The following is a 144,179-nucleotide window of genomic DNA, read 5'->3' as shown; positions in this document are numbered from 1 at the left end:
TTTCCTGGGATATATTCAAACTTGAACACAAACTCCTGCAAAGAAATTACCCATCTCCTTATTCTTGCTGATATGGAGTCTAATCCCTTTTTTTCAAACACTTCCTTTAGTGGTTTGTGATCAGACCTGACGGTAAAGGAGGAACCCCAAACAAACTTCCAGAATTTATTCACAGCCCAATATATACCTAGCGCCTCTTTCTCTATGACAGAGTAATTCAACTCTGCCCCCTTCAAACATCTCGAAGCACAAGCTATTAGGACCTCCTTGTCTTTCCTCAGCTGTAACAACAAAGCACCCAGACCCTTACTGCTAGCATCTGTTACAATAAACGTCGGATCGCCTGGAACAAACGCCTGCAAATTTGGTGCATTCCTCAGATCCATCTTCACCTGATCAAACTCTCTGCTACACTCCTCAGTCCAATTAAACACAGAATTTTTACACATGATTTTCCTCAGATTAACAGTCTTATCTGCGAAATTTCTGACAAACGTATTGTAAAATTCTGCCATGCCCAAAAATGATGAAACCTCTTCTTTTGAACATGGTTCCTTCAACTTTTCAATTGTTTCAACAAGATCCTTTTTTGGACATATGCCCTTCCTTGAGATGTGGTGGCCCAAATAATCTAGCTCATTGACACCAAACTTGCACTTGCTCTGACGCAGAGTTAAACCAACTTCCAACATTTTCTTCAACACAAGGCAAACCCTCTCATCATGTTCCTGTTCGTTCTTACCAGAAATGAGAACATCACCCTGATAACATCTTGCCCCCGGTATTCCTTTGAACAGATCTTCCATAATTCTCTGCAATACCGAGGCTGCCGAAACCAGCCCAAAAGGCATTCTCAAGAACTTGAATGCACCCATTGGTGTAATAAAACTAGTAAGCTCTTGACACTCTTCTTTTAGCGTAACTTGGTGATAAGCCGAAGCCATATCTAAGGTGGTGAAATAGCATGCCCCATCTAACGTAGAAACCAACTCCTCTATGTTTGGCAAAGGGTACTTGTCAACTATTACCTCTTTATTTAAAGCACGAAGGTCAACACACAGCCGAATCTCATTATTAGGCTTCCTCGCGACCACAATTGGTGCGAGCCACACAGTTGCTTCTACTGGTTGTATAACCCCAGTCGACAACAACTTCTCAATCTCTTTACCCACAGCATCCTTTACACAAATTGGAATGCGCCTTACTTTAGCAGCAACAGGCACCGCACCCAACTTCAGTTTGATGTTTGATTGTAACCCTTTATACATCCTAGTTTTTCACTGAACAACTCTTTAAAGTTCTTTATAAACTTGTTCTCAACATTGTCTACAGCCTGTACTTGAATAACTGGATGAGCATTTGGATTGAGACTCACACCCAACCTTGCCTGATGAGACCAACTCAACAAGTTGTCTCCCCTGTTTACCACATACACTTTTGCTTCTGTATACCTCCCCTTATATTCAATGCAGTCAAAAAAGTAACCCATTATTTTTATGGGATGTTCTTGATAACCTGTTGGTCTTATATCCGGTTTAAACAAAGTCTTTTATCTTTCCAAACACATTTTCAAACACCTCGTTTGAAATAAAAGTAACATGTGAGCATGAATCAAATTTCATCAACACACTTGCTTTCCCAATCAACACATAATCAGAAGGATGTTCTACAACATCATCATTAATCTGAAAGCTAACCAACTTAGTCTCAGTCTTCATATCTCTCCCAACTCTTGTTCTGCAATTTCTACCAATGTGTCCCTTTCTACCACACACATTGCAATTGAACTTAAGGGCAGGACACTCTCTCGCATTTGCCATATGCCCATATCTCCCACATCTATAACAAGTTCCTTGAAAAGGAGTTGTGAATTTCTTACTTGTCTGTATTTTAGAAATACCACCGTCAACCTCCCCTTTCAACCTTTCCTCCTCACACACCTCTTTTTTTTCTTCTCATCCTCTCTCTTCACAGCCTGACACACCACTTCTTGTGTTGAAGAACTACTTGGCTTTTCATCCTTTTTCTCCTTGCTTAGTTCCCCAACGCATTTTAACATGTGTTCAACCCTTTTGCAATACCTACTACTTCTTCAAGTGCAGGTTCATCCTTTAGCCACAACTCTTCCCTTATCTTATCACTCACACATCTCAAAACAAACTGATCCCTAATTCGTTCTTCCACCAAACCCCCAAACTTGCAACTTGAAGCCAACTTTCTTAGTGCAGTAATGTACTCCTCAACACTCTCTTCCTTACCCTGCTCTCGTAACCCGAAATAGTACCTTTCCATGATTGTACTCACTTTAGGAAGATAATGTAAATCCAACTGCCTAGCACACACCTCATACTCATTCAATCCTCTTTGTTCTGCTTGTGGAATGACCGGAAGAGTCTCCAAAATCTCCTGGCCTTCTCCGCCCAAACAATGCATCAATAAAGCATGCTTCCTTTCACCACTCAAATTTGCACCACACACCCTTGCGTAATTTTCAAATATCTTTTTCCATTTTTTCACCTAATCAGTGGTTCTCCTGGTTCCATCAGAAAGAAAGGAGGTGCAGTTACATTCTGCATTTTACTGCCCCAATTCCACTCAAAACCCTTACCCTTGTTCCACTTTTAAACCTTTACCAACAAAGTACCACCTCCCTTCCCTCAAAAGGTGTGCCCATCACCGTCGACAGGCTTCAAGTTCCTCAATGTAGAATCCGTCCACCAAGCTCCTCCGACTTTTCTCTTCCTCCCGTTTTCACTTGTTTTCCGTACAACGGGTCCTTCTGTCCTCCTTCACCATTGAAGTTGATACCCTTATAATGTCACGCTCCAAACTGCTGCTTCACCTGTTGCAATCCTCTTGAAATAACAGAAAAACGAACAAAAACGATAAAAAAAAAAAAATCCAAGATGGCCGCCACTAATCCATCACAAACATTCAGTCTTGTTTCCAAAGTAGATTGGGCTTTCTTTTCTTCTTTTTCCAAAACCAAGTCAAAATGGCCGCCACAACATTAGATGCTTCTTTCTTTGGCTATTCGAGCTTGTTTTCTTTTTTTTCCCGACCTAAAATGGCCGCTAAGAAACAATTGCATCACTATCTATGGCCAATCTCGCTTGCTTTTTCCATTCTTGAAACACGCCCATTCAAAGATGTCCGCCACCTTTTCTTCAAACAAATGGTCTTTTTTCTTAGGGAGATCACCCTCGAAAATCGACGTCAGTTACAAACTCCGTTTTTCCTATTTTCTTCCAAAAATCATTGTAAAAGACTACCTTTGCCGATTTTCGTCGCGTTTTCGATTTTCTCAACGTCCTTCACCGCGTTTCCTTCGCTGGGCCACAACTGTACCTTGAAGATGTTGATTAATCTACCTTCATCAACACAGCTGTCACATGAGATTTTCTCTTTACCTTTATCTATTCACCTGTTGTTGAGGCTATCTTGCACAAGTAGATCCCATCCACCCTCGTCGCCAGTGTAATAAAGTGGGATTTACACAGGATTATGTTCAATAGGTAATATTTAATCAGCCCCAACCAACAGTCAGCTAACAACTGACAAACATGGAATTACAAGTTATGGTCATGTGGTTCCAAACTCTAGGTTCCAACAAGGAACCAGAATACCCAGGAAGACAGGTCATCACAGAATTCAATATAGGAAATCTGTTCAGCTCAACCAATAATCAGGGCCTTTTAAAGGCAATGAATCACTCAGTTGTGAGAAGGTAAGGATGCTTGAAAACCTTTTTTTTTAAAACTGTGTGTGGATCACTTCATGAATTGAAAATCTGGTAAGGATTTTTTAAAGAATAAAGGGTGGAGGAAAATACAGAACCTCCACAACAGCGAGGAACTGTCCTGTGGCCTACATGGCATCCTGCAGTCCTCAGTCACCACTCACTCCTTAATGAGTTAGCGAAATATTTATACAGCACAAAATGTATGCCTTAAGGCTTCATGATGGCATAACAATGCTCCTGTTGTCCCGCAACTTGAAATCCAACCCTTGAGGGACAGGCTGTTTGGTGACTGGGAATACCAATTGAGCTACTTTTGAACAGGATTCCCTTTAACTGCATATGGGTTGATTTAGTTTTTAGCACTTAATTGCAAGTCAAAAAAAGAGGTGCCAAAACAATATGGGAGACTAATGCACGATCAGGAAGACTTTCAATGGATGATCTCCCTTGAAATGCAAAAGCATTGCCAAGAACAAAAAGGAGACAAAAAGAACAAATTAAGGACAGAATGTTGAACAATGCAAACATTGACCTCCAGTCGAAAGGATCTGGGTTTATTCCATCGTTTTTTTTCCTCATCATGACACCCCAGTTTGGACTCAACCATATGCAAATCAGTCTTGACCTTGCTCCTCAAGGGAACAGCCTCAACCTGAACTGCCAAGCCTGAACCTCCCTGAACTGGAAACAAGCATCTTGAGACTGATTTTGGGTTTACCCTCCCATCTGCCGGGTTAGCTTGAATCCAGTGGCACAGTGAACAAGGGACTCACGTCTGGGCATACCCTTCCTACTTAGGGGGACAAAGGCAAAAAGAACAAATGATGGACGGAATGCTATGCAATGCAAACATTCACCACCAGTCAGAAGGATCTGGGTCTAATCCATATTATTTTTGCTCACTACTCCACCCCAGTTTGAACCTAGCTATATGCTAGTCAGTCTTGACCCTGTGGAACAGTCCAGCCCGAACTGCCGAGCCTGGTCCTCCCTGAACCGGAAACAAGCATCGTGGGACCGGTTTCAGGGTATAACCCACCCCTCATCAGCCAGGCTATCTTGAATCCAGTGGCACAGTGAGCACTGGACCTAAATGTGGGCATACTCTTCTCACATAGGAAGGAAGACAATGGTAAAAATGAACAAATGGTGGACGGAATGCTAAACAATGCAAACATCCACCCCCAGCCACAAGGATCAGGGTTCGTCATTTGTGTTTTTACTTACCACGCCACCCCAGTTTGGACCCAGCTATATGCAAATCAATCTTGAGTCTGCTCCTAATGGGAACAGTCCAGCCTGAACTGCCAAGCCAGTTCCTACCTAAACCTGAAACAAGCATCCTGGGACCAGTTTCACAAAACAGAAAGAAATCAGGCGCTAATGAGTCCTATTTACTTTCCAGTGCACCACCAGAACTGGAACATTTTCATTTATTAGACTGTCCAACAAAGTTAAAGAATTATTACTTTGTAAAATAGACAATCTGAATTGCAATACACACACTAATGAATAATTATGAGTCTGGCATGCAAAGTTGTACAAATATCTCCACAGCTGCCCCCAAGGTGCTGGTTACCAATGTTTATTGCTGCCCTTTTGCTGCAAAAGAAAGGGACACTTTCAAAAGCAGGGGACAGGGAGGGCTGGATAGACCCTCGTGTTGCACCTGTCCTTACAAGGAAGGTATAGACCCTTTCTCATGTTTAGCCAATAACCCACTTGCCTGGACAGTGCATTTTCACTTTCTCTGCTGCCTGGAGATGGATGAAATGCCAGCAAGCAAAGTTTTGAAGGGCCTCATTGCAAGCCCCATTGTAATCCATATGGAGCCAGTAGCAGCGATAACAGGACTGATTGGGGTTAAAAGATCCATGGTAACTCCATGGAGCCAGAATATTTGACTCAGAAATTTCAGCTACAACAGATGCAACCATACATATCTTATGTAAACAAAGCAGCCATTGATTCGTTCTGACGAGATTTCGATTGAATATCGTTCCCTGGTTACTGGCATTCCCCAAAGGTTATTCAAAACCTGCTTTATTCAAATCCTGCACTTGTGACAATTTCTCGTAGCAGGACACCCTCCATATAATGTTTTTCTGTGCCTATTACGAACCTCTGCGCAGAAAGTACATTCTACCTCTACTCAAAGATTGTCAATTTGTTCAAGTGAGGCAGGCCGTGCTCTTTCTTCAAATGCTAGCCTCACCCAGATTTTGCTTTGGGGTGGCGCGTTTTTTAACTGGGGCCATTAGACACATATCCAAGTTGCTGTTGCAGTAGCCATCCTGGGCTCTGAGTCAGTGTAAACATGTTCTCCTGAGCTATGCAATGCAATTCTAATAACATAATATTTATGATCTTAGCACATCGTTTTAGCACTGTTGCACTTTATATGATTTAACTTTTGTGTGTTTTTAATGCAATCATTGTAATAGTAATGCTAAATGCTTTTTAACACATAATGTATTTTGATGAAATGTGTATCTTTATAAAAAAAACTGGGTTGCTTTTATGGCTCTTGGCTGCCGAATAAAGTATTTTTGACTGACTCACTGTGTCAGAAATTTCAGCTATTCATAATAGTTGAACTTATTGGGTTACATTTTGTATAGAAATAGGGAATTAGAAGGGGACTAGGACGTGATATTCCTTATTCCTCAGTTGTGAAGGTATCCTCAGTCTACACCTCGTAATACCCAGTAATTGCACCCATCCCACTCCACCTCACAGATATACCCATGCATGGAGTATCAGTAATTCTGAGGTGCAGAGAGCACATGGCTTGTCTTTGATGTGTGTGGGAGTGCATGTAGTGCAACAAACTCAGATCATTCACAGGGTGCCCATTAAATAACGAGGCATTCTGGCTGACATTTTTCCCCCGACCACAGTGTCTTCTGCGAATGTAAAGCTTTTAATTTCCTACGGTAGAGTGAGATGAAACAGGAGCAAGAGTGAGCTGAGATGAAAACTAGGAAAGGTGGAGATGAGAGGGGAGTTATTGAATAGGAGGCCTGACAGAGGAATATGGAAGATTGATGTTAGAGAAGGGAAACAGCCTTTACAACGAGGACATTACAAGTAATGCCTTTACCATGCATCCATTACCACTCAATCCCTTTACCACGCATTGCCTTTACAAGCATTGCATGATAATGGATTCATGGTAAAGAGGTGCTATAAATACATGCATTGTTAAGTCATACAACCAGCAGAGAATGTTTGAGGTAGGTGTGATGATGGGGAGGTAGAGTAGATGATTAGAAAAAGGGTGAATCAAGAGATAGCTACAATTTGTTAAAGATAAGGGATGAAGATTTAATGGGAGCTAACTGAGAGAACTCAAGACAACTGGTCTAACAGTGTAGGAAATGATGGTGATAATGAGAGAGGTGAAGTTTGGAGGAAAAGTGGGAAGGATGTAGACAAACGCGAAATATGGAGAGAGAAATCGGACAAAATTAGAGTGAAGAAGTTGAAAGTAAGAGGCAAACTATGAACCCTAGTTACCACAAATAGTGTGCAGAGAGAACCTGTCTGATACAGAGATGAGAGAATAATAGGGATATATGATGGGAAATATGTAAACATTAGTAATGAGAATTAGTAGTGGGAGGAAACAGGTAATAAATCTCTAAGAATAAGAGAGAGAGTTGTTTATAAATGTTTGGTTAAGAGGTGAACTAGGAGAGGAGAACACATCACATGGTGATGTAGATAAACTGCTAAAGTGATGAGTATGACATAAAAAGTTGAAAGTTAGAGGAAGATGGAGAAGGAAGGCGATAAGAAAATAGCAGATATTGATGTGAGAGGGATCCTGAGGCAGCGCTCTGAGAGGTAGAGATTGGCAATAGAAGAGTCTTTGGGTGATATGATAAATGTATGAATGGTATATCTATTTTATTAATGTTGCACTAATTGTAGAATTTATACCTTCAGTGATGTGCTTCCTGTGACATAATTAGGGCCAAAGGACACATGTGATCACTGTCAGGAGAACATCAAAGGCCATATGATGTAAACTCCGTTGATGTCGATGGGGTCAAAGGGCTTGTGATGTCACTTCTGCTACCCCAAGCATTTTTCTGAATCGAAATCCATACTGGGTTGGTTTGTAGAGTGTTACACATTGGCACTTAATATTACATCACCCCATAGAATGAAAATATATCACTGATTGGGTGTGGATGGGGCAGGCTAACATTAACAGTGGGAAGAAAGCAACAGGATAAGAAACAAGACATCAGATGTCAAGGAGGTCAGAATTATACGAGACATCAGGAGGAAGGCGGAAGGAAGCATCAAGACAAACCACTTTAATATTGTTTTGTTTTGTAATCTAGAATGAAAGCAGTGCATAGTGAGTAATGAGTACTAAAAACATAACTGAACAATGAAATATGTGGTGCCAGAATCAACTGCTATGAACTAAAATGAATGCTGTGCCCTGCAACCATGACTGACTCATCAATATGTGGTGCTACAAGCAACTACTCTACTTAAAAATGACAGCAATTTGTAGCAATCCTAACTAAACGAAAACAGTAATGGTGCCAAAAGCAGCCCATCAATTCCAACAAACACTGTGCACTGCAACTGCCCTTAACCAACCTGTGTTCAGCACCCTCGCCAGTCACAGCAATTTAAAATGAAAAGGGTTCCTCGTACCCATAATTAACCTACCTTGTTATTGTGCTACCAGTAGTGCTGCGCACTGCATCATTACCCAGAATGCGTTTGGCGCCACCGGCAGCAACTGTAAACTAACATAAAATGAAAGGGGAGCCATCCAACCATAATAGTATTACTAAAGTGAGCGAAGCAGATGGTTACAAATAAAATACCTGAATCGCCTCTGGAGCAGAGGGCTGGCACTGATTACATTGAATCAATCTGTGCTTGGTCCCTGCTCCACAGCAAGCAGCGGAAGTGATGTTTTGGCTCCTCAGGGAAATTAACAAAGCCACAGTTAAGAGTAACTCAGAAGCAGACAAATGCTAAGCATGAGCGGGCTCCAAGCCCTTTACTGGATACAACAATGTCTCGCAGGCGAGACACATGCGCTAGCGTATGCTTCCGCAGGCTCGAACTTAAGAAACGAAAGAATTGTTAAACAAGACCATAACATTCGTAGACCATTTGCTTTAAACATGCACTTCCTAAACTCAACAGAAACAATGGATGGAAATGTTTTGTGTGTGAAGGAAGCTCAAAAGCAAGTCATTTTGCGACATTTGGATTTAGAAGAGCCGCAAAATCGGCCCTGTAACAAAATCGGGCGAAAACCGGTCCCAGCAAAGTGCTCGGCCGCCCCCCCGACCCCTCTCCGAGTGGGTAGAGGGAGCCGGCGGAGCACTTTGCCAGGGCCAGTTGTGGTTCCCAGTCCGGTTAAATGAGATTGCACATTTCACTCCCCACATTGTGATAACGTGCTGCATAAAAACGACTTTGGTAGTAGGAGCACTGTGGAGGGAGTCTCTGCAATATTTGTACATATTCAGAACACCTAAAGTCTCTTCTAGGTGTTCCAGGGGTGGGGGTCCTGCAGATTTAGGCAGAGAAATTATAAATTATGTGGAGAAGTGTGGCTCAATGGTTAGAGCGACACACCTTGATGCAGAGCTCTGGCCCGGACCAGGGTTCAATTCCCGCCTCGGCGGGTTTTGGGCTCAATTTCCCGGGCCTGATAATTCTTGCCTTGTTGCCTATTCTAATCATGGGTCTCACTCTGCAACTCTGGGCAATAGCTTTCTTAATCTCCACAACGGCCCCAACAGCGCTAGGAGGCCTGGCTTCACCTTGGGGGTGCCCAGGAGTGGGCACTTCACAGGGAAAAGCCAGGAAGGGTTCCACAGCGGTATGTGCACAGCGCCTGAGAGACCCCTTAGGGTGTGATTCGGGCGCTATATAAAAGCACTACATTTACATTTACATTTGGAGTAAGTTTCAGCACTTTGGGATCCTTTGGGGAACTTAAAGAAGAAGTTCCATAAGTTTGGAGCAATTTTGTGAAAAAGCTCCATAAGTGGACTGACTCAACCTGGCCAGCCAAACCGGTGACCCTCAACCGTGAGTCGGCCATATCACAGACGCGAGCACAGAGTCAAAGAAGCCCTCAGGAGATGCACTGACACTGCGCCATTTAAAAGGTGGAACACTGTCAGTGCGCCCCCTGAAAGCAGCCCTTTACAGGGAGTAGAGGGAGTCTCATGGAACCCCCCAAGACTTCCCCTTGCAGGTGGGTGCAGTCACTGACTCCACCCGCCTGCAAGGGGATCTCTAATTTCTTTTAAAAGTACAGGTCGGTGCCGCCTGCACTGTGAAAATGCAGAGCAGCTGCTCAGTGTTTTCACATGAGTTTGCTGCCCTGGGGGCAGCGTGAGTCCACGGCTGTCCCCAGGGCAGCTCATTCACCATAATGGTGTGCATTTGCATTGTTTGTGCCCTGCACACCTTTTGAAAGATGCACTGTGGTGCAAACAATGCCAATACGTAATACGCCCTAGGTTTGGACCGTTGTAAACCTCCGTAGGTCTGACTTCCAGAGTTTGACCGGGAGTAGGCAAAATACGAGGACGGTGAACCCTTACCAGATTCCGGCCTGGTGAAGAGCATTGTGCCCCCCCCCCCCAAGAAAAAGCTCAGTAAAAGTTTCTAAGTCCGAACAAAGAAAAGGTAACCGGGAGCAGCCACGAGAGCCAGGTCGCCTGCCTTCAAACTCGAGCCAGACTGGGGCCTTGGTTCGTACCGCTGGAATGCTCCGGAGGTCAGACTTCCATAAATGTGACCAGGGGCTCGTGGAAAGGCAATCCGGCAAACCCTCACGAAATCAGGACTGGCTGAAAGCTTCAAGGGACCCCAGGAAGAAATGCTCCAGAAAGGTTTCTAAGTCAGAAGGTAAAAACTTTTACCGAGACCTACTGCGAGGGTTAGCAACACAGTGCTCTATCGTGGTCTCCCTGAAACTTTGACTTTGAATGTCATTTTAAAGATAACAATAGTTCCTATTTTTATAAACTAGTGTTGGATTTTTATTGTGCTATTTGTCTAGAATAATTTTCTAAGACCTATTCTGAGCCCTAAACTGTGTTAGTGGCCTTATTGCCAGTGCCAGATATACATTTGACGCTCCTAATAATCCACTTTCCATCAGGAAGGGTGTAGATATAGAAGATACCACACCCTCCAAGGAGAGAGCTTGCAAAGGTGTTCAAGTGTCTTTAGCTCACCAGCATGATGGTATCTAATTCATAAAAGATTGCAGAGCTCTAGAAAGCACCCATTTTACGAGCGTGCATCCAGGAAAGACTGATTTGCATATGATTCAGAAAAGGGGGTGGTGATGAACAGAGTGTCTGAATTAAGCAGACCACTCTTACCCAGTCCAAAGATCAGGGCTTGATCCATCACCGTTATTTATCTCACTGCACCATCCCAGTTCAGAACCTGGCTATATGCAAATCAGTCTGTCCCTGGCCCAGTGCATCATGGGAACAGGGCAGACTAAACTACCAAGCCAATTCTTCACCAGAAAGGAGACAAGCTACCGGGGACCGGTTTCTGGCATTTCAACCGTCGTCGGCCCGGCTTGCTTGAATCCTGATGGTGCAGTGAGAAAGGGACTCATGTCTGAGTATACCCTGCCACACCTATAGTGGCCAAAAACGATTCAGAAAAGGGGGTGGTGATGAACAGAGTGTCTGAATTAAGCAGACCACTCTTACCCAGTCCAAAGATCAGGGCTTGATCCATCACCGTTATTTATCTCACTGCACCATCCCAGTTCAGAACCTGGCTATATGCAAATCAGTCTGTCCCTGGCCCAGTGCATCATGGGAACAGGGCAGACTAAACTACCAAGCCAATTCTTCACCAGAAAGGAGACAAGGGACCGGTTTCTGGCATTTCAGCCGTCGTGATTTGCTTATGGTCATGTCTGAACTGGGGTGGCTTGGTGAGCAAAATAACAATGGATTAACCCCAGATCTGTGACTGGGGGTGAATGTTTTGCCATTGTGCAACCTTCCTTCGATCATCTTGTTTGTTTTGCTGTTCACCCTATGTGGGAAGGGTATGCCCAGACTTGGGTCCCATGCTCACTGCACCACTGGAGTCAAGCTATCCTGGCTGAAGACGGCTGATAGCCAGAAACCGGTCCTAGGAGGCTTGATTCCGGTCCAGGGAAGACATGGCTTGGCAGTTTGGGCTGGACTGTTCCCTTGAGGCACAGGGTCAAGACTGATTTGCATATGGCCATGTCTGAACTGGGTTGGCTGGGTGAGAAATAAAGATGGATTAAACCCAGATCTGTGACTGGGGGTGAATGTTTTGCTATTGTGCAACATTCCGTCCATCATCTTGTTTGTTTTGCTGTTCACCCTATGCGGGAAGGGTATGCCCAGACGTGGGTCCCGTGCTCACTGCGCCACTGGAGTCAAGTTATCCTGGCTGAAGACGGCTGATAGCCAGAAACCGGTCCTAGGATGCTTGATTCCGTTCCAGGGAAGACATGGCTTGGCAGTTTGGGCTGGACTGTTCCCTTGAGACACAGGGTCAAGACTGACTTGCATATGGCCATGTCTGAACTGGGTTGGCTTGGTGAGCAAAATAACGATGGATTAAGCCCAGATCTGTGACTGGGGGTGAATGTTTTGCCATTGTGCAACATTCCGTCCATCATCTTGTTTGTTTTGCTGCTCACCGTATGTGGGAAGGGTATGCCCAGACGTGGGTCCCGTGCTCACTGCGCCACTGGAGTCAAGCTATTCTGGCTGAAGACGGCTGATAGCCAGAAACCGGTCCTAGGATGCTTGATTCCGGTCCAGGGAAGACATGGCTTGGCAGTCTGGGCTGGACTGTTCTCTTGAGGCACAGGGTCAAGACTGATTTGCTTTGCATATGGCCAGGTCTGAGCTGGGGTGGCTGGGTGAGCAAAATAACGATGGGTTAAACCCAATCTGTGACTGGGGGTGAATGTTTTGCCATTGTGCAACATTCCGTCCATCATCTTGTTTGTTTTGCTGTTCACCCTATGTGGGAAGGGTATGCCCAGACGTGGGTCCCATGCTCACTGCGCCACTGGAGTCAAGCTATCCTGGCTACAGACGGCTCATAGCCAGAAACCAGTCCTAGGATGCTTGATTCCGGTCCAGGGAAGACATGGCCTGGCAGTTCGGGCTGGACTGTTCCCTTGAGGCACAGGGTCAAGACTGATTTGCATATGGCCATGTCTGAACTTGGGTGGCTGAGTGAGCAAAATAACGATGGATTAAACCCAGATCTGTGACTGGGGGTGAATGTTTTGCCATTGTGCAACATTCCGTCCATCATCTTGTTTGTTTTGCCTCTCTCTTTATGGCTCACAGTCCTCCAGTACCCTCACACTGCCAAAAGAGACTCATAAGTGATGCCTTCAACCTTTTAAGGTCTTGTAGGATTAAGTCCCTTTGGAGAAACCCATGGCCACATTTACTAATATTTGAGGTGATGCAAATCAGCGAGACAACTTGCTGCACAGTGCCTCCTCAAATGGAAAGAGCAGGAATGGGCCAATTATGAGATCTGGTGCATTCCTGCTCTCTCTTGGTGCTGGTGTGCTGTGTTCAGCCTAAAGCCAGGCAGGCACCCTTGCACTATGGTGTAAGGGTGCCTGATTTAAAGCTAGCATTATGTTTTTTGCAGGAAGGTACACCTTCCTGTCCAAGAACAAATCTCAGAGGAATTTTCATCTTTTCATGTGTGCTGCATAAAGCAGGAGACATAGGAAGAGGAAATAATAAGGAGAGATATACATATATGTCTCTTCTTTACACCTCTTTTGGCATGGCATAGCATTTACCATTTTCCCAGGTTTAGACCTAGTAAATCTGGAATGAAACAAAATCCATGGGTGGATGGGTGGGAATGCCAACACTCCACCCACAGAATGCCATCCCAATGTACAGTAACGCAAAGCAGCAATTTGCACTGCCTTGCATTGCTCTGGATTTATTAAGCCATGCAACACCAGGGGGATTTATGTGGCTTAGTAAATATCACTTAAGCCCCGTTGCTGTCTGTGACACAAAGGCAACGGAAAACCTTACTGAATCTGGATCCCAGCCTTTTTGTGAGAGGCCATGGAGGAATTCTTGCTACTTGTTACTCCTCGCAAGACATCCTTAACCCTTCAGCTTTGAAGGAAAGTCTTAGAGGTATTTCTCCTACCTTGTAAGGTTGACAAGTTTCACTGGGGCGAGTGTAACAGAGGATAAAGGAAACCCTCTGATGCTTTCTTGATCTTTTAGAATTCATTCCATGTGTCTCTACTGGGCAGATGTATGGACGAGGGAATCAAGTCAAAATACTAAGTCACACATCCATAAAACCATACTTACAAATGGATAGCATGTGCAAATACGGACTTACATTTTTTTTCCACTATCAGTGACTGAGCTACCCAGTGGATGTACATATAAAGCCCTTGCTGCCCACTCTCCTTACACATTTTAATCCTGCTCATTAGTAATGCACAGACGGAGTTCTGTTTCTGTGGTTTTGAACCATTCCACAAGGCCATCCTTTCATTTTCTCTCTTCCCTATGTGCCCATTCCCACATCTATAATACTTGCCGCCTGCTTCTGCTGCCTTAATACACATTATCTGTACCTGCTGCCTCCTCAATACTCACCTTCTGTGTTATTAGCTTAGCAGGCGTGCCCACTCCATCTCTTACACTCACCTTGTGTAAACCTAACCTTAATATCTATACCCCTTAAAATCCATTTCCTCTGCACCCACCCACTCACATTCTGTCTCATTAATGCACCACAGGTGCCCTCTTACCACTCTAGATTTTCCTGCATACATTACCAACTGTGTTTGTGAATATCTTCAAGCCTCTCTAGTCCTCTATATGTTCTTAATATACAACACGCATCGAGTACACCCTATCAAAATCACACTGTTCACCTGTGTAAATAACGTGGAGTGAATGCCTGTTCCTTTCTTCATGACACACTCTTGGGCCAGGAATATCCCTTGATAGCAAACAGGCTTTCACTGCTGTCTTTAGTGCCCCATAACATGCGAAACTGGCAATTTGACATGTTAGTCCTGTCATTACAATCGTCTATTGTGTGTAGAGAGAACTAGACATGTCCCTTGTAATGGCAGGTCCAGAACTAATTCTGTGACTAGGAAGGGGACACAAAGTATACCCTCATAGCGCAATGGACTGCTGACCACGCCTGGTATAATTCATATAAAATGGAGGTTGTTTGGACAGTCACAAGAAATGGTGTGAATTTGGGACACTGGGCCCTGGATACTGGAAGAGACAATGATATCATTGCTAAGGAGCCAATTGATGCAATTTACATATCTGACCGGGATGGCTGTATGTTTTGGAAAACTACTTTAGACTATGGATACATTCTGAAGGAAATCTGAATTGCAAATGTTTGATTTGTAGTGGTTCTTGCCCCTGGCTAAACAATTGGATATTGTGAATCATGTTAGCCATGTTCAGAAGTTAAAATATAAATAAATAAGGACTGAACCAAATTTCAAAGTTTGAAGAGAATGAAAAACGATGACATCACTATTTGAAAATGTTAAAATAGTATATTATTGCCACTCATTATAGAGTTATAGTCTCTGTTATAAAACGTATTTATGACAGCTCAGGTCTTTATATGCTGAGCTTGCCTAGCTGAAGTCTGTGACTCTTTTTTTGCATTACCAAAACTGTGTTTGTATAAAATGGCAACGTTTTTTAGGTCTCGGCTAAAAGACGCGCGTAAGCGCGTCTCCGCCGAGATCTTTTGTCAGCGAGTATCATTCCCAGGAGACAGTCCTGGCCACGCGCATCCTTCCAGGCGATTTGTAACTGGAACGCGCGCTGTGGCCAGGCGCTGTCTCCTGGGAAGGGCAAGCACCACACACGCATGCGCATACACACACACACGCGCCCATGCACGCACGCACATACATACATACAGAGACACCACCCCTGACTCATACACACACGCGCGCACACACACACAAGTGCACCGAGGCCCCCCCTCCCCCTCCCCCGCCGTCACCGTCGCGCACATACATACACACACACACACGAGCATACACACACACAAGTGCACCAATCGCGCTCCAGAACTTACCTTACCTCAGCACGCGGCGCCCAACCTCCTGCTGGCGCGGCCCCGGGGCTCTACACCGCTCACAGGAGCCCCGGGCCGCGAGACGCTACGACTCCGCCTGCCTCCTCTTCCGGTGTGAACGTGGCCCCGCCCCCGTCACAGGCGACCGTGCCTGACTTCCGGGGCGGCCGCGAAATGCCGGGCGGACAGACATTTGTAAGATTCCAAGATTGCAGTCTGAAAAGTAATCCAATATGCTTTCCAAGGATTTACATACTGGCAGATTGCGCAATGAAGAAAAGAGAGAGTACGTGATTAGCCCAAGACCACACCATTTTCTAGAGCGGCGAAGGGCAGATTCTAACTTGAGGCAGACCGTTTATCAGCAGCAGACGTGAATTGACTAGGACAGTGACTAGGTAAACTCGACAGGGCTGATAAGGCACCGCGCCCCAGCTGTATCAGCCTTCCGAGGGACCAGACAGTGAACAAAACTTTCACTTTTGAAAAAGGCCAATTTACCGCTGCTCACACCTCTGCCCACCGTCTCTTTTTTTTCGACGGCATACTGCCCTACATCCACGGGCACAGCAGGACCACAGGGTTCAGGGATTTTAAAAAACGAGGCGCTGTGGAAATCGCTTCAGTTGGACTAGAAGCCGAAGCCTTGTACAGGACCATGCCCTACACTTGAAAACTAGGGGCCTAAATAAAAGAATGATTGTTCAGTGACAACTTTCCATTAATGCAAAAAAATTACGTTTGGTGAATCCGGGATTAGGATAGGCAAAGATCAGACGCAATCACATGCACCTTTGTTTACCTGCGTAAACACCCCACGCCCCCAACTGCCCCATACAAAGCCGAAGATCGAGCATCTCCACCCATCGCAGACGGACACTTCCCTTGTAGTGCCTGCACTTATCTCCGGAATCCTGCCCCCCCTCATCCACCAGCGACCCAAGATGGCTGTCCCTCCTTCTGTACACTGCATATACCAGGAGCTGGCCACTACCTCAACACCGCAGGCGTGATTCTATAGTATACTGCAGTGAGCCGTCATGCCATCACGTCCATCTGTTGTGGCCTCGAGGCGGGCACGCCCCAGGGCATGGGCAGCGCCGGGAAAGCTGACCTCCACAGATTTCCTGTTCGGATTCTGTCTGGCTCTGCCAGTTCCTCTAGTGGAAAGTTCTCACAGTCGGACCCTGGCGAGCAGGAAGGGATGGGCAGGCCGACCAGCGGTGCCCGCCACTAGCCCAGACCAAAAGCATCGGAAAATATTTAAAAATAAATATACCAACAGGGAATCAGCGACTGTGACTACAAATTACAAGGGATGCCACCTGTGAAAAATGCTGGCTGGTTAAGGGGCCAGTATGTGGACATCTCCTTGGCAAGCAATGGTGTATTTGATCAGTGTTATGTCTCGGCTAGACAGAGCATGCATCCACCTGTGGGCTTACAGGACACCCATCTCCTAACATTGGTAACATTTAGCGTCACTCATTTTGTTGATGCCATTTGTCATGACATGCAGGTGTCATGCCCTCTTCTTGTGTTTGCCTTCTCTTAGCGCATGTCCCAAGTACATGTCACCCTACACTGCTCCCAGTTTGTGGGGTTATTTTTTCTTTGTTTTCAAGCACTCCATATGAGTACTTGAGTTTTCAGGCCATCTCCCTTGTGCACATACACACAGAGCACAAAAATGCAAATGCATGTACATATATGCACTTCTTAAATAAATGTAATACACGACCACCACTTAGTGAGTGCAGAGTAGTGAGTAGTGAGTGCAGAGTAGTGGGTAGTGAGTGCAGAGTAGTGAGTGCAGAGTAGTGAGTGCAGAGTAGTGAGTAGTGAGTGCAGAGTAGTGAGTAGTGAGTGCAGAGTAGTGAGTGCAGAGTAGTGAGTGCAGAGTAGTGAGTGCAGAGTAGTGAGTGCAGAGTAGTGAGTGTAGAGTAGTGAGTGTAGAGTAGTGAGTGCAGAGTAGTGAGTAGTGAGTGCAGAGTAGTGAGTAGTGAGTGCAGAGTAGTGAGTGCAGAGTAGTGAGTGTAGAGTAGTGAGTGCAGAGTAGTGAGTGCAGAGTAGTGAGTAGTAAGTGCAGAGTAGTGAGTGCAGAGTAGTGAGTGCAGAGTAGTGAGTGCAGAGTAGTGAGTGCAGAGTAGTGAGTAGCGATTGCAGAGTAGTGAGTAGTGAGTGCATAGTGAGTAGTGACTGCAGAGTAGTGAGTGCAGAGTAGTGAGTGCAGAGTAGTGAGTGCAGAGTAGTGAGTAGTGAGTGCAGAGTAGTGAGTGCAGAGTAGTGAGTGCAGAGTAGTGAGTAGTGAGTGCAGAGTAGTGAGTAGTGAGTGCAGAGTAGTGAGTAGTGAGTAGTGAGTGCAGAGTAGTGAGTGCAGAGTGCAGAGTAGTGAGTGCAGAGTGAGTGTGCAGAATGCAGAGTAGTGAGTGCAGAGTAGTGAGTGCAGAGTAGTGAGTGCAGAGTAGTGAGTGCAGAATAGTGAGTGCAGAGTAGTGAGTGCAGAGTAGTGAGTGCAGAGTAGTGAGTGCAGAGTAGTGAGTGCAGAGTAGTGAGTAGTGAGTGCAGAGTAGTGAGTAGTGAGTGCAGAGTAGTGAGTAGTGAGTGCAGAGTAGTGAGTGCAGGGTAGTGAGTAGTGAGTGCAGAGTAGTGATTGCAGAGTGCAGAGTGCAGAGTAGTGAGTGCAGAGTGAGTGTGCAGAATGCAGAGTAGTGAGTGCAGAGTAGTGAGTGCAGAGTAGTGAGTGCAGAGTAGTGAGTGCAGAGTGCAGAGTAGTGAGTGCAGAGTAGTGAGTAGAGAGTGCAGAGTAGTGAGTAGAGAGTGCAGAGTAGTGAGTGCAGAGTAGTGAGTAGTGAGTGCAGAGTGCAGAGTAGTGAGTGCAGAGTGAGTGTGCAGAATGCAGAGTAGTGAGTGCAGAGTAGTGAGTGCAGAGTAGTGAGTGCAGAGTAGTGAGTGCAGAGTAGTGAGTGCAGAGTAGTGAGTGCAGAGTAGTGAGTGCAGAGCAGTGAGTGCAGAGCAGTGAGTGCAGGTGCAGAGTGGTGTGTATTGGCAATGTAAATGACAATGCCATTTATTTATGATTTAAAGAAAAAAAAAGAAATGTCATGAGCAATGCCAATAGCTCTACCTTTAATGATGCCGAGACCATTGCATTGCAAATGCTTGTTTTCAATTATTAGTGTGTCCAGACCTTTTTCTCTGTATCATGTAGAGTGTAGCCTACTGTCCTCTCTAATACATGTTGATGTTATTTGAGCCCTGGACCTTATGCTGACAATTGGTGTGCTTGTTGGGTCCATGTGAGTATGTAACACAAGTATGATAGAGGGACTCTGTGTGTGTTAAGTGTTATTGGAATCAACCAACAGGAGATCACCTGTAGACCCAGTTGAGACCTGGGTGGTAATTGTGTATATCAAAAATAATGTTGCAACAGGTAATATTTAGAAGAGTGTTAAGTAAAACATGCACAATAAGTTGCAAAGAAAGGAAAGAGAAACTCAAGAGCTCAGTAGATGATGCAAGAAGCAATCTGTATTGAAGAAAGTATATGCAGAAGGACAGTATCAGCACTGTTTACAGTAAATGTGGGCGTAACCCAAATAAAAACTTGTGCACATGAGTGCTCGTGGAACATACGGTGAGCGGAACAGGTGACAAGTGACACAGCGAGGAATGGCGCAGGGCAAACACACTTAGAAATATATAAAAGGCACTGATTGGTTCATGTTAAGTTAAGAGTAATTATTTAACTAAGAATTAACAATTTCGTGAACAGTAGGTTTGTGCCAAGGATTGAGCTGAGAAGTCAATGGCATTTCAACCTTTAGTGAGTTAAGGTCATCTTCAGGACCAGGTTACTGTTATTTTCTGTGCTGAGTGTGATCCAAGAATGGGAATTAATGAGTCCCAGAAGGGAGGAAGGCCAAATATCGTAAATTCAAGCTGCACCACCGGCCGGGGTGCTTTGATGAGCTAATAAGTAAGATGTTCTGCTTAAACCTCCTTCAATGCAGATTGCTTCTTCCATCTTCTACCGGACTCTTAAGTCCTTCTTACCTTTCTTTGCAATTTAATGTGCATGCTTTACCTAACTGACTTCTAATTATTACCTGTTTAGACATTGTCTTTGATGTACACCCTTGTTTATGATGGCACAAGATGGAGAGTGTATACAACCTCCCTATACAGTGGAAGTGTATTGACGGCATTCTTGTGGCTGGAGGGTAGAGATATACACACTGAGGTTAGGGAGGATGGGTTCAGGAGAATCCTTTGAAATCCAATGAAGGCTTTGTTAGCAAAGGACTGTTGATTAGTTCTTCTTGAGAATTGCCATTTGGTAGGTGATATGGGAGAGGGCTGGATTGTAGTTTCCATTGTTCAAGGTAAGGGTGTTTCTAGGAAGGGGCTGTCCTTTTGTATGTCCTTGTTTGCTAAATGAGGATGGTTGATGACCGCCACATACAGACATCTCACACATCATTGTGCCCCTGATTTGGCTGCTCATGTTAGGAGTCTGAATCCTTGATACATGCTGTGAGAGCTTTAACTTGCAAAAATGCTGCTTCTGAAAAGCAGTCAGAAAATGACATTTAAAAGAGAACCATCCCCAACCTGCAAACGTCTAATACTTTAGACATGGGGGCACATACCATGTAAGGAAAATGAGTATACAACTGAGATTCAGGTGAAATACATGTCAGAATTACCTGTCCTTTCTGCCACCCATACTTCTTCTGTATTGTATCACTTGCACCGTGCTGTATACTGTTATGTTTTCAAAAGGAATATCTCAATTCAAATTGTTTTACATTGTATTGTAAATAAGTGAGATCCAAACCACTCCACTTTGTTCCAGTCCCATATTTTCCTGACCATGGAAGATAATGCCATGAAGGATACTCAAAGAATTTCTGTTTGGACAGGACTAACGTCTGAATAGCATCTAACCTTCCAGATGTAAGAGGATATTACTGTAGACTGCAATGTCTGCTGGAGGAGCTGATGGTCTGTCAACAGCCTCGAAGTCTTCTTGTCTGCAGAGAGAACAAATATGTGTCCCTGACCCTGCAGGAGGAGAGGCTGTCTAGGAGAAGAAGCACAACATGTCCCCAATATGAGGGACAACCAGGGGAAGCAGACTACAAGTGAGAAAAGCCAGGAGCAACCTAAGTGTGATGAGGTTCCTCAATCTCTCCGAAGGGATCTTACTGTGAACTGGACCAAATTTTTGTATCACCAATCGTTGTATTATCAGGAGCTTGCTGTGCACCTGATAGACTGTTGCTGCTGATGCTAATAATGGGCATTTCTCATCACTGCAAAAACAGTAAACCTGATTGTCCAGAGTCCCCAGCTGCTGGTAATACCCTTTTGTGGGTGATCAGCCCAGAGGCCACATCTGCCCTTCCAAGAGCCCCCTCTGCAGTTGACCTGTGAGGCCACTAGTACCACAGACAAGTGTCGCCGGCCATGTTGGTCTCACCTAGCCTTTACATTCTGAGTCGGGTCTCACCTATGGCTCCCACAGCATGAGAACTGGTGATGCAGGAGTAGGACCATTGAACGCACCCATTCAGCATCAACAGAGCAGCATCTACTCTAATGCAGGTAACTGGGGGCCTAACTGTGAGTAGAACAGATACTAAGGGGCATATGTACAAGCTACTATCGCCAACACAATGTCACTTTTTCTGACCTTGTGGTGGTGATAGGGGCTTAGCCTTATTTACAAGACAGGGTTAAGCCACTTAATGTGTCTTAACACTGCCTAGCAAATAAGGTCCCCTCTCATGCTATGCTTAGCGTGAAAGGGGTGGGCAGTGATCGTTGTGGTGTGCATTCCACCACAACACCCATTGATTTTGACGCTGTCCCCTATGTAGTGGAGAAGTGTGGCTCAATGATTAGAGCGGCAGACCCTGATGCAGAAGTCTAGCCCGGGACCAGGGCTCAATTCCCTGCCTCGGCGGGTCCTGGGCTAAAAAATTCCACGGACCTGATAATTCTCGCCTCGGTGCCTACTCGAATCATAGAGTCCCACTCTGCAACTCTGGGCAATAGCTTGCTTAATCTCCACAACGGCCCCCACAACGCTAAGGATGCCTGGCCTCCACCTTGGGGGTGCCCAGGAGTGGATGCCTCACAGAGAAAGCCAGGATGGGTTCCACAGCGGTATTCGTACAAGCGCCTTGAGACCCTTGCGGGTGAGTAGTGGGCTATACAAGAATCAATTTACATTTACATTTTATGTACACGGACAGGATACATAGGAGGCAGCACCAAAATTAAGAGCAGCGAAAACCTGGTCTTAACTTGGGAAAACAAGGAGAAATGCATTATTTCTCCTCGTTTTTGCTTTTTCCATGTGTGCACATGGAAAAAGCAAAATGCCATGGATTGCTTATGTACAGGATGGTCTCCCTTCCTGTACATAAACAATCCGTGAAAAAAAGAAATGCCATTTTGTGACTTTTATGTGTGCTGCATGAAGCAGCACATATAAAAGTGACAAAAAGGTATTTTAGCATTGTTTATGTGCAGGAAGGCACACCTTCCTATACATTAACAATCCTCCCCTGCATGCGGACACCCTTGCACTATGGTGCAAGGGTGCCTGCATTGGCGGTATACTGCTAAGGGCAGGGCAAAATGCAAGGTTGCACCCTATCCTTGTAAATATAGTGCAGCCTTGTGTTTCAGAAGTGGTGGAGTGAGGCATTAAGCTGTGATAGCTAACACCTCACTCCACCGCTTCACTTGTACATATCCCCCAAGAAGGCAGAGGTATTCTGACAAATGTAAGACTTTTATTGGGTGTATTTGAATTGACTAAAAGAAAATGAACTGCTGTGCACCTCAGAACATTGGGGTATTTCTAAGCTGAGTGAATCACATATATGCTTAAAACATAGCTAGAGCCATGCTATATACTATTGTTCGTAGATGGTAACAATGTCCAATAGTGAAGGTGAGACCAGCAAAGAAGTGCAGTGCCTCAATGAAGATTGTGAACTGGATTACAAACCTATAACTAAGAACACTGATTATGCTGCCCCTATCTACTTCCCCCCCCCCCAAAGAAAACGGGATCTGAAACATATCATTAGAAGAAGTTCCCTTGAAAAACAGCATATGAAAATCTGTACCTTCTAATGTATACTTCTCTTACCTGTGGCCTTAATAGGCAGTTCATATCTCTACTCATATGTAAGAAATACATCTAACCAGGATGCTCTACCGTAATATACATTGAACTTAATTACACCACTTTTGATCTAGTCTTTTTTAATTTAAGCTTGGAACATGGGTCCTGCCTTTTGGCACCAAACCCTCATATGTTCGGTGACACACTCGTGTACTCTTAAAATGCGATCTTAAGTGTAAAAAGAGCATGTGACTTTAGTTCAAACAATGGGAAACATAAATATGGCTCCCAAAACACTTCTCAATGTCACAGCTACAGTGTGACATGTGATATAAATGTTTTAAAGGAGAAGTGTCTGTATCTTTTGTTAATCCACAGTGTAATAACTCTTGAGAGAGCAAAAATTGTAAATTGATACTTGTATAGCGCACTACTCACCCGCAACGGTCTCAAGGCACTTGTACGAATACCGCTGTGGAACCCATCCTGGCTTTCCCTGTGAGATGTCCACTCTTGGGCACCCCCAAGGTGGAGGCCAGGCATCCTTAGTGTTGTGGGGGCCGTTGTGGAGATTAAGCAAGCTATTGCCCCGAGTTGCAGAGTGGGACTCCATGAGTGGAATAGGCACCGAGGCGAGAATTATCAGGCCCGTGGAATTTTGAGCCCAAGACCCGCTGAGGCGGGGAATTGAACCCTGGTCCAGGGCTAGACCTCTGCATCAAGGTCTGCCGCTGCCGATCATTGAGCCACACTTCTCCACAGCAACAGCAACATATTTGGCTAATGTGAGAATAAATCAAATGCTGTGTGCCAACCACATGGGCAGTGTGGAAGGTTGCAGGTTGTGTTGTCGGTGTTGTATTTAAAGGGATACTCACTTGTACCAATTTCAGAATGCAAGTAGACCCCATAATCAGACGTGAATTTATTTGGGATTTTGATACCTTTATTCCAAAGAGAATGTTTGATTAAATATGAATGTTTGCCTTGCTCAAAGAATGTCCACTGTGTGACTGCATCTGATGTACCATAACACAACAATGCATAAAAATACAAACAGTACCAGTCACTTCCCATCTAACTCCATCTCTGTGCCCTTACTATACAGAATCTTGTCCACTAGTATCTGCCACCTTCTCACTACTTATACGCTCACCCCATTTTTTAAGCGCACTATTCAGTAACATCTGTTTTCTACTTCTATTATCTCCCTATCTTGATATTGCCTTTATAACTCTGTTCCTTGCCACCCTATGAACAGTTTCACATCCTTTTGGTCCCACACCCTCCATCTATAGACTACAGAGCATGAATTATAAACAGCATAGAAGAACACGAATAACGTTGCATACAGTCAGGCCACAAGAAATTTTGCTGATAATGAAAAAATATTTATTTGGCACAAGTCACGCAATATTATTACAGCACAAGTACAGAATTAAAGACAGCCGAAATCCAGATCTGTACCCAACCACTAAGCCACATCCTCGAAGGGAAGACGGTACAGCAATAACAGATTGACATCATAGCAAATCCAGGACACTGTCTATGTGACAGAGACTAAGGGCCTGATTATATGGCTCATGCAAATCATAGGTGGGAATTGTGCACCAGCTACATGCTGCTATTCTGGGTTGTGGTACTTAGCGGTGAACAATTTGCAGTTGATAATTTGGTGCACTCCCCAGAATGGCAAATATTGTGCAATTTGTATACATTTTCATCTAACAGGTGCTGTGCATACCTGAATTGTGTGCAATATGTACCCACAGCTGTTAGTTACTGCAACAAACTCTCACCAGGTGACAAATGTGTGTGACTGGTAACCCCATTTCAGTTGATAACAGGAGTATGAGTCCAAAAAAGTATTTGCCGCCATTTTATAACTAAGCCTCAGCGGATCAACTAAAGACAAGGGTAACGCTACAAGCAGGCACACATTACGTTTATTCTCAGTTTTAGCACTGCATTGATCACGAATGTGATTCATTAGTTGTGATCATTTGTCGTATGTAATCACAAGAAAAACTGTTTACTTTTTGTTTTTATTTTTTATCCGACGATCAGTAATACAGGACCAGACATCACTTATGGTGAGAGTAATTTGGGCTTGTAATGTGTGTGTCTGCATTTACCACCAGCATCTAAAGGAGACATTAAAATGCTACAATGATCCGTTCTCCCCTCAGTCAAATATTGTCCCAGACTGAGACAACCCTGAAGTGTGTCTTCGTGTATCTGACCAATTCATTTCCTGTGTTTAGTGTCAACGTAGACACTGGCAGAATTCCTGAGACAGGCAGTGATATGCTCTGAAATGGGTCAATGACAGACACTGAAGCTGACCTTTCCAACCTTATAAGGATTGCTGCAGCTCCTCCACAGACTTCGACAAAGCCTGGCACAGGATGTGCGGAGTCCTGACACATTATCTTACAAATCCTGGGAAGTGAAATAGACACAGACTGGGACAAACACTAACAAGTGGCAATCCTTGATTCAGAGTGACAGCCCATGAAATGTTTGCCCTCCTTTGCCTGTGCTGTTGCTTCACTGTTGACCCTGCACTTTCCCTCGCCTTTCTCCCGGTACCCACCACCATCAGTCACAAGGATTGCTGCCAGTCCACTTCATCTCAACCTCATCATTCTCCTCTTCAGCTGGTCATGTTCTATCTTTGACATCTTTCTGTACCATATCAACAGATCTCTCACTCTGCGTTATACTTATTGACTCACAGTTAGCACAAAGCGCAATTCCATCAGTTAACCGCTCTTCACCCTCAGGGGACGTGTACATGATGTGGAACAAGATCCGGCAGAATAGTGCACTTAAGACAGTAAAGTTCTAGCTACTTTTTTGCAGTACCACACCCCTACCCCCAAAAAGATGAAACAGGTTCATAGTCAAGTGGATGAGTTTAGACATTTCATTGGGTCATCACATCAGTCGGACACTCAGCAGCGCGATCAGGGAGCTCACCAGCACAGTCCAGGAGACAACTGGAAGCAAAGGGAGAGGAATTAATTCTTCCAAGTAGCTGCTCATCATCATCAAACCTCAAAGGTACTTGCAGCACAATGCACGTATTAAGAGAGAGAGAGAGGACTAGAAAGCTAGTCCGAGTCCCCGTGGGATTATATGTATACTAGCTTTATATGACTTTTAATGTTTGGACTCTGACTAGTTTTGTCAGGGGGCACCTTGTTGGTGTGTTCATGAAGCCCTCACCCACCAACCTAGTTGGTGGCATGCTTCATCATCGGGCCCACCCAGTAACACCTAATGTGTCCCGGGTGTGCTTTGACGCCTGATTACAGCGGAGCTGGTATATTACTGAGAGTGCAGTGTGGGGTGTAGATAAAATAAGTGTTGGTGCAAGTTAAAATAGGTGGGGAGTGTAATACAGACTATGTGTTACACTCGCTAAGGTGTTTCTCTAGGTGTGAGAGGGGGATTCCCTTCTCATGCATACGCTGGGAATTAGCAGCCAATGCTTCCAGGAGTGAAGCGGCAAGGGGATGACCAGCCTTTCTGATCAGAGCCTGCCGTGTACCTGTTGCGCCGTCTTCGCACTCCGCACTTTTAATAGGTCCTGAGGAAAGCCAGACTATTTTTAAGGCACTGGCTGAAACATGTCGACCAACTTATGGATGTAGGAGGTAGTAACTCACCACCAATCGCGGCCGCATGCAAGGGGTTAAAGAGTGTATGTGGTGCTATTTACTGATTGTATGTGTTGTGTTCCGTGTAGTACTATTCTGATTTCAAGTGATCGAAATAAAGTCTTTCTGAAGTGAACTGTCTATAGATAGATAGATAGATAGATAGATAGATAGATAGATAGATAGATAGATAGATAGATAGATAGATAGATAGATAGATAGATAGATAGATAGATAGATAGATAGATAGTAAAGGTACAAATCAGTGGAGTTAGGTATAGAAATTCTATAATTACTTACCTTTCGATATTGTGTGCACACTATTTGATGCCATAGAGATCTCTATCCCTGTAGTCCTGATGCACACCCAATAATTCACAACGAGTTTGGATTAAGTACAGAATGGGCACTTAAGAATGTCGCCCGAAATGATACATTTAGATATCCATAATTCAAAGAGGACTGGGATGAACTTCAAACGCGATTATCTGGGGATCCAAAGTAATATTACTAAGGGCACGATTTATATAACAGTGGGCTGCTTGCCCTTCTGCAATGGGGATGCAGTAAGTGACACTCTCCCCATGACTAACAGACTGCCCGCCAAATTAATAAATGACTTCCAAGCAGGTGGTCATTTACAAAAAGCATTGGCAGGAACCGCCGTCATGGCAGTTCCGGTCAATGCATTTTACTCCTTGCTAAAGAGCTGTGTAGGCAGGATGGAGCCCTTTCGCAAACAGAATTCTTTTTTTTATTTTCAGTAAGAAAATCCCAAAACAGGATTTTCCTTCCAAAAAGAAAAATATATAATGCTCCCTAACCACGAAAGTCTTCTCCCATGGCAGGGACGGCATTATAACCTTTTTACTGTTCCTTACCGCTGGGTTTTCCTGGTGGCAAGGAACAGCAGAAATTACCACATGTCCGCAAACTAAGTTGGGCGGGTGAACATGTATCCATTTCTCCTAGGGTGTAAGGGCTGTCGGAGAAGTTTGTCCACGGCAGAATAGTTTGCACTGTTGCAAATTTGAAGGTATCCCCTCATTTAAAACAGGCAGCCGGACCTTCATATTGACACTATGTATACTCCATAGCCATTGCAGCGGGTATTCATACTGCTAATATATCAATCAGGCCCTAAATTATATTAACATGTGCTCCATAAGTCAAAGGGAATTGGAACGAGCAACAGTATGGGATATACATGCAGGGGATCCAATGCAAAAACACTAAACATATGGGATGAAATGCCTCCTTTTGTACATTGCAAGGATACAGCAGGACACCATAGAGTTTAATGAGCATATAAAGGAATGGTGTCGCATTCTGAATTTCAGTATACCATTGTTAACCTCAGAAGCTACTTGCAATACCCTTGTAACATACAGTAGAGTGTATTTTTCTCCATCAAATATATGGTCCAACCATCACCTATCCGACAAACTGCGTAAATCCTTGGTGTCTTTTTCATTCATATGAATGAGATAGGGTGGTTGCAAATCTAAATAAAAGTGGAATCTGTGTTGAAAATGTAAATGCACCAAAAGGGTATACACCCGTTACAACGCATCTTTTACAACTACCTACTGTTACAACGCGACTTTTACAACGCATACCATTACAACGCATTGCGCTGGGGGGCGCTCTAGGATAGGGAATAAGTATAATTTACTATCCAACACCTTCCCTAGTGTCCACGGGGACTGGAGTTAGAATAGTAAATTATACTTACCACTATCCAGCACCTCAAAGCGCTATGCGTTGTAATGGTATGCGTTGTAATGGTCGCGTTGTAACAGTAGGTAGTCGTAATGGTATGCGTTGTAACATGGTACATCCCACAAAAAGACACTCAATAATGTGTTGGAAAAATATATTAGAATAGGTTTATAGTTTTGAAACATGATAGTGATTCTTTCTTTTCTGTGCTGATCTGTAACTTATTTATTGGACTATGTTTATATCAGTTGTCCACTGTTCACTGTTCATTTAAAAAAAAAGAAATTAGAAGAAAAAAAAACTGTTGTCATTTTCTTTGTTTATACTGCTTTGTAACTTGTCTTTCACCTTCACCACTAGCTCTGGCAGAAAGCCCTATATCATCACAGCTCAACGGTAATAACTTATTACAGTTGAATCACTACCTCATTTCCTTATTACAGGTGATTGGACAAATCAGAACTAGACCGTAACAAGAAAACTAAAGACTGTCTTTTATTCAGGGATCGAAGCTTCCCATGTATTATACATTGATGATTATACATATTTAGGAGGGTATTACGAACAGGCAGGGAATGTGTGGCTCAGAGGGTTCCACTATAACTCATCTATGGCGTTAGTCTTGGCTCCATAGTAGAATGGGATTTCGAAGAACCTCAGAATGGGATGTGCAAGCGGTCCATTGCATCACGGAGGGATCTTCTAGCTGAAGTGTAGAAAGCCACTGTGAAACCTTCAGAAAGTAACTTTGAAAATACATCTCCACTTTTATGCCTTTACAAGCTGAGGTCATAGTGCAGACTTTCTTTTTAAAAAACACGAGGTATTGGTAGCCCTGGGTCTAAGAAAACTCAGTAACTCCAAGCCAAGCCTACTGGTGAAGAAAAAGGGATAAAGGACTGCTCCCACCCCTAACCAGCCAAAGAGAAACGTTGCCCATTTTAAATGACAGTAAAAGGATGTGTCTATTACCTGTTTGTGAAGCGAAATTGAGTTCAGGCATTTCTGTAAAAGAGAAGGTGAGACATGCATGATTAAGGTTTGCTGGGCTTTCCTTAACTTGGCACAATACATGAGACAAATAGAGTGCTTAATTTGAGCGGGTGATTTCTGGTATTGGGCACTGCACTTAATTGTCAACACCGGCTCTAATGACAGTACACCACATGATGGTGCTGTCTGTCTAATTTTCAGATGAGCACAACAACAGTGTTTAACATGTCAATATACATTCATCATCATCATTTAATCTTTATTTCGGCTCATTTGGCCATAAAAGATGCATAATGCAAATGCTACTTACCAGTATGCATCTGTTCTTGGCATGTAGGGCTGCTGACATTCATATCTGTGCATAGATCGCCGCCTAGTGTTGGGTCCGGATGATTGCACATTGTTGTCCTGGAAGAGTCTTCGAAGTATCACGAGATAGGTGGCTCCTCCCCTGGACTACAGTGCGCATGGGCATCGCCTCCATCCCCAGATTGTTTTTAGCCATTGGCAGAGATGGAGTGAACTATGTGAGTGATGACCATGCTATGAGCATATATATATATGAATACTGCAGCTGCTACAGGCGCCGGGGAGGAGGGCGGGCGATATGAATGTCAGCAGCCCTACATGCCAAGAACAGATGCATACTGGTAAGTAGCATTTGCAGTTCGAGGCATGTGGGCTGCTGAATTCATATCTGTGCATAGAATACATAGCAGTCCTCCAATTATTGGCGGCCGCCCGTGCCAGCTGCAGCAGTTTGAAAAAGTGTTTTGAGAACAGCCTGACCAACAGCTGCCTTCTGTTTAGAGTGCACGTCTACACAGTAATGTTTAGTAAAAGTATGAGTGGTAGACCATGTGGCTGCTCTACAAATATCCTCTAAGGGAATGTTCCCAAGAAAAGCCATAGAGGCCCCCAACTTTCTGGTGGAGTGGGCTCTTGGTGGAATTGTGAGAGTGCGTTTAGCCTTAGCGTAACAGATCTGAATACATTTCACGATCCACCTAGCGATACCAGCTTTGGAAATAGCATTACCCTTGTGGTGTGAGGCAAATGCAACGAAGAGTTGCGTGGTCTTTCGAAAATCCTTTGTCCTGCCAATGTAGTACATTAAGGCTCTTTTAACGTCAAGGGTGTGGAGCATCCGCTCCGCCAGCGACTCAGGGTTTTGAAAAAACACTGGCAACTCAATTGTCTGGTTTATGTGGAATTGAGATACAACCTTGGGTAGAAATTTAGGGTTAGTGCGGAGCACCACCCTGTTAGCATGTACTTGGAAAAATGGTTCTTGGATGGTGAGTGCCTGTAACTCACTAACCCTCCGTAGCGATGTAATTGCTACTAAGAAAGCCACCTTCCAAGTCAGAAACTGAAGCTCACAAGAGTGCAGTGGCTCAAAAGGAGGACTCATCAGCCTTGTAAGAACCACATTGAGGTTCCATTCTGGGGCTGGTGGTGTCCGTGGTGGAATGACCCTTTTGAGTCCTTCCAGAAATGCCTTGATAGCAGGAACCTTGAAAAGTGAAAGGTGTTGCCTATTCTGGAGGTATGCGGCCATAGCAGGCAGGTGAATGCGGATGGAAGAATACGCCAAATTGCATTGGTACAGATGGAACAGGTAACAAATGATGTTCTGAATGGAAGCATCCAGCGGGTCAATGTCGTGGTTTACACAGTAAACGACAAACCGCTTCCATTTAGCCGCATAACATGCTCTAGTAGTGGGCTTCCATGCCTCCCGAATGATGTCCATGCAATCGGGGGGAAGATTGAGGTAGCCAAACTCTAGGACTTCAGGAGCCAGATCGCCAGGTTGAGCTGTTGCGGATGTGGGTGCTGAATGTCGCCATGGCTCTGCGTCAGAAGGCTGGGTGTGAGATGAAGCCTTTGATGCGGTACCACGGAAAGTTCCAGAAACGTGGTGTACCATGGTTGGCAAGCCCACGTTGGAGCAACCAGGATGAGAGTCATCGAGTGCTGCCTGAGCTTGCGCGCCACCAGCGGTATCAGAGGTGCTGGGGGAAAAGCGTACGCAAATCTGCCTGACCAGTTCATCCATATCGCATTGCCCTGCGATTGCGGGTGTGGGAACCTGGCGGCGAAGCTTTGGCATTTTGCGTTCTCCCTTGTGGCGAACAGGTCTATCTCTGGATGACCCCACCTTTGGAAGTACGGTTGGAGTACTGATGGATGTATCTCCCACTCGTGCATTTGGTGGCTGTGCCTGCTGAGCAGGTCCGCCATCTGATTGTCCTTGCCTGGGAGATGCTCCGCCATGAGGAATATGTTCCTCTGAATGGCCCACCTCCACATGCTCTGAGCCAGATGAGACAGCTGCGGAGAGTGCGTGCCTCCCTGCTTCTGAATGTAGTACATGGCCGTCATGTTGTTAGTCCGGATCAACACGACCTTGTTGCACAGATGTACTTTGAATGCCTTTAAGGCCATGAAGATCGCCATCAGTTCCAGTACATTGATGTGCATCTTCCTTTGCTGTAGTGTCCATAGTCCCTGCACTGTGTAGTGGAGTACATGCGCTCCCCATCCCTGGAGAGAAGCGTCCGTCGTCAGGATAATCTGTGGCACGGTCGGCCCTTGCAAAGGTTTTGTGGATTCCACCAATGCAGAGAGTTGTATGCTCGACCGCTCACCAACACTAGGTCTGTTAGTTGCCCGTGAGCCTGAGTCCACTGACGTGCTAGGCACTCCTGAAGCGGACGCATATGTAACCTCGCGAGCGGGACGATGGAGATGCAGGAGGCCATCATGCCTATCAACTGCATGAACACCTTCGCTGGAAGCGAGTGCTGAGGTCTGAATCGTTGGATCAGCGTCTGGATACTGGCGATTCTCACTGAATTTGGCTGCGCAGTGGCTGCCAGAGTGTCTATTGTCGCGCCCAGATACTGCCGTATATGGGCGGGTTGGAGATGGGATTTTGGGTAATTCAGTGAGAATCCCAGATCGTGCAGGAGATGAATGGTGCGGGACACGTGGTCTGCGCACTGCTGTTCTGACTTTGCCTGAATGAGCCAGTCGTCCAGATAGGGATAGACGTGGATGTTCTGGCGTCTTAGATGCGCCGCCACAGTCGCCAGGCACTTTGTAAAAACTCTTGGCGCTGTGGTGACCCCGAAAGGCAGAACCCTGAACTGGTAGTGCTGGTCTTGAATTGTGAATCTGAGGTACTTCCTGTGTGAAGGATGCAGGGGAATGTGAAAGTATGCATCCTTGAGATCTAGCGTAGCCAGGAAGTCCCCCTGCCGAAGCAGAGGGAGAACCTGCTGCAACGTGAGCATATGGAAGTGTTCTGACAGAATGTACCAGTTGAGGGGCCTGAGGTCCAGGATGGGCCTGAGGGATCCGTCCTTTTTGGGGATTAGAAAGTACAGAGAGTAAACTCCTGTTCCCCTTTCTTGCAGTGGCACGAGCTCTATTGCCCCTTTTTGCAGCATGACTTTGACCTCCTGCTGCAACAAGTGCAAGTGCTCGCCGGACATAGGACGGCTTCTTGGAGGTATGTTTGGTGGAGTGGAAGTAAGTTCCAGACAGTAACCGTACTGGATAAGAGATTTGACCCACCTGTCCGTGGTGATGGATTTCCACGCGGACAGGAACTGCTGGAGTCTCCCCCCGACCGGTGTTGTGTGGTCGGGGGGCAGTGACAAGGCGTCACTGTTTGTTGGTGGTGGAGGACCTGGAGCTGTTGTTTCCACGTCCTCTGCCTTTGCCTTTGACGTTGTTGCCCCTGTAACCACCTCTACCCTTGTTGGTGTATGAGGTTTGGGTGTTGCTTTTATAGTACTGCGTGGATTGTGATGCCTGACCCCTTGAGGTGCCTCTGTTATTGGAGCGGCGAAAGGAACCACCCCGAAACTGCTGGGACTGGAGGGCCCCCATAGACTTAGCAGTGTCCGTGTCTTTCTTCATTTTTTCAAGGGTTGCATCCACTTCAGGGCCAAACAGGTGGTCTGGATTAACTGTTTGATTTAAGATGGTTGTCTGTATGTCTGGTTTAAAGCCTGATATTCTAAGCCATGCATGTCTACGCAGTAACACGCTAGTGTTTATAGCCCTGGAGGTGGTATCAGCCACGTACAGTGCACACTTAATGGAAGCATTGGTGATTAGCTTCCCCTCCTGAATTAACATTTCAGCACCCTCTTTGTACTGATCAGGTAAGTGCTGCAGAAGTGTTTCTAGGGTGTCATAGTGCGCCCTATCGTAGCGTGCAAGTAGGGCCTGCGTGTTTGAAATGCGCCAAATATTAGCTGCCTGTGCAGCAATACGTTTTCCTGAGGCTTCAAAGATTTTCGATTCTTTATCTGGGGGAGGAGCATCACCCGTGGTTCGCGAGTTCGCCCGCTTGCGTGCGTTGGATACAACCAAAGAGTCCAGTGGCAAGTGTCCCTTGATGTACGTTGGATCAGTGGGCGCTGCCTTTTATTTTTTGTCAATACGAGGATTGATGACTCGCGCCCGAGTGGGCTCCTTGAAAACCTCAGGCGCATGCTTCAGCACCCCCTTGAGCATAGGCAATGTCTTGACAGTCTTTTCAGCCACCGAGAAAGTGTCAAACAGAAAATCGACATCCACTGGGTCCGCATGGAGGTCGACATCATGATTAGCCGCAGCTCTCTCAATCAGAGCGTTGAAGGCTGCTGAGTCCTCTGTTGGAGAAGTTTTTGCTGCAAAAAGTTGCGGTTCGTGACCTGACTGAGGGTCCTCAGGGTCGCCTCCAGCAGACCAAGGTTCATTGACCTCCTCTGGATCCGAGTACGCTGGATAATTGTACTCGTCCTCCTCATCTCCGTCACCTTCCCCAGCAATAGAGTGAGCTGGTGAGAGTTCTAAATTTTGTGGAGATGCAGGCTCCACAGGGGCAGAAGTACCCGTAGAGTCCAACTTCTTTTTGAGTGGAATACGAAAATGTTCTAACACTGGCTCCGGGGTGATCTTCCTTTTAAGGAGAGAGAGTTTGCCTGTGTTGGCGTCGATGACAACCTCTCGACGCTCCTCGTCCGTGAGTGGCTGGAGCCGAGGCTTCGACACCACCAATGACGCTTTAGGCGTCGACACCAGCTTCAAGGGCGCCCCATGTTTTGGAGCGAAAGCCTTCGGCGTCGTCTTCGGCGGCAGCGTGAAGTGGATCGGCGTCTGCGCCTTTGCCGGTTTCTGTGGAGGCTTCGGCACCACATCCTTCAGTTCGGGAGCCAATGCGTCCTTCCGAATACGTTGAAGGGACTCCGTGACCTTCTTGGTCAAGGACGGTGAGGGCTGGACCGGCTCGAGCGATTCCCCCGAGTCCGGAGTCGGGTCGGCGATCAAAGGCACGGTCTTCGGAGCCGACACATCACCACCCTTGGCCTTGTCGACCGGAATCTGCGCAGCCAGAGCTTTGGGGTCGTCTTGACGCTTCTTCGAGGCTCTTTTCGGGTCGACGACCTTCTTCGGCACCGACGCGGCCGCGTCGGTCGTCTTCGCCTTCGGATTCGACACCGGGGTCTTCGGGTCGGCCATCTTGGCGCGGCTCTTGATGTCGGCGGGCATTTTGGACGTTTTAGGCGCTGAGGACTCTGGAGCCTTCAGTCCCACCAGTGCGACTTTCACTTTCGGTTTCGACACCGCTGGTGTGGACCCTGATGGCTTCACTTTCGGTTTCTGTACGGGGAGTGGCACATCACCAATGTCCGTGGCCGGGCCCGGAGGCGGGGCCGTGGGACTAATATCAAGGTCTTGGGTAAGGCCCGAAGGTGATCCCTCGACCTGGGCCGTATAATGGGGATTGACCCCTGAGTCAGTCTGAGGATGCTCCTCCTCTGAGCTATCCTCCACGGTGGCAATGGCCCCGTCGTCGTCCCCTACCTCTCCGACGACTTCCTCAAACTCCTCGTCCCCAGCGTCGTAGTTTTCATCCTCTGACGCCGGGCTGGAGTCCGAAACTTGTAGGACGGTGTCGTCATCAACGTCTTCCTCAAAGATGTTGTCCGGCGGGGGCGCTGATAACTGGGCCTGGAGTCTAGCGGCCCGACGAAGCTTGAGAGTCTTCTTGCACCGGAACTTGGAGCAGGCCATACACCTGGCCTCATCGTGGTCCGGCGGCAAACATTTGTTGCACACTGGGTGCACGTCGAGGTGTGAATACTTTGAGGTGCACACCGGGCACCTCTTAAACGGAGTTCGTTCCATGTTGAGTAGTCTGGAGCGTCGTGTAGGCCCGTCCGCGCCGACAGCACGCGGAAGGGCAGCAAGTGTTCGGAGCCGATGAATAAACAAACCCGAACGATGGACAATACCGACGCAAATCCTATAGACCTTTTGGTCTCAAGTTAGGAAAGTTAAACAACTATCGATTTCGACAGAGGGAACCGAAACACATCCGAACCCAATGGCGGAAAAAAACAATCTGGGGATGGAGGCGATGCCCATGCGCACTGTAGTCCAGGGGAGGAGCCACCTATCTCGTGATACTTCGAAGACTCTTCCAGGACAACAATGTGCAATCATCCGGACCCAACACTAGGCGGCGATCTATGCACAGATATGAATTCAGCAGCCCACATGCCTCGAACACAACAATACATTTTGCACAGTGGATACAACATACCAGTGGGAAGCAGAAAATATACAATTCATCAATTAGTACAATAAAATCATCAAATTTAAAATAGGCTTTAAAAAAGAAGAAAAAAAAGATTATATTTAATAATAAATAGCTATAAAACAGATATTTTGAATAGTACCACCACCAGCCAGGATCAGGGCAACCTAACCTACATGCAAAGTGCACCCATTTAATGTCTACAGATCAAGGGCCACGTTTTTGCGGGTGTAACTAACACTCAATAGGAATCTACTAACACAGAACACTGTAAATAAAAATATCTGGTGCTCATGCCATTCCTATATTTTTGGGAGACCTCAAATGGTCTGAATTGTCACACTAGTATGAGCGGATGGTTAGTAGTTGTGTTGGTACCATCATTGGCAGTGATGGCAGGGGCACTGGGTGGTGCAGGCTGCAGTGGCCTCTGAGAAAGTTCCTGGCACTTACTGTTTTTACGAATTCAACACTGGACAGGCATCCAAAAAATGTCAAGGTTTACATCACTTCTTCATCCCTTTCCATTCCTCTCTATTTCAGTCCTTGTTTCTATTTTCTGCTCTTGTTACAAGATTAGTTGTTTTATGTTTTGTTAAAGTTTTGTGGAATGTGAACATAGCCAAAGAGGCAACATACAGACCTGTCCAAGTACGTACATATTCTATAGTATATATAAATATAGTGGCTAGAGAATTTCCTCAATGAGTAACATGCTTTCAAAACATGAGCTAAATTTAGTGATGCCTCACTCTCAGACAGAGGAAAGAAAAGGCTTGAGTTGGTGTGTCTAAGCAGCGTTTGGAAATGTAGGCATATGTGTTAAGGATAGAGCTCAAGACTCATTCTGGGGGGATAGCAAGACTACTAGACCTATGGTAGTAGATATTTGTCTTTGCATATTGTTGCCTCATCTCTGATTGTTTTGTTTGGTCCCATTGGCTCTATTGAAGCACTGGATTCTATATTGAATCGGGACAGGACCAACTTTATGGCAAGTGATGGCCCAGTCGATGACATCAGTGAAAACCATCCGGGTAACACTAACTTTGGAGTGAGAGTCTCTGCTCTCGGATTGGCCCTGAGCCATGCCCGTCATTTGCAGTGAGATTCTGTTCCATCACTGGTTTGAGCTGGGCCTGTGCAGTGAGATTCATTCCATCAATGGTTGAGCTGGGCCTGTGCAGTGAGATTCATTCCATCAATGGTTTGAGCCTGTCACATGCAGTGAGGTTCATATTCCATCACTAATTTGAGCCGGGCCTGTCATGTGCAGTGAGGTTCCATCCTGTGGCAGATCCAGAACAGGGACTGTTTTTAGTGGTGATATTCTGTGCTATGACACCTGGGTCTTTGTTCTACAGTCAGATTCTGATTCATGACTGGAACACAAGTAAATCCAAACATGTTTTAACTATCTTTAATCTCTTCAGCTGTGGAGTTACTGTTAGGTGGCGGCTGCCGCCTGTCTAAAGTGGTAGGGTGTTGTGAGGAGGAATAAAAAGAAAAGAAAGTGACTTAACTGCCACTGTGCCGTTTCTCCACCCGGCTGTAGAATACAGCTGGGTTGGAGAAACCTTAGTGTGCATGTCTGTTTGGCTGGCCTAAGATGCCGGCCAAACCGACATGCGCACTTACAGCGCCCCCCACTACCTCTCCTCTCCACCATGGCCCAGTCCGATCCCAGACTCATCAGCTTTGCGGCTCAGAGTACAGTGATAAATAAAATTATAGCAACATGGTATTATTATCATTTTATTTATTTGCTGTCCCTGAGCAGTGGGGCTACGCTTCTCCTCCATTATAGAGGATCCGTCCCTGTTGCTTTTGTTTTCTTCGAGAGAATCTATCAGATTGGTTTGAACTGTGTGTTTTAGGATGGGGCCAATTCTGATTTGCATATGGTGGTCTCTAAGGGCATGGAGAGCAACATTAAAATGTGCATGATATTGTATTGTATTTGCATTTATATAGAGCTTACTACCTCTGACGAGGCGTCGAAGCGCGATATGGTCCTCTGAGTAATGTTCAGTGACACTGTGCCTCATGACAGGCTCTGAAGTGGGTCTGTAATACGTATTTCCCTTGTTTCAGAAGTAGGTCTTGAGCTAAACCTCTGATACAAATGCACTAGGCATATGTCTAGTATATCCATGGGCACTGAAATACTTCAAATATGAGGCTGCGGTGGATTCGTGTATAATTTTGCACTTGCCACATAATCACTCAACTGTTGCATAACTTGTGGATTTTATCAAGAAAAACGGTTCCCAGCTCAAACAAATCAAAAGTTACTAAGCATGCTGTTGCGTGCTGCTGCGAGGCGGAAGACGCTTCGCTGGTCACCTTTGAGCTTCTAATTGCTATATTTATATGTTAAACTGACATCAATTATATGAAACTTTGGCCAGTGTTAAACCGTAAAAATCATGAAGTAATATGGCCTCAAAACATTGCGCATTATGCTGCATAATTTGCTTCTTTTTAAAGCATAATTTAGTCAACCCTACCTCACAATTTGGATTTCTCAAGGCTCATAGGGGCATATTATCAAGGGGGTTTATCTCTGCTTTTTTGGCTTTAAAAGCCAAGAAAGCGGAGATAAAATTATCTCCCTATTACCAAGCTGTCGCTAACACCAGTTAGTGACAGCTAATAGGAGATAACGACCATCTTGGGCCTTGCTTTGCATGTCAGTGATATTTATCACTAATGACATGCAAAGTGGGCGTGCCAAGATGTTAGCGACTGGAAACAGTCCCTAACATCGCTATCTCCTATTACCAACTTTTGGAGATATTCGCGCTAAGCGTGAATATCTCCAAAAGCTAACACCTGCCCTGAGCAGTTCTTAGCCATGTTATCCAATGGGAGGTGGATAACATGGCTAAGAGCATTTGCTCGATAATGCATGAATATCGCTGACTTTTCAGCGATATTCATGCATTTCGGACGTTTTTTATCGCATTTGCGATAAACCTTGTTAATAGCAAGGTTTATCTGCGATCAAAATCGCCGATGTGCGGCGATAATTTTTGTCTCTAAACAAGTTAGAGACAAAAATTATCGCTAGTTGTTGGTAATATGCCCCATAATTCCAGTGGCCATGACTATAGTTTCATTTTATAGCGCATGTTACCTGATATCGTGTATGGACCAACACCAATAGTTCCTGAACTTCCAGCGCTTCTTCCTGCAATGTTGCCACACTATAAGAAAATGAAAGAGACGATTACCTTATTTACTCTGTCACAGAAAGTAAGAAGAGCAAAGAGGGCACAGATACCTCTCTATTTACTGACAGAAGAATGTAAGTTGTGGGAAGTGCCCTTCCATCCCCTCTGATACTGACATCATAACATCTGTTTGCAATGTGTACGTATACACCTAGTGGGAGAATCTTAGTGCTGAACAGCAGATGCTCATTGACACCCAGCTCAACTGCACCTCTTAACTCGACCTTGGAAGGATGGAAGGCTGAGAGAGCCCACCACAAGTCGAAACTGTGACCTTGAGGTCAAACACAGACTTCTGGGATGGATGCAGTGGTCCAGTGAGCCACCAGAGCCGGCTGCACAGAGGAAAGACAGAAATCAGAATAATAGAACCCTATCTTCTCATTAATGGCACAGAATTAAATGGAATAAAGAAGAGAGAAACGTAAGGACTAACTCAAAAAAATATCATTTGAAATGAAATCACTTTATCGATCACCCGTGTGATGAACAGGAAAATATTGTTCATCAAAACCCATAGATTGCGTCCTCTTAATGGAAGCTCAATAAATATTCCTCCATTGCTGTCACTTGCTATGGAGTCTGTTATTGTTTTCAGTAAATCATCCAGTAATTTATGGCTGGCCAGATAGCGATGCTCTGTGTGACCTATTGTTAACATTTAAATTCAATATGCCTAGAGCGAATTTTTGCTTCATCAACAAGAGTATTTCTCTTTCCTCTCAAATTATTGGCTATTTGGAGTATAATTCTGCCTACTAGGAAGTGCTTCCATTTGAACACGTATGGGACTATTTTACATGTGAATAGTACACTCAGTCATCACACTCACATTCAAACATTTATCCTCAATATACATACTAGAGAAAAAATAATCCGTATTTGCTACGATTTTCACACCTTTGCTAAAGCATTTCCGACATTATTATGCTAAACTGTATTTGTGAATGCTTGGGTCTGCATGTTTCAGCACATTAAAGCCAGACAGACTCTTTGCCACTGCTTGTTGAATTTTATGGGGCATATTTACAAGCCACTTGCATCACTTTTGCGTCACTTTTAACATGGAAAAAGTGACGCTAAAGTGTTGCAAGGGGCTTGTAAATATGCCCCTATGTTTCCAATGTTATTGTTGCTCTTTTAACTACACCTTTGCATATGTAGAACCTTTTTCTTATTCTTGCAACTGTCGTATAGTAGGGCGCAATCAAAGCGACTATCAATCTTGCATTTTTACTCTTCAATTTGATCCTCCTGGAGAGAACAGTACTGGTTTAGCTTTGAGAAACATTGGCAGCAACTCTACACTAAGAAGCTTTCCAAACTACTATATCAAAAATGTGCACCTCAATTACATTTTAATATGATACACTGACGACAATTCCTTGAACAATTCTATACAATTTTAAGTACAATGTAAATCTAAAGTAATCAAACAGTAAGATGTATGCAATTACAAATAATATTCAGATGTTTTGGTCTCTTGTGACAGTGCTTAATTTATGGAGATGGTTACAGATGGTTGGCACTTGCAGTCATTTAATCGATGAGTGCTTATTTTTCAAAGTCAGACTTTCACCCAGAACAAGAGAGGGGAAAAAGAGAGAAAGAAGAGAAAGACGGGACATCGGCAGCAAAGGGCAAACGAAAAGATGAAAACAAACCTGCAAAACGGAGAGAAAAAGACAGGAAGTGTAGGGCGGTGGAAGAAAGAGACAAAAGGCAGACTCGCGACTAGGCAATGTTAGTACTTTGCAAACCCAGCATTCACAGGCACAGGTTCCAAATGAAAACTTTGTGTCCCTAAGCCAGTGGTTAATTTGAGCCAGTGGTTTCCAGTGCTCTGTACCAGCACTTATGACAGCTGCCACATGGTGGTGCTGTTTGTATAATTTAGAGAAGATAGGAACAGCAAGTGTTAATTAATTCAGTATATATTAAAAGCAAGTAATACCTGTCGCCCACACTATTTTTATAGCTTTGGGGGCCTGATATAGGCTGAATTGTCACACATTGAAGTATGCTGGTTATTAGTTGTGTAGGCTCGGTCGTTGGCAACGCTGACAGTTGCAATGGGTGGTGCAAGCTGTAAAGGCCTCCTGACTGGAGCCCTGGCACTTATTTTTTTTTTACAAATTAAGGTCAGCTTAACTCATTTATTTTTTATTTTTTTAATTGAGCACTGGCGAATATATCTGTCTGAGCTCACATCTATGTTGCTACGTTTCCTGAACAGCTTAAATGGGTCTCACCATGGGCAATAAAAGACAAACATTTACAATGCAATAGTATTTGCTTTACTGAAAGTTTGAGCTATTGGCGCTGCTAATAATAATGCAATGCCAATAGCTCAAAATTTAGTAATGCAAGAGCTATTGCATTGCAAATCATTTGTGGCACCCACGCCTTAGCATTAAAAAACTTAAGCTAGGGCGGGTAATGTGATTGCTTCAAAAGTAAGGATACAGACAAAAAAATGCATCCCACCTCTTTTATTGTGCTATTTTGTACTTTTGAAGCAATTGCAGCACCCGTGCTTTAGCTTAAAATGTTTAAAGCTAAAGGGCGTGTTCAGCAATTGTAACAAAAGTAAAGAAATAGAAAAAAGGATTGGACAGCCACATTTGTTTTTCTATTTATTGACTTTTGAAGCAATTACGGCACCCGTCCTTTAGCTTAAAATGTTTAAAGCTAAATCGCAGGTGCTGCTATCGCTTAACAAGTAAACAAATTAAAAAAGAAATGGTGGGGCCATGTTTTTTTTCTTTATTTATTTACTTTTGTTAAGATGGTGGCACCCGCGTGTTAGATTTACACATCTTAAGCTAAAGTGCAGGTGCTGCGATTGCTTCAAAAAGTAAAGAAATAGAAAAAAAGGCATGGGGATGCATTTTATTCTATTTATTTACTTTTGAGGCAATCGCGGCAACAGCCCTTTAGCATAAGTTATTTAAAGCTTAAACATGGCGTGCTGCAGTTGTAAGAAAGGTAAAGATGTAGCAGAAATTTTAAAAAAGGCATGCAGCTGAGATTAGCGAGTCACATATAACAAAAGAAGGGTACCGCCGCCATTATTGCAGCTGGGGCATGCCATGCTGGTTAAATTTAAAAATAAAGCATTGGAGGAGAACGTGTCTTGCCTACAGCAGGCAAGAGTAAGTAATTTAACAAAATAGTGCTCTGAGGCTGTAATTAAAACATCCAGAGAAACAACTCACGTAATAGGCACAGTCCCCATGGGAAGTCACACAAATAGAAAAGTTGGTAATAAGGAGGGACTTCTAAGCCTATTAATCAATAAAAAGCCACCATTTATAAAGGATAGTAACAGGAGAAAATGTAAAAAGGGTTGGAAAGAGGGCGGAGCTTCATGCCCATATTCTAAATACAAAAGACATACAGATGATGGACGGAATGCAGAGCAAATCAAACATTCTCCTCCAGTCAATTTATCTGAGTTAAATCCATCATTCTTTTTCTCCCCAAGCCACGCTAGTTTAGGCCCAGCCATATGCAAATCAATCTTTACCCTGTGCCTCATGGGAACAGTCCAGACCGAACTGCCAAGCCAGGCCCTCTGTGGACCAGAAACAAGCATCCTTGGACCAGTTTCGGGGCATCACTGCTCTTCAGCCAGGCTAGCTTGAACCCTGCGCCATCGGGGGATCCCACTGCGGGCCTCCTCCCAGTCTCTCTGCAGAAGAGTACTAGTAATTTTACCTATTCTCATATTGACAGAATGTCCTGAATACATTTCTTTCACATTTCACACATGTAGGATACAGAAGCACGAGGAATCTACTTTTCCAGATGTGATTTATAGATGTGCAAGTGGGGACAGAATTACAACCGGCATAAAGAAAAAATAAATTAAATGAAAATTATCAGCCCTAATGTAGTCGCTGGAAAGATTCCCAAACAAGTGTTGGCTGAGAACAGCTAAGGACTTAAGAAAAAATAAAGAATATATGAACAAAAGAATCTGTGAAATATTGAAACAATGCTGTTATTCACTATATGTTGATACCAGTGTGCGTTGGAGGAAAGAAAGTGTTACTCCTCCCATTGGTTCCTCCTCTCCAGGTCCTGGAGGATGCACTTCATTCAGACACGCTATTGTGGAGCAACTATTCAATTCCTCCAGAAGTGGTGGGTGGCACCAGCCTCCGCGTGGAGCAGCCCCGCCATCGAATACTCCTCTTCAGCTCCCAGGGTCACTGCAAACAGCTGCACAGCCCTCCGGCAGATGTGCTCCTCCTGTGTCCTCCAGGCCTCCGCATTCGACCCCAGGTAGCAAGCCATTGGATTATCACCCACCCAATAGCGTGCTCGCAGGCCAGGTTCAGCAGCTCTCCCTCACAATACAGTGGTTAATTTGAGCAGGAGCTTCAGGTGCTCAGCACCTGCACTTCTTTCACAAGGCCCGGGCTACAATTTCTGACACTGCAGGTGGTGGTCTCAGTATTATTTGTTCAAATTCAAAATAAAAAGAATAACATACATTGCATGTTGACTGGCTGGTAAATGTCCATAGACAGGCCAGCATACGCCTGTCCAGGCAGGCATGATTGTGTATCACCAAGTTAGCGATGATGACATCTCGCCGATCACAAATCTAAGAAGTCATCGACAAACTATTTCTTTCATTCTATTCCCAGAGTCTGCTGCATCATGCCACTGCCTGAGCCTAAGCCTCCCATTGGATAATTGTAGCTGGGGGCTGGTTCAAGACGGAGTTGAGGCAAGGAAGCTGCCAGAGTGCATTTGGAACTTGGGAGGGCTCTCGAGGAAGAATAAACAAAAGTAAGTGTGGACTTTCCACTTGCTGCGTAGCCAGAGTAGCATATTCTGAAACCCTGCATTGCTGCTATCCTCAACGTGCTTGATGCCGCTGTGGCCCAACACATCTTTTGTGCACCATGGCGTCACCTGTAGAATCTGTGCACTGCACCCCAGCATGGTAATTGCTGTGCGTACCTGTGTCCAGTAGGTACCACAGCCATACTTACTGGCATTGGCAGCATGTCCGCTGGGGACAATGCCTGTGCTGTAGCAGGCAGGGTCACAGCAAGCTGAGCAGTGGATGACAATGCCGTCGCCTTCCCTGGACCTACTAATTACAGGCAGCACTAGTAGTGACTTCACCTGCTGTGCTCGAGCAGATACCTATTCTGCAAATAACTCAGTTATACTGCACTGAATATTATATGCAAAAAAAAAAATTCATTTGGTGTACATTTTAATTTTGCATTCGGTGTAGGTAAGAAAGTAAAATACATGTCATCTTCCTCTTCTTTAGGAAAGATAACAGGAAAATGCAGGATTCAAAATAGCAGGGACATGTACAGGCTGAAGACAGGGGTCACAGGCAGCAGCAGTGTCATAGATGAGAGAGAGAGCAGGAGTAAAGAGGAGAAAGAAACAACAGGAGAGGCGAGAGATAAGACGGAGCAAAGTAGAAGAAAAGGAGAGCAAATCAGATACAAAGAGAAAGCAGCCATGATATGAAGAAGAGAGCATTAAGAAGAAAGACGATAGAATGAAAGCATGTAGAATACAAGACAGAGGAAAAAAGTAGACAAGGGGGCGTGGCCGGGCGAGATGGCCGAGCAGACGTGAACTGCTTCGGCTCCCGGTCCGTGCAGCGCACGACGTCCCAAAACAGCGGACACGGGAAGGTACAATCTTGCTGGCACTCACCTCCAGGAGCCGACAAGTTGCTGCAACCGGTGACGATGTCCTGAGCAAGCTGCACAGCCCTGGAACCCCTGATCCCTGGCAGTTCACGATCGGAGTGGGGCTCCGGCGACAAGATGGCGGCGGCCGCCTGATTTGCCGCGATCGAGGCAGGCACCTGAGACTCCGACAGGCGTAAGCAACGTATTCCGAGAGGACAGATGACCCTGGGAGGCAGCGGAGACCCAGGGGTGAGTTTGACTGTCTGGAGTGTTCGTGGTTCGTCTGGCAAGAGTGAAGCGGCAAAACCAAATGCCTGAACCTAAAATGGTGGCCGGAGGGACATTCTGATGCTTGTCTGCACCTCGTGGCGCCTTGGGAGGACGGCCGGGGGAGGACCCGGGCTGCGGGAGGGCTACAAATGTTCCACAACCTGTAGCAACTACCCTGATGGTCCGCTCGCCCCTGTGCGATGGAGGAATTAGCACAAGCCAATAACGACATGGCCTTGGATCTCTGAAATCGGGAGGGACGCATAGACCAGCGCAAAAGCGGTGAAGGTGACGAGACTCTCGCAGCTACGTGACTCTCTCACGCTGGTGATCCCCGGAGCCCCCCTAAAGGGATCTTGGGCGACAGATCCATTCTTGCCGCTTCCCTATGCCACCGAAGAAAGGCACAACTAAAGGGTCGGGCAGAGTATCAGATTTTTTCACTGCTGCGGACTCGAGACCGATCCTGTGGGCACCCAAGAGAAGTCGACCATGGCCCTGTCTAAGGCAGATTTCCAACTACGCAATGAGCTAGGCCAGGACATTAAAACGTCCATTGACCAACTCCGATCGGATATTTCGGAACGCATGGCCTAGTTCCAGCGTAACGTGGACTCCGTGGGCGCCAGAGTTCTGGATCTCGAATCGGCCCATCAAGAGCAGAAGCAGGCGATGGGAACCTGCCAGACGGAGATGCATAGTCTGAAGGAACAGTTGCAGCAAACAATACTGAAAGCTGAGGATTTGGAAAATCGCGCTATGCGGGAGAACCTCCGTATCAAGGACCTGGAGGAAGGCGCACAGAGTGGCAACCTGGAGACTTTCATAGAAGGGCTCTTTGCAGAAGTCCTAAGTCCCACAGTCCTTAAGGTAAAGCTCAACAGAGTCCATAGGGTGGGCCCCCTCCTGAAAGGGGACCGACGGAAACCTCGAGACTAAGCATGGGCGGAAAATCCGTTACGCTCGCGGATTTTGCGGATTTTCGGTAAATTCGCAATCCGCGAGATTCGCGAATTTCCCGCCAAATCCGCAAATTCGCATGCAGCGGATTTTTTTTCTTTGCGGTGTAAGTTCGCAATTGCGAACATGTAGGTGCGGCGGGCAGCAACAATCTCGCACTCGCGAAATTACAAAAATTGCAATTCCGCACAAGAAATCTACTAGCAAGCAGCATAGACCTTCTGAAAATTATTATTTTTATCAGAATAACTCCTCAGGTTGACATTTGCCTGCACTTTTTTAGATTTGAGGCCTTTTGATTTTCTTTGGATAACTTTTGGATTAGAAATCAACTTTCTCATATAAGCTTGGTGGGGCATTAAAGTTGCTGTAATGCTGCTCTGCAGAAAAACGAGTTTTGCAAAAGTGAAAGCAACAATTGTATGACCCTGCTCTGACCCTCACAGCAGGCTCATAGAATAGCTACAAGTAGGCCACAAAGGGCCTGGAAAAAAAATTGCACTGCAACAGAAAGCAAATTACAGATAAGGATGCAGGTGCCAGACTGGAATTTTAAAACAGTGACACATTAATAAATCAACCCCAAATTAATTCATGTCAGTTGAAGCAGGCAGGTATGCTTGCTTTTCCCCCCCATAATTTACAGTGATGATGAACCAGAGGGTGGCATAAGGCATTGATGTACCAGAGGGTGGCAGGGGTGAAACAGAGGGTGCTGGGAACCTATGATGATGAACCAGACGTAGAAACAACATAATCGTGACCGTTGCGAGCCGACATGTAAGTTTGCGATTGCGTACTGTTACAAAACCCTCGCGAACTGTCAGAAATCCTTGCGAACTGGCAGAAATCCTTGCGAACACACAAAAAAAGTCCGCAAATTCGCGAGAATTCGCGGATTTTGCGGATTGCGAGTTCGCAAATTCGCAAAATTCGCGAACGCCAGATTCGCAAAATTCGCCCATACTTACTCGAGACGTACTGGCGAAATTCCATTCCTATAAAGTGAAGGAAGCCGTTCTGCAAGCAACTAGAACCAAAGACTCTGTTTCCTTCCAAAACTTCTCCTGCTCCATATTCCAGGATGTAGCCCCCTCTACTTTAGCACGCAGACAACTTTTGCGCCCAATCACTACCAAGCTGCAAGACGATGGGGTTAGGTACAGATGGACGTACCCCTTCAGTCTTAGCTTCGAACTCCACAACAAGAGGCAACATGTCACCATGCTTCAGGAGGGCCTATATCTCCTGGGCCTGCCCGCGGAGGAGGGCGACCCGGTCTCGGGTGCTTCTGGTGGTCTACCAGGGGAGGCATCCACATCCCGGACCTGGTCACAGGCTACTAACAGGAAGAACCGGTGACGACGCAGATAGGTGAGGTCTCGTTCTGACTTTACTGGGGGCAATGATGGCGCTGGTCTGATTCCCTCACTGTGGAGAATGGCAGCTCTTGAACGTGTGAGTTTGGCCCCTACTACGCATTCTAGAGACAGAGAGACATTGAGCGAGAATCTGCTTTGGCAATGGCCAATGGCAATGTGAGCCATGCTAGTCCCACCAACACATTACTAAGGGAATGTTAGTGCTTTGTGCGGACCGGGTCCCAGGACCCGTAGTCTCCACCAGCCTATGCGCGGGCAGGAGTGCCCCGCGTGGCAAAGATACAAATGGTTTAGATTATTTTCAATGTTTAATGTTATGTTGATCCTTTGGGGTGTTCTTGGGAGGGGGGGGAGAGTGGTGGTGATACTGTAATATTTCTCACCGTAGAACCTTTGAGTGACATATTGCGGATTGTTTTTGAATGGCATCGGAAGAGGGGCACAGGAGGGGGCAGTGGAGGCCTTATCGTTATCGTTGGGGGTTCAGTCAGCGCACATGGGGGGAGCCGAGGGGAGGGAGCGCTCCACGAGGGAGAGCAGGGCAGGGATCAGCTTCCACAGAGGAAACAACAGGGTTTGACTTAGAATGCCATTTACTATAGGAACATGGAACGTCAAAGGGCTCAACTCCCCTCAGAAGCGCCAGAAGGTCTGGAAATACATTCTAGATCATCATTTAGATATAGTAGCCCTACAGGAAACACTCCTATTGAAAGCTGAAGACCACCGTCTTAAACATAAAAAATTCCCCCTTATCTATAAAGCCTCGCCTTCTATTAAACAAAAGGGGGTAGCTCTTCTCTTTGGCTCGTCTGTTCAGTTCCAACCCATGGGTACCCAGGGCGATAAAGATGGGAGATGGCTGATGGTCAAAGGCCGAATGAAGGGGAAGATGTGCACTTTTGTAGCAATTTATGCCCCCAACACTGGGCAAAAAAAATTCTTGCATTCACTGTTGGGAAAGGTGACCGACTTTGCAGAGGGCCCTTTATTCCTCCTGGGGGATTTCAACCTGGTTTGGTACCCAGCACTTGACAGCACGCACACACGCCGTTCCGACATGGGTACTTTTTCCGACTCCATACAGACACACATTAAGGACATGGGACTTTTGGACATGTGGCGAGCCTTATACCCACATACCCGAGACTACTCCTTCTTTTCACACGCGCACCAGTTCTACTCTCGACTAGATTACATCTTTATCAGTCAGTCTCTGCAGGGTAACCTCCAGGACGCTAAGATACTCCCCATCTCAGTGTCTGATCTTGGTCTGTATACAGTGTGTCTTTCGTGGCTAGGTAATGCTCGTTGGTACTTCCCGGAAGACTTGACGAGGGATAAGGAATCCACTACACAATTAAGGGAGACTATCAAAGAATTTTTCACCCTTAATAGCCCTGATGAGACCTCTGAGTATAATACATGGGACACTTTCAAAGCAGTACTGCGAGGCAAATGCATAGCGCTGAACTCTGCCCTGATTAGGCAGCGAGCAAAAGAAAGGGAAGGCTTGGAGGAGGAATTAACAACTGGTGAGCGGACCCACAAGCTTGCACCCACTAGGCAGATGCTTCACACACTCACAGCACTCAGGGGCAAATTACGGGCCATTTATAACAACAGGGCAGAATTCACCCTTCTCAAACTGCGCAACCTGTCCTACACCCAGGGCAACAAGGTGGGGAAACACTTAGCCCGACAACTGAAGGACAAAAGAGAGAGAGAATACATAGAGGGTATTCAAGACACACCAGGGAGGGTACTCCACAAAGATGAGGACATGGCGGGCCTCTTTGGGTCTTTTTACAGCTCCCTGTACTCAGCTGACACACTGGACACCGAGCATCAGTACGCCTTCCTTAAAGACTTACCAATTCCACAGGTCTCCCCAGAATGGAATGAGGCTCTTATAGCTCCGATCACTCTTGAAGAAGTGCAATCAGCTATTAAAGCGCTGAAACCCCATAAAGCACCCAGCAATGATGGGTATACCGCGGTCTTTTATAAGACATTTGCGGCCGACATTGGTCACCTCTTGGTTCGGCTTTTTAATCAGATGGCCTCAGACGGCGACACCTCTGACTCTATGGCCGAGGCGGTGATCTCAGTGATCCCCAAACCAGGTAAGGACACCACTCGCTGTACCCCTTACCGACCCATTGCCCTCTTAAACATTGACGCAAAGCTGTACTCTTCCATACCGGCCAAAAGACTGTACGAACTCATGCCACTTATTATTCATCCCGATCAGTCTGGCTTCATTAAGGGACGCCAAACACATGAAAACACCCGCCGTATCGTCCACTTAATTGAGAAAGCCAACAAATTTTAAATTCCTCCGGTCCTAGTCGGCCTTGATGCCGAAAAGGCATTCGACCGCATTGATTGGAACTTCCTGTTAGCCACACTCACGAAATTTGGCTTTTCCCCCCAATTCATAACTATGCTCCAGGCCAATTATAGACTCCAAAGGTCCAAAGTCTCAATCAACGGCGTGCAATCTGCCTCTTTCTACCACTCCAGGGGGACCAGACAGGGTTGCCCCCTGTCCCCCTTGTTGTTCGCCCTCAGTATAGAGCCCCTAGCTATAGCAGTCAGGCAGCATCAGGGGATTGAGGGTCTATCTTTCACTGGTGAATCCCATAAAATCTCCCTCTTCGCGGATGACGTTCTCCTTTCCTTGTCCAACCCGATAGGTTCGCTCCCACGTCTACAGGAAGTGCTTAGTTCCTTCGAAAAAGCGGCAGGCTTCAGGATCCATCTGGATAAGTCCTATATACTTAATCTCACCCTCTCACACGCAGAGGCTTTACAACTCCGATCACTAACGCCTCTAGTGTGGGCGCCCTCTTCCATACAATACCTAGGGGTGCAATTGACACCAACGATAGAGAAACTGTATGCAGCCAATTTTCCCCCAATTCTCACCGCATCCAAACAGAACTGACGAGATGGAAGCCGCTCTTTCTCTCCTGGTTGGGACGCATCCATGCGGTAAAGATGACACTCCTCCCCAAACTGCTATACTTATTTCAGGCGCTTCCCATAGAACTGGATGAGGATTTCTTTAAACGCATGAAAACGATGATCCTGTGATTTGTCTGGCAGGGAGGGCGGGCCCGTTTCTCCTTTTCCATGCTTCGTCGTCTGCAGAGGGAGGGGGGAGCAGGACTCCCTTATCTTAAACTCTATTATAAGGCGGCCCAACTGCGAATTCTGGTCGAATGGTCTCAAAAGGAATCGGAGAAACATTGGCTCCACATGGACCGCAGTATAGCAGGTAGAATGATATGGGACTTGATCTGGCGTGACAAGCAGGACAGACCCCAAAACGCATACCTCAGCACCCCGACACGCACTACTCTTAAAGTCTGGGACTCCGTGGCGACAAAGGAGGGGTGGACGTCTTTCCCTTCACCATTCACACCTATCCACTTCTCCTCTTCATTCCCTCCAGCCCTTCTAGAGGGACCGTTTAATGCTTGGAAGGAAGGGGGTTGTCTCGCACTGACACATTTATTCCACAACTATGATCCCCTTAGATTTGAGAACTGTAAAAGGGATTATGGGATTGGGGACCATGAGCGATACCACCACGCACAGCTGCTGCATTGGGCTCTCGACCCACGAATCAGGGAGGGGGCCACCAGACCTCTCACAAAGTTTGAATCTCTTCTCATTAAAACTTCGTCCATGAAGGGGGCTATTTCAGCTCTATACAAGCTCTTACTCTCCACAGCGATTGTCCCCCGCCCACGATATATGACATGGTGGGAGAAGATGGCCCAGTGAGACATCTCAGAGGTAGAGTGGACCCATCTGTGGACAGATATCTTTAAGTTCAATCACTCCACAGCCCTAAGAGAAGCCCATTTGAAAGTAATGATGGACTGGTACTTATAGCCGTCCAAACTAGCAAGAATCTTTCCAGGCTTGTCAGATAGATGTTGGAGAGGCTGTTGCAGCCACACATCTGGTGGGACTGTCCCTCCATTAGGCCATTCTGGGAAGAGATCCTGGCACAAGTGAAGACCATCCTGGTGTACCCCGTCCCGACATCACTGACAGAGGCCCTACTTGGCATTAGAGATCCTATGCTAGAACACCAAACCAGGCCCGATAAGAGGATTATGTGGCTATGTCTGGGAGCCGCCAAGATTGCCATAGCAGCGGCGTGGAAGAAAAGGGAGGCACCAGCGATGTCCCTGTGGCACTCCCGCCTGTGGCAACTGCGTAGCTTAGAACGCATGTCTGATATCTCCCGAGAGGACTTTAAGAACTTCGAATTCCGTTGGGGCCCTTTGGTCTCGTTCCTCTCGAGAGGCCTGCCATCGGCGGTTTGCCCTCCCACACCTCGGGCCCTTCATTTTTTCCAACTCTGAGGGACTCCATACGGTAGGAACTCTGTTGTATTGCACCACCACCACTGGGAAGGGAGAGGGAGAGGGAGTTCGGGGGGGGGGGTGTAGGTTGGGTTTTATTGTTTGATTCTTGGTGCATTATCCACTTTTAATTTCATTTGAGCCCTCGAGGTGCAATACTCGCTAGTTACACATGCTGACAATTAGTCGGAAAGGAGCGCATAGAGGGGGTAATCATCGCAGAGACACTCATAGATATGACACGAATCCTTGTGATTCCCCCTCTCGGTTGATATTGTGACTGTACCCCATCTTTCTTGAAGCTGAACCCTACAATTGTGTTGCAGATACGCCTTGGGTACACTATTGGTATGGGGGGCTCCTACCCCCTACTTGTCTATAGGTGAGAATACTATATTTTAAACTTCGGAGATCCCCTGCGATGGTATATTGGTGGATTGTGCCTTGAATCTTTGTTGTGAAAAAATTAATAAAAACTTCTTTGACAAAAAAAGTAGACAAATGATAAAACTGAGACACAGCTAATCACTGCTAGAAGAGTGATCGTAAAGAGCCAAGATCGAGGGGATAGAGAGCAGAGCATGGATAAAAGTGAAGAGGAAAAAGGGCTGGGCTAGAATGAATAGAGGGCAAATCAGAAATAAGGTAACACACCAGGTGTGACAAAGATGATAGAAAACAATTAGAGAGGTGAGAGGATAGACTCTTAGAGCAAAGACGTAGAGGACAGACAACAGATCATGGTTACAAGATAAAGACTGAGGCAGTGAGCGTGTTGGAAGTGGGGCTCACCGGAGGAATAAGTGAGCTGTGGCATCCTTGGCAAACATTTTCAACACCTGCACTTTCTTTTTTAACAGTTTAAAATATGATAACACTGGCATGGGCGGGAAAACAGCCCAGAGTTACCAGGGAAATTCTGGAGCTCACCTTTGAGCAGGGTTGACTGTGCGCGCCAGACTTGGACTTGTACTCCACTGTACTCAGGCACAGTTCAGGTTCCACCGGGTGTATCTTATGCATTTTATGGAATACGCAGCTCCAGAACAAGACCAGGCAATGCCACATCCATGCACATGGCCCTGTATGGGAGACAGGTCAGGTTGCATCCTGAAGTGGACACGGTCAGCTGCACCGTATTGGCTTGGCATGAGCTATGCCGGAGTATGTGGCTGAAGGGACTGTATGACCCCTCCATACGGCTAGTAAAAGACCGTGCGCTGCCCATATCTTGCGATGAGGTGCCAGTGAAGAACAAGATGGGACCCACTCCCCCTTTCCTTCACCCTGAGGCAAAGTAACAACCGGGTGATGTAAAGGAAGATAGTTGGCACGATAGCTGTGCTATGATGATGTGGCAGATCATAGAGGAATTTCCTCCTGCTATCCCCTTCTCCTTTCCCCCCTCGTCCACTCCCCATCCTTTCCTAGTCAATCTAATCCTGATGGTAAATCTAACCCTCATTTTCTCATGCTGTGACGTTATATGCACAATATTTTACCTACTATAAATGTAGGTATGGGGTTTACTTACTGAATGTGAGCTATGTATGAAGAGCAAGTCGCCCCTGATTTTCATATCTGTTACTCCATATTATAATAATAGAACTGTTGTGTTATGCAGCCTAGCATGTATTGCCCCATGTCATTAATGCACAGAAATAATTTAAAAATAGATTGGAACTAAAGGCTGCTATGTGGAGCATCCTCAATGATGCAGCACCACGTAGAACAACGAGGTTGCTACAAAACGCCTTCCCCCTTATAAATCACATTACCCTTTATAAATCACCTGGTGCATTCCTTCCCCTTGAGTCACCATCCTATGACCGTTTTCGATCATTTCCCAATTTTGTCTGCCCTCTACCCTCCGGGGTGGAGCAAACGATGACGCCCTTTGGTAATGGGCAAGGGGCAACAAATGTTATTTCGGAGCCTGCGCTGCTGAGTTGAATAATCTGCAAAATAATAGTTACGTAGTCTTCATTCCATCGGATGCCACCTTCTCCTGCCACTCTACACCTTATGTCTTATTCATGATTTCTCCCTTTGGCACTGCCTTCTATCTTTCGCCTCCTTCTTCTTCCTTTTCTGCCTTTCTTCCTCTTGCTTTGGGTCAGAGTCTGATGATGAAAAATTAGTCAAGGCACGCTAAATAGGTGCCAAAACCTATAACCACCTGCACATACTAAGCGAAGTATGTGCATGATAACGCTCTTTGGGCCAGATGTATTAAAGGGTTTTACCCATTCTGTGTCTATGCGAAAATCTGTTCCTACATATGGCTCTTTGTCATTTCCTCAGTGATTCGACCTCAGCAATACCTTTAGTGTCCTGCCCCTATAGCAGTCGTCAGGAAGGATTCACTAAAAGCAATGGAGAGCGTTTGATTCAGGAAACCATGGGAGTAAACCCTCTGCCTCTACTCATGCCGACATATGTTGTTTTTAGAGTGATGAGGGATTCAGGTGGGCAACAGCTGTGATGCTTAAGAGCTGTAACAGTTCTTATGTGTCCTGACGTACGTACTCCTACCCATGTCACCCCACCCAGCCCGCACCCAGCGTACTTACCGCCGTACAGTTCCCGCCTGCTTTCACACACAGCCTCGTGTTACAGAAGACGTACACTGAGGATATTCCATCAAAGGCGAATGATTCTGCGCTGAAAAAGACGCTCATGGCCTCTCCATTCATCAGCACCTGTGTGGCCACCCCCTGATCTGCAGAACAGCTGGAAAAAAATGTGTGCAGTTAGAGGAGGAGTGACACTTCAGGGCCACTTGCACATTAATGAGCCACGGGCACAGAGCCCTGATCAACCCAGACTCACAGGTTCTTCATCTTGGACACAACACCAGGAAATTGCTGTTTCTCCAGACTCACCTCTTGAGACACAGCTCCTGGGACAAAGTACTATGATGCTGCAGACACCCCAGGATCAATTCCAGAGGCCTCAGACTCAACTTCAGAAGCCCCAAGCTATGCTCCCCGGACAAAAAACATGAGTCTCTAGAATTACCAGGCTTAGGACCTGAACAAAAACTCTGTGTGGTTCCAGAGGCCCAAGGCACAGCTCCAGCAGCCATTTGCTCTGTGCCTGAGACAAAGCAAAGTGAGACTCTAGAACAACCAGGCTCGGCCTCAAATGCCCCAGGCTCATCTCCAGAGATCCCAGTTTCAGCTCCTGGGACACAGCACAGGATATTCCTGAGGCTCCAGGATCCTTTCTTCCAATGACTCAAAGCCCAGAAAGCTTGAAGCTGATCTATCCCAACACAGGCTCCACTCCTTGCACCCAGACCTAAAAATGCTGGAGACTTCTCAGGCTTACTTTCTGCAAACGTCAGAGCCAAAGGCTCTGCTCTTGTGGCAGCGAGTAGCTGGTTTTGCCTCTGGGACTAATAGCCCACAATATTTATAGCTCCCACAAGCTCTACTCCCTTGAGCATCTAGATTCACCAGCAATGCTCCTGGAACCAGCGCCCTGTCAACCCCTAGAGCCACAGGCACTGCTCCTAGCAATAAGACACTGCAACTTGGGAGCCACAGGCTCTGCTCCTGTAACTAAGACCAGTGGGACGTTAGAGCCACAGGCTCCGCTCCTGTAACTAAGACCAGTGGGACTTTAGAGCCACAGGCTCTGCTCCTGTAACTAAGACCAGTGGGACTTCAGATCCACGGGCTCTGCTCCTGGGACTGAAGGCATCTGAGTCTGTAGAGCTTCAGTCTTTGTTCCTGCAATGCATCTTTATAAACCTACCCGGTTCTGTGACTGGGATCTCTCAACAGACCAGAGCCGCCTGGGCTCTGACAAAAGACCTCTGTGCTCTGATCCTATCACCAATACTATTTTCCTGGGGGTCACAAGCTCCTCATTTTCTGGCATGAACCGCTCACACCCTTGAACTCCCTGTTCATCATTAAGTAGAGCTTTCTGTGGACATTCACCTCTTAACCCCCTCTGTTTGATATTCTGTAATTGGTTTTTAAACATTCCATTACCTGCCCCTTGCCCCTCTATTGCCCCACCTCTCCTAGATGAGCACGCCCCCTCCTCCGGTGATGGTCTTACCCTCCTGTGATCAGATTCACCCTGGTTGGGCTGTTGGGGTCGTTCAGTGGGGTGGCATAGCAGCTGTCAGCTCTTAGAACAAATGTTCCATCGTCAGGAGATGCTGCTGAAAGGCCAAAATAAAAGGTTGCTCCCACGTCAATTTGCTGCACAGCTGTTATGGGATTAGTGTATGATGCATCCCAGAAGGCCGCCATGGTTACGGTGATCGCACCAGCAGCTCCTCCTAGTGACAGAGTAAGTGTACTGCAAAACAAAGGAGAGGCAAGAAGACAGATGTAAATACTGCATGGAAGGTGAGAACCTGCACACCACTCACCCAACAGGTGAAACATGAATAAGACACCTCACACAGCCGCATAGGAAATCTGGTGATGCTGTAAATGGATGGAGAGTTTCTCCCAGTTTGAAGACCATTCAAACCCTCCCATCCGCCCTGGTTATGCGCTGAGACAACTGGTGTGCGGGGATAGAATTTTTCTGCCTGTGCAGACAAAACCTATTGGTCCTTGGCACGGCTATATCTGGGAAATCATGTAGACATCTAGCTTGACCGGTGGTTTCCCCCGCAAAATGTAGCATTCACAAGCCCTCATCTATGTTGTGAGACAAATGATCAACCTCTCGATGGAGATGGGACTGTCTCACTGTGAAGACAATGGGTGGTCTCAAAGATTAACTGGGGACATGTTTCTCCTTGTGAACATAACATCAGATACTCCAGCTATGTCCTGAGATACCTCCTACACCCGTGGATGCTTGGGTGCATAAGAAGGGCTTTGCCAGCAAGGATAGCATTGCCGACCCCTCCTGCTATGGCCTGAGAGAACTGATAGTCGTGATGGTGGAGATGGGGTCTGCCTGTAAAGAAAACATTCAGATGCTCTGAGAATGTTCTGCGATTACAGATAGGCTGAGTGCATTAGAAATTCTGTTTGGCCGGAGGATAGTAAGATGTCTACTTCTAGTCACCCTACCTTGAAGCGGCGGTCAGAAGTTGGTTATCTAAGGTGGTCGCTCGACTGCACCATCAATAGAGAGTCAGCCACACTACATTGACCCTTCAGCTTAGAACACTGCTTGGGCGTGAACATCACGTGCTGTGAAGCACCATCCATTGTCAGGACAGTAGGATGAACCACGCCAAGTTTAGGTTACTTTACAATTTCAAATCAATCATTAATTCTGAAACAGTTTTCATACTACACATTTCAGGGAAACCTGACATGTCTCTCTGACTAAAAGCTCTTCCTCTCTCTTAATACCGAGGAGTTTCATTCTGAGATTTACAGTAATACTACTGTTGGTATCAACATGTGAAATTATTACATTTCACACGGGTCTCTTGCAAATACCGAGTCGGGCCCAAAGGTGACCGGATGGAGGATCATAAATGCGGTGCCACCTGCCACATTCCACAATTTTATTCCATGTGAAATATACTGAAATGTTTGCAGGCAAACAGTGCGCCTTCTAGTGTTTTGCAGAATTCGGGATGGATGCAAACAGGATACATGTGAATGGTGCAGTCATTGTATCAGTGTAGAAATGTCACACCCGCGCAGTATCCCTAACCGAGAGTACGCTGTTTTTTGGGGAAATCTTAACACCCATATAGGGTTGCAGAAAATAATAAAAAAAATAATAACTTGGTACTTATATAGCGCACGACTCACCAACAGGGCATCTAGGCGCTGTACTCATACCGCTGGAAGCACCCTTCCTGGTTTTTCCCTGTGAAGTGTCTACTCCTGGGCACCCCCATGGTGAAACCAGGCATCCCAGCGCTGTTGGGACCGTTGTGGAGATTAAGCAAGCTATTGCCCAGAGTTGCAGTGTGGGACCCATGATTAGAATAGGCACTGAGGTGAGCATAGCAGGTCCGAGGACATTTTGAGCCCGCGACCCGAACCCTGATCCCGGGCCAGAGCTCTGCATCAAGGTGTGCCGCTCTAACCATTGACAAACAAAACAGGTGATGGACCGAGTGTGGTGTGGAGTGTCTAACCCAGGGTGGTGTGGAGTGCAAAAAAACGATGGATTTGGGCCCAGATCTTTGGACTGGGGTGAATGTGTGACATTGATCCACATTCGGTCCATCACTTGTTTTGTTTGCTCTAACCATTGAGCCACACTTCTCCACTGAAAAGAAAATGCTCTGTTCCCCTGGCTTTAAATGCTGTTTACTAAGGCAGCATGAGCACCGGGGAAGGTGGCCATTTTCCTGGGGTGTCAGTTTCAGCAAAGTAGCAAAATGCACTCTCCATGTAAAACACAAGCAAGGAGATTTAATGAACACATATTAAATAGAATGTAATCCACACAACCATATATAAATGAAAATAAAACATGAAAGCCTAAACCTCTAATAAAATAAGTTAAAAAAAGCATGAACATGAATGGGATCTTAGAAGAGTTACTAGATCTTTACCTACTCACAGTGGAAAAAGAACTAACCCCCTCAGCAGTAATAGAGTGATAAAAGTGTTGCGTAATCTGGACACCGGACTTTTGTCACCACTCCACATTGTTAACTTCTCCAAAATGTACCAGTAGTCGAATCAGGAAGACTATGAGGTGACGTGGCAATACCACACACCTCCCAGTAATCACTTGAGATGTCTCTGCAGCGCTTGTCGTCACTTCCAGGCTACACTACCTATACATGCTGACTGAGGCGTCTATCCCGCTTCCAAGAGCTACCCTACCAAAGACAGTCAAGGCTTTCCTTTCCGCACACTTGTGTCAGGGAGGGCTCATATGGGACACCATCATCTCTGACCAAGGGGAAACGAGTCACTGACATTAGAAGTAACCTCATACACTATTTTTGACTGTCCGAACCTATTTACAGTGCTGCTTGTATACCTTTGCCCTAGCTCTATGTCACCACATATTATTCATCTGCAACCTATTAACATCTAATATTGTGAATAGTGTCCTATTTAATGCAGTGCGATCCAATGCCTCACCAGTCCCTTTACATCGCTTTTGCATCTTGAAAACTTTTGTTGTCATTTATGAAGCTGCCTACAGATTTAGCTTTATTCTGTATGTTCTTTGAATCAATGAATAATCAAGTGGGAACGCTGATGTGTCACCAGAAGAGTTAGACTTTGTCTGGGTGAGAGGCATCCAAAAATCTCCCAAAAATGAAGTATAAAGCTGAAGATGTCCACAGATTTCAATGTGTTTAAAATATGCTTTCAGATTTGGAAAAAACAAATTACTCGCAACTGTTTGACATAAATTATAATGCGCGCGAGATGTTTCGCTTAATACCTCCCTTCACTTCCTTTGCTCAGATTGAGCATCAAAGAATCGTATTGGCACTTTTGCCTTCAATTTTGTCCTGATTATTGAAAACCACAAGTTAGGAGGATTCAGGTGGTAGCTCCAGTTCAGGGGTCCAGTATGGAAACCAGTGTCGGGCTTTCAATGCAGAGCCTCGCCGGGCAGGAGCACCATGTGTCTCTGCCAGCTAAAGTGGTAGTGGTAAAATTGGTTTCAAATAGTAGGTCTATTAACTATCCATGGTAGATTGCTCAAAGATGCACCTATGGCACGGAAGCTAAATGTAATGTGTCATATGTGGCTGCAAGTGTGTATTTACACCACCATATGCCAGGCTAAAAATATATGTCTGCCAGGAGCACTACAATGGTCAGCTTGGAATGCAGCTTAAATGCACTACATTGACACATGATAGGGAAAAGGGCATTTTCGCCTAACCCATTTTAATTAACTTGGTGTCCATTTTCTTATTAAAATACCTCTATTTTTCTAAATTGATAGGAGAATTCTGTTGTGTAGTGCATTTAACTTTACACTTGATGGTACTGCTTGCAGTTAACACACTATTCTCTGGGGATTGTCTGCTGCTTGTGCCACATCTATCACAGGTTGACAAGAGATTCTCTCTGGATTGTGTTTTGATCTACCCAGAGTCGATTTTTTCTGTTGGTATGTGTGCCTCACTCCAATATTTATTTATTTGAAAGTTTTATATAGCGCGAACAAGATCTTTGCAGATATCAGAGCGCTTTACATAGAGAGAGTACATGATCCTAACAAACAGCTAAGTCAGTAAAGATAACAGCACAAATCGATGCAGATCAAAAATACAGATAATACAGATAAACAAAGAGGTCTAACAGGGAGTGAGGTCTGTGAATATTCTTTAAGAGTCCGAGGTAGTGGTTCAAGTGTAATTAGTGCACTTGAACTACTTGGTGTGTTGGGTTGAGTTGGGTGAGAGTTGTATGGGGTTTGTGGAGAGAAGTTCTTTGATGATGTGCAGTTCTTCTTTGACCTGGATGAGGGTGGCCATGATCTTGTCCAGCGTGGGGCATGCGATGGAGGTGGGAGCGGGGATCAGAGGTGCAGGACTGACCAGTGAATTAGCGAGCAGGAGGGGGGGTAGGCTGGTGTTCGTGCAGGGCTCCATTGTGTCAGTGTCCATGTACGGGCCGGAGTTAGGGAGGAGAGAGAGTTTGGGTGGGGGCGGTGTGGATGAGGTAGAGAGGGGGTTGGTGGAGGGCGGGGAGAGCAAAGTGGAGGCTGGGTGTAAGTTAGTGGCGGTGGGGGTGCAGTAATGGTAGTGAGGACTGAGAGTGGGGGGGGAAGTGGGATTAATGGTGGACCTGTTGAGAGGTGGGGGAGTTAAGTAGAGAGAGGCAGTGTGTTCTGCGTATTTAGTCAAAGGGTAGTGGGGGCTGAGGATGGGAGGGGATACAGGGTGGGAAATGTCGTTGTGTGTGTCGTTCCGGGGCTGAGCTCGGTTGTGGGTGGGAGCTGTGATGTCAAGGGAGAGAGGAGTGTGGGTGGGAGCTGTGATGTCAGGTGAGCGAGGAGTGTTTATGGAGTGAGTAGAGGTCCAAGGGTTGGTAAAGGCAGAGTTGAGGGTGCTGTCAGGGGAGAGGGGAGTGTGGGTGGGAGCTGTGATGTCAGGGGGGAGAAGAGTGTTAATGGTATGTGTGGAGGTCCAGGGGTTGGTCGAAGGGGAAGGGGTGGTGTTGAGGGTGATGTCAGGGGAGAGAGGAGAGTGGGTGGGAGCTGTGGTGTCAGGGGAAAGAGGGGTGTTGATGGTATGTGTGGAGGTCTGAGAGTTGGTAGGAGGGGAAGGGGTGGGGTTGTAGGAGAGAGCAGTGTGGGTGGGAGCTGTGATGTCAGGGGAGAGATGAGTGTTGATGGTATGTGTGTAGTTCTGAGGATTGGTGCGTGGGGAGGGGGTGGGGTTACAGGTGAGGGTAGTGGAGTCCGGGGTGGAGGGAATGGCGGTGAGTTGAGTCATCGGTGCATTCCAGGAGGCTAAGAATTAAGAATTAAACGGGTGCAGTTTGCCTAAATGTACCGAATACAGGTATATGTATGGTGCTGTCAGTATACTGGAGCAAAATACAAAAGCATCAGTAAGTTACATGAATCGCAAGTGACATTAGCGAGCAACCAAAAGATATATGCGGTAGCAAATGTTGTAGTACAGGAGTTACATGTACCAGGTGATACTAGTGAGCACCCATAAGTAAATATGAGGTAGCAGTCGGTGCATTACAGGTTATAATACCAATACATAAAAACAGATAATTGTAGTCTATGAGCACCTACAAATATATGAGGTAGCAATCGGTGTAATACAGGTAAAACAATTACATAACAACATAACATACCTAAGTAAATATGAGGTAGCAGTCGGTGCATTACAGGTTATAATACCAATACATAAAAAACAGATAGTTATAGTGTATGAGCACCTACAAATATATGAGGTAGAATCGGTGTATAACAGGTGAAACAATTACATAACAACACGTTATAGGACCAATACGTAAAACCAAGATAGATGTATACTGTGAGCACCCCAGAATAATTGTTGTAGCAGTCTGTGCATTACAGGTCAAAAAGCAAATGCATAAAAACAAGATAGATGTAAAAATGCTGCAATAGAAGGCAGACACTATCACAAGAGCGTGTCGATACAGGCTAAGTAGGGTGCGCGGTAGTAGAACTTAGTCTGTGTGACCGGTTCTCAGGTCATGCTCCAATAATGAGATTGACTAGTCCAAGATGGCCGCCACTAATAGAGATCAGTCTAAAGTGGCCGCCAAGAAGGGGAGTCGGAGACAGTAGTCCTCTGTTTGTTGTTCTTGCTTTGAGAGCAGGGCAGAGCCTTCAGGGAGGGAGTCTTATCTCTATGTTGGTGAGCCAGTGTGGAGGAGTATGCCGAGGAGCCTCGTGGGCGTCTGGAGGTACAGGCAGTGATTTATGGTTTCAGTTAGTGACCCCTGCCCTTATGAACAATGGCGGTTTAAAAATGTAGGACGAGTGGAGTAAATAAAATAAAATACCTTATGGTTATTTTCTGCTCTGTGGCGCCTTAAAGTTGAGAGTGCAGTATTATTGCCGATATCACGCTTTGCAGGCATCCAGAGACTAGGCAAGAGGTGAAGGAAGCAAGATGCGGTGCACTACTGGCAGGCTGCGTGCTAGACCCCACACCCGATCCTCGGTCCCCGCCATCACCGCAAAAAGGCTGTAGGTCCGCAAAGTCTGCTCTGCCGGTCCGCTCCTATGGCCCTTGCAGCAGCATGAGAGGGGGGCCACCGGGAGTCATGCCCGCTGAAGGAGCCTCGCTGTTGCCCGCAAATCGGCCAGAGCTCCTAAGCTGCAACCCCTCCCGCCTCGCTAGGTGATGTTGTGTGTCTCCCGCTATCCTCGCCTATAGCCTCGGAACTCCACTCTTACCGCATGAGCCCGGGTGGAATCCGCCGAACAATATGAGGTCAGCTCCCACGCAGATTCTTTCAGGGGACATCTCTGCGTCCGTTGAAGTTGGGGGCCAGCTCAGTCGATCCCACCGAGCCTGAGCGCCCACTCTCCAATGGGCGCCGCAAGAGACCGGGCAGAACCGCCGCACAGCAAGAGGGCAGCTCCCTCGCAGTCCCCCACCGGAGGCGTCTCTGGTCACAGCCTGGTATCCCTGCCGGCTCCGGTCAGCGCCCCAGCAGGCTCAGAGTGGATGTCTCGATCCCAGTCTGGATCCCCTGCCGGCTCCAGTCAGTGCCCCAGTAGGCTCTGGTCCAATCTGGTCTCCCCTGCTGGCTCCGGTCAGCGCCCCTGCAAGCTCCAGGCAGTCCGACGTCCGTTGTAGGCTCCTGCGATGGACAGTAGCAGCCCGGTGTCTGGTAGAGGCGGGGGCGATTAGGACCTCTCCCGCGCCGATAAGAATATGTTTCAGTTACTTGAGTTGCTGTTGTAGTTACATTCAGTTGCGTAACTACGGATACCCGGGATACTGAGTGCTAACAGGGATTAAATCCAAAATTGGAATCCCAAGCACTCGGAGCTCCGACCAGGAGCTCCTACCCGGCGGCCATCTTGGGTTGGGATATTAATAACTCAAATTTCTGACACTAATTGGAAAACACATTTTGAGGTTTCTATATGGGGCTCATACCGACGACAGGGGAACTTACTTCCACCGGGCACTGTAGCGGTCTGGAACCACTCGATTTTAGGTCAGCTGTACCGATTTCAGTATTAGGTTGTGAATGCCTTATGGGCTGTCGGAAACATGCATTTTATAATGGCAGCTTGTACTTTGGGCTGAAAGGGCCTGAAGCACAGGCTCGGTGGTGTGCCAAGCAGTGCAGGGATGTATGCCCCATAGTTTTAATTGTACAGTATTCCGTCCATCAATTGTTTCTTTTGCATTTGTTACCCTAAGTGGGAAGGTTATTCCAGATGTGGGTCTCGTGCTCACTGCACCACTGGAGTCAAGCTAGCCTGGCTGATGAGGGGTGATGCCCTAAACTGGTCCCAGGATGTTTCCGTCCAGGGAGGACCTGGCTTGGCAGTTAAGGCTGGACTGTTCCCATAAGGAACAGGGTCAAGACTGATTTGCATATGGCTGGGTCCAAACTGGGGTGGTGTGGTGAGCAAAAGAATGATGGATTAAACCCAGATCCTTGTGACTGGGGGTGACTGTTTTCATTGTCCAGCATTCCGTACATCAATTGGTTCTTTTGGATTTTTTGCCTTAAGTGGGAAGTTTATGCCCAGACATGGGGCTTGTGCTCACTTCACCACTGGATACAAGCTAACCTGGCCGATTAGGGGTGATGCCCAGAAAATCGGCACAGGATGCTTGTTTCCGGTTAAGGGAGAAGATGGCTTGGCAGTTCAGGCTGGACTGTTCCCATAGGAACAGGGTCAAAACTGATTTCCATATGGCTGGGTCCAAACTGGGGTGGTGAGCAAAAGAATGTTGGATTAAACCCAGATCCCTGTGACTAGGGGTGAATGTTTGCATTGTCCAGAATTCCGTACATCAATTGGTTCTTTTGGATTTTTTGCCTTAAGTGGGAAGTTTATGCCCAGACATGGGTCTCGTGCTCACTGTACCACTGGATTCAAGCTAACCTGGCTGACGACCGGTGATGCCCAGAAAATCGGCCCAGGATGCTTGTTTCTGGTCAAGGAAGGAGATGGCTTGGCAGTTCAGGCTGGACTGTTCCCATAGGAACAGGGTCAAAACTGATTTGCATATGGCTGGGTCCAAACTGGGGTGGTGTGATGAGCAAAAGAGCAATGGATTAAACTTAGATGCTTGTGACTACAGGTGAATGTTTGCATTGTCTAGCATCCCATCCATCAATTGTTTGTTTTGCATCATAATCCAGACCGCAAAGGTGAGCCTGGCCCCTGCGTCATTTGGGAATTTTGGTGGCTTCTGATGGGCTCCTTGAGCCTATTTAGAAGTGCAGCCGAATCCCCAGATAGATTTCACTCCAACTGTTGTCATTCTATTACGGCGGTTGGTCAGAAACCTACGATGTCGGGCAGAAAGCCTCCGACAGCCGGTTAGAGGCTTTCGGCCGGACATCGTAAAGTGGGCCCTATGTGATTAAGGGTTTTTCAGATGCAATCCTGTTCCTCAATTGCATGTGACTTTGGATTGATTTCTCCTGCACTCCTCCTTGCTAGAGTTGGAAGTCTAGCTTCTGCTTCAGAGACTAGAAAGTGTGAAGGGAGATTAGGGAAGACTAGACCTCCTGTGACCAGTTGTTGGATCCGTGCCAATACAGTCTCTTCATTTGGGAAACCCAGAGATTGCTGGTTTCTCCATCAAGTGCATACTACTCTACATACAGCCATGTAACCCCATCCGACATACAGTGCAGATCATCAGAGGATGTAAGGAGTTTTCAGTTTTCATCTAATGCATCTCAACCATAGGGGTGAAGATCGTCCACCATAAGAGCGATCCTGAAGGCTGAACTGTCATTACACCACAAACAGTACCTCTAAGTAACAACTGTCACATTGCTTTTGAGAGTTGGATACCCTCTGCCTATAATGATAGTGATGATCCTTTCACAACACCTCTTGAGGCATTATCATCATCCCTGTTCATTCGATCCCTCCTCACTCAGGTATCTCTCTGCCTCGCAGGGTGAGTCAGTTCCAGTGAGGCCAGTGAGTGGAAGCTCATACTCCGGAGCAGCTTTGGGGCATTGCGACTGCTGCGGCCGCACTGGGCACTGAGCTGCGGAGGGAGAGCTGGCCTCAGGAAGGGGGGAGGTGTGCTGTATTTAACAATAACTTATGATTGGAGATGGGGGGCCCTTTTGCCCGGTGGTAGTGAGAGAATCCAAGGAGTCGATCATGGCGTATGCTGGCATACAAAATGATTGTTGCACCAGTGCCACCAGTGCTAAAGTTCCTTTTCACTTGTCTGCCTTCCCAAAGGGACTCAATGCTCCTGCTAAAATTTCCCTTAAACCTTTATGAGCTTTTAGAACCCAGTAATGTGGAAACCACCAACACTTTTCTGCGTAAAAGAAACATGAATGACAATGAGGTTACCAATTGCTAGGGACCCTTTAAAAGCGTGCTTCCCAGCTAAAATGGCTACATGACTAGATAGGCATGTGCTGGTTACATGAGCCAGTCCCCATCGGACTTCATGAGTGAACCTAGGCACCAACATCAGACTGCAGGAAGTAGGGTCTCTGTGAATTTGTAACCCATCAAGTCCCAAGTGAGTTGCATTTTTCATCATCTTCGGGTTGAAGCTAACAAAGTTCTCGCTTTACAGTGGTCAGGCCCATTTGAAAAAGGAATGGCAGAAATCGGAGTAATCCAAAACCTACAAGAGATTCATTCTGTAACAATATCATAGTGCCTACTGCTAGTTGACTATAAAATAATTTAAGTGCACAGGGAGTACGAGAAAAAGCAGTTAACGCTGCGCCCAGGCAAAATATAAATTACCCTGGCTGAATTTGGGAAGTTTATCAATGTAACGTTACATGAAATATTCAAATGTTTTCTAAATTTTGCATTATGTGAATTTCCATAATGATCACCCAGTAAATATGTATTCACTGAGAGGCATATGTCGCCCCTGTATTTGCCATGTCTGATTTTTTTATGCAAAATATGCTATACCCTAAACAAGTCACTCAAGATAATTGGAAACTACTTTTCGTACCAAGAGTGTGGCATTGGCATCACATTTCATAACATTTTGCAGAAATGTGTTTTTCATACTCTTATCTTCCTCCCCTTTTGTTTATGTGTATTTACCTTGATATGGGATTTATGACTGTGTCCAGGGAGGCCAAGATGTTCCGCGGGTATGAGCAGGAGAAGTTATATCTCAGATTAGGCACATAAACAACTCCATTTATGATCGCAGCTGGAATTTCGAGGTAGTTGCTGTACGTCGTATACGTGCTGTTAATCTGAAACAGATGAGGGGGTCAATGTCATTAACTCATGTAAATGGGATGCATTATGTGCTCAACAAGTCATACATTTCATTCAATGTGAGGGTGGTCTAACAATTATTTTCTCACTCTGACTGCCTCTTCACCAGTTTATTAGTCAGTAGTAACGGGTATTAAAAAAGCCTTTGACAAATACAAGTGACTTGTCTTATGCAATCACTTTTCTTTGTTCATTCAGTACTGATGTGTGAATAAAACACAAGCATTCCATAGGTTCAGTTCTCTTTTCCTGAATGAACCTTTGAAAGTGTAGCTGTCAAGGTCCTTACCCTATTTTTGACTAAATTTTAATCGATTAACATTTCTCAATTATTTTACTAAATAACTAGTTAACCTATATTTTACATTTGGCAAACATATATTTTTGTGACATGTTTTACCAAACCATCATATTAAAAAATATAGATATTGTGGATTGTAACTGAACATTTATACTTTTTTGTTCGATATGCCACCATGGCAATGAACCACTTGAACGTTGCTGCTTCATTGTCATGCATGACAGATTTAATGACGTGGGAAGATTGTATACTTGTCACAAAAAACTTGAACAAGTATTGGCAAATCTAAAATATCTTTCATGCATTGTAAATGATGCCAGCGATATGGCATGTAGGAACTTTGTTGCGCCATTATTCCATTCCAGTGAAACTGTAAAATACAAAATAACTGTAGGAACTATTGCTCTATGTAACCATCTGTGCTGCTTATATTGATGACATTAACACATGCAGTAGACCACTGAGGCAGTCAGTAGCCAGGCATGAAAAATGCACAACACTTTTAGTTAGTGCTCGACTGCTCATCCACATTTGTCGGGAGAGCAAAGTAGGATTAATGAAAGGGTGCAATTGACATTCAAGTAAAACATGTACTTAGCTAACTGTGTGTACCAACCACCACTGTCACATTCAATATGGTATATTGAATGTGACAGTGCTGGTTGGTTCGCTGAGAATCATAAGTAACCAAGGTGTTGGTTTATGACAGCAAGCTGCAATACTGGTGTTGATAACCAATGACATGTAATATAGGCATCATAGCTGAATTATAGGATTTAGGATACAATGTAAATAGAGCTCACGATTGACCCATGGTGGTGTAGGAAATGAATGGTAGAATGTGAGGTATAGATACCGTTACTGACTATATTGATTTTATGTTATCATGTTGCAGAGGTCCCTGAAGAAGAGACTTTGGGGCTCATTACGATGGTGGCTGGATTTGGTCTACCCGCCACCGTAGCAGTGATTAGGTCCAACTGCCATGCCTGCAGTAGTCCCGCCCATACAATTATGAGGGGACCGCCACCACTGTGGTCAGATTCTGCACCTGTAGAATTGCGGTGGTTGAATGTTGAAAGGAGCATGTTGTGCATTTCACTGCACTACGTGGCAGGCACTACACTGTGCCTGGCACTTGGTGCAGTGAAATGTAGGGGGGTTCCATGGGTACCCTCCAGTCCACCCACACCTTCAACCCAAAAAAGGGGGGCCTGCAACAGGCCCCTGAAGGCATTCCCCACCAGCCTTTCAACGGTTCAACCGCCACAGAAAGGCTAGCTTCCGCAGGTATGATAATTGTTATTTTGAGCATGCTGACCACTCCACCAGGCAATCGTGACGAATATTTTGTGGAAACACAAAGAGCTGTGCACATAGTTACTCAAGTACATGTTTTGCTTGAATGTCAATTGCCTATTCAGAAAGGAGGATTGGCAGCCCCCATATACCGTGTTGCACGCTAAACATTCTTTAACCAGTAGATGATTAGACTAGCACACAGAGAACTTTGAAGAATTAGAGAGTGCACCATTGAAATCAAGTCTTATATTTATTATTAATAGGGTGACCTAATTTTGAAAAGTAAAAAAGGAACATGCTGGAAATTAAAGTAGGACTAAAGCCTTTATTCTCACTAAAGGCCAGTCCAGGTTTATGCGTAGCCCTGTAAATGTGTGCCCTCATGCATACATAATCATATGGATACACACACACATACACGGATATCAGGGTAGTTCAGTCTTAAATAATGCTGAATGTTTTCTCTCAAGATCACCTATAATTCTAGTTTAAAGCATGTCCCATTGTTCCTTTAGGCATTGTCTTCCAGGTAATTATTTGTGGCTTTCAGGTGCATCACCCATGTTTTAGATGTTCAAGCTACTCCACCGTGCTTTCTATCGTGCATTGCCTGTGTTCTGCATGCTTCCTTCATGTGATTCCATTTATGCATGATGCTGCACAAATCTACTTGATCTTTCAGAGATCGAATGTTCATGGCTTTTAGTTTGATCTTCAGTGCTTCCTTCTCTTTCAAGAATGGACTCCAATGTCTGCCTGTAGGCATGTCGGGTTGTCACCTTGTTTTCATATTTGATCAGAAACCCTAATCAATTAGTCTGATTCCCGAACAAAGTTTTAAAAAGCTGGTCAGCAACATAGTTGTATTGCTTTTTTATGCGTTTATGCTGAGCCTTATACAGCCTTCATGCCATCAGTCCTTAAGTTGGAACACTATGTATTCACATCCTTCCATCAGTTAGTCCATCTTTCTGATCTTGTGCTATACCTTTTTAGATCTGGGCTGTAGACAGCTTTAGCTGTCTCTCCAGTTCCATGTTTTACAAAAAATACATATATGTATACATACAGAGGGGCTTGCAGTCAGCCCTTTTCTTCTACTAGTATGCAGAAGTGCCACTGACATTTTGCTTCTTCCCACCACAGCCCAGAGCAAGAGGCAATGTCATGGCTCATTTCAACCATTGGCTGTCTTCAATTTGAGTTTCAGCATTTCACTTTTGCACCTGTGCACTCCTTCAAAAAAGTAGTCCATTACAGTGTTGCAGCTGCACTCCACCTTTAGACTATGATATTTCCACTTTGGATTAATTTTACACTTGTAATGCTTGTTGTTTAAGTTTGCCAAAAACAATGCAAGACTGATTGGCTTTGCCAATGCTTATTTTTCAAGGAGGTCTTATATTGTACCTCAGACATTCACAACTTTCCTGTGGCACCTAAAGAGAGATCTGCAGCTGGACTGACTAGTCAGCTTTGCAGTGGGCCCTGTCAGGTTTTGGACTTGGGCCTGCACTGTTACCTGAGAACACTGAACAGAAATAAACACACGAGGACAAGAAGGAGCTTTTCGGCCATTTCCTCCATCATATGTGTCACCATATCAAATAAGCACTAAAGTGTTCAAAACTTTCTTTTAAATGTTTGTCCTCAGCGCGCGCAAACTGGTCTTCCTAGTCTAGAAGGAGTTTAATTCCCTCATTAACACATTTTCCACAAAGCCCAGAATTTTGGCTTGAGCGGGAATGAAGGGAGACCTCTGCTCACCGCACAGAGGGGTCGATTCTGAGCCGGACGAACGCTCTGCCAGGTACAGAGTTGGTGGGGGTTACTACGCCCGTTTTTCAGGAATGGGAGAATTATGCGCAGTTTTTTAGGCTGGTAAATCTAGCTGGACAATTCGCACGAGGCTTTGGTTTCATAGCACCCAAGCCCCGATCTGTTTTTTTTTTCTATCCGGGGTGAAAAAGGCCTCCACTTCCGTCTCCTGCTCTCCCATATGGGTTTACTGATAATTGTCCGATTCTTGTGTGAAATTATTGTACGGTCCCATCAGTTTATCGTTACCCCAATATTGTGCAATTTAAAATCAGAGTCAAAGTCGAAGGAACAGACCCTGGCTGACCATAATTGATCTGATCAGGTCAAAGGGAGAGAGCACAGTGCAGGCTGTGACTTGTGGAAGAGGTGGGAGGGCGCTGTGCTATAGGACAGCACAGCTGTCGCTTCTTGGCTCTGTGAGCCCCCTTATACCTCTGCGATGTCCAAGGAGAAACCCTGGTGACATTGTGAGAGGGGATTGGAGGGCAGCACCCCGCTCTCTAAGTGTGTATTTGATGAAAAAGGCGGAATCTAGGGGCATATTACCAACAACTAGCGATAATTATCGCTATGTTGGTTTAGCGGCGATATTTTTATCGCCGAGCTGCGGCGATTTTTATCGCTTAGGAACCTTGCTATTATCAAGGTTTATCTCCTAAGCGATAAAAATCGGCCGAAATGCATGAATATCGCTGAAAAGTCAGCGATATTCATGCATTACCGAGCTTATGCTCTTAGCCATGTTATCCACCTACCATTGGATAACATGGCTAAGAACTGCTCAGGGGCAGGTGTTAGCTTTCGGAGATATTTGCGCTTAGCGCGAATATCTCGAAAAGTTGGTAATAAGAGATAGCGATGTTAGCGACTGTTTCCAGTCGCTAACATCTTGGCACGCCCACTTTGCATGTCATTAGTGATAAATATCACTGATATGCAAAGCCGGGCCCAAGATGGTCGCTATCTCCTACTAGCTGTCGCTAACTGGTGTTAGCGACAGCTAGGTAATAGGGAGATAATTTTATCTCTGCTTTCTTGGCTTTTAAAGCCAAAAAAGCGGAGATAAACCCCCTTGATAATATGCCCTGCAGCTCTTAGCAGCAGAGGATCAGCGACCCCTGTTTGGCCCTGCAGCCGCCTCTACTCTTTCTGCCTGCATACACCAAGGCCCGCTGGAGACCTTTATTTCCAGTTACCGCTGCCCACATGTGAAGTGAGTGGGCAGCGCACGGGTAGAGAGCATGTGGACACTGTCTTTGGTTACACTATACCACTGGCACAGGGACCACTAAAACAGGAGCACCAGTACAAATATGGGAACAGTGACGCTAGGCCATTGATATTGGGAACAGACACTCATGCTGGGCACTGGTAGTGGGCAGTTCACTGGGACAGGAACACTAGCAAACACGATTGTTGACACCAAGAGAGTGACACTAGAACACTATGCTAGTGACAGCTGGGCAATAACAGTGCGTGCTGATACACAACCACTGAGAAAATACCACTGACAGTGGGACAATACTACTGGAACACACAAACTAGAACATTTGTTCATGGGGAGTAACACTGACATGTTTATTTACCTTATTCTCAGGGAAGCATGAGTCACAGGCAGGACATTGACACAGCAACACAAGCCCTAACCTTGATGCAGGGGCAATGGCATGGGGTAGTGACTCTGACGCTAGGATACTGATGCTAAGGTATTAATGATCGACACAACACTAGGACAGTGACTTGACCCAGGGACATTAACAGTCACAAGGACATTGGCTGGAGGATGAGACAGTGTGTTTAGCACTTTTCAAGAAATGTGTAATTATTATCAATGTCTGTTAGAAAACGTGTATGGAAATGCTGTGTTTTAAAAAGCAACTCTTTCCTACTGATAACAATAAAAATTTGTAAAAGTAGAATTTAACAAAATACCTAAAAAATGTATGTGTTCTATAAAATTGAAGCCTGGACACACAATAGATATTTTGGTGGAGGAACCACACCCCTGTGTCTAGCCCTGCTGTCCCTTTTATGCTGCAATTACTGCCTGGGAGCCTATCTATCCCTCAATGCATCTACGCGTGACTATGAGCATGACGTCTGGTAATAAATACACATCGCCCCTACAGTCTCCAATATGGACCGATAGTGGTAAATGCACCACATCCTACAGTCTAACACATGAACCAGTCATTGTGAATGCAGAGCAATCCACAGGCCCACAAGAGCACCTGCAAAAACAGTCAGTATAGGGCTTTTGTGATTGGTGACTATGGGTAGCACAGTTACTCACCACAACTTCATTCCCGCAGAATCCAGTGACTGGCAGGATCTGTTCGGACCACATACGCTTTCCATTCACGATCTGGTTGTAACTGTTCATGCAATCAAGAGCGGGGTTTCGGACGTGCATGCCCGCTGGGTTGTACCGGAGCTTCTCCAACAAGCACTTGGGGACCGTGAGGGTTATCAACGCCTCCTCACATACGAACATCGGAGCAACATCCGCAACCTCTGCAAGAAGAAGATAACCAGATAAATCGTTAAGCCCAGTGAGGTGTAAAGTCAGTAGAGATGTCTAAGGAGAAGCTTAATCTTAATTGAGCGCCACAAGTGTCCCACTCTCCAAGGCAAGGGTTTCAGCGCCTTGAGACCCTCACGGGGGAGTAGTGTGCTTTACAAACCCCTGATTGATTGATTGATTGATTGAGGGTTTCTCTTCTGACCAGAGTGTTGCTGGAGTCTTGGATTGCCTGTATTTTGGAGAGAGTGTTTTCAGAGCATGCGTAGTTCGCAGTAGTGCAGCAGGCGCAGTAGCACATATGCCTGGTGGTGTGGTGGACCACTGCACCTATGTTATGGCTGTCTTTTTGTACCCAAGCAAACTCTAGGGACTATTTTAAATTGTTGCATTAGGGCCAAACACCCTTTCTACACCACTTTTTTTTTACAGGCAGAAGGGAAGCTCCATTAACTCCTTGTACCTCTTTCTCAACACAGTCTTTATCACTGGGATGTAAACCATCTCCCTCATAAGGACAGGACAACCAAAAGGCCCTATCTTCCTTTGCTTCTCTTTTTTAACTCCTCCCACAGCAGGAGGTACAAGAGAGTTACAACAGCCCTGTAATTCTTGCTTTGTTTTCTCTCTTTTGGAAAATACAAGTGCCTGGTGCTGCAGCTCCTATCCAAGTATATTAAGTTAAAGTCTTACTATAGGTGTAGCTTAGTTAGAGAGATTAGGGGGTGTGAGCATCGAATCTCCCAACTACGAAAGCAGTGGGCCATCTGGTGAATTGGGATAGACTGTTCCCATGAGGAGCTGGGTCAATATTGATTTGCATTAGGTGGGTTTTTGGGGTTCATTTAGAGTTTGGTGGGCAAGGTACACTGTAGCAATGGTGAGGGAGTACTCAGCCTAATAAACTGAAGGGCCACTCCCCCAATTTTGAGTTGGGATGATGCAAATTATATGCAGACAGTGTGAAATGTACTCTGCAAATGTAAAACTTCCTTTGACTGCACAATGGAATAAAAGAGCCACCAGAGGTAAGCCATCCGACTACCCGTCCTACTTAGATTGGATGGTTAGATGGCTTCTTGCTTCTTGTTTCCATGGTGTGGGAGTCATCAGTTTTTTTTGCCAAAAACAAACTCCCACTTTAGAAATGTGTTTTTGTAAAATAAAAAAAAATAAAAAAGTTGGAATATGTTTGATGACTGGCTGTTATGTTAGACAAAGCTATCCATCAAACATTTCCTACTTTGACAGCAACCCCGATGTTGGCGGTTCCTGCCATGTACAGAGTTGTCCGGGGGAGGAGGGAGCTGGCAGAGATCTCTAAAATTATCTGGCACCGTAAAGGAAGGGTGGCTGATGTAAAGTCCTTTGCCACCTTGGATTTCTTTATTCCATCTGCCCAACCATCATTCAGGCCCTCAGTCTTAGTGGCACAGTGAGCAAAAAAAAAGGGTTTTAATGCTGCGCCAAATGATTGTCAGTGCTTAGACTATTTGCAAGCATACTTGCAATCATCTTTTGGGTGTTTGATTTCAAATAGCATGCCTGGAAACCTGAGGCTGGTGCAGCTTTCCAAGCATACCCCTGCCAATGTTTGTGAATTCAACACAACACAGAAATGGCAGTCCCGAAGCAGGGCCTCATGACCCTACTACAATGCTAAGTATTTATTTATATGATGGTGTCACATCCTAAACACACTCCCTTAAGCAACTCCTGTGGACTTATCATATTTTATTTTCTTCGCTTTTCTTGAGGGGATTCTGCCGTTCAGTATTCATCAACCAGCCTTGGAGGGCATTGTTAGATCTAGCCCTTTTTGCAGGTTTATTTTTGTGCCCTGTTTTTGTTGCCTCAAGGCACTTTACCACTGCTAATCAGTTCTAAAGTCCATATGCCCTCTTTCTAAATTGTATTGATGATTGGTTTATCCATAATTGGCATATTTGGCATATTCGATTTACTGGCAAGTCCCTAGTATTGTGCACAACATGTGTGCCCAGGACATGTAAATCAAATGCTACTAGTGGGCTTGCCACACTGGTTGTGCAACCCACAAGAAGGGCCCTGTAAACATATCCCAGGCCTGCCATTGCAATGTCTGTAAGTGCAATTTTAAACTGCCTTGTCAACCTGGAAAGTGCACCCACTTGCCAGGTCCTAACCTTACCCTTTACTACATATAAGGGGCCCCTAAGGTAGGCCCAAGATGCCCCATGGGCAGGGTGCAGTGTTTGTGAAAGGTAAGACATGTACTGGCGTGTTTTGAATTTCATGATAGTGAAATACTGCCCGTTTTCATTTTTCATTATGGTGAGGACTAGCTCTGCTATCATTGGAGCTTCATTGAAACAACATAGAAGTGCAACTCTGAATTGGGAACAGCTAGAGATTTGGAGTTTGGGCTCCATGAGCTCAGAATTTAAAAATACATCTTTTAGTGAAGGTGTTTTTTTAATTGTGTGGTTGAAAATGCCAATGTTAGAAAGTCAAAGGTACTAACAATAGCTTGTGTGCACTCAAATTAAACTTGTTCACAAATGATATCCAATATTCAATGATATTCTAACTTGGTGTGCACTCCCTGAAGGGGTTCCACCCTGCCACCAATTCAAAATGAAGGTACTAACTAGAGCATAATGTTCTAGACAGGATATGCACTACCTGGTACACTCCTACATGAGTGTATATTACCAATTCTTCAAAACTTGTTAAACACTTTTCACAGAGGAAAAACAGCATTGTTCATTCATTAAAGACATATTCATAAGCCATGAGTATTTAAAACGATAAATAAACCATAAACCGAATCCGTCTTGTTGATGTGCTTCTTTTTATTTGCACATGTGATGTAAATCCAAATCAAGAATGAGTTTCAACAGTCCGTTTAATCAGATCATAAACATTCTTTAATCCCAATGCATTTCGGGTGTAACCAACACCCTTCTTCAGCGGATATCTACAAACAAATATATCACATATATATCTAAAAAATAAATAAACATTGCTGTCTAATTGCAACATAAACTACCATTAAGTGATAAACCTATATTATCCAGGTAGGTTCAGAGTTGCAGCGTGAAGTAAACTCAAAGTTAGCAAGTTAATAGAGGGCCACCAGATTACTGTGAGTATGACGATACTCGAACATCAACGCACACAAAAAGTAAAAGTGTCAAACGTGTGCATTCAGTGCAAGAAGGACACTGTGCCGTCAAACATGTTGGATGAGTATATCTACCTAATTGGAATCCAATGAGGGACTGTAACCAGACCTGAAGCTGGTCAATCGTAATATACAAAGAAAGACCAGTAGGATCAAAAGAATACAGCCACAATGATGACCTTACAAATGATTGTGAACATTTCTCTATGATGATTCAGACTATGTGCCATTGAGTCGGTGGTTTAATATAGCATAGGTTGAGAATATGTGATGCCAGTTTTCCTTATGCCATATGTTATATTTTTTCTCATGAATCACATTAGGTTTTAGTTGGGTAAGCACTTTTATTCTACACGAGTGTCTACAGTTTGCTATGACATTTATGAGCACTTTTACTGTCGCTTCTGGGTGAGCACCTGCTACTGTACATTAGAGCAGAAACATATTCCGCAGTGGTTAAACTCCATTGTTGTTGTCAGGAGTGCCGTATTTCTTCAATTTTAAGATGAGCGTCCCGTAATGCACTATTTAGGAGGATCCATATTCTTGCAACATGGCTGCCACTTTGTTGAGAGAAACAACCTAGAGTCCTCTCTCTATTTTCAACACACGCGTATGCGGCACATAAACGTTTACTTATAGCAGAGTCTGCAGAACTTGGGGATAGAACTTTGGTGTCGGATAGGGTTTAGAAAAGAAGAGCACGTCGGCAATACCCGTACGTTATTTTATAATGAGTGTACATTTTGGTCAGCACATGTGTGGTTGTATTCGCTGCATTGCTGTAAAGGGTTTTCATTATGTTGCAGAACCATCACCACCCTCCACACAGTAGTGTTGGGAAATGATTGAGACATTAGAGACCTTGTAAGTGCTCTTTTCTTTTGTTTGGTGAATCTCTTCATATTCACTTCTGGTTCTCTTTGACTGTGATTTCTTGTAGTTAATACCTGTTGGCACATACAATTCACAGCTATACATCTTCTGCCAGATTAGCAGTGAACTTATTTTGCTCGTCACAGAGCATAAAGTACGGCCATCTGCGGCGAGCTTGGACGCCAGGTGAGTTCAGTGTACTTCACATCACTTTCAGATACACTATGGTTAATGTGCTTGATATATACACAGAGTTAGGGTCATCATTGAGGCTGTATTCTTTTGGTCCCACAGGTCTTACTTGGTATATTACGATTGACCAGCTTCAGGTCTGGTTACAGTCCCTCATTGGATTCTGATTAAGTAGATATACTCATCCAACATGTTTGACGGCACAGTGTCCTTCTTGCACTGAATGCACAGGGTGAATTGGCACGTTTGGAACTTCTACTTTTTGTGTGCTTTGATGTTCGACTATCGCCATACTCACAATAATCTAGTGGCCCTCTACTAACTTGCTGACTTTGAGTTTACTTTATGCTGCATCTCTGAACCTCCCTGGATAATATAGGTCTATTACTTAATGTTAGTTTATGTTTCAAATATACAGCAATGTTTATTTATTTTTGTGATACATATGTGATATATTTGTTTGTAGATATCCCCTGAAGAAGGGTGTTTGTTACACCCGAAATGCATTGGAATTGAGGAACAAGCCCCACCTCATTGTTTATGATTTGATTAAACAAACTGTTGAAACTCATTCTCGATTTAGAGTTACATCACAAGTGCAAATAAAAAGAAGCACATCAACAAGAGGGATTTGGTTTCTGGTTTATTTATCGTTTTGCATACTCATGGCTTACGGATATGTTTTTAATCAATTAACAATACTGTTTTTCTTCTGTGAAAAGTGTTTAACAAGTTTTGATGAATTATTAAATAACACCCGTGTAGGAGCGTACCAGGTAGTGCATATCCTGTCTAGAACGTTATGCTCTAGTTTGTACTGTAATATTAGAAAGTCAGCATTTTCTTGCTTTCCCATTCTGTGCCTCTGCCTTCTTGCGGATTCAATGTCTGGTTTAGATTGACAGGGGCAGGTTTGTGCATTCACTCTAGACAGTCACACAAAAGGGAGCCGAGGTATGCCCTGCATGTCCATGTGGCCCATCGTCAGGCTGATCGGTGTTCCTGAGATAGAGTGGTGGGAGAAGCCGTCACCTGCACCGGGATAGGGATGCGTCTGCCTTTCACAATGCTGTCTCCACCCCCTGTAGTGTGGCTGGACCAGGGAGTACAGAACTGGTTCTATTAATCAAGAGAGACTTTCCTTGATACCAGCCTACTTCAAAGGCTGCAACTAGTATATGTAGTGGGGCTCTGAACCCAGAACTTTGAAACACTTTTGGACTAGAAGAAGAGCTGTTAGGAGAAGTACTGACCCTTTGCTGTGTGTTGCTTTGCTGGGTTGTCGTGCAGTTGCTGCTTCTATCTGTGGGCAGTAGAGAGGACTGTCATTTTACCTTGCTTTGGTATCCTGCTTTAGTATCCTGCTTAAAAAACATTTTTCAAGGGCTTGAAGTAGAGATTGCCTCCTGTTTTGAAGTCTCAGGGACACCAGGTGCACAAAGACTTCACCAGCAGCATCCCTGAACTCCACTGCTAGGAGTTCTGACCTGCCTTGTGGTGCAAATTCCAGTGCGGGCCACTGGAGGAGTTTGCTGGGCTGATCAGCCCAGCGTCCCAGCTGTGTCTGAGGTGGATTTTCAAACTTCAATAGTCATTGGAAAGGCATACTTTCAAATACCCAATAACTAGCCACATCCAGATGGGCATTTCCAATTTAGGTTTATCCTTCTGGGCTGAAATCAGTCCTGTAAGTATTCACTAAGGTAATGGCTTCCCTGGTGGATCTTGTTCATGAACAAAATATACAAATCCAACCATGAATAGATGATGGGATGGTCCATGCCTCTTCCATGCCTCTTCCATGCAACTGTCAAAACTACGCACAGAACAGGTTTTCAACCTTCAAGTTCTTATAGAATTCTTCAGAGACAGCTTCTCGAAATCCAGGGAAATAATCCAAATCAGATCTAAAGACTTGCAGTAAAGGGAATATATAAGATGAATTAACTATTGCAATTTGTATCAAGTAGAAGGTATATGTTGGGGAAGCATGGACTTGTAGTGGAATGGCAGAATGGTTTAAGGAAATTAAGTCTGAAAATTATTAGGAAATGTAGGCTTAGGGTCAACTATAAAAGATAAGCATACTACTTATACTAACAAACTAGCCTAGCTCGCAGAGCCCGCTTGCGCCGATGTCGCACCCCTGGTCCAGACAGGCCCAGGTAACCTTCAAAGATGGTGGTGGGAGGGGGGGGGAAAGGGGAGGGGGGAAGGCCGGATAGGTTAGACATACAGGGAAATAGGGTTGAGGGGTGGGATTGGATGGTGGAAGGGTGGAAAAACGAGAAAAAAGGAAAGTGGTACAATTTTGGACAAAGAATTGTTGAGAAGGACAATAACATGATTAAGGATTGGAGTGATGAGATATATAAACAATTAAATGGCAAGCATTAGAATTTGCACTATTAATGCGGGAGGACTGAATGATTGGAGAAAGAGGCAGAGACTTGCATTCTTAGTAAGGCATGAAAGGATCAATATTATCTGTATACAAGAAACCCATCTCCCATGGTCAAAACGCAATCTACTTTCACTGGGTGGCTTTGAGTTAATAGCTTGCTCTACACAGACGTCTACAATCCGAGGTGTAGCAATACTAATTCGAGGTTCCCTAGGTAAAGCAAGGAAAGTGAAGGCGGATAGCAATGGGAGATGGGTAATTGCTGACTTAGACCTCGGTTTCTCGTTATGTGTGGTGTACGGCTCCAACCAAGATGAGCCGGAAATATTTGACTTTTTAGAAGCTGAACTTGTGGGTTGGGCTACACCGTTGATAATAGCTGGGGATTTTAATATTTTGGCTGATTGGGTCGGATATGAACCATATGCAGGTCGGAAACCCAAGGTCTTTCAATCTATTCGATCTCTTCTGAGCTCTCATGGGTTGCTCGATGTATGGGGGGGCCAAAAACCCCTTGGATTTTGGATACACATATTTTTCTAATCCTGCCCAAAAATACACGAAATTAGATTACTTCCTGATCTCCTCCTCTGAGTTATCGAAAGTTGACATACTTAAACTTCCTAAAGTGGTGTCTGACCATAACCCATTAATTCTTACATATAGTATAGGTCAGAGGGAAAGAAAAAGTAATTCCTGGTCCTTTGAGAAAAAGCTCCTTAGTGATAAAAGATTTATAGATCATCTGAAAAATTGGGTCCCACAATTCTTTGCAGCAAATAGGTACAGTGCGTCTAGAAACACAGTCTGGGAAACTTTTAAGGCAGCATTGAGGGGTGAAACTATTAGCTGTTCAGCAAGATTAAGAAAGGAAGATAGAAATAAGATTGAGGGTTTAATGAAAGAGTTAGTAAAAGTAGAAGAGCAACACACGACTGATATAATCAAAGGGGTTAATACCACTGCAAGTCAGGAAGCTTTACTGACAATCAAAGCCGCACTCCAGAAAGAAGTAACTATGAAAGTCACAGGAGAATACCAATCAAATAGGGTTAAAAGATATGAGACCGGTGAGCAGGCAGGGAAAGCACTTGCCCTCAGGTTAAGGCAGGAAAAAACAAGAAACACTATTGTATGTATAGAAGAGGATGAGATCAGGTATACAGAAAGTAAGGACATTTTAAGAGTATTTGAGAAATTTTATCAGCAGCTGTATGAGCAGGAAGAACCTACTAAGAAACCAGGGGAAGGAATACGAGATCGGGCCCACTTTTAGAAGACTCAGTCAAAAAAAAATTGGAAGAAGAAATTACATTATTAGAAGTAACAGTTGCGTTGCGGGAATTGGCCTCAGGTAAAGCTTCAGGTCCCGATGGGATACCTTTAGAAGTCTATAAAACAATAGAAACCGAAATCACTCCGCTTCTGGTAGATTTGTTTAATGGGGTTATGTGTACAGGATCAACACCCTCCTCTTGGAAAGAAACAAATATAGCAATCTTCCATAAAAAGGGGAAACCAGCGGAAAAGGCGGGGTCCTACCGACCCATTTCATTAATAAATTCCGATACTAAGCTTTATTCTAAAATTTTGGCAAAGAGGTTGGGCAGGGTCATTGGCGGTTTAGTATCCCCATGGCAGCATGGGTTTGTCCCCGGTCGGGGTACAACGGATCATACCTGTAGGGCAATATCTTTGTTTGATGCCCAGGCTGCCATGGGGGGGGATGTCGCTATGATCCTGCTCGACGCAGAGAAGGCGTTTGATCGTGTGGACTGGAGCTTTCTCTGGGCTATTTTAGAGGCGAGGGGATTTGGTCCCAATATTATAGGGGCACTTAAAGCCATGTATGTAGAACCAACAGCTAAGGTAACAGCAATGGGCGAGAAATCAGGGGTTATACATATAAAAAGAGGGACTCGGCAAGGCTGTCCCTGTTCCCCTATTCTATTCGCGCTGTATATTGACCCCCTTATACAGTGTATTCTTGACTGCCCAGAGATAGCTCCAGTGATATGCAATGGTTATTCAAGTAAAATACTGGCCTACGCTGACGATCTTGCAGTGTTAACAAGTAATCCACAACAAACTCTTCCTATTCTAATTCAGATGGCTAAACTGTTTGGTGAAGAGTCAGGCTATCTTCTAAATGAAACAAAAACGCAGGTTATTTGCTCTAAAAATATAGCCAAAACTGACAATAGATTCGTCGACTCTGCCGTATATTTAGGGGTTAAAATTAATGCCAATGTTGAGAAAATTGTAAGTGAGAATTATCTGCCACTTATTAAGGATATTGAGAAGGAATTAAAAAGAATAGATGTGCTACACCTCTCATTAATAGGAAGGGTAAATGCAGTTAAAATGTCTATGTTCCCTAGAGTTCTCTACTTATTTCGGGCTATCCCTTTAGCAATAGAGGACAGGATCATGAAACATCTTGAATCTATGTTTATCAGATTTGTATGGCAATATGGAAGGGTAAGGCGATATACAAACTTAATGGCACTGCCCAGAGAAAGGGGTGGGATGGGATTGCCGAATCTAAAGTTATATCATTGGGCCTGCTTGCTAACCCAAATGACTACTCTATTTCAATCTACATCTGTACCTGATATAACACCTGGGTTTGTAGATCAACAATGTCCGCCCCAGATATATAGGATGTTATTGGGTGAAAAGACTGTAAATGTATTTCAGTGTGAATTGGAACGAAGCTTCTATAAAAAAACAAGATTGAAGACACTGATTGGCGCATGGAAGGTTTGGAAAGCAATTATGAAAATGTTTAATATCCCGAAAATCAACTCCTTTTTGCAACTGTATATTTCATCTCTCTTTCCTCAACTAAAAAATGATAATAATTTGCTGATGTGGAAAAGGCTGGGGCTTAGATCCTTGGGAGATTTAATGGAAGAAGGTGAAATTCTGGGGTTCGAAATGCTGCAGGAAAGATTTGGTATTCCAGACAGTCAATGGCTGGTGTATGGTCAAGTTACCAGGGCAATTAAGGCAGTCAGGCCACAGACTTCACATACAGCGGATTTTCCACTGATTGAGTTATTAAATAGAGGCTGTAGGAAGATTAAGATTTTATATAATTGCTTATTGGACCAAATCCCGGATGATATTGAGAAGGTTGAGTCTAACTGGGCGACAAAATTAGGAGATTCTGATGTCGATCTGGATCTTGCGCTTGTATTGAATAAAAAAATATTCCGGGCATCAAACCTTCGCGCACAACACTACAAGACTATTTTTAATCTTTACCATACACCCGCGAAGATATTCGCCTGGGGTCTAAGCGAGAATGATAATTGTCCCAGATGTAATGAAAGTCATGCTGACATTATACATATGTTTTCTTCCTGCAATCAGTTGGAAAATGTTAAAAAAGAAATAATTAAATTTATGGAGGGGCTGCTAGGTCAGTCCATCAACTTATCCCCTACCTTAATTTTACTGGGTACAGACTCTAAGTTGTGTTTAAGCGAGGCGGAAAGAGATCTAATGTTTTTATCTGTTGCAGTACTTAGAATTTTAATTTCTGCGGCGTGGAAAGATACGAACCCTCCATCCTTTCAGATGTGGCTCTCGAGATTTCTAGGAATTCATAACATAGAATCCTGCCTCTATGAATATAAAGGCATGAGGCAGCGTAAGGAGGGTATTCGCCTATGGGCTCCTGTAACTAATTGGAGAATAGATAGAAATGGATAAAAAAATGTGTTCGTCTCCAATTAATTGAAACTGATTTCTAACCCTATTTATCGATTTATTTTTCTCGTTCCCGCTAACAAGATGTAATTAAAAATGTATGTAAATATATCAAATATTAATCAAATTCTTATCATGTATGTAATAATTGCTGAAATTTGTCCATCTATGTACCATCTTTATCAAAAATAAAAAAAGAATTCTTCTAAATTTTGTAACGTATCAATAACATTCAAGTCAAGAGCTCAAATTTGTAGGATGACTCTTCAACGTCTCATACAGAAAGATTTTTTCCCTCATCTAATTGCGCCTCTCCAAGCTTCTAGAGAGAAGGTCAACACCAGTCCATCAAAGGCTTCAGGTCTAAGTGGACCTGGCTGCATCAGTATTCGTAGCACCCTGGGCCAGATTTCACAACAGCCCTCTTACTTGTCATCTTGTACATCATTGACATTGGAGAAAATAGTATGTATTTATACAAGCTCTTCTGCAGTTTGCACGATGATGGAAACAAGCAGTACTTATCTAGACAGAGAACCAAGTGGCCATGGCATACATAAACCAACACGCAGAAGTGAGTTCACATTCTCTAACATTAGTGGCTCAACACATCTGATCTTGGGTAGAATCCCACCAGATATAACTGAAAGACAGCAACATTCCAAGATTAGGCAATATTAAACCAAATTCCCTGAGCATGATCTGCTCCTCCTCCATGGAGTTTTGCTAACTATGTAACTTTATCAGAACATGCTTTAGAGGCTAAGTGAACCTTAGATTGGTTTGCAAATAACATGGACACATCTGTTCTTTGCCAGGAGAAGGGACACAAATGGATACTCACTGGCCTCCCCTTTTTTCTATTTACCTTGCCTTTTCCTTGTTAGAAGGTTTTCTCCTCAGAGCACAAAGAAGGAATGCCAAGGTAATCCTAGTCCCTCCTGCAAGGAAGTGGTGATCTTGTTTCCCCTTTATCTCAAGTAGTGTCCAAGATTCTAGAGTGTCTTTTGCCTTCTGCCTCTTCTCTCAGATAGCTTATCTTGTCCCAGCCCTCACACTAGTGTGATTTAGAGGTCACACAAAGGGATGCTATTTTCTATCCAAGTGTTCTGCAGATCTTCCATTAGCAAAATTCATAATCAACACTAGGCTTCTTTCTCTCATTGATGTTATTCTAGAATCTTCTTTCCTGCAACCTGTTGACATTTTCAGAATTTCTTTACAATGGTTTCAACTTGGTCCTTTCTGTCTCCTCTCTTTGTTGTCAGTTTGGTGCCTTTGAAGCCTTTGGAGGTCTAGATGAAGACAAAGTCAGATGACTGAACGAGTTCTTTACTTGTCACGTGTTATTTTGTTCAGTGCCCTTGTTTGGGAAACAGTCAGAACTTTGCGAGCAGATCCACGGGTTTTCTGACAAAGCAAGCACTAACACGGTTGCCTTAACCACGCATATGTCTTAACTACACATACGCATGGTTAAGACAGTGCGTGGTCTAGCTGTTGCTGGGTGGAAGCAGGAAGAAGTAGGATCGGGTGAGGATGCGGTGAGGTAAGTGGGGTCGGTTTTGGGGGTGGAGCGGAGCTTGTTAAGGTAGTTTTAAGGACTGGGGGTCGAGGTCATTTTCAGGGTTTGAGGAGAAGGGAGGTTTTTAGGACCTGAGGAGAGGGGGTTGGTTTTCAGGAGGGAGGGGGTAGTTTTAGGACTTCGGGAGGGGGCAGGGGCAGGGGTCAGGGGGATAAGACTTACCTGAGAAGTCTTAACCACAGATATGTCTTATCCATACATGCCTTAACAACAAATATTTTGCTGTAAAGGCATGTGTGGTAAAGGCATATGCTTGGTTGAGACTTGCATGGTTAATACCGCGTGGAACCGGCATGCATGGTAAACAAGTGTGTAGTTTCATCACACAACCCCTTGTTCTTTTTGTTTACTATCTCCTCATATATAAAGTGTGATAAGGGACAAGGGGTATGGTGACAGCATTTTGATGACTGATGGATAAACTTCATTACACCGAATGCTATTCTTCCTTGTCACAGTCTTGCAAGCCATTCGCCCCTTCATGGGAGTTTACAAGCATGAGACAATGCTGGGGAGGTTTAACCATCTATTACCTCCTTCTGGGTAGGACATAAAAAAGTGGAAGATAGAACTTTTAGGTGTTCTAGCATTAAGAAGTGGATGGTTTACATCTCAAAGATAAGGATTGGAATGAGGAAAAGTAGGACTTGGCATAATCAGTAAATGATACGGACATTCTGTATAAAATGTTAGACACAGTTAGTATGCAAGTAATCTTAGTGTGTTTTGGGGTCTGATAAAAGAGAAGGTATTGGTGTAGGAGTATAAGATGATTGCTAGAGGTGGTGATGATGACAAATGTAATTTTTTTGGCTCAGTAATAGATCTTGCGGTGGCCAGATTCCGAGGCTGATGGCTTATGCTTAGGCCAGGAGTGCCTGCCATAGATGACTGGGCTGTGGCAAAGACACCAGGTAACATGCATGGGAAGGCAACAACACTAAAAAGGCAGAACAGTAGATCATTGAATTTATTCTACCATGGCATTAACTTTGGCAGTTAGAGAGAAATCATTTCCCAGGCTCGGATCTGGCTTAGTGTGGCTTGTATGTATCTGGGCTACTATCATGACACGTGTGCCTGTCCATTTCTATACTGCAACGAAGTGGTATGTGTAACTGTTAACAATCTCCTTGTTTAATGGCGCATGTAATATTCGAAAAACCGGATGTGGGATTTGATAAATTGCGGAAAAAACAATATTTATCTTCTTTGTTATCTCCCTGTCTTCTGGCATGGCTCTCTAAAGAGGCGTACGAGTTACTCCATTTTAGTTTATGATCCAAAGCAGCTGGTGTGCTTCACGGGTAGAAAATGGCAGACATGTGAACAAAGGTAACCACCCCGCATGTGCTACGAAATTCCACAGTACACACCACAGGCCACTTTGACGTCCAAGCATAGACAAAAGGACGCAAAGAACATTCCGATGCTACGGAACACTTTACTTATTTTATGTAGGAAGCCCGTTATTTAGGAATTCACATCCTTCTGTTGTAAAGCCCAGCAGATGTACGCAGCGTTGAGAAGCATCTTTAATATTTGGGGCTCCAGCGAGAGGAAAAAGTATCCTTCAATAAGGGCGAGGGGAAGCGGTCCCTGCTTCTAGAAACACCCAAACGCACAGCATGCTTTGGAAGGTGTCCAAATGATGAAAAAGAGAGACTTAGAAAATAATGCAAATATTCTGATGCCCCATGGGGCATCATCGGCTTGCCCCAGTAAAGTAACTATCACCCTCTTGATTGGTTCATCCCTCTGCCAAACCAGAGATGGTGTTAATGGTTTTAAAAGTTGTGCTGGTGGAGCAATACTGTCCAAGTAGAAGTTGTTTGAGCTCTTCAATGAGCGAGCCTCAACTCGTCCACCCTGTCAGCAGTTGTGTTTTGTTTTTGCCCCTGTAAACAGTGCCAGGGTACCAGAACACAGTTTGCCCTCTTTCTCTTCTAACTAATGACGTTATGTAGAGTATTACGGACGTGGGACATCGACTCAAACATTGCAGATTTTCTGTCTGCTTTATTTAGAGATTAAAGCCCCTCATACACTCTAAATTGGGGTGGGGGGACATCTGCTGCGTTTTCGCATAAATTCTGATCCCCAAGAACTACCCATTAGACCCTTGGCAAGCCTCAGAAAGCACTCCCCCCTTGTGTAACTGAAGGTTATATCATATGTTGTGCGAAGCCACGTAAAACCCCGCAAAGCCTTGTTGTATTTGTATTTGTATTTAATTTATTTATAAAGCGCTAACAATCATCCTAGGTAGGATATCACGGCGCTGAGGTTTGGTGCTGAGGGGTACGGTAACCGCATTGATTACTGATTATTCTGGTTTAGGGAAGAGTAGTGTCTTTAATTGTTTCCTAAATGATAAGAGACATTCTGTCAGTCTGAGATTGGGAGGTAGTTCATTCCACTTGGTTGCAGCTAGGTGAGAGAAAGCCCGCTCTCCCATCCTGACAGTCTTCACGTGGGTAGTGTTTGCTCTTCCTGAAGTTCTGGATCGAAGGTTCCTCGATGGTCTATGGAATTTGACTTTAATGTGTAGAATGGTAGGGCCTGTATTGTAAAGTACCTTGTGTCTGATACACAGTAATTTGAAGTTGGCTCTTTGTCGCATTGGGAGCCAATGTAGTTCTCGCATGCAACTTTTGGCCTAATCATATCTCTTCTTATTGCATATCTGCAGTTTAGAGAAAAGATAGTCTGCCATTCCAACAAACAGAGAGTTGCCGTAGTCCAGTCTGCTCATCAGCAGCGACTGGACCAGTGTCTTCCTACACTCAGTCGGAATCCAGGGGAAGACTCGTCTGAGCATTTTCAATAATGCAAAGCCTCTGCCACAGACAGTGGAGACATGTGATTTAATGGACAGAGCACTGTCCAATACCACACCCAAGTTTTTCGCTTTTATGGTAGGATTTGGGGGCAAGCCCAGGTTACTTGGCCACCAGCTGTTGTCCCAGAGCTGGGGATTTTTGCCAAACAGGAGGATTTCTGACTTGTCTGCATTTAACCTCAGACAGTGCTCTTGCATCCAATTGGCCAGCTCAGTCAGGCATTTTAGTAGTCGAGTTTTAGGATCATCTTTCTCATCAATGGTGACCATCAGCTGGGTGTCGTCAGCATAAGAACACATTTCAACACCCCACTTTCTTCCAATGGCAGCCAATGAGGAAACAAATACATTAAACAGGGTTGGGCTTAATGAAGCCCCCTGAGGAACCCCATATTTAATTTTTCGCGGGGGAGAAATGAAATCACCCAGACACACTGATTGTGTTCGATCCGCCAAAAAGGATTGTAGCCATCCCAATGCCTTGTCTCGAATACCTTTCCCTTCCAGGGCTTTCAGTAGTTGGTCGTGTGGTACGGTATCAAAAGCCGCCGATAAATCCAAGAGTATCAGGACGACTGTCTTACCCTGATCCACCTGGGCCCTGATATTATCCGTCACCGCCAAAGGTGTTGTTTCAGTACTGTTGTTCGCCCTGAAACCTGTCTGAGAGACATCCAACAGTTCATTGGCTTCCAAATAAGTGGATAGCCGTCTATTGACCAGTTTCTCCAGCACTTTTGAGAGGTAAGGTAACTGGGATATTGGTCGATAGTTGGCAGGGTTGTTTACATCTAATCCTGCTTTTTTTACTAGTGGGGTGACTAGGGCCTGCTTCCAAGATCTTGGAAATTTAGCAGAGCATAAGGAAAGATTGAGTGCTTTCGTTACGGCAGGGCAAATTACAGGGGTTAGCTGAGAAAAAATGTGGTGCTGACATGGATCTAGTGAGGATCCTGACTTAACTTCGAGCATGACTCTGCCTACCTCGGCTTCTGAAAAAGGGCCAAAACTTGAACAGGTAACTTGAGTTGTGGTTGGCATACTGCGCTCAATAGTTTCTGGCCTACAATTAGGAAAAGAGGCATAAATGATATCAATTTACTCACAGAAAAAATCATTTAGTTTATTGCAGTTCTCTTGTGATGGAGTAAGTTTTACTGAAAGATTTGTTGGGTTACATAATTCCCCGACAATTTTAAAAAGTTCCTTTGAGGAATTTTTATTCTCAGTAATTCTACGTGTAAAATACTCCTTTTTTGCCTTCTTGATTGCTTTATTGTAGAGTACGAGTGCTTGTTTATAAGTGTTTCTGGTCTCGTCTGACTTGCCTATTCTCCATTTATGTTCCAGAGATGTACATTTTCTCTTTAGAGATTTCAATTCTGGTCCGTACCACCTTTCCGATTTTGTAGTTCTGGGTTTGAGATGAACTCGGAGGGTGGAACAGAACTCAAGTGCAGTCTTAATACTTGTGTGAAGTAAATCTATTTCTTCATGAATGTCAGTAGATGCTAAACTCGGGTGTGAAAAATGTTGTTTGAATTTGTCTATTGAGAAATTTTTCCAACTCCTCGTGCTTGCTACACTTAGACCCAGTGTTCTCGTGTGTATAGTAGGTAGATTGATACGGAAAGTGATCATATAGTGATCTGTCCATAGCAGAGGTGTTACAGAGTCAATGTCAATCGATTCCATGTTAGAAAATACCAAGTCCAATATGTGACCTGCCGTGTGTGTAGGATGATTAACTCTTTGGGATATCTGCAGGATTTCCATATCCTCCACTAATTGTTTTGTTAGGGGGTTATTGCATTTATCAAAATGTATGTTAAAATTTCTGAGGAGGAGGATATTTTTATTCTTCAAACAGACTGGCATAATTTGCTCCAGTAATTGTGTACTGAAATTTAATGTGCAGCCAGGAGGATTGTAGATTAGTACTCCTCCAAATAACACATTAGTGTTTAAGGACACTGAAAAAGCCATAGTTTCACAGTTTTCCACTTGTATGTCGGTCTCTTGCTTACAAGTGAGAAAGTCTCTAAATAAAAGAGCGACGCCTCCTCCCTTTTTCCTCATTCTATTCACGTTCAGAATCTTATATTCTGGAGGGAGGGCTGTGGCTATATCTGGAGTATTGTGATCATCCAGCCATGTTTCAGTTAAAAAAGCCAGGTCGGGTTTGTGTTCCTTTAAAAAATCCCAAATGTATGTGGAGTGTTTGGGCAGAGATCTAACATTCAAATACATGCAAATAAGGGGGGTTGTGGGGGTATTCATTGTCACATGAGTTTGTTTAGGAATGCTCTCCCATCTACAGTTATAACAGCTGAATGGGCCCAACGTCTCTGTTGGACCCACTCGAGCACAGGCATGGATGTTAATTGGCGCCTTGTATTTGATCTCCCTCAACTCATGACTAGAGTAGGTTATAATGCTTGTATTAGGAGCATTACTATTGGTTTGGGCAGGGGTTGTGGCCCCTAGTCCCGGCTTGTCGCGGACGGGCGCAGACGGGCAGGACTTTGGCGTGACTTTGGCGCGGTTCCGGCGCGCCCGCTGCGCCAGCCCGCTGCGCCGTCTGCTCACGGTGCACATTTATAGGTAGCTGAGGAGGGCAGGAGTCAGCCAGCGACTAGCGCGCTGCCCTGTCTTCCTCCAAGATGGCGGCTGTCTCTTGCCCCAGCACCTAAATCGGCTGGGCGAGGGAGAACGGCAAGCAAAGTGAGGATTAAGCGCTGCGAGCGCTAGCGGGACAATATACAGGGGTCCTGCACAATTAAAAGGTTAGGGTTTCATTACAGTACCATTTTTTTAAATTCTGATTAAAACATGTGCAAAATAAACAATATGACTCGTATAATCAGTCTAATTCTTAGCGGTAGTATCAGAGCCCCCCAACGTGACCAACAACCTAGGGCTGAGTTTTCACTTCACTATTGCTTCCCAGTAGTCCGCAGTCGCTCCTGCGCATCTCCGTGCAGTCAGTATTCAGTATGGTGCACTATTCTTTGACACTGTCCCGCGCTGTTTGCACCACACCTTCACAGCAATGTAATTTAGGAGCATTTAGGAGCGCCCTTCATCAATGTTTCTCTGCGCGGGTCCCATCAGGTCAAAATGGAATACCAGTACGCTCTATACTTGCGATAGTTCTTAAATCCGCATTTCAGGCCAATTGCACTATCCCTCAAAGTGTATGCAGCCGCAATCAATCTGGCCACTTCAATTTTATTTTTATCTCTCACTCCTGCAGTTCACCAGGCAGAACTAGCGCAGCCAGGCGCTCTCGTCTTCCGATCCAGTCCTGCCAGCACCTTAAAAAGGCCGCTCACAGTCCGTCTCAGCCGCTCTCATTCCGCCTCTTGCTCGGGCAGCAGACCGTCTATGGAGCTCCGTATACCTGCAGGTGTTCACCGGAGGTAGGAACCTTTTCAGTCAGCAGCTTGCTTCAGACTCGCCACAGCCGCGCCACACAGCGTCTTACCGCAGCGCAGGTCTGGCCCTCGTGCCTCGTGTCAGTCCGGGGGTTTGAATGAATGAATGAAGCTGGCAGCTTCATTGGAACTCATGCTGAGCGGTGAGCAGCTCCACAACGCCTCACTGCCCAACTAAGAGCTACAACGGTCCTAACACTGAGCAACATGAGGCCTCACAAAGCACCACTGCACAAATCTAGCAACCAGGACTTAAGGTACAACTCCTAGCGGCCAAACTAGGTCCTGTGTATAGCCTGCGTTCCATCTAAGTGGTCTTGAACTTGTGACATTGTCACAGTCCAGCGTGACCAGATACCCAGAGTTCGCACTTCCTGATTTTGCAGCTATTTTTACCTAAAACATTGCAATTCAATATCTTCAGTTCTGCTTATTGGATTTTTGATGTCTGGCATGTATGAGTACTGTAAATCAGTTTGGCGTTGTTCCTATGTGGTGTTTTGACTGTATTCCTGTTTGTGCACTGCACATATACTTTACACATTGCCTCTAGCTTAAGCCTGACTGCTTTAGTGACTTTATTGGTTCCCCCTGACAGGGACTGTGTTTGTTTCCTGAGTGGAGCTTCCACACCCCTCAAACAATAACCTAATTTATTACACCCTTTATTTACTTTTTATTGAACATGAAGTGGAAGAGTCCAGACTTACGTGCTCCTTGGTGCATGCTTGAATTGCACACGCACACTCCCTCTGGCAGTTTACAGTCTTCATCAGCCATACAGGCAGGGTAACAGGTAGGCTCAACTGGTGAGAGAGAATAAATGTGCATTAAAGAAGTGTAAATTACACATACACATACTCATGCACAAACACAAACTAGTGTGTGCTCAAGGACCCACAAACCTACATACACACAAAGTCATGCTCGCCCATATGCACAAAGGTGAGCGCCTTATAGCCCACTAATTGTTCTGGGGGACTCCATACGCCCTATACCCTTTTATTTAGCGGTGCTAACCCACTGCTCACCTCTATCCCTGGGGAACATAACACCCCTGGATAATTTACTCTGTTTGACGAATTCCTTTCGCCTCCGGGCAGCAGCTGCGGACATGTCTGGAAAGAATCTACAGTTAGAAGTCTCGTTCACTGGGAACTGTTTTTGCTGTATGGCCTTGTAGATTCTTTCCAGACATGTCCGCAGCTGCTGCCCGGAGGCGAAAGGAATTCGTCAAACTACTTTTTTTGTTTAAGGCACAAGGGGCACAGGCATCGATTGCCCAACAGTCAAAACTATGTGTCCTTGTGAAGGGGAAGTTCCATATGTTTACTAACATAGAAGATGCTCAGGAGCTTCTCAAGGAGATGACAGGGCCTCAATAATTTGGCGACGGGTGTGGGGTCAACGACTGGCTCCGGTCAAATGGTTTGGTGGAGGGTCTTTTTTTTTTTTTCTTTTCTCCAGAATTCTAGTTGGAGATGAAAATGTTTGTATGATTTAACAGTCTAGCCAGATGGTTTATAATATATTTACCATGGGGGGGGGGTCAACCTGGGTGCAGATCCATGGCACCCCGCAAAGCAATTGGGGAGGGCAAGAGGTGGAGTGTGTGGGAAATTTGGGGGTCCACCTCTAGGGGGTGGAGGCCGGGGAGGACAGGGGTAGGGTTAAGGGGGGTAAAAAAATGTAGCAGTAAAAAGAGCAGTAACAGAGGCATTGAACTAAAAGAATGTGAGAATTGGTGTAGTGAGATATTTGAAAAACCTAGATAAAAATGAATAATAAGTGTCATATCTTATCTATTAATGTTAATGGTATACTGAATAAGTCCAAATACGGCGCTCTAATAAGGTGGTTGGCTTTCTGTTCACCACAGGTTTTATTTTTTCAAGAAACCCATCTGAAATCAAATTGTCCAAAACTATATCTTCCCAGGTGTTTCTCCCATGCTTTCTTTGCCTCGGCAGGGTTAGCTAAAAGAGGAGTTGCCATATATTTCTGTCGAAGTCTTCCATGGGAGTTTGGACAAATTAAGAGAGATCCAATGGGGCGATGGATTTGGGTAGAGGCCAAGTTAAATGGGATGTGTTTAAATTTTGTTAACTATTATGGCCCGATAAGTGACGATACCACGCCACTAATGAGGATTACTGAGCTACTTAGAGGGATCCCGGGAAAATTAGTATTGGGTGGGGACTTTAATTTTATCCAAGATTTAAAAAAGGATACCTCTAATAAAAACAAAAAAGAGTTGAAACCACAAACTAGGAGAGTTTTGGAAGCCCTAATGCAGGAACATCAGTTAGTGGACCAATGGAGAAATGGTAATCCGTTAGCGGCAGAATTTACGTGCCATTCTAACCAATTCCTTACGGCCTCGAGGATTGATTTCTTTCTTAATTCACGATCATTGTTGGTGTCAGATACTTCTATAAGGATAAACCCCTTCTCAGATCACTCTTTAATATCACTTGAGTGTGTGATTGAAGGGGGAGGAGAGGCCTATTCCAGGTGGCAGATGGATCGTCTACTCCTCCAAGACAATAACTGGGTGACCTTAACAAAAGATTGGATATTAGAGTTTTTTAACCTAAATGAAGGCACTGCAGAAATCTTCTCAGTCTGGGGCGGGTTTAAAGCAGCTATCCGAGGTCAGATGATCGCACGCACAGCCGCTCAGAGGAAAGAAAGGCGGGACAAGGTTAACAACCTCCACCAGAATGTGGCTAATGCTATGAATAATAGTAATTTGGGAAGGGAAGATGCGACATTACAATTGGCAAGGGCGAAGGCTGCCTTAAAAGAATTTTTTGTAATTGAAGAAATAAATAGCTCTAGAACGTACCAACAGAGAGTTTATGAGGAGAGACAAATGGTGGGAAAGATGTTAGCAGGGCAAACTAAAACCAAACAGGAGAAAGCCACTATAATTGAGCTCATTGATCCAATAACGCAAAATATTGTTAGAGAAAAAAATGACATAGCTCGGGTATTTCTGGACCATTATTCTAAGTTATACTCTACAACGTACGAGGTTGGACCTGATTGTATCTATAAGTATTTTGACGAAGTAAATCTCCCCATTTTATCTGGCCCATCATCCGTACAATTAAAGAGCGAAATTTTAGCTTCGGAAGTTTCAGAAATAGTGAGATTAATTGCTGGGGCAAAAGCGTGTGGCTCAGATGGGCTCCCAATCGAATTTTACAAAACTTTTGTTAAAGAATTGACCCCTTTTCTGGTTAAGTTATTTAATTTTGTTCGATTGGGAGGCGCGGTTCCTTCAAGTTTTAAAGAGTCCATTATTGTTAGTTTTGTTAAAAAGGGAAAAAACGAGAAGGATGTCAATTCATATAGACCGATCAGTCTTCTTAATGCCGATTTTAAGATTCTTATGAAAATATGGGCACAGCGGTTTACACCAATTGCTCAGGCGTTAATTCATTCTGACCAGTCAGGTTTCGTTTCAGGAAGGTCCATGTCAACAAACACCGGGTTTTTAATTCAGGCGTTAGATTTTGTTTCGGTTAATAAAATTCCAACTTTAATTTCAATGGTTGATGCAGAAAAAGCTTTCGACCTGGTGAATTGGGAGGCACTCTTTATTGGTTTGTTAAAATTTGGGTTTCCAGACATGATAATAAGCATGTTAAAAAACATATATCAGAATGCGCAGGCAAAAGTGGTAGTTAACGCCAACTCGATAGGAGTGATTAACATCAACCGTGGCACCAGGCAAGGCTGTCCGATGTCCCCTATCTTGTTTACCTTTTTTATTGAGCCCTTGGCAATAAGAATACGCAGCAACCCAAATATCAAGCCACCTATAGAAGGAATGTCAAAAGTTAAATTATTCGCAGATGATATTATTTTATACCTTCATCCCGATAAATTCAATTTTGATAATGCTCTCCAAGAGTTTAATCAGTTTGAACAAATTGGTGGTTACAAGATCAACCAAAATAAAACCGAGGTGCTAGTACTGAATTCGGACTGCAATTTTTTAACATCCAATTTAAGATTACAAGCACTGAATAACGAACCCATCAGATACCTAGGCATTTATGTCTCCAATCAATTCGATCAACTATATAGCTTGAACTATCTAGCAACTCGGAATAAAATTAGAACTCTACTGGAAAGATGGACTTTACTGCCCTTAACTTTGATTGGCAGGGTCGAACTTATTAAAATGTCGATCCTTCCTTTGTTGGTTTTTCTTTTTTTAAATGTTCCACTAAAAATCAATTTGCGCTATTTTAGGGAAATTGACTCAATGGTCAGGGATTTTGTTTGCAGCTCGCTTACTGGCACCTAGTAGACAGCCTGACATGTTTTTTTATGAAAAAATGGTCGAAGAGGCAGGCTCGCAGGTTCCGATATTTTTAAAAACAGCAAAGTTACCAAAGAAGACCAGATATAAGACCATTAGAGATATAATAAAAAGATTACAGTCCGTTCTTAATCAGGAAGTGGGGGGTGGTTTGCGCTATTTGAGAATAGAGGAGTGCAAGAGCCTCGGTCTTCAAATCCACTCAAGTAAAATTCAAAAATGGATGGAGACAGGCTTTGGGGATTTGGGGGCCTTCTTTGTTTCAGGGAGGCTCATTACTTGGCAGGAGGTTCTGGCCAGGTCCGATAATAAACTAAAAACTGGGTTTTTGGAATTTTTTCAAATCATAAATTTTATACATAAATATAATGTGCCGGCAGGGGAAATGCCACTGGCTATTGCCCTATACAAAGTAAAATTAACAGGATTAGGGAATTGGTATAAATTCCTTAGGAAGGGGGAAGCTTCTCCTTTAGTCGACGGAATCCTGGCCAAAATATCCCTGGAAACCAACTGTTCCTTCTCGTGGCAGGAGTGGGAAAGGATCTCAGAAGTGGGTCGTAAGTCTCTCAGAGCGGCCAATTTTAAAAGAATGTCGTTCCTATCCTGTTGGCTGGCGTACCTCACTCCTAAAGCATTAAGCAAACGCTTTTTGGGAGTAGAAAACAAATGCTTTAGATGTCAGCTTCATGAGGGGGGTGATTGGTTGCACATTTTTTACACATGCCCAAAGCTGTTCGATTTTTGGTGTAAGATCTTTTCTTCAATCAGCAGGGCCATAAATAAAGTAATTGAACCCGAAGCCGAAATAGCCTTGTTTGGCATTTCAACAAAGAGAAGGGATTTGCTCAGTGCAGAAGTAACTTTCACTGCAATCTGCACTTTAGTCGCCCGTTCTCTAATCCTTCAAAACTGGAGGTCAGAGGAGGTACCATCTTATTTTAAATGGGTAAATAAAATGCAACGGACGAAAAGATTTGAAGAGGCGTATGCTAAAAGAGTAGGGTCCACGAGAAAATTTATGAATATTTGGAAATATTTTCCTATTTGTGCATCTACCACCACCTCATAGCATTTCACACGAGAATATACTAAGAACACACACGGTCTGAGGTATAGAAACGAATACTATTTACCAAAAAAAAAAAATATATATATATAGCACTTTAATAAAAAAATTATACGGCACGATTGCACTTTAAAATTTTTTAGCACTTATGCACTTTAGCACTTGAGCACTTTAGCACTTTAGGTTAAAGGTTCAATTGGAGGAGAGTATTCAGTTTTTTGCACTAGCCGTGTGTCAATTATTGAAGCTGCTAAACTGTTTAAGTGTAACTGAAATTGAATGTTCTTGGTCCTTTGGTTTTAGCTGTGTTTCTTCTCATGTGCTTGATTTTATTCTGATGATGTGTATAATAATCCCTGCTGAAGTATGTTTGTTAAATAGGTACTTTTTTGTATTTCTTGCACTGACCTCTGCTCTGCTCAATAAAAAATAAAATAAAAAAAAAAAAAGGATAATTTACTCTGAACACCTCCACCTCATCAATGCAGCCCTTAGCCTGGACTATTTCATTCCAATGTCCAACAAATCACCACCCAGTGGTCGTGCAAAGATTGTCACTAATAGTCAAAGAGTGTACACAGGCACTCCTTGGTATAATGGTACATCAACCCGAAAAAACACCCAGGTAGTACAGGCTCTGATAGAGGAGGGGGAAATGGGAAAGGGGTCTGAAGCTTTTTCCTTCTGTCAGGGATGGGATTCAAGGAATGATGATTGTTCCCTTACCAAGGACCAAACGAAGTGGCAGGAACTATGAATGGCACCAGTAAAGGATAATAAATGAAATAAGGGAGGATAGCAAATCGGCTCGGCACTCTCACTGCTGAGCACTGTCTCAAAAATATTAAGGACGCATGCATGATTGGTTCTTGCCTGGAGGTGACTCTTTGGTCAACTTTATAGATTAGATGAATAGTTTATGACTTACTGAAACTTAACCAAACAGTGGATCTCATTGGCGGATGTGTCAACGGTTTAGAGATGGCAAGGTGTAGCATTAGGTGGGGATATTGCCTCCCACAAGTACAACAGGAAGTTTTTGGCCTGTTAGGTATACAGTTGAATAAATATTTTTTGTCAATAAGGCAATGTCAATGGGTTGTTCTGTGACTGAAATTTTGAGTGCTCTTCAAGTTAATGATTACGGAGAGGGATAGTTATAAAATGATAAAGATACTACAGTTTTAAGGTATTTAATTCATATGTGTATTGGATCTACTCCCATGGGCAATATTAGATTTTATAGACAGGTCTGGAAGAAGTTAAGGGAAGCATGGCATGTCAGCAATGAGTGAATAAAGAAAGACAGGATCAGAGAATGGTATTCCTAGGATGTATGACCTCACAACGCATACTTTTACAACGCATACCTTTACAACGCATTTTTTACGGCGCAACATCCATTACAATGCATTCCATTACAACGCATGCCATTACAACGCATCTCTAAAAACTACCTTTACAACGCATTCCACTACAACGCATACTACCTTTACAACGCATACCATTACATTGCATGTATGGTAAGTATTGGATAGTGTCGGGGTAAAATTTACTATTCTAACTCCAGGGGGTGCAACAATAGGGTAAGTGTTGGATAGTGTAGGGGCAAAAATTAAAATTCTAACTCCAGAGGGTGCAACATTAGGGTAAGTGTTGGATAGTGTAGGGGTAGAAATTACTATTCTAACTCCAGTGGGTGTAACAGTAGGGTAAGTGTTGGATAGTGTAAGGGTACTATGTGTATGCGTTGTAATGGTATGCGTTGTAATGACTGCGTTGTAATGACATGCGTTGTAGTGGTATGCATTGTAGTGACATGCGTTGTAAAGGTTGCGTTGTAATGGCATGCGTTGTAATGGATGTTGCGTTGTAAAAGTTTCATTATAAAGGTAGTGCATTGTAAAAGTTGTGTTGTAAACGTTGTTCCCCGTATTCCTATGTTCAATCATAATGGAGTTCATTGATAAAGGTCTACCCATTTCTACAGTATCCGGAAATCTTCAAGGTTTGGCATTTTCTGAAAAATATTTTTGGGACTATCGGCATTCAGGGAAGGGGTTGGAAAGCGAAATACTGTGGATGCTGGCCAGATCAAGGGGATCACATCAGAACAGAGCAAAGTGAAAGTAAAAAAGAGAGGATGCAACAATGCCCATATGCTCATTTCGTAAGAAGGTGTGCCTGTTGAAAACAATGTTTGACTCCAATTGAGCATCAGACATGGCAGAGAAAAACTAGATGTATCTGTTTAAATGTTGTGCCTGTGGAGATCTAATCTCATGATGTAGTTCAACAACTTCAGGGTGAGTTTGAAATGCCTAGGCATTTGAAATGCCGGTACATTACTTACAGATTCAACATGACGTTGGGACACATGTAGCTTTAAAAGTAGTGCTTTCAGAAGTCACATCACTAAAGAGTGGATTGCACTCAAGGTTCATTGATCAGCACCACCCTCTGCAATTATACATTACCCCTTTGGCCAATGTCATATGTGCACACAACATCAACATCCTCTCCTAGGCAGACAACACACAACTCATACTGTCCCTCTTGGACAAGACCCCCAACACAAAAAACATGCTCACCACCTGCATGAGCGAAGCCGCTAACTGGAGGAAAGTCAACTGCCTCAAGCTCAACACCGACAAGACAAAAGTAGTGATAATCATCAAGAACACCTAACCATTGGACTCCAACTGGTGTCCGGATGCTCAGAATAATCAGTGATAGCAGAATGGACATGACTGCACAAGTCAGTGCTGTCACTGTGTCCTGTTTCCACACCCTGAAGATGCTGAGGAAGACCTTTGAGTGGCATTCACGCCCTAGTCACCAGCAAGTTGGACTATGGTTACAGTCTCTATACCAGGATCACCAAGCAACTCACTAAAAGACTGCAAACTATCCAGAACTCAGTGGTCAAACTCATCCTCATCCTCCTGCACAGAACTAACATCACTCTACATCTCATAGAACTACACTGGCTCCCGATACGCAAACACATTCAATTCAAAGTCCTCACACACACATTCAAGGCACTACTCAAATGAAGCCCCATTTACCTTAGCAGTTGGATTTCTTCCACCAATCACACAGACATCTCCACTGCAAAGGACTCAAACTCACACACATTCCAGTCATACACAGAACCAGTTCAGGAGGATCAGGAGCATTTTCGTACATCCCTCCTAAAGCATGGGACCACGTTGCTCTACACATCAGAGCCTTCCACTCTCTTCCTGAATTCCAGAAGAAGCTGAAGGCATGGCTTTCCAATTAATTAGCCTACCACAGGCATGGCAAGGCACATACACCTACTCAGCTTCAGGGTACCCTTGCAGGTGGTGGTGTACTTTACGAATATATGTAATATAACATACCAAACTGAAGAGTTGCTTGAAATGGTCAGATCACGGACATACAATGCTTGATAATTATTCTACTGAATCACTTGATACATTAAAAATAAAACAAGATATTAGGGATGCTGGAGGATGCTGGAGGATGGCAAGAGGGTGAAAGGCCCGGTGTTCGGAAAACAAGAGGCTATCAGAACAGGTGTTAGACATGGCCCTTCTTAGGTGATTTCCGTAAACATTTACTTTTTTTCCCTCCTGACTTTTGCTGATTCTCTTTTCGTGCCCTTGGGACTTTGGGCACTTTCCCCACTGTAATACAGTGGGAAAGTGCACCCGCCGCTCCTACACATGCTAGGATGTGGTGCTCACCTGATTGGTTTAGGCACTGTACCTTTGAGAACCCTGTAAAGAGGTATACCACATGGTAAACATAGTTTACCCCAAAACCCGAACCCTGCATGCCATTACAACGCGGTTGTCACAACGACCACGTTGTTACAATGCATGCCATTACTCTGCAAGTTTGAACAATGACTTGCTATAGGGGTCAGAAGTTGTTTGATTTAAAATCCAACACCTTCCCTTCTGTTGCACAGACTAGAGTTGGAATAGTAAATGATACTATTCCAACATCCAGCATCCCCCCCCCCATCCCCACCAAGAGCAAGTTGTTGTTCCAACTTGCGGAGTAATGGCATGCATTGTTTCAACGCAGTAGTTATAATGACTGCATTGTAATGGCATGCATAAAAAAACATGCGGGAAAATGAGGCATAATCATGCCACATACCCAGGGCAGGTACTGCACTTGCTACTGGTGAGCTGTATCATTGATTGTGACAGCCGCAAGAATAGCCGTTCAAACATGTCCCATGCCTGCCATTACAGTCTGTGTGTACTCATGTGCACTTATGCTCAGGATGGCACTTCTAAACAATTAGCTAAAGCTGAGTGGGCCATTCACTACCAGTGGGATACCCCGACGGTGAGCACTGAAGGGTGAGGCAAGTGGTAGGGGAAAGGCAGGGCAGGTACATAGGTGTTCTCCTTGCCCAGGTAGTGAATAATCCTCATGTGGGCTTTCCCTATCTAGGAGTTCTGCTCTTCCCATGGGTCAACATGGGAGAATTGCTGAATGACTTTTAAACTACAGTTTTAGCTTACAGCAGGGAGTAGTCTCATGGTGGTTTCAAACATGTCTCAAGCCTGCCATTGCATGCCCGGGTGTGAGCATTTGCAGTTATGCTCAGGTTGGCCTGTCTAAGTCATTGACCAATGCTGAGGGTGTCTTTCACTAACACTAAGGCACTCCTAGGAGTAGCCCTGAAGGGGAGGTGGAACAAGTGATAGGTGGAATTCAGGGCAGGTACATGTGTGATCCAGGCCCAGGTAGTGAAGAACCCCCATTTGTGTTTTCACTACCTATGAGATTTTCTCTCCCCATAGTTTAGCATGGGTGATTGGCTGAGATTACTTTAAGTTGCAATGGTGGATACAGTGGAGGAGCCTCAAGTTGCTTACCATTATTGGATTCACAATGACAAATCCTCCCTTGTGGTAAAGGTGGATTTGTCATTAATAGACTAGCAGTCCCACTTCTAGAGTGGGTATTTCTCTGCACTAAACTCTTTGTGTGCCTCTTAGTTTGACTCCAGTCGTCACTGTAGAATGCATTCTAATGTTTCAAGACAGACAGGATGGACATTTAGGGAAAATATCTGTAGTTCAAAGGGGAATCCTCTGAACTACCCCCAACTTCAAAGGCACACTGCAGTATATCTACTGGAGTCATACTTCAGCAGGGCAGAGATACACTTGCGTGGATGTGGGATGAGGCATCCTGGTCTGTGTGGTGCACACTGCCAAAGGAGGAAACTGCCATTTGAAGGGACAGTGCAGTGAATAGTGGCTGGCCTGGGACAACTACCTGCTGCTGTGTGGCGGCTGAAGTGTGATCTTCAAGGGCTGGTTGGCTTGCCCATTGTTCTTTGTGAAGGTATCTGGAACATCAAAGACCTCCCATGCGGGACGTACTCCATCTACTTTTTTCACCTGAGGAGCAGTACCCCTTCAACCGCCTACTCAGTTTGCTGGATCCTGAATGCAGTGGTGCGGTGTGAGCATGGAACTAAGTATTGTGCCTCGAGACCGGATTGCCTTGTGCAGAGCTCCCAAACTGTGCCAGCATCTAAGGAGTGTGGCCATTGCATCATGGGGCCTTGGAACACAACCATCTCATTGGTAATGTGTGGATTCACCAGTTGAAGGGCTCAGTGTGGCCCTTGTCATCCACCATGCTGGATTACCCTCGTGCAACATGTCAACTGCATGCTCATTAAGTGTGGTATCCGATTCACGGGTTGTGACACTTGGAGAGCAACCGCATCCGTAATAGGACCTCATTCTACCTCCTGCTGTACTACTAAACTTGCAACTGTCTGTGTGGGACCGGATTGTGTGGTGCCAAATGCAAAAACAACAATTGATGGACAGAATGCAGAACAATGTCATACATTCTCCCCAGTGCAGAGATCTGGGCCTAATGTTCTGCTCACCATGCCATTCCAGTTTGGACCCAGCCACATGCAAATCAGTGTTGACCCTGCACTCAATGGGAACAGTTCAGCCTGAACTGCCAGGCCAGGTCCTCCATGGACTGAAAACAAACATCCTAGGACCAGTTTAGGGCTTTCAGCCCTCATCAGGCAGGATAGCTTGACTCCAGTGGTATGGAGAGCATGGAACCCACATCTGGACATACCCGTCCCATTTTGGGTGACAAATGCAAAAACAACAATTGATGGACAGAATGCAGAACAATGTTGTAAATTCACCCCAGTACAAAGATCTATTTTATATTTTTAATTTGTTAATAAAGGAAGGGTTCATGTTGCCCCCTTCATGGGCCGATATTGGTCCCAAGGACCCCATACCCCGGAGCTTGGCCATAATACTGGGTGCCCAGTTCCACGGGGGGAACACAGAATCTCAAGTTGGGGACTACTGGGGGAGTCTGAATGCCCCCGCGGTCCCTGCTGGCTCTCTGCGTCCTATGGGAGCTGGCATTGCTTTTGCTTTTTTGCGTGATGCAGTGCCAGAGGGACCCCAAAGCCATTGCTTGGGGGTCAGGGCATTCCTACCCTGTCCGATTTTCTATATTTTCACATTTTTGAGGGGGGACTCTGTGCAGCCGAGTCCCAGGATGGTTGCCAGCACTTCCTATCTGAAGTGTTGGCAGCCAATCAGAGCTGTGTCTTTTTCATGAAGGCTCCGGACCAGAGATATCATTAACTTGATCTTCTTAAACTTCTAAAAAAAATTCTGAACGGATTAACAAAAACATTAATCAGCGTAACAACATCTACCTTTCTGCCAAATTTGGTGTAATTCTGTCCAGCTGCTCGGGCTGAAGGTCTGACTACACATCCTATGGAAATTAAAATGGGGAAACAAACTTTTTTTTGTCCCCTTTGTCTCGGCCTCAGCTTAAGGGCTCACTCTGAAACTTCTCTTGCACAAGGCTTACTATGATACTTTTTTTGAAAATTTCATGAAGATTCGTCAACTGGCACAAAAGATATAGGTATGTCAAAACACGCTTTTCCAATGGAAACTAGGTCCTACCTATAACTACTTACTGGCTAACACCAATATACTGTTTATACATGTGTGTGTATATATATTACAGATTGGTGGTAGCCACGTAACCACTCTGTATTATAGTTAGGGTTACCAGAGATAGGAATTCTTTGAATTGGTAAGGGGGGTCCCAAAACAGGTTTTAGCCCACATACATTTTACATAGACCTTTTGTTTTGGATGGAGCATCAAAACAGCTGAACAAATTAACATAACATTTGGCTGGATTAGACATTATGGTATACAGATGATCCTTTTGGGTACTACTGATAAGTAGGGTAAGTATTATTTAATTTATAAGGCATTTTAACTTAGTGATATCTGTTGTCACTGAATTTTTGCAACACTTTGTGGTATTTCACAGTATTTTACAGAAGTACTGCAGTACATAGCAATAACAAGTCATAAGTGATTGGCTAATATCTACCTTTTAACAAGCTAAAGCAATCATGCTGTTTTTTAGGTGCATTTTGGCTGTGTTCTGCATTATGCCTTCAGATCTAGCTAAGTATTCGTTTTGGTATTATTCCTCACTTAGTCCCACTTTAGTAAAGTGGGAATAGGCAGGGAAAATATTTATAAGTATATATATATATATATATATATATATATATATATATATATATATATATATATATATATATATATATATATATATATATATATATATATATATATATATATATATATATATATATATATATATGTATATATATATATATATTTTAAAAGGATGGAGTACCATAATACTACCTCTGGAGTACTGCAATACCAAATAAAAATCTTAAACAATGCAAAATATACTGTAATACACCATATTGTATGAATACAGTGTACTAAAGTGTATTTTCTATTTTTAATATATTTAAATATGCACAGAATGTCTACAGAGTAGCGTTGTAATACCTACAAATGACCAGGCTTCCTAAAAAATGTGCTGTTCTCCTAATGCAATGTACATAAAATATTAAATACGATTTGCCACCTATTACTACTATTTACCACTTAAATAAAGAGGTAATAGGTAGAGAACAACAATAAAATCTAGTATTTACCTATATCTAGGACCTAACCCAGAATGCAGCAACTTGCAGACTGCAGAATGCAGCAAAACTGTGACAAAAACAACATGGTTGCCCTTTAACTTTGGTAAACACTGTAATTAGACAATCACATACTGACTTCTCTTCCCTATGTGCCACAGTATACTGCAAACCTACCACTGTATACTGCAGCACTATACTATAAAGATGCATAGCTTGAACACTATTTACACTATTCACCCATACTAACAAAAATTACCATTCACACCTTATAATGTATATTGCTGCCATATTCCAAATACATCCATTAACACATTTTCAGGCTACATCTGTTTCAATTAACACACTCCACTCCACTCTACGCTGTTACACTCTACGCCACTCCACTCTACATCAATTTACTAAATGCCACTAAACGCTGCGATAATCCACTGTATGCCACTCCACTATACTCTCCACTCTATGCCACTCCACTCTATTCAACTTTATTCTGTGCTATTATACTGCAAGCCACTCCATTCTATGGCACTTCAATCTATGCCACTTCACTCTACGCCCTTCCACTGTACAATTAATTCAATGTACGCTATTCCACTGTATGCAACTCCACTCTACAGAACTACACTCTACTCTATTTTATTCTATTCCACTCTACTTGTGTCACTTCAGTGTACACCACTGTACTCTATGATATTCCACTGTTCGCTACTCTACTCAATGCCACTCCACTCTACCCTGCTGCACTATATGCCACTCCACTCTATGACAATCCAGTGTGTGCTATTACACCTTACAACTTTACATTACTCACCTCTGTACTAAACGCCCCTTTACTGTATGTCACTACACTCTAATCTACTACAGTCTATGCTATTCCACTGTATGACTCTGACTCTATGTCACTCTGCTCTATGCTATTCCATTACATGCAACTCCTCTCTAGGTCACTAGACTGTATGTCACTAAACTCAATGTTATCTCACTCCAGTGTATACTATTCCACTGTACGCCACGCTATTCTACGCCAGTCCACCGTAGACTTTTTGATTTTACTCCACTACACTGTATTTCACTCCACTCTACACCACTCCACTGTATGCCACTGCACTCCATGCCACTGTACTTTAGGCCACTCCACTCTTTGCTATTCCACTGTATGCCAGTCCACTATACCACACTCCACTCTATACCAATGCATAGTACACCACTCACTCCAATATATGCTATTCCATTCTACGCCACTACACTCTACAACAATCCACTGTACAACATTCCACTATACGCCATTCCTCACTAAGCAACTCCAGTCTCTGACTATCCACTCCATGATATTGTACTGTATGCCACTACACTGTACACTCTACTGTAAGATGCTCCACTTTATGCCACTGCACTCTTCGCTACTCTACTGTAAGCTGTTACACTCTGCCACACTACACTCTATGCCACTCCTCTGTACTCTAGTCTAATGTATTCTACTCCACTCTATACCACTTCACTTTACGCACTCCACTATATGCCATTACCATGTACCACACTCACCTGTACCATAATCCATTCTATGCTACTTTACTCTACACCTCTCCAGTGTACCCTGTTCCACGGTATGCCAATCCCCTGTACCACAATCCCCTCTACACCACTCTACTTCACTTTACGACACTACTGTATGGCACTACAATTTAGGACACTCTACTCTGCTCTACTCTACCACACTCCACTTAATGACACTTAAAGTTGGTGGATTCAACTAGCTCACCAGGTACCTCCAGTAAGCGCCACAGAGCTGTGTTGCAGAGAGGTGTAAAAAGGGGCTTGGCCTCTGAATACCTCTCTGCAAAGAAGCTCACTGGAGCTTACTGGAGGTGGGAGAGAGGATGATTTTTTTGAGTTGTGTCTACCCTCAAACCCTAAAGCAAAACAAACTTTCATCAGCTTTCAGAACATCTCTAGGTCACACATTCCCCGAACACAGTCTCCAGCTCCCATGACTCACGTGAGCAGCAGTTCGCCGAAGTGTGCCAGAAGAGTCCATCGGGGCAGCACAAAGTCTCCATATCACATGCCTGGGGAAGGCATGTGCTTCCATCAGTACCACAGAAGCAGCCAGCACCTTGAACACAGCTTCCTGCACAGGCATTACACAAGGGGTATGCCGCTGCAGACAGAGGAGTGAAAGGAGTTGAAAGAGAGATCAGTTCAACACAGTCTGGAGTCAATATTTTGCACAAAAATAACATGTGTCACAAATGCAGGTTGTCAAAAAACGGTTAAAATAGCTATCCGGAAATCATTGTGATACACAATATGCTACCACTACTACCAGCAATATGGACAGCTCCTTTTAAGTTACCCAGTTCGTGCTGGTCACTTCAGCGTTAATGCGAAGACAATTCAATCCCTTTCAGAACCTCCCTCAGAAAAAGCATCTTATTAGCCTCGTCCATGCTTGTGACGGAACTGCTCCGTCACAAGCTACGGGTGAGCTGTGCTTGTGACGGAACGGTTCCGTCACGGCCCGCTCGCCGCGCCTGCGCGGCGCTGATTACGCGCCTGCGCTGACGCTTTAATGGGCGGGCGGGTTCGTGACGGAACCGTTCCGTCACAAGCACAGCTCACCCGCGAGCCGTGACGGAGCGTTTCCGTCACTAGTATGGAGCCGCCGCGCGGCCGCCCCACCCCCTTAGCGCTGTGGCGGAATAGCCGCCACAGCGAAGGGGTTAATCTTTCTCTGGCTCAAAGCCAGACTATTTTACAGCATGGGCACAGTGGACTGTGGCTCAAAGCCCCTGCCTTTCAATATCTGTTCTGCAGAGAGCCGTTCCCTGATGACATTGAATAATTCTTAAAACTATTAATTTTAATCCCTTTTTCCTTTAATTTATTGTTGTATGTGGGTGATGTATGACAGCCTATTACAATCGATTTGCAGAGAAATATTGTGTTTCTGTCTCATAAAAAGATTTTTTAGATCATCAGACCAGGACCTCACATATGATAAATGGTTGGAGGGTGTCAAAGAGATTATTTGAAGCAATATTAGTGAGCTGCTGCTGTGCTACAATATTGAAAACACGAGTTTCTATCCCTGAATATTATATGTAAACACATGTAGAAGTCTGACGCGTTTGCATGTGCACTGTCAGTGTACTGGCCAAAGAATACTTAAAACAGCCGAAATTGCACCATAAATTCAAGCTGTTCGGAACAGATGCCTTCAAAATTCGTTTGGCTCTGGGTCCCCAAAATCCATAAGATGTCCCTCTTCAAAGCGTGCACCTTGTGTGTTGTTGGCCCTTAAACAAAGCTGATAGATGGACGGCATGGACAACAACGCACAAAGAGGACTACTTTCTTCTGAATGCCTTGGATTTTCGGGTCATGGTGTGCATGCGCATCTCACAGACAAAAGGCAGAGCTCAGGCCTAGAGACACAATACCAAGAAGCAATGTGCCGCCATCGGGTGGGACTGCACTCCTATACTGACCTCTTGGAGAGCCGCCATCATCTGCCAGCACTGGGCATTGTTAAAAGGGAGTGTGTGCCTGTGAGAGTGGGACACTGTACCTCGCATCAAGTATGGTCAATGGGAGTCGGAAAATATGTCTGGGTCACCATCCCGTCCCCCAGTAAGGCAAGGTATGGCAGAACCTGCAAACAAAAGGGTGGTGTTGAAGTGACAGAAGGCCAAACAAACTATTGTGGCTTGGCAGGACGAAGAGAGGGGTGGTGGGGATCAAAGACAGAAGTAACAATCATCCTGATTCTGCATGACTGGAGTTATACCGCTGAGAAAATGTCCTTTTACCCATAAAACTAACAGGATAAAGAAACATAAGAAAGAAGACAAAATATATATATTTGGGGAAACTTAAAAAAGTATGTGGCTCCACCTCTGCCCAGTAATTCTTCCAACCTTCTAGTTGCAATTTGGGCAGCAACTAAGAGACGGACAACACACATTCAGGAAACTTGCCAGGCCTTTCCAAAAGGAAGCGAACCTTCGTGGTCTTAATTGAACCACTGTCCAACAAGGTGGACAATGTGGGGAGCAAAATGTACCATTCCTGATCGTAAAGCCTATTTCCAAACACACTACTGAGACAGAAAGAATATTGCAAAATGGAAAAGTGACAATAAAATTGGAGTGCCAGTGGCCACAGGGTTTGGTTATATCTATGAACCAGTTTGAAAGAAAAGTCGAGTCACTATTCAAGCAGAGAAACAACGTGAAGGTAATCAGATGCCCTATGATTCCAGATGGAAAGATCAGAAACCATTGCAGGGAAATTTCTGTCTGACAATGTTCATTCTAGCAAGGCAGAGTAACCTGTGGAACTAGCTAAGGTTATTAAACTACTGCAGACACTGGTGCAACCCAGCAAAGAGATTTTAGGCACTCTTCAGAACCACCACTATATTGCAAAACATTGATGAACTTTTCTTGATGAACTTTTGTCGGGCAGAAGGCTTTAAAAAACTATGCATCAGAACTACTGTTCTCCTGATATTAACCGTGAAACCATGTCTAGGATGAAAAACATATTAGATCTCAGAGGAGGAAGTGTATCTTAGTAATGGGGGCCAAATATTAGTGTTCCACCCAACTGGGATATGGCTGGTTTGTGAATGTAAAACTTTTTTGTTCATATAAATTTAGGGGCAGATTTACAAGCCCTTTGTGCCACTTTTGCGTCACTTTTCCCATGTTAAAGGTGACACATAAGTGGCGCAAACGGACTTGTAAATCTGCCCCATGGCCTTTATGAACAAAATTACAAATTAGAAGATTTCTAAGGTCTATAGGAAGGGGTACTGTGTAGCTATCATAGTTCAGGATTTTTTTTTCTCAACCTATACTATGCCTCAAAAGAGGTTAGAAGTTTCGTTCAATCTATGCTACTGGATGCAAGTAATTCTCTGTTTGTGTCATCATAACAGAGGATTTGCCACAATATCTGTTAATCACAAAGAAGAGTACAACAGAAGTGTAGTTTGCTACACCTTAGATAGAATATTGATAGTTCTGATAATTTGATAACTTTTTTCTAGCATCCCCTGTTTCTTTAACCCATAGGAACTGCTCGGTTATCCCTGATTTGCCTCACTCGTTAATCCCAGAGCTCGGGTTCCTGTATAGAACCTTGCTTTACATTTTTGATGAACAGTTGCAGATCATTTGTGCTCCCTCATTGGCAGGGCTGATCCACCAATCAATGGGAATGAATGTTATCTGTGACACCTATCACCAGTCCTGGATTGCATCTTTTGTGCCAAAGAAGTCTTTGAGCCCATCTGATGCCACCATTGAGTGTAGAATGTACAGCTCTTAAGCACGATTCAAGAGAGTGATGACACTCCAGATCCAAAGCTTGTCAGACATACACACTTTCTTGGATTTCTCACTAAGAATTTAGACTTTGTGAACTACAGAGGTGAGAGATCTGTTGTTCATGTCTAATGAAGAGTGTACGCTGCACCGATCCTAAGCTTGTTCCTCAGGATCCATTGGTTGCACTATGCATCCTTCCCAACTTCAGTCCGCTGTATCAATTATCAAAATTGGTCAAGCTATCATGGAAATGTTTATCTGGACCACTTTTTGCCTGCTTGTAGTGACCACTGAGGGACAGCTTCACCATGACACTGGTAGGTCTTTACAACAGCATACTACAGGAATCCATATCAGTTATACTGATAAGCTCCTCTGTAGGTTTGAGCCTGTTTCGGGGTTCATTTTCATACCTGTATAGATGAGACATAGCTTTATAGAAAATTGACTGGTAATCAAAAATCAGATATGTTCCTTTTTTGCTTTTCTTAAATCATATGTGAGAAAATGTATCTCAAAATTTGAACTTCAGTAGCCACTATGAGATCAGCAACCCAATAGGTTGTTTTGAAATATTTAAGGTAACCCACTCCAGTGTTTCATGTTTAAGCAACAAGCACAACAAACTTGAGGCTATCCTAAAATAATTCTTTCTGGATTAGAGTTTAGCATTTGACATCCATGTTAACCAATTTATATCATCTGGTCAGAGCATGGGTTATTCGAATTCCCATAATTTAACACTCCCACAAGCTTATGACTTCAATATGACACATCTCTGCTGCTTAATAGACAGTGATGTCTCCTGATATCAGCCACAATGACATTGACAGGTTTTGTCAATTGAATGGCCGACTGCCATGCACACAAGGCTATTTGTTTCCCCAGGGGTGGAGAAAGGAACACAGGTATGACACGTTTTTCCCATGTCACACTCTTACTAGAGAGAACAATTCCTTGGACCCAGTTTGTTCCATCAGCTGATTCTTCTCCTCCTTTCAGACCCGGCTATTCAAACTCCACCACAGTGATCAGAGGGAGCCAACATATCACAAAATCCACATACTCGCATATGCCTACATGCAAGTAGACTTCTAGGAAGGTAGTTTATGTACCGCTGTCCCAGAAAAAGCTACTAGTCTAAACAAGCATTTGCAATGCAATAGGTCTCGCATTAGGAAAGTTTGAGCTATTGGTATTGTAAATGACAAATTTTGTATTTATGTGTTGGTTTTGAAAATAGATAAATTAATAGCTTTGTCATTTACAATTCCAATAGTTTTAACTTTCGCAAATGTGACACATATAGCATTTGTAATGCAATATGTGTTGTATTTACGTGACTTAGATGTATTGATATTACAAATAACAATGGCTTTTATTTTTTTTAAATAATTAATACTTAAATAAGAGTTAGTGTCATTTATAATGGCAATAGCTTAAACTTTTGTAAATAACTTTTGTGAAGATTATGTTCAGTGTATTTTATTGTGACGAAAATCCAAGCATGGAAGTGAAATATTAACATCTTTTTGTGACATTTGTAATAAAGCTTGAAACATTGAGAGAACATATTTGAGCCAGTGGTTGTTGAATGGTTGCACAGATTGATGCTGTGGTGGCGCTGAGTGATGTTGTTTGTGGTGGCAACGAGTGATGCAGTGGCGTTCAGTGATGCTGTGGTAGTGCATAGTGATGATGTTGTGCCCCTGAGTGATGCTGTGGTGGTGCTGAGTAATACTGTGGTGATGCGATAGATAGAGTGAGTCCGATAGATAGATAGAGTGAGTGCGATAGATAGAGGGAGGGCGATAGAGGGAGGGCGATAGATAGATACAGGGAGGGCGATAGAGGGAGGGAGGGCGATAGATAGAGGGAGGGAGGGAGGGCGATAGATAGAGGGAGGGAGGGCGATAGATAGAGGGAGGGACGGCGATAGAGTGAGGGCGATAGATAGATAGAGGGAGGGCGATAGATAGAGGGAGGGCGATAGATAGATAGATAGATAGATAGATAGATAGATAGATAGATAGATAGATAGATAGATAGATAGATAGATAGATAGATAGATAGATAGATAGATAGATAGATAGATAGATAGATAGATAGATAGATAGATAGATAGATAGATAGATAGATAGATAGATAGATAGATAGATAGATAGATAGAGGCAGGGCGAAAGAGTGAGGGAGGGCAATAGATAGAGGGAGGGCGATAGAGTGAGGGAGGGCAATAGATAGATAGAGTGAGGGAAGGCGATAGATAGATAGAGTGAGGGAGGGCGATAGATAGAGTGAGTGAGGGTGATAGAGTGAGTGAGGGCGATAGAGTGAGTGAGGGCGATAGAGTGAGGGAGGTAGAGTGAGGGCTGTAGAGTAAGGGCGGTAGAGTGAGAGAGGGAGTGAGGGCGGAAAATTGAGGGCGGTAGAGTGAGGGTGGTAGAGTGAGGGTGGTAGAGTGGTAGAGTGAGGGCGGTAGAATGAGGGCGGTAGAGTGGTAGAGTGAGGGCGGTAGAGTGGTAAAGTGAGGGCAGTAGAGTGAGGCGGTAGAGTGAGGGCATGAGGGTAGTAGAGTGGTAGAGTGAGGGCGATAGAGTGGTAGAGAGAGGGCGGTAGTGGTAGAGTGAGGGTGGTACAGTGAGGGCGGTAGAGTGAGGGCGGTAGAGTGGTAGACTGAGGGTGGTAGAGTGAGGGCGGTAGAAAGAGGGCGGTAGAGTGAGGGTGGTAGAGTGGTAGAGTGAGGGCGGTAGAGTGAGGGTGGTAGAGTGAGGGCAGTAGAGTGGTAGAGTGTGGGGGTAGAGTGGTAGAGTGAGGGCGGTAGAGTGAGGGCGGTAGAGTGGAAGAGTGAGGGCAGTAGAGTGAGGGTGGTAAAGTGAGGGCGGTAGAGTGAGAGCGGTAGGGCGGTTGAGTGAGGGCGGTAGAGTGGTAGAGTGAGGGCAGTAGAGTGGTAGAGTGAGGGCGGTAGAGTGAGGGCGGTAGAGTGAGGGCGGTAGGTAGAGTGGTAGAGTGAGGGCGGTAGAGTGGTAGAGTGAGGGCGGTAGAGTGAGAGTTGTAGAGTGAGGGCTGTAGAGTGAGGGCGGTAGAGTGGTTGCAAATGCTTGTTACGTTCAGTCTCCGTCCTTACACTTTATATGTAAGGGTTTTGGATGAAGTGAATGAATGGGGTTCTCAGTAAGTAATGACTCCCTCCCTAAATGTAAGCGAAATACAACGAAGACAGAGGAAGCTGGGGCTTCATGTTTTCAGAGAAGGCGAGGAGTGGGCACACACACCCCACACCCATCCACCACCGGTGTCACGAGTGACGGGACCCGGCTAATAAATGGGCCCGGGTGCACAAGCTCGTTGCCATTTAACTAACTATCACATCCGGGTGTGCGTCAGTCCTTCTGCAGTATGTGGGCCCACAGCCCACAACACTACAATGGGGACGAGGGTGGGATCTGACCCTGCGTGTACACCGGTTGACTCTCCGTTGTGCCCCGAGGAGAATGGTAGCCTGAGGCACCCTGCACCGGTATGCCTGTAAGGCATGCCACTACTGCGGCCGGTCTACACACGCGTGGCATGGGAGACAAACTGAGGGATCGTGGCGTAACTTCAAGCCACTGGACTGCTTGCACGACCAGACACCACGAAAGCAATGATGCTGGGCGCGATTAATGAGGGCGGAAGAGGACGAGGCATGCACGATGAGCCCGACCTGCAACCACATACACAGTAAGCACCAGCTTGGTCCCACACCATAGGGCGGCCCCATAGGGAGGTCAAGAAAGTCATAGTGGCAGCAGCAAGTCTTGCCCTTCCCGTCAGCAGTCTGCTCTCGCGCACTAGCACGGTACAGCGAGCGAGGCCCCAAATGCAATTGGCCGGCAGTGGCAGAACCTGGGAAGTAAATGCTCGACACCTCAATGTTTAGAGCTGACAAAATGGGACCAGAGCGATGCGGCCTGGCTGTGCATGCGGCACTGTAGGAGAACAGGCCGCGGCCGCCTAGTGCCTGAATCGTCACCCAGTGCCTGAACTGGCACCACGGGTGAAGTCTCAGCGGGCACTGACACATTCACATGACCGCTGCTATAACCCTGGGTCACAGACAGCCGGAAATTCCCCACGACAATAAATAAATAACTGCAGCAGCGTGTGGCGTGGAGACTGCAAAGAGGCCTGCAGCACTATCGAGATCCATGGTGTGAAAGCAAAGCTGCAGCATCACAGCAGGACAAACCCCCGCCAAGCCCGCAAGCCAGCTGCTCGGCCGCACCAGCGCAGCATCCAGAGCTCCGCACCAGCATCCACAGGACAACAGAGCTCGTAAGCTGCCTGCATCAGCGTGGCTAGGGGAAAAACACCGTCCAGTCGTGGTGCCCGTACTGGCAGCAAAAGAATCCCCACACTGGCAATGACGACCTGGTGCCTCCCACATTGCCCCATAGGGATAAACAAACAAGATAGAAATAAAAGAACCGTGGTGCACCTCGGTTCTTAGCTACACCATGTAACTGTACCTGCAGATGCGGCCTTCCTCCATTCATGCTGCCGCTTTCTGAGGACAACGACTGTGGCACCACCAAGCTGCTGAACCGACCCAGTCTAGCAGCACAGGAGAAAAATGGGTAAATGAAGTATGGGTGCTCAGGGCACCTGAGGTCCGCTGTGCAGTGCCTTCCTGGCCCTTCGGTGCCGTCCTGGGCCGCATGTGGGCCTGAGTCACAAGACCAAAGATGAACCGAGCAGGCCCAAAACACGAGGAACTCTGTCAGGCCTCCTGGAAACTGCCTGCAGCAGCATCTAATGGCAACTCTTGACATGGTAGCCACAAAAAAAAAATTATAATTATATTTTAATTCGAGGGTGCCTACCCCTCTTGCCCCCGAAAGAAATCACCGCCGCAGCCCTGCTCCGTGAAAACCGGAAGTCAGGCACTTTTGACCGAGACGGGGGCGGGGCCTGCAATCCGGCAGGAAGTCCTGCCCACCGCCGCCGAGGAAGAAGTGAAGCCGGCCGACTGATGGCCTCTCCGCAGTCCGGGGCTCCCATGAGTTGAGGAGAGTCCCGGGGCTGCCAACAGCAAAACAGCTAGAGTGTTGCGGGGCTCCCTGGTGCTGGTGGGAGCCCCGAAAGTGAAGTCCTACCCCCTGGTGCCGCGACGAGACGAGACTGCCGCAGAGAGGAGCCCGATCCCCAGCAACAGCTCGGTGAGTGCCAGACCAACGCAGCAGAGGAGACATGGAACACGCCGAAAGAGCCCGGTGAGTGGGAGGGAAGGGGGGTGTACGCGCGTGTGTCTGTGTGTGTTCGAATGTGTCTGTGTGTGTGCGCATGGGTCTGCATGTGTTTGCAGTGTGTGTGTGTGCCTGTGTATGGCTGTGTATGTGCGCATGCGTGAGTGTGGAGTGTGTTTGCGCATGGGAATGAGGCACGAGAGGGGCACGGCGTCGTGCGCGCCCACGAGGTGAAATCTGCGTTCTGCGCTCGTGCACCCTCTCGTGTCCACATTCCCAAATACGGGTAACATTAGTTGTCTTGCTGACAGCATTCAATGCTTTCGCATTGAATGCTAGGTCAGCTAGATCTAAAAATATAAGAACTTTTCAGTAATTAACAAAACATCGAGCTTAATCCAGCAGTGATCACTTTTCAATGGCCTACAGCTTTCAGAACCATATTGCAGCTTCTTACTTGTGTCTCTATGACTTTTCTCCAACTAATGTAAATAACCAACTTGTGCGCCTCAAACAAAAATGGTCACTTATCTTATTTAGTTTGTGTGATGCTCTAAGTATCAGGTATTGAACCTTTGGTTTGGATAGGCGCTAAATGCAGGAGGAGCTTTGCTGGAATGTGCTGTGCTGTAAAATTCAATTCACACAAAAACACTAAAAAAGTTAAGCTCACCTTTTCACAAAGAAACTTCTAGAACTAAGCTAGTTTCCGAGCAAGAAAGTAAACAGACACTTACCACTGCAATCCACGGCTCCTGCAAAAAAAGAGAGAAAAAGAGGAAAATTATTCAGCCAATGCTTGCTTCTCAAAAGAAGTAAAATATCAAAATATAAATCTAAAAATCAATTGTCACAAATATTTGCCCCTGTGCATCTTTGAAACACTTTGTGCGCCTACTGATTGAAGCAAGTCTTGATGAATTACATATTTAAATGATCTTGTTTTATGCACTCAGGCCTTCTTCAGAGAAAATCGCATGAGGGATAATGCCTGCAGCCTAGACCTATCGTTCATATTAGTACATGACAGCATAAATTACCTGTAGAAAACCTGTCTCTAATTTCCGTATTACAGGCACCATGTGATATCCTTAGTCACCTGTAATAATGAATTGATGTAACTGCTCAACTATAATACATTATTACAGTTGCGTTCTGACATCGCAATACCTGCTGCCAGAGAAGCAGCCCAGAGGAAAGGCAGATCACTGAGTATAATAAAAGCGTCACTTTGAAAAAAGAAAAAAAACATGGCTTTTCCTCTTCAGCTCTATTTTTCTAGATGTAGAGTGATAAGTCGAAAGGAGATATTTATGGCAACATGGCTATATTTTTCATGCTTTAGGTAATTTTAGAATCCGATTTGCATTTTTTAGACATTTTGAGCTACAGCTTTTTGTTTTTAAATCTGACTTGTATAAACTGTAATGTATTTTTGCAACAACTATCTAACTTCTTTTTGTTCTGTTTAATTTTGCACTAGAGTTTTCAATTATATTCTCCATATTTACAAACCCCTGTGTCTATCATATAAAAGAGCATAACACCAATGACTTAAGTGATTATTGGGACAGATAATGGTGTGATCATGCATTACAAGGAATAAAGTACCCTCTGCCATACATTAGAGGACTTTCAAAGTTACCGTAGAGATCTATGTCCTATAAATGAACTCAGCCTTTGGTCTTATTCTTTTATACAGTCACCGAACTCCCCATCGGCTTGCAATATCCTTATAATTCGGCCCCCGGATTTATGGTATTTATTTTTTTACATTTCTGTCTGTATGTATCCATATTTGTTTTTGGGCCATCTTATTGGTATTTATCCATATCAATTTTGAGGTTTGAGAATAGATGTAGTCTTAAAATGGTGTATTTCCATGTTTATTAGCTTGTAAGCATGCACTCATACTGATGCCTGTCATATTTTAGCAAATTAAGCAGTCAACTATAACAAAACACTCCACCCACATGTAATATATAGCATTAGAGTAATATATATGTTAACAAATGCTTGTATTAAGGGAAACATGTTCCTGTTCTTTACCACCCCATGCTGTCTATCTGTTTTGCTGTTGGCTAGGAATTTGCGGAAGGAAGCATAGCAAGTCATTCTAAAATGCACAATTTTCTGTATTTTTCGCTTGTGTCCCAAGTTCTCCAAATGCGGTCTGGGAATTAAGATATTAAGGAGACTCTAAGCCATGTGCTGACTAAAATGCCTCTGTACTTTACTCACTATCCTCAGGACTTTACACAGTACCTCCCTTGTGAGAGGTTGGACCAGGGGTCTCCAATCTTTTCTATAATTGGAACTACTTAGGTTTTAGAGACTCTCCCCGATCTATGAATATTATTAGTGTTGAAATAGTAGCCACGTCAGACAACATTACTTGAGTGGCCACCTATGCAAGATTGTTAGTATTGATCCGGGTTGCTAGAAATAATGTGAAAAGAGTCTGTCGCTTTTGAATGCCTCTGCAAGGGTAATGCATAACAGGCATAGCTGTAATGTCCCCATTACCAACTTAACTGTATTAGTAATTTTCTCCCCTGCACTACATGATTTATCACTCAACTATAAGCTTTAAATGCATATTGAAAATTCAGCTCTTTTTCTGCAAACATCAACTCCTCAACACTCTCAAGTTTGGTGTATACGTATATTATTTCAACCAAGCTATAGCTTCTAAAAAAGTAGGCTGGAATGCACACAATAAAGTTACTTACAGGTAGCTGGAGAGCTACCAGTAGCTCACAAGCAACTCATTGGTGGAGCTTGGGTTAGACCAAAACAGTCTATCCCCTCTTCCCCATGGTTTTCAGAGTCTCACAAGTTACTTAAATGAAAATGCCACAGACAGGAGCAGAAATTGCTCAATAAAGAAGTTATCTGCGAATATAAAACCGCTATTGCAAATGAAAAATCTAGGGTGTTCCCGGGTAAAATTAACAATGCCAAAAATCCAGTAAAAGAGCTCTTCTCTGTGGTGCTGGCAATTTCCCAGCAGGGTCATTCGTCTAATTGCAGACCAAGATTAATGCCCTATATTAAGACTCTCTTTTTAGGTCCATGGTTTGATTAGAAAATTCCCCTATGTTAAATACTTTCTTGCATCTTACAGAACTAACTGCAAAACTCTATCGTCACTACTAAATCTGGATCACTGAATGATCCTTGTCCCCATCGCACATTCAAGCCGGTATCTCATCTGACACCGCTTTCAAGCTCTAAAAGTAATTTGCAACTAGATCATGTACTCAAGGATTTTTCCTAAAGCCTCTTATTAAAACACATCTGCTAACCCTAAGGAACATAAAAACTACTATCCAATTCCTTTATCACCCCTTTCCAAGAAAGTTCTAGAAAAGGCACTGAAAGCAGAATTGATAGCTGTTCTGGCAAGGCATTCATTATTGGATGTGTCTCAATCTGGCTTTAGGAGTGGTCACAGCATGGCGTCAGCACTGGTAGCAGCAACGAACGCTATTAGATGTATAGTTGACAGTGGAGGTTCTGATGTGCATATTTTAATAGATCCTTCGGTGCTTTTGATGCTCTCTGCCACTCTTGGTAGTGACCAGACTTGATTAGCCGGGCCAGGCACGGCCGGCACAGGTAAGAGCTGTGGGCCGGGGGCAAGGCGGAGGGGGGTAATTCAACATACAACAGGATACGTAAAATGAGATTTAAAACCCCCCACTTATTTTGCGCTTGCCACATGGCTGAATTGGCGAACACAAGTAAAGTGGTTTTATTTATTTATTTAATTTTAAGTAGCCCAGCGTCTGTTGATTTACCCCCCAATCTCCTACCCCGTCCCGCCCCACTCCTCCACCGCCCCACTGCTCCTACCTCTGCTGGGCACACCTGAACTGGGCATTAAGAATAAGGCCCTCCAACTGCTTCCTTCACTCTTGTTATATACAAAGCAAACTGTGACCTACAATCAATTCAGTTTGAAACCTTTCTCTCTACTGTGTGGGATTCCACAAGGGATTTAACTGAGCTCTACTCTTTTCAATCTGTATGTTTTCCGTCTGGTGGTCCCTGGCTTGGTCAGTTGGACTTTCTTTCCTATCCTATGCAGATGATACTGAAATTATTGTCATTGTCAGCAATGATGCCCAGTCAACTGCAAGTAACTTTCAGTATCCACCTCGGTCAAATCTGCCAGAAACTCGGGTGTGGTTTATAATTGCATTTTACTTTTTAAGAAAATCAAGTGACTCAGGTTTGGTCATCATGTTTCAAAATTCAGAGGATTGTTCAGAATTATTTTAATTTTCTTCCCCTGGCCTCAAACAAAACTGCAGTGGTGGTGTTGGCTTTCACCCGGTTGAATTATTATAATTCCCTTTATTGAGGGATTAATCACTTATTCCTGAGCAGACTACAGGTAGCCCATAATACGGTTACCCACCTTATATTTAATGTTCCTAAATATCAGTCACTTTCTAAGGCACTCATTAGGATGCATTGGTTACCTATAAGAGGAGGGCCATGTTTAAGGCGCTCTGTCTGGCCAACAAATCTCTGTATAACAGGGGGCTTGAATTCCTCAAGCCCAAATTCTCTTGGTATATTCCCAATGGCTTCTTATGTCAGCCAAACTGTGCAATACTATGCCGAGTGATATGCAGGCCAGGGAGGAGCATCTCGCTTTCAAGAAATCTTTAAAAACATGGCTCTTTCGTCTTTTATCTCTTGCTTTTTGTGCTCGCTGAGCAGGTTGCTGGCAGTTCCAAAACACACCTAGGTAAGCGCACTGTATACAAGTCATTTTTCATTCAATCATTTCGCATTTTTCTGAAGTTACATCGTTGCTCACGCTGCTTTTAATTCAATGAGGCAGCTCTCTGAAAACACGGTATCCTTTCCTTTCTGGATTAGTTTAATTGTCAGATAATTGCTCTTCCTCTTTCTAGCTGTCAACCTCGAATACTGCATGGGGTCTAATTGTTAACATTGGGATGGCTTGTAAAGAGAGCGAGACCTACTTATTTATGTCACTGTGCGTGTGGTGTTTGCATGGAGCGAACCTACAGGTGACGTAGCAGTTACTGGATTGATACTGCATTGTGTGTCTTTAGCTCTGTCCTGAAACTGGAGCCGCACTGATTTCACCCAGCAGTCTCATCTACTCCTTCGACAAGGAGTGTGCCAACATACCGACCAGGAAGACACATATAAAGATAATGGCCCACATGTGACACAATTAAACGCATGTAAGTAATACATCAGCCCATTGCTGAATGGATTTCCACCCCGACCCCTTTCCTACAACCCAATACTTAGCTTCAGAATCTCCTAATCGATACATAGAAGATGTCTCTGAATGAAACTCCTGATTCAACACACAGGCCCAGAGAGTTGCATCCATGAAACATTTTCAAGACACGCAGTAAACAGATTGTAAACAGTTACTAATTTAGACCAATTGCCTTTATGTGTCCCCATTTTAATTGATGGGTGTGCACCAGAGCTTAGGTATAGGTACCTGCTTCTCCCAGGAGAGCGGCAAATAGCAGTGCCATGAGGAGCGCCATCTTTGGAGTCTGGAATCTGGGATTGGTTGCTGCTTTCCAAGGTGCCTTTTGAAAGAGATTGCTGAATGCTGAGGACCAGAACAGGGGCAAGCAACCACTGCTGCAATCTTAGTCAGCCCCACAAAGTGACTGAAACACCCACATGGCAGATCTTTTATAGACCGAGAGAGAGACCTACCAGGAAGTGACTCATGGGGAGGTAGAAAAGGCACGGAAATAATGGTTCTCCCTATACAGCCCAGGTGGATTGGGAGGGAGGGTAGGGAGGAGTGAGAGAATGCAAGGTATGATAAAGGGTAGGTAACCTACTTTACGACTTCTCTCACAATATTAAGTATAGGTTTCAGGCAGGGGTGTGTGACGTATTTATAGAATACTTGCAGGCTGTATACTACCATTGGCATTTTGGAAGCCATATAATTAAATCGTTTAAAGACCCGTCATCTGTCTCACCGTCAGCAAATCCTCCCACCAAGATGGAACCCCCTTCAGGGATCTTAGCTAAAAAGGTCACATCATCAGCTGAAACAAACAATATCATATACCAGTTCACTCATATTCACCAGTATATGCACAAATATCCACCATCTTAAGTCCTCAAGATCAACCTCATACTTCAGCACATTCATCATCATACCAAAACATAAATATTAGCAAGGGAAGCCTGGTTTCAACAACAGGGTCACTTTATCTGTGGTTCTTAAGCGGAATCACAGACCAATAGAGCACCAGTCAAGGAACTCCCTTTGTTGGCAGCTACCTAGCTACAATTTTATGCAACATATTTACCCAATTTATGAGTGTTAGGAACCCAACACTTTGTAAAAAATGATAATACATTGATTGTAAAGGAAGCAATGTATTTTTATGTTTATGACTTGCAGCTTTGCATTGTTAATTGTTCACTCTTTAAAATGAAAGTGTTAGATCTTGACCTACAGTCATTCTTAGCTGTCTTTTGTGTAAGACCTATTGTCTATATTACAACATGCACAGAGGTGACTCTGGCTCAGCCCTTTGGTTTGTATTATTTATCACAATTTCTTGCTCCCTGTTTGATGCTGCTTTTTCTCTCTATTCTTGATTTTAACTCACTCCTGGATCTTAGCTTGTTTACCGTCCTCTTATTTGACTGACTTGTATCTTTCCACTGCTGATTTGACAGGTTTACGATTAGGACTAGCCTACCAAACTGGGTAAGCTGCCTGTTTACAGAATGCCTCTTGTGGGCTTTAACAAAAACCTACAGTGGGTATAGAGGCCTCCCACTGCTTCCATTTGTTGGCTTTATTGTCACTCTTACTTTCTTGCGTCTTATTGAATTGCTTTTCTTCCTCTTCTTGTGCTGTCACTCATCTGGAGCATAGCCTCATTACCATCCTTTTGAATGGCTTACTTCTAGTGTTCTCCTGCCCAACTGGAAATCCAAAGAAAATATGTCTATTAACTGTTGGTGGAATTAAGACAGATTTAATCTGAACTCCCTACTGTTAGAAATTAAACGTGACAAACTGTGAATACCAATTGCCAATTATTTATCTCATAGTGCTATTGTTAATGTTCACAAGACTAACCACCTTTTTTGATTAATTACGTCTATGTTATGAGTAATTATTCATGTTATATTTGCTCAGATTTTAATAGGATATTTTGTTGTCATCTCTTGCAATATTATAACATTGTCTCAACATGTATTTGATGTCCTTCTAACTCTCTTCTTTACACCTTCGCCTTTTTTCTTCTCTTTTTTTCTCTCCTTCTAGTTTTCTTTCTTCTTTTTAATATCACTTGATATATTGCCTTTTTGGTGACATTCATTTTGATTGTTTTATCACTCTTACTATGCTCTTGATTATATGATATACTAACTTATGTTATGATTTAGTGTTTTGAATCTTCAATGAAAAAAAATCCTAAAAATAAACAAAAGTTTTCATGGACAAGACTTCCGTCAGTCAGTTTCGATTTATTCGATTTTCGTTTAAAAATCATAAAAGCATACATTTAAAAACACTCAAAATTAAAATTACATGCAGAAGTTACATACAAAAACATAGAATGACAAAAAGATAAAAACATTTATCTATGCTACATGAGTAATTTCCTTTGAGAATTCATGATTTTCCGTACCCCTGGCCAACGTGCATGGTAGCAGGGTAATTGGATGCAGAAAAGCCAGGACCACAGAGTGCACGGGTATTTCTGCCCTTCGGGTGAGCTGACTCTGTCCTTGGTTTTGGCCGAGTGGTATATACCATGCTTGGGTAAAAGTCACATAAGTCCCAGACGGATATAGGGCCAACACCTTCAGGGGGGTACAAAGTTCGCAGGTAGGGGACAACTGAACTGCTTCTAAATTTTATTAAAACAAGGTCACCGTCAATATCTTTTTTTAAAGGGCCTAGCCAACCCACCCTTCTAACAGAAATGATGGTACCATCCAAACCTAGGGGCAGGGGCCTGTTTTTAGTTAACCAGTGTGTGGTTTTGTTAAGTAGGTCTTGTTCCCGTTCAATTTTTCCACGTTTGAGTGTAGGGACTCCTGCAAGAACACACGCAAAGGGTACAGCCTCCGGGGGTAGCTGTATGTGTGTAGTATTTTTGAGCTCTGCTCTTGTGGCGGTAAATTGTAAGGGGCCGGATTTGGGGTTCCCTGTAGGGACATTAGGGAGTGGGAGGATAGGAACTGGAAGGTGAGTTTAATTGATACTGCTTGCGCCAGGTGGGTTGAGACAAGTTGTTGTAACAGATTTTTCAGTTTGACTTTGATTAGACTTAATACATTTCTCTATTCCCAACAGCCTGTCCTCTAGGGTGGAAATTTTAACCAACAGCGGGGAAATGAGTGAGCTAACCATTTGTTCAATGTGGGACAGAAAGTTCGAGTTAATAGATGATACCAATTGATCTATTTTTTCTTCCAGATAAATTTTGTTGTTTTCGTTTGTTCCCTGAGGGCTTAACCCCATCCCTCTTCCTTTTACTAGATGAGGACTGGGGAGAAACTGCATTTGGTGTGATGACATTTTTAGGTTGATAAAGATGTACCAGGGGGCTGGCGATTGGGGTTAACATACTTGTTCTTTTGGCGGGGCCAGGGGAGGGAGTTATGGAATCACTTCTGTGATCCACGGTGGCATAACTTGTTTTACAAAGGAAATTTAACTCGTCCAGCAACGAGGGTTGTTGCGCTATAACATTTGATGGATCTGGCGGTTGGTTAGTGGATGTGCCAGTCTTAGCAGGATCAATTGCTAGGGCGATGGGCGGAGATGGGCTGCGAGGCACTTGTGACGCTAAATACAGGCCTCTCTGGCTAATAGATATGTTGGTCTCTCCCCTGTGGGTCATTATGGGATGTGCAATGTTAGGCTATGACAAGACAGCAAATAAGTTCTGGGTGGCTTAGGAGATGATCACTTAGTCCAGTGGGTATTCCCTTGCCATAATTTCAGGAAGTTTATAACGTAAATACCTTGGCAGAATGGTAGGGTCAAGGGGGGTGGCACCATCCCGGCCTCTGAGGGCCACAGAGGGCCCACCCTTTGCCCGGGCTTAGCCCCGGATGCTCCTGCGCGCGACTCGCGTGGTGAGAGGCGTTCCTCGCTTATCAGGCGCCTCCGGGCGCGAAGGTGGCGTCAAGGACGCGACTCGGCCGCCGGGGGAACCTGGGGGTTGTGGTTCAGACCCCCCGGTGGCTGTAGGCGTTGTGGGAGTCAGCCGTTCCCCTCACGGCGCTTCCCCGGTCAGAAATGCAGCAGCCGTTGCCCTCACGGCGGGTAAGTGAGCAAATCAGATGTCCCCCTGAGCGCTCGGCGCTCCTCCCTTATCAGGCGCCTCTGGGCGCGAAGGTGGCGTCAGGGACGTGACTCGGCCGCCGGGGCACCTGGGGGTTGTGGTTCAGACCCCCCGGTGGCTGTAGGCGTTGTGGGAGTCAGCCGTTCCCCTCACGGCGCTTCCCCGGTCACAAATGCAGCTGCCGTTGCCCTCACGGCAGGTAAGTGAGCAAATCAGATGTCCCCTGGACAAGACTTAATTGGCCCTGCCAAAGTTGCTTATCATTTAAAAAAGAAAACTTTTTCATTTGAAGTTTTTTATATCAGACCTGGATATTTTGTTTTTATTTTACATTTCATATTGTTTCAGGCTATTTGTTGAAGGCATTGTTATTTCTCATGTGCATTAAGGAAGCAGAGCCTGGGAAAATGTTTTTGTTCAGGCCATTGTGATGTTAGAGGCAACAGTAATTGGATTTTAAAAGCATATTGATGACAGTGAGCATACACAGCATAACGTGTGTATGTTCCCTGCATCTGCAATATTCTAAGGAATTGCCCAATGCAAAACTGGCAAAGAAATTAACCTATGGATTGAGCCAAGTACAGTGCTTCTTTTTCCGTGCCTCCTCTGCCATGCTACCTTTGCACTCAATACATTGCACAAACCACAGTGCACTCTGAGTAGTGCAATGCACCTGGAGGAAGATTTCTGTTGTAGTGGTCTCTGAATGCTTTAATGCAGAAACCACTACATTGCAGAGCAGTCGGCACAGTCAGCATGGTCTGCACAATTTGCCACTACTTTGCATCATTGCACTGCATCCAAAGCAATGCATTGTGTGCAGGGCAGTCTTGTGCATTTTACTCACTCCATCCCCTCAGTTCAAGGTCAGATATTGTTTTTATAAGCCATCGCTGCAGTACCTCTCCTTTTTTTGTTCTCAAACTGTAAACTAGCTTGTTTCGAGTAGACATGGTCGCAACTGGACCGCACAGGTAAAGAGCATGTAAGTATGACTCACACCCCTGCCATGCACAGGTTTGTTATCAATAATTTTATTGCAAATGTTGCAGTGATTTTATCAATGATGCCATAGAAGATGTCATACCTATAGTTTCTTGAGATACCTATAGCTATAGCTGCTGAATTTCTATGGATTTCTATGTGTAAAATCTGAGCCTAACTAAAACATCCCTGTAATCTTTGGCTTTTTAGTAAATTTTGAAGGTTTATTTAATTCAATATGGTAACTACAATGTCCTTTAAACCTTTGTTTTTTTCCGTTAATTTCTTTAGTTTTTTTATTGCTATTCCCTAGCTGTAATGTCCCAGTAACCTTTGTTTTGTTTGTGAATTTCCAGATATTTTTTGATGTAAAGTAATATTTAATTGAACCAACTGCCGCCATGCAGGGTCTTCAGCTATGCATGGCCAGGGGTTTACAGAAGGCCTGCAGTTAACCCGCCCCCTCCTCCCCCACCAGTGGCGATTCTGACTAAGGGCGTGGGGGCTACGCCCCTTTTACTTTCACCCCCAGTCGCCCATTGGCACAGAGTTAAAACCACAAACTGTTTAATATCCAAGTTTAACAAAAACTATTGTGAACAGACTGCTTGCCAGCAAGCGACATATCCTAAGAGTGCTGCCTGTGGGCGGGTCCACAACCAAATGTGTTTGCTGGGCCGAGGATCTTACAGCCCTGAGGGTAGTGAGGTCATCAGCCTGGTAAATACATAGCCTGAAAGACCATTCTCCACCTCCTGTGCAAAATTCTCCCTGGGCGTTTTAATCTTAAACCCTGTAACACTGGAGCTGCACGTCAGTAAGGAAGTGGAGGGGGTGGTCACCCCACCCTTTCCCAACTCGTCACATGGTGGGATGGGTCCTGCCCTGTGACCAGTTGGGAAAGGGTGTAGCAGAGGCTGCAGGCAGGCGGGAAGCCCAAAAGTCGAGTCTGCGCAGTTTATCAGACCTTCTGAAGACCGCAGGCTCGAGTTCTGCTTCCTGAATCCTGTGCTGCTGTTGATGGTAGGACTGTTCCAGGTGGTGCCTGTATTTCTCACTGGGCCTGCACTGGCCTCCAAGCTCTGAGGAGCAGTCACAGTCCCAATGGCCCCATAATGCTGAGTGCAGCCTGAGCCCCCAACCCTGTGAGTGGATAAGGACACAGCGGTAAGGAGAAAAAAAAGCTTAGGCATTATACATACACTTGCATGCTGAATTTCAGCAATATTCAATTAAATCATGGGAACTCTGACCGTAACACAAAACCGGAGTCCATAGTGAGAGATAATTGCCCCCTGTTTAATTAGCTGGTCGAAGGAAATGAGGCCAAAAGGCCTCTTGCAGTCAATGCTTCACATCTATCATTAAAACTACATTACAACCGCAGGTCATGCACAAATAGGGCTGCCCACTTTAGAACTGGGATCGAGGTTAGAATGCCGGCATTCAAGCAGCATCCTGTGAAACTGGGCAAATTGATTAATTTCCGTGATCCCAATAAAATATCAATATGACCTGGTGCAGTGTCATGTAATTGGTGCTCATGTGAGGCACGCCAATACATTGTGGCCGAGAGCGCTATAAAACTGCCGAATAAAATGGTGCCCAGCATCTGAAAACATTTTTTCGTGCATATCTTCCCCTCCTATTTAACAGACACAGGACTAAGTGGAGTAAGTTTCTGCCTCTAAACTGGGTGCTAGAAGAAAATAAAGCGAGAGATGTTATTGACATTTCTATCGCTGAAGTACTCAAGTAGAGCTAAATATCACTGAATTGCAATCTGCGCTGATGCATGTCTTACCATAGGTAATTAGACAAACCTCTTCTGTGATGTTTAATACACGGTGAGAGAAATGCAGTGGGAGTGGTATTATAGTATGGGCTTAGAATGGTTGTGCTTTACTTTACCCAAAGGTGACCACAGGCAGGTTAATTTCTAATTTCTAATGCATTACTAAGTTCGAGGGATTTCATTCCCTTATGCTATAAAATAACACTACTCTTCTTTACTTCTTGACATTATTCTGCACTCAGATGCCCTCCGCAGAGTTCTAGACGCTTTATAAGTATCGATAGAAGATGTTTGTCGTTACAACGCGATGTTTTACATCGCAGTACTTTACGACGCATGTTTTACAACGCAAGTCGTTACCACGACTTGCGTTGTTGGGGGCTGGAAAGTGAATAGTTTAATTTACTATTCCAACTCCAGTCCCCGTGGATAGTAGGGAAGGAGTTGGATAGTAAATTAAACTATTTACTATCCTGGAGCGCCCCCCAGCGCAATTCGTTGTTACAACTTGCGTTGTAAAAGTTGCGTCGTAAGGGAACTGCGGTGTAACATCTGCGTTGTAAAGGATGTTCCCCATCGATAGATGATGATCTGAAGGGTATTGCTACAAAACTAATGCTATAAAAATGTACCCAGTACTGGCACAGCCTATTTCAGCACAATTAAAATATTGTAAAATATACCATAAAATAACATAGGTACTGATGTGGGAGTTTTTATACAGAACTTTTCCACTACGGGTACTATAGAGCACTGTACAGGTCATAGAATTGAGGGTGGAGGTACAATCTAATGCTGGCCATGGGGAACACGCAGGGTGCCTTCTTCAAGTTCACCAAGTCTTATTTGCAGGCCCCAGCAAACAGAATAAGTGCTTGTTTTTAGACGACAGGAGGTATTTCCATGCCACTTCCTTCAGCTGTTCGTCAGGACACCTGTCTGCTCCTCCTAACTTGTTGCTCCTTCTGCAGGCACCTTCTTTATTGAAAAGCCCCCTTACCTAGCAGTCACAGCTGCTGCACCATGATTTTGGATCACAGCGAAGTGGACATCAGCATTCTCCAGATAGCTTTGTCATTGAGGTAGGCTATCAGTATTGCATGGGTGTAATATTAGTATGTAGGGTAATTTTAGCTACTTCCAGAATGTTTATGTACTTTTTCACGTATCACATTACTCTTGTACAGTGCATGGTGTGAACTGAGTGGCACCACTTGTTTGCATGATTGAGAACTCTGGAGCTGTGGTTTCTCACAGGGTCTGTCAGTGGGTCAAAAAGGTGATCACCATATATGGCCATGATTTTGGCCCTGGAACTGCTTCCCCTCAGGCCCTGCATATATTTATTGACAATTTTAGCCCCAAGGGCTGCATCTGTCGGGGTCCAGCACGTTTTGTGGGTTGGGGCGATTTTTGCTCCAGGGACCCTGTCCCTCAGTGCCCAGTTAATTTGTTTAGGAGGGTGGCAGGCAGCACCCCTCCACGGGCCAATTTGGGCCCCTGGGACCTCATCCCCTGGTGCCAGACAAAGTTGAAAAGGAGGAGGGGTACTCACATCCCCCCTCCCCGGGCCGATTGTGGCCCAGGAACCCCTTTGACCTAGCTCCCAGCAAACAAAGCGTGGGTTCTCTGGTTCCCACCCAGGACATCCACCACTCTATGTTTAGGGACTGCGGGTGGAGCCCGAAGGCCCTACTCTCCACCTCCAGCCGACATCGCTCCTGCCCACTGGAAGCAGCTAAAAATGCTGAACCCTGTGGTTGGTAGCAATCATTTTATCTGTTTCCTTGCCCGCCTTAGTGTGGGATGAGAACCAGATGAAAAATCCACCCCCACATTTTTCATGCTCCTGCCCGATGATAGCAGACTTGGTGTTCTCGCTTGGCGGTAATTTGAAATTGCTTCTGCCAGGCAAGAGCAAATGCAAGTTTTCCTGTCTTTGCCGATGGGGACTGGGAAACCACTATGTCACGTGGGTAGTCAACCTGGGATATAGAATATGAGATGCCCCTGAGGATGGGCTCCCAAGGGTCAGTATGGCTAAGGGAGGGCGGCCACGTGGCCACCCTCCCTTTGTAATTGCATGCAGGACCCAGGATGGTGTCCTCTGGGCCAAAAACAGCCTGGGGAGAGAGCAGTGAGCCTCTTCGCCCCTTTTTTTTACTAGAGCCAGGACCTAGGGGCCATGTCCCCTTCCCATTTTGTTTTTAAAAGGCAGGGGCCTAGAGGATGAACTTAATGAGTTGAAAATGGGCCCAAAATTGGCCTGGGGAAGTATGCTACATGCACCCCCTTCCCGTAAATATATATATATATGATTCCCCAAGGTCCTGACCCACCCGGGGGTTGTGAAAAAAAGATTGTGTGAGAAAAGGCTTGGTATTAAATAAAATTGCCACGGATCCCCCTTGAATTCGCAGCAAAATAGTAAAAAAATACACCTTTGGACGCAGGGTGGGTTTGGGACCCCACCACAAGACCTAGGGGGTCTGGGTATTCCTACTCTAAGTCCCTTGTCCCAAGATGACTGCAACCACTCCTGGCTGAAGTGGTGACAGACAATCAGATCTTAGCATGAGCTCAGTCAAATCTGTGGTGATCCGTGTTTCTATATTTAGATACATCTTTTTTGTTTAATTGCTCCAGAACCACTAATCAAATTTACACCAAATTACAAAACATAGTCTTTCTGGACCAAGTTTTAGCTTTCTGCCATATTTGGTGTATTTCTGTTCAGGGGTTTGGGCTGTAGTCATGTCTAAAATCCCTGTTGGAAATTGCAAGTGGAAAACATGTTTTAGGACCCCTCCCTTTTCTTTGCCACCACTTGACTAATCCCCTCAAAACTTTCAAGACAGCAGATTGTGTTTCTAGCACACTAGTATTGAAAAATTTGTGAAGTCATCAGCAAAGCAAAACATGCTTTTCTTATGGAAACTAGGTCCTAACTATAACTACTTACTGGTGGGGTGATCTGTCAAGTGGGAGGCAAGAAAAATGTGAGTCCCAAAATATAAAATCTTGCGTTTTCCATGGACTTCTTTGGAAAATGCTACAACAAAAACTGCTAAATGGAATTACATGAAACTCAACAGGCAGGTTAGATCTTGTTCTGCGGATTGTGGTTTTGTGATTTGGTGTGAATCAATTAAGTAGTGTTTGAGATTCTAAGGGTAAAAAATATAAATATTTGGACAGTTGGGCTTGTGAGACTCCCGCAAGCCTCCTGCAAGAGCGCAAGTTAAAAAATGGAGCCCTGTAACTGGTTAAGAGGCCCATTTTTCCTGTGAGTCTTCACGCTCTCGCTGGACCATGAAAGTTGCCACAAGTCTCACAAGAGTGAGCACTCATATTGGCTGCCTGTCACAGTTGTATAATTGAAATCACAGCCATTACTGTTACAGTTTTATAATTGAAATCACAGCCATTACTGTTTACTGTGGAAAACTGATGGTGTTGTTGAAATAAAGTAAAAAAGGGGACACATGAAAGACATCCTATCCTCCTAGATTTGGAGAGGAGGTCTGTAAGGTAATAATGCTGTGCAGAAAATAAGTGTATAATGTTTTACAAACAAAATTCACAATCTCACAGGAGTTATGCTGAAATGGCTGTCCCAGCAACAGGGCAGCCCAGTGCTAGTCCCAAAAAGGGCTGCTGTAAAAGACAAGCAAAAGTAATTGCAGGTGAGGTTAAGCAAAAAACAACCAGGTCTTCAGAAACTTCATGAAAGCCCAATAGTTTTAAATGCTTCTGCTAGACAGATGAAGTGCATTCCAGAGAGCAGGTACTTTGCCGCACACAGTGCAACCTCCTGCTCTTGCTCTTTTGACACGCAGGCACATGCTATGGACGATAAGGGTGAAGAAAATTGGACATAATTGGAGGCCCCTGAGAGGCTAAGATTTTATGTGCAATGCACAGGACCTTGAAATGGATTTGCGTATCCACAGGGAGCCAACACAGACTGTGGAAGAAGTTAGAGACTGGGCGAAACCTAGGAAGGAAAAAATAGCAGCGTTTTGGGCCAGTTGGAGTCTTCTGGTCACCGTCTTACTAGATCGTAGATACAATATATTACAGTAGTCTAGCTTAGAAAGGATGGTAGACTGAATGATAACCTGGCATTTATGAGGAAAAAAAAATCCAAGAATAGTTTTGAGCCCACGTAGGAGTCCGAAACAGGCACCAACCAACGATTTCACCTCTGCTTCAAAGGTCAAGGCACTGTCAAGTACAACAATCTTATACCACCACCTGTGTGGTGGTATAAGATTGGAAGAGAAGAAGAGGGCCACCAATGGTTGCCCAAATGGTGGATATCTCTTCCCAGGAGAAGATTTCCAAATTGCGTGAATTCAGCTGTAAGCAATTAGTTGCAATCCACTCAGTGACACCCACCATGTCGCTTTAGAATTTAATCAGATCCAGAGTAGAATTGTTGGAAAAGGAGATCACGAACTGGGTATCATCGAAATCTGATACTAGCGTAAGCCCCTGGCTTTCGCAACCTGAGGCAATGGTTGAATGTAAATGTTAAATAGAGTAGGACTCAGTGAGGAGTTCTACGGAACACCTTGAAGCATAGTATGTAGTTGGGAGCTATATGGGGAGGAAACAACCTGAAAAGATTGTTCAAAAAGAAAGTAAGAGAACCAGGTCAGTGCAGGTTCACCAATAACAATCTTCTGTAAAAGCCGCAGCTAAATACCATGAGATACGATATCAAAAGCAGCGCTTAAATTGAGCAGAACCAGAGCAGAATATCTGCCTTCACCTAGAGAGCCACACATTTGCTCAGTAACAGCAAGCAGTGCCAACTCAGTGCTGTGTCATGGTCTGAAAGCCTTCTGAGGAATATCCAGAATTTGGATAGTCTCCAGAACATTTGTTAAGATAGTGTTAAAAAGATACTCCGTGATTTTATCAAGGAGTGGCAGTAGGGAGATTGAAGTTTTCTATTTTGGAAACATCCAGAGCAGGTTAAAAAAATGACTTTGGCATGCTTATAAGAAGCCTGTACAGATGCTTATGTCAAAGAAAGATTTATCAGCTCAAGACAGATTGGAAAAAGACAGACCTGAAATTTAAGAAACAGATCTGGTTTACGTGGATCAGCTAGTGAGCCTAATTTGAATTTGTTGCAGAGAGTCAGTAGCTCTTCAAAGAATAGCAAGGAAAAAAGGTGGAGGTGTGACAGGATATGTCTAGTATAAACTTCTAAACATAAATCCCTAGGATTGAAGGTAGAATTAGAGTAAAAATGTTCTACCTTACTAATAAATTACTTTGCCAGTTCCTCGCACTGGACATCAGAGGCAATACAGGGCTCTGCTACTAATGCAGGTTTCATGAGACCATTAAGGAGAGAAAAGATGATTTTTTTCTGGGTTGCTACTGTTTGTCTCATGGGATTGTGAATATTAATAAGGAGTAGCCAAGTTACCAATACAGTCTCCTAGTGTAAATGCATATTGTGGTGCTTGTTAATTAGAGGAAGTGTCTAAGACAAAAGTACTGTGATTGGTCAAAAGTTAATTATTTTTTAAAGCGATATTATGATCTTGTAAGCCTCTTGAGAAAAATAAGGAGTAGGTGATCTTTGAATACACTCTGTTATGTCTCAACAATATTACGAGAGTGAGAAGTCAGGAGATGGGCCTGTTGCTCTTACCAAATAATAATATGACCTGACCCCAGGACCCCAGGACACCCCCACGCCGCACGGCTTGCCAGCTGCAGCGCGTCTCTGCCCCGGTGCCACAGGCTCGCCCTGACCTCGGTGCCCCTTGCTGCTGCTCGTTCCCTCTCTCCCCGCTGTTGCCTCCTTCTGTGCATCTCGTAACTGTAATCTCTTTAATCCCTTTTTAACTGTGTTTGTGCCTCGCTAGTATTGTAGTGTTGCCCTCATTTTGTGCATTTCGTAACTGTATCCTCCTTATTTTTTGTCTGTTTAATTGATTTGTGCCCGTTAGTATTGTACCCCTGGTGTGCCCCCCGCTTCCCGCCGCTGCTCCCTCGCGGCCCCTTTCTATTCTGTTACCCCATTGGCCGCCCCGCTCCCGCCTCCCAGCTGCTCCTCCCTCCCACTTCGCCTCATATAGAGCCCGCGCGACGCACAGCGTTCACGCACAGCGTTCGCGCGCAGCGGGTGCGCCGATTGTGCGCCGAAGGCGCACCAAAGGCAAGCCCGTCTGCGCCCGTCCGCACCTGGATCGCGCCTAGTGCCAGAACCCCTGGTCCTCAATGAGGCCAGCGCACCCGACGAACTTACGACACCGCCACCTTCCATGCACTCAATGCCGGCCGGAACCCCGCCTTCTACCGAGCCACCCCGAGACGCACCCACGGACCCTTCACCTGCCAAACCTGCCAATTCACCTGCCTCCGAACCTGCACCGCACCCGCCGGGCCGAGCACCAGCAACAACCACCTCAAGTGCATCCTGCTCAACACCCGCTCCATCCACAGGCACGCCGTCGAACTCTGGAACCTCCTCGACACAACATCACCAGACGTCGCCTTCCTCACAGAAACCTGGATGAATGCCTCCTCAGCCCCCGACATCGCCATAGCCATCCCGGATGGCTACAAGATCACCCAGAGGGACCGCATCAACCAAACCAGAGGAGACATCGCCATCGTCCACAGAAACACCATCCGCATCACAACCAACTCTGACGACACCCTCACCGCCGCCGAGCACCTTCACTTCCAGATACACACCGATCCCAAGACCACCCTCAGAGGCACCCTCATCTACAGACCCCCGGGACCACGCACATAATTCACCGAAGCCATCGTAGACTTCATCAGTCCGCACGCCCTCATCCCAACGGACTACATCATCCTAGGGGACCTCAACTTCCACCTGGAGAACAACAAGGACTGCAACACCGCAGCCCTGCTGGACAACCTCGCCAACCTCGGACTCAATCAACTGGTGAACACCCCCACTCATTACGCCGGCCACACGCTTGCCCCCATCTTCTCCTCCAGCAAGCACATCTCCTTCAGCCACTCCACCGGACTACACTGGACAGATCACAGCTGGGTCCACTTCAACTTCAGGAGAACCACAACCCACCACCGCCCGCAACAGGTTCCCCGCAGAAGCTGGAGCAAGATCACCGCCGACCAGCTCACCACCACCCTCAGCCAGAACCCGCCCACCAACACGACAGACCCCAACGAAGCAGCCCGCAACCTCACACAGTGGCTCACCAACTGCGCAGACAAACTCGCACCACTGAAGAACCCTCCCAGCAGACCCGGAAGCAGGAAAGCCTCATGGTTCACCAACGACCTCAAAAACTCCAAGAAAACTGCCGCACCCTCGAGAAAGCCTGGTGCCACGACCAGACAGCAGAAAACATGACAGCCCTCAAGAACGCCACCCGCAAACACCGCCAGCTGATCCGCACCACCAAAAAGACAACATTCAAAGAACGACTGGACAACAACACCCACAACAGCAAAGAACACTTCAGCATAGTTAAAGAGCTCTCCAACCCCAGCGCCTGCAACAACATCACACCCTCGCAAGACCTCTGCAACTCACTCGCCTCGTTCTTTCACCACAAGATCGCCGACATACACAACAGCTTCGGCGCACTGAAAACGCACCCAACCACCGATCCAGCACCCCCCAACACCACCCTCAACACCTGTACCCCTGTCAGCACCGAAGACACCACCCGCCTGATGAACACCATCCACTCTGGCTCCCCTACCCCTGCCCACACCACATCTTCAACAAAGCCGACTCCATCATCGCACCCCAACTCCGGAACATCATCAACAGCTCCTTTACATCCGCCACCTTCCCGGAGAGCTGGAAACAGGCCGAGCTGAGCGCCCTCCTGAAGAAACCCACTGCGGACCCCACGGACCTCAAGAACTTCCGCCCCATCTCGCTCCTCCCCTTTCCAGCCAAAGTCATCGAGAAGACCGTCAACAAACAACCCTCCGCCTTACTCGAGACCAACGGATCCCTCGACCCCTCACAGTCCGGCTTCCGAGCAAACCACAGCACCGAGACCGCCCTCATCGCAGCCACCGACCACATCAGGTCCCTGCTAGACAACGGGGAAACTGCTGCCCTCATCCTCCTGGACCTCTCAGCAGCCTTCAACACAGTATGCCTCCACACCCTGATACAGCGCCTCAGCAACACTGGAATCCAAGGAGCGGCACTGGAGTGGGTCACCTCGTTCCTTGCCGGAATAACCCAGAGAGTCCGCCTCCCCCCGTTCCGATCCGCGGCCACCGAAGTCATCTGCGGCGTTCCGCAAGGCTCCTCACTCAGCCCCACCCTCTTCAACGTCTACATAAGCCCCCTTGCAGCCATCGCTCACCAACACAACCTCAACATCATCTCCTAAGCCGACGACACCCAGCTGATCCTCTCCCTCACCAACGACCCCACCACCGCCAAAGCCAACCTCCAGGAAGGAATGAAAGACGTCGCAGAATGGATGAAGATCAGCCGTCTGAAACTGAACTCAGACAAGACGGAAGTCCTCATCCTCGGACCATCTCCTTCTGCCTCGGACGACTCCTGGTGGCCCCCTGCCCTGGGCACCGCACCCAAGCAAACGGACCACGTACGCAACCTGTGCTTCATCCTGGACTCCTCCCTCACGATGACCAAGCAAGTCAACGCCGTCTCGTTATCCTGCTTCAACACCCTGCGCATGCTCCAAAAGATCTTCCAATGGATCCCCACCGAAACCAGGAAGACGGTCACCCAGGCCCTCGTCACCAGCCGCCTAGACTACGGGAACACCCACTATGCTGGAACCACAGCCAAGCTCCAGAAAAGACTCCAGCCCATCCAGAACGCCTCAGCACAACTCATCCTGGACATCCCTCGTGTTGGACAGGCCACATGAAAGGCCACTCTCCCCCGGCCCGACCAGGCCTGAGCCCGGTCACGCAGGGACTACACACCACCCTTGCACGTCCTCCGTCCCCTCAGGGACCCCTGCCCTCGAGCATGTCAACCTCGTGGGTCCGATCCACTGCCAGCCCACGCGCCCATCCTGGGGCGCCATCTTGGACACTCCACCACGTGGCCGCCTGGCCCCCGGCCGACCTCAACCCTGGGCCTGGCCAGGCCTCAGACATCCCGGCACCACCATCCACCCAGGAGGTGAGCGGGCTACTTGGCAAGTCAATGGGAGAAGGAGGTGTCGATGGCTCTCCCCCACCAAGTGCCGCTCGCCCATCGCCTCCCCGGGCGCTGGCTCCACCCCCCTGCTGGGTGTCTGGACTCCCTCATCCCGGACCTCCCGACCTCCAAGTGCGAGGGTCCGGACATCAAAGCACACCAGCCCTATAACTGGGGCAGCTCCAGAGCAGGAAGGCAGTTGTATCTTGGAGTCGAGAGACGTAAAGAGGAACTCATCCTAGGCGGACTACTGGCGCTGCCGTAGCTCTGTCTTGTGCACCATCGTCCTGCCTGTTGGCGCTGCCACAGCCTTCGCAACCTTCATCTCCTTCATCGTCGTCGGGACCTGCTGGCGTGGCCGCGGACCGTTGTAACCGTCATCTTCACCGGGACCTGCAGGCTCCGCCGCGGACCGTCGTTTTCCTTCGTCCATCTCGGGACCTGCCTGGCTCCGCCGCGGCCCGATCATCTAGAACGCCGAGCTCGAGGATTGAGAGCTATTTTCCACTCATTGGTAACAAGACTGTCCCGCTACCCCTTTTCCTAAACCAGAGACCAGAACCGAGGGGACCCCTGAGTCCAGACCTCCTTGTATCATATCATCGTAACCTAAGAAGTGCATATAAAGCCTCGTTAAACTTCAACCTTGTGTGGTGTCCGTCTGTGGGGGGGAAGTTACTTGTCTGTACAGTCGTTGGAGACGGCTCTCCCCGGAGACCTCTCCCCGTAGTCTCGGCCGACCCTCCCGGTCCGTCTAACATTGGTGGCCAGCGGCGCGATCCGAATCACCGCATAACGTACAGAGAGTAGCTCACCCCACGACGAAATCACAATGACAACTAAAGAAAGCGGATCAACCGAGAAGTTCCAAATGGAGAAATTAGAGGAGTACAGCCATCGTGAACTAAAACAATTCTGCATCGAATTGGGTATCGCTACCACCGGACTAAGCACCAAAGACGATTTTAAACATGCCCTAGAATCTTGGGCAGAGACCGGGGCTGCCGGAACCCCCGATCAAAGCACCGCAGAAAAAACCACCACGGCCCCTGAAGGGCAAAGAACGGGTCTCTCACAAGACGAGATCCAGGAAAGAGAAAGAACCCGACTACACGAGCTAGAAATGGCCCGGCTCAAAATGGACGTTGAACTTAAGTTGGCCGAACAAAAAATCAACTTAGAGCACCTGCATCTCCGAGAAGAAAGAGAGGAGAAACAGAGACAAAGGGAGCTCGAGGAAAAGAAACTGGCGTACGAACACGAACGGAACCTAGCCGAGATCAACCTACGCAAGCAGAATAAAGAAGTAGGGGTGCCCGAGCGACCCCACACCTCAGGGACCACAGAGAAAAAGGTACACATCCCCAAGGATGTTGTCCGAGAATATTTCCGAGAGGACGACATCCAGCAATGGTTTAAGGCCTATGAAATCGCTATGACTGCACACCGGATCGATAGAAGCGATTGGGGAGCCGGTCTATGGGGGAGATTCCTCAATGAGGGCCGCGATACCCTGCTACAGCTCCCAGACCACCAGATGACCTCCTATGACCATATGAAAGCGGCACTCCTCACCCGCTATGGCCTCACACCCGAGATGTACCGTCAGAGGTTCCGAGACTGCACCCGCATCCCGGGTACAACTTGGGTGGACTATGTAACCTACTTTAGCCGAGCCTTCGAGGGCTGGATCAGAGGAAGCAACGTCACGACCTACGAACAACTGTTCAATCTGATGGTATGGGAGCATCTGTCGAACAATTGTTTCATTGAACTCCGCCAGCACCTCCTCGACAGCAAGTTAACGGATCCCCGGCAGCTCGCAGCCGAAGCTGACCGGTGGGAGATCACCAGAGTGGGCCGGAATGGGTCCTACGAACAGAACCGGAACAACAATGGTCAGCACCGACCCAGAGGAGGAGGAGGGGGCCAAGGACGAGGAAGAGACAACGCTCCGGTCGCCCCCGCTACCAGCACCACCCCCCCGGCCAACCGGGGCAGCACCCCGGCGCGACCGGGGTACAGAGCCAATGTCACGTGTCACCGATGCCAACGGGTCGGCCACTATGCAAACGACCCAAATTGCCCGCAGTACCAGAGCCCAAGACCCCGCCAAGTGGCCGCTGCGGCCCTAGGGGAAGAACAGATCTCCGAGGAGCAGGAAGAATACGAACAAGAGCATCAAGAGTGGGAGCCAGCCGCCATGGCTCTAGCATGCTTAGGGGGGAAAGACATGGTTCCGCGGGTCCCCCTACCCGCTAACACCCAGAAGTACAGCCAATGGGTGAGCATCAATGGACGCCGGGCCGAAGCCCTTCGTGACACCGGGGCCAGTGTAACAGCCGTCCGCTGTCACCTGGTGACCCCAGAACAGTACCTACCGAACATTCTCTGCCCTGTACGATCAGCCGACAACTCGGAAAGTCTGTGTCGGATGGCCTGCGTCCCTTTCGAATGGGGAGGGGTCTCCGGCATGTTGAAAGTAACGGTCCGAGACGATGCCCCCGTAGACTGCCTCCTGGGAAATGACCTTGAAAGCTCTCCGTGGGCAGCCGTGGAGCGAAGAGAACACCTGGGGATGTTAGGCGTCCCGGACTGGGCGTGCGTCACCACCCGGTCCATGGCCGCCCGTGCCAACCACCGCCCAGAAGAACCCGAATGGCCGGCACCACCGCCCCCAATCGCCCCAGCCGAAACTACCGACCGTGACATCCCCCCCGAACCAGCTCAACCTTCCGACCTCGCTAACCTCGACCAGTGGCCTCAAGAGGGGGGGCCCACGCAAGAACAATTTCGCCAAGAACAGAAGACCTGTCCCTCCCTCGAGGGACTCCGCCAGCAGGCGCTCGCCCAGAGCGCAGGGGATACCTCCGGAACTCATTGGGTCTACTGGGACAATGATCTGCTGTACAGCGAGCAAAGAATCGCCGAGCTGGGGGCCAACCGAGTATTAGTGGTGCCCCTCCGTTTTAGAGACTTTCTGCTAAACCTGGCCCACGATGTCCCCCTGGCAGGACACCTGGGACAAGATAAAACCTACAGTCGCCTAGTGACCCACTTCTTCTGGCCCAAAATGAGGAACGAGGTGCACCAGCATTGCCGATCTTGCCCCACGTGCCAAGCCAGTGGAAAGAGCGGCCGCAAACTAAAGGCTCCCCTGCAACCTTTTCCTGTGGTCACTACCCCGTTTGAGAGGGTCGGAATAGACATTGTGGGGCCCCTGGACCCGCGCACAAAACAAGGCCATCGATTCATCTTGGTGCTAGTGGACCACGCCACCCGCTACCCTGAGGCTGTCCCTCTGCGGACTGTGACAGCCCCGGTAGTCGGCCGGGCTCTGATGGGGATCTTCTCCCGTGTGGGCTTCCCCCGAGAAGTCGTCAGCGACAGAGGCACGAACTTTATTTCTAAATACATGAAATCCCTCTGGCAACAGTGCGGGGTCACCTACCGATTCACGACCCCCTATCACCCTCAAGGGAACGGACTCGTTGAGCGGTTCAACCGCACGCTAAAGGGGATGATCGGGGGGTTGGAAGAGCCCCTCCGTCGCCAGTGGGATGTGCTGCTGCCGTGCCTCCTCTTCGCTTATCGAGAGGTCCCCCAGAAATCCCTGGGCTTCAGCCCATTTGAACTGCTATATGGACACCCAGTGCGGGGGCCGCTCAGCCTAGTCAAAGAAGGCTGGGAGATGCCTCCGTTAAAGAACCCTCCAGATGTCTTCCGGTATCTCTTAACCCTCCGTAACCAGACCCGGCGGTTCCGGGAACTGGCAAAAGCCAACCTAGAGGCCAGTCAAGAGGACATGAAAAAGTGGTATGACCGGAATGCCTCATCCATTGAATTTGAACCTGGCCAACAGGTATGGGTGATGTCCCCCACCGAACCATGCGCCCTACAAGACAAATGGACGGGGCCCTTCAAAGTAATCGAACGCAAGGGTCCTGCCACCTATCTCATCGACATGGAATCCTCCCGGAACCCACTCCGGGTCCTCCACGCTAACAGACTAAAGCCCCACTTTGTGCGTACAGAACTCAGCCTCCTGATGGCCACAGACACTGGGGCTGAAGAAGACTCCGAGCCCCTCCCTGACCTCCTACGGACTCGGGAGCAAGACGGCTCCGTGGATGGGGTCCGACTCTCGGAGGCCCTCACCAGAGAGCAACGCCAGGAATGTCAAGCCCTCCTATCACAGTTCGCCAGCCTGTTCTCCCTCACCCCAGGTGTCACTTCCTGGTGTGTGCACGATGTGGACACGGGGGACAGCCCCCCTATCCGCCACCGGGCCTACCGCGTGCCAGATCGGGTACGGGCCTGCATCCAGGAGGAAGTAGCCAAGATGCTCACACTCGGGGTCATCGAGGCCTCAGACAGCCCCTGGGCCAGCCCTGTGGTACTGGTCCCCAAAGCAGCTGCCCCCGGCACCACACCAGAACTCCGGTTCTGCGTCGACTACCGGGGCTTGAATGCGGTCACCCGAACAGACGCACATCCCATCCCCCGGGCAGATGAACTGATCGACCGCATGGGAGCTGCCCGCTACCTCAGTATCTTCGACCTGACGGCGGGCTACTGGCAGATCGGCCTCACACCCCGGGCGCAAGAACGTTCTGCCTTTTCCACACCCGATGGCCATTACCATTTCACAGTCATGCCCTTCGGCATGAAGAACGCCCCAGCGACATTCCAACGGCTCGTCAATCAGGTCCTGGCGGGGCTCGAAGGATTCAGCGCCGCCTACCTAGACGACATCGCTGTGTACAGCCACCATTGGTCCGAGCACCTCCACCACCTCCGAGCAGTGCTGCAAGCCCTACAGCGGGCTGGCCTCACGATCAAGGCCAGCAAATGTCAAATTGGGCAAGGGTCTGTAACCTACCTCGGGCACCAGGTGGGAAGCGGCTTGGTGGCCCCTCTGCAGCTAAAAATTGCCGCCATCCAGTCCTGGCAGTCCCCCATCACCCAGACCGAGGTACGAGCCTTCCTGGGCCTCACAGGCTACTACCGAAGGTTCGTGAAAGACTATGGGACTATAGTGGGGCCCCTCACAGAACTCACGTCGAAAAACCAGCCCAAGAAAGTCAACTGGACCCCAGAGTGTCAAGCTGCCTTTGAACAATTGAAAGCCGCCATGTGTTCCGCCCCTGTGCTCCAGGCCCCCGACTACAGCCGGGAGTTCGTCGTTCAGACGGATGCCTCCGACCATGGCATTGGGGCAGTCCTGTCTCAAGTGAACACCGACGGCCTTGATCAACCGGTGGCCTTCATTAGCCGGCGACTCCTACCACGGGAACAGCGCTGGAGCACCATAGAGAGGGAGGCCTTCGCTGTGGTATGGGCCCTCAAAAAGCTCCGGCCCTACCTTTTTGGCACACACTTTCGGGTACAGACCGACCACCGACCCCTGCAATGGCTGATGCAGATGCGGGGGGAAAACCCGAAGTTACTACGCTGGTCCATCTCCCTACAAGGTATGGACTTCACAGTCGAACACCGGCCTGGGCCAGATCACGCCAACGCGGATGGCCTGTCCCGGTTCTTCCGCCTCGACGAGGAGAGTCCCCAAGAGGATGGGTAACTCTCCCCGCCTTCAGCTGGGGGGGACGCATGTTGGACAGGCCACATGAAAGGCCACTCTCCCCCGGCCCGACCAGGCCTGAGCCCGGTCACGCAGGGACTACACACCACCCTTGCACGTCCTCCGTCCCCTCAGGGACCCCTGCCCTCGAGCATGTCAACCTCGTGGGTCCGATCCACTGCCAGCCCACGCGCCCATCCTGGGGCGCCATCTTGGACACTCCACCACGTGGCCGCCTGGCCCCCGGCCGACCTCAACCCTGGGCCTGGCCAGGCCTCAGACATCCCGGCACCACCATCCACCCAGGAGGTGAGCGGGCTACTTGGCAAGTCAATGGGAGAAGGAGGTGTCGATGGCTCTCCCCCACCAAGTGCCGCTCGCCCATCGCCTCCCCGGGCGCTGGCTCCACCCCCCTGCTGGGTGTCTGGACTCCCTCATCCCGGACCTCCCGACCTCCAAGTGCGAGGGTCCGGACATCAAAGCACACCAGCCCTATAACTGGGGCAGCTCCAGAGCAGGAAGGCAGTTGTATCTTGGAGTCGAGAGATGTAAAGAGGAACTCATCCTAGGCGGACTACTGGCGCTGCCGTAGCTCTGTCTTGTGCACCATCGTCCTGCCTGTTGGCGCTGCCACAGCCTTCGCAACCTTCATCTCCTTCATCGTCGTTGGGACCTGCTGGCGTGGCCGCGGACCGTTGTAACCGTCATCTTCACCGGGACCTGCAGGCTCCGCCGCGGACCGTCGTTTTCCTTCGTCCATCTCGGGACCTGCCTGGCTCCGCCGCGGCCCGATCATCTAGAACGCCGAGCTCGAGGATTGAGAGCTATTTTCCACTCATTGGTAACAAGACTGTCCCGCTACCCCTTTTCCTAAACCAGAGACCAGAACCGAGGGGACCCCTGAGTCCAGACCTCCTTGTATCATATCATCGTAACCTAAGAAGTGCATATAAAGCCTCGTTAAACTTCAACCTTGTGTGGTGTCCGTCTGTGGGGGGGAAGTTACTTGTCTGTACAGTCGTTGGAGACGGCTCTCCCCGGAGACCTCTCCCCGTAGTCTCGGCCGACCCTCCCGGTCCGTCTAACACCTCGCAACAGCCACATCTTGGCCCACCTGAAAGACCTGCACTGGCCCCCCGTCAGCAAGAGGATCACGTTCAGACTCCTCACCCACGCACACAAGGCTCTCCACGACACGGGCCCGAAGTACCTCAACAGCCGCCTCACATTGTACGCACCCACCCACCAGCTCTGATCTGCCAGCCTCGCCCTCGCCTCCGTCCCACGAATTCGCAAATCCACCGTCGGTGGAAGATCCTTCTCCTACCTGGCAGCCAAGACATGGAACTCCCTCCCCACTCACCTACGGCTGACCCGGGAACAACTCAAGACCTGGCTGTTCGAGGAGTAGCGACCCCCCCCCCCCCCCCTCAGCGCCTTGAGACCCTACGGGTGAGTAGCACGCTATACAAATTTGCTGATTGATTGATATATATGAAAAACAAAAAGAACGGATATTATACCTACACCTATCCCCTAATTTTGGGTGGATGTACCAGGTGCCTGTACTGCCTGGAAAACTCTAATGAATGAATGAATGAATAAAGTATTTATAGAGCGCACGGTGGCCAAACGGCTTCCAGGCGCTGAGCTCTACTGAACAGAACAAACAGGGCCAAGGAAGTTAAGCGGGGTAGGCCTGGGCAAACAAGAATGTTTTGAGCGCTTTACGGAAGTGTGAAAATATGGGGATAGAACGCATGGAGAGAGGAAGGGAATTCCAGAAACGGGGGGCAAGAACCGAGAATCTGGTTCCACCAGTGCGGGATTTGCGAAAACGGGGAACAGTGAGGAGGGCCGAAGAAGATGGGCGGAGGGTACGGACAGGGGTGTGAGAGGAAATCAGGGAAGTGATGAACGCCGGGGCAGAGCGATCAACAGCCCGGAAGACTAGGCAGCCTAGTTTAAACAAGGAACGTTGCAAAACAGGAAGCCAGTGAAGGGATTTGAGAACAGGGGTGATATGGTGAGTTTTGGGAAGGTGAAAAATGAGTCGGGCAGCCTGATTTTGGATTGCTTGAAGGCGACGGGTTTCGTAGGCAGGGATACCCATGAACAAGCTGTTTCCATAATCAAGGCGGGAAGTGATGAGGGCCGAAATAATAATTTTAAGAGAATCAAGGGAAAAGAAACGGGAAATTTTTCGAATAAGACGGAGGGAAAGAAAACAAGAGGACACAACAGAACTGACCTGGCCATGCATTGACAGGTCATGGCTGACCTTAATGCCCAGCGTTTTGACAGAGGGGACGGGTGGGAGGGGGACCAAAGAT

The 144,179-nt window shown here is 45.7% G+C and overlaps 1 protein-coding gene across 1 annotated transcript; it reads right to left on the bottom strand.

Annotated features, from left to right (window-relative positions):
* Window positions 1-24,420: 24,420 nt before the first annotated feature.
* LOC147733111 (uromodulin-like) lies at window positions 24,421-120,643 on the bottom strand. Its single transcript, XM_086957660.1, has 11 exons — window positions 120,465-120,643; window positions 115,699-115,716; window positions 106,400-106,561; window positions 91,662-91,757; window positions 72,505-72,725; window positions 66,605-66,762; window positions 56,015-56,260; window positions 54,514-54,673; window positions 39,169-39,238; window positions 29,405-29,437; window positions 24,421-26,047 (listed from the first exon to the last, which is right to left on the bottom strand). The coding sequence occupies exons 1-11, from the start codon at window positions 120,511-120,513 to the stop codon at window positions 25,986-25,988; spliced, it is 1,275 nt and encodes a 424-aa protein (XP_086813786.1). The 5' UTR covers window positions 120,514-120,643; the 3' UTR covers window positions 24,421-25,985.
* Window positions 120,644-144,179: the final 23,536 nt, after the last annotated feature.

The sequence above is a fragment of the Lissotriton vulgaris genome, chromosome 2_1 (assembly GCF_964263255.1).
Source record: "Lissotriton vulgaris chromosome 2_1, aLisVul1.2, whole genome shotgun sequence".
In the NCBI taxonomy this organism is placed as follows: Eukaryota; Metazoa; Chordata; class Amphibia; order Caudata; family Salamandridae; genus Lissotriton; species Lissotriton vulgaris.
The sequence above is the reverse complement of the archived record's forward strand: the minus strand, read 5'-3'. Positions and strand labels throughout refer to the sequence as shown.

Coding starts and splice junctions, on each gene's coding strand:
- LOC147733111 (XM_086957660.1), bottom strand. CDS start 120,513: ATGGCGCTCCTCATGGCACTGCTATTTGCCGCTCTCCTGGGAGAAGCA. Junction 54,674..56,014: donor GTGAATCTGATCACAGGAGG/GTAAGACCATCA, acceptor ATTTTTTTCCAG/CTGTTCTGCAGATCAGGGGG. Junction 29,438..39,168: donor TGGTCCATACACGATATCAG/GTAACATGCGCT, acceptor TCTCTTTTACAG/AAATGCCTGAACTCAATTTC.